We start from the raw sequence: 144179 nt of genomic DNA on the forward strand, positions 1-144179 counted from the left end.
GGCCCTTAAGGTGTGGAGGCATTGGCTTGAGGGGGCTCAACACCCTTTCCTCATTTTGACTGACCATCGGAACCTGGAGTACATCCGGGCAGCTAGGAGACTGAACCCTCGCCAGGCTCGGTGGAACATGTTTCTAGCCAGGTTCGTATTTAAGATCACGTACATCCCTGGGTCCCAGAACAGTAAGGCAGACGCTCTGTCCCGGCGGTATGACACAGAGGAGAGGTCCGTTGAGCCTACTCCCATACTACCGGCGTCTTGTCTAGTGGCACCGGTTGTGTGGGAGGTCGATGCTGAAATCGAGCGGGCGTTGCGTGCCGACCCTAGCCCTCCACAGTGTCCTGTGGGTCGGACGTACGTTCCGCTCGAGGTTCGGGATCGACTCATTTACTGGGCTCACACGTCACCCTCCTCTGGACATCCGGGTATTGGCCGGACAGTGCACTGTCTTAGCACTAAGTACTGGTGGCCAACGTTAGCCAGGGATGTGAGGGTTTATGTCTCCTCCTGCTCGGTGTGCGCCCAGTGTAAGGCGCCCAGACACTTGCCCAGGGGTAAGTTACAACCCCTGCCCGTTCCACAACGACCCTGGTCCCACCTCTCGGTGGATTTTGTGACAGACCTTCCCCCCTCTCAGGGGAATACCACCATCCTGGTCGTTGTGGACCGGTTCTCTAAGGCCTGTCGTCTCCTCCCTATGTCGGGTCTTCCTACTGCCCTACAGACCGCTGAGGCATTATTTACCCACGTCTTCCGGCATTACGGGGTACCCGAGGATATAGTGTCTGATCGAGGCCCCCAGTTCACCTCCCGAGTCTGGAGATCGTTCATGGAGCGTTTGGGGGTCTCGGTGAGCCTTACCTCGGGGTACCACCCGGAGAGCAATGGGCAGGTAGAACGAGTGAACCAGGATGTGGGTAGGTTTCTGAGGTCGTATTGCCAGGACCGGCCGGAGGAGTGGGCTAGGTACATTCCCTGGGCAGAGATGGCCCAAAACTCTCTCCGCCACTCCTCCACCAACCTCTTTCCAATGTGTGTTAGGGTACCAGCCGGTTCTGGCACCATGGCAGCAGAGCCAGATCGAGGCCCCTGCGGTGGATGAGTGGGTGAGGCGCTCGGAGGAGACGTGGAACGCTGCACACGTCCATCTGCAGCGGGCCATCCGTCAACACAAGGCGAGCGCCGATCTCCACCGCAGTGAGGGGCCGGTGTACGCTCTCGACCAGAAACCTGCCCCTCCGCCTGCCCTGCCGGAAGCTGGGTCGGCGGTTTGTGGGGCCTTTTAAAGTCCTGAGAAGATTGAACGAGGTGTGTTATAGGTTACAACTGCCTATTGAGTATAAGAATATTAACCCCTCGTTCCATGTGTCTCTTCTCAGGCCGGTGGTAGCTGGTCCACTCCAGGAAGGTGAGATAGGAGAGACTCCTCCGCCCCCACTGGACATCGAGGGGGCTCCGGCGTACACCGTTTGGTCCATCTTGGACTCGAGACGTCGGATGGGGGGTCTGCAGTATCTCGTGGAGTGGGAGGGGTACGGCCCGGAGGAACGGTGCTGGGTGCCGCGGAGGGACATCCTAGACCCGTCTCTCCTGTCGGAGTTCCACCAGGGGCACCCCGCGCGCCCGGCTCCGTGTCCTCCTGGTTGTCCCGAGGCCGGGGTCGGCGCACGGCTGGAGCCGCGCGTCAAGGGGGGGGGGGGGTACTGTCACGGTTTCGGCCGAGGCTGCTCCTCCTCCTTGCTCGGGCAGGCTTCGGCGGTCGTCGTCCCCGGAGTACTAGCTGCCACCGTTGTATGTTTCGATGTTCGTTTGGTTTTGTCTAGTTGTTGTACACCTGTTCCCTGTTAGTGTGATTATGTACCCTTTATATGTTCCATTAGTTTGTCATGTGTTGTGTGTAATTGTTTTCACTTGTCGTTTGGTGCAGTGCTGTTTGCCAGTCGCTCATTTTGTACCGTCGCACTGTTGTTTTGTGCGCAGTCGGTTTTGGAGTGTTTTACGCACTGTGGCGTATTGTTCGCCTCCGGGTTGGTTAGACCCGTTTTGTTATTTTGGTTTATGCAAGTAAAGTCTGGTTTGACTTAGCTCCTGTGTTCGACTATTTACTAAACAACTACTGATTTAGAACCACTGAGTTACCGCAAGTCAGCACAAAGACAACAGGAGCACTGCCTCCACTATTCCAGCACCGTTTCAACTTAAACATTGAAACGTCATCAAATCAACAAGACTATATGCTTAGTTTAATACATTGAAAACAAACTTAATGATACCTAAAACAACGTAGTCCAATCAATGTTGCTAAATATCATGTGGCTGTCCATGGTACTGATTTCTGTCTGTGTGCCTATGTGTGTGTGTGCGTGCGTGCGTGCGTGCTACTTGTAGACTAGTTGAATGCCAATGCCATCCTCCTCTCTTTCATGTTGGCAATACGGTCTATGGCGAGGGTCATACAGTACGCTTTTAGTTTTTGTTGTCATAGCCTACGTAGCAAAAATGCTTCCTAGCCTTAACTTCCTCGCATGGGCAACAATGAACCAGCTAAGTAAGCTAGCTAGTTAATGTGAGCCTACTAGGCTACATCTAGGCTACATATTGAACTTTAATCGTCTAAGGCCAGTGGCACAATTAATTTATGGTTAGATCAGAATCGCCTTCATAATCATTGGCCTGTGCAGAGAATTAAGTCAAAACCCCAAGTCCAAATGCCCATCTCCATCCATGGCTTAGGAAAGGGCCGATTTAGCAAGCTAGCTATTGCAGGACATCAACACAAGCAGACCAGAAACATACACGTTTTTCTGACAATTACAATTTGCTTAGGATGTGATTTGATTGGCGTGAAGCCAAATCCAAACTGGCCTCACTTGGGGGGCGTTTTGCTGTACCAGGACAACCCACAGTTGAGCTCAGCTCAACGCTGATTGGCTAATTATTATTACATTTTTTATCAAGGGAGGCCAAATGCTTGCTGGCATCAATCAATCAAATGCTACGCGGAAACATGCCATACTCGTTTGGTCCAGACAGACATCAGATACATCTATTTCCCTCGCTCTGATTATTTCTCCGGTGAGGTTCAGCCACTTGTGAATTTATGGAAAATTATGAAAACACAGAAAGAGACGAAAGATAAATTATTTAATAATTAAAAACATTTTATTGGTCAAATATTTGGGGAAGCCTGGCTTCCCTTGTCATCGATGAATACATGCCACTGCTTCTGCAGTAAAACCTTGTACACCCAAGTACTTCTCTGGAGCTGCCACCACAACAATTATTTTCTGTGATTTACGTTTCATTTCTGTGGTACAGCTGATAACCATGGCAATGAATGCTAAGAAGCCAAACTTACTGAAGCACAAATTCGTATCACTCTGTATTGGCCTAGGCCTACTACACACCCTTGACCCATCATCCTCTACTCTCTTCACTGCCTCAGCATACGACACGTTCTGTTCTACTCTGACCCTGGAAGTCTCAACCTGTCTCTCTCGCACCGGGCACTTCTGAACCCCAGCAACATGGGCACCCCCACAATTGACACATACAGCATTTTCCACCAATACTACACATTCCTTTGTCCCATGCCCTCCTGCATACTTCTCACATCTCAGAATTGCCATCTGAAACACCTTAGTGTGTTTGGCACAAAGGCTTTCACTGGATAACTGACATATCCTAACATGACTTTATCAGGTAAATACTCTGCTTCAAAACTCAAAAAGGCCAGACAATGTCGTCTCAGTTTCACACACTCGCCACCGGGTCTGCGTCGCACCAAACGGCGGCCGTCACAGACACAGGGAATTTTCAATTTCAGTTGCTCCACCTCAACACTTATCTCCACCCCAGTAATCACTCCTTTCAAAGGCACCCTGCTCCGGAGAGCAAAGCAAGTTACAGGTCTTGTCCCTAGTCGCGTGACACGAAGCGCTAGCTCCCTCTGGACTGAAGAAACACAGAAAATCATAAAAGTCCACTTTGAGCTAATTTCACCGATATAACAGTACCCAACTTCTTTTCTACACAGCCTGAGACTACATATGGATCAGCCAAACGGCAAGGATCCACTTTCTCCAAAAATGTAACTCCCACTGTGCCCAAATCATCCTTTGCATGACCATCAGGCGAGGCTGTCACGAGTTACAAAGCCAGAACCCAGAAGCAGACCAGGACAAGGTAAGTTGAAACGAAGGTGAGTGTTTATTTACAAATTCAAGAGTGATGCTGAATAGTCCAGGGAACAGAGCGGGCGGCGTTGATTAGTTGTTGGGGGTGCAGTGGTTGATCCCATCATGGCTCGGCAGCCGCCGACCACCAGGCAGAGGTTGGATGAAGGTCCCGGATGAGTGACTGCAGATGGAACAAAACGGAGGTAAGTAAACAACAAACCAACAAGGTGCAAAACAACAAAACTAACGCTAGACGCTCTAAGACTGATACTCTGGTAAACCTACTGTTCATGGCTAACGATCCGGCAGGGAATGGATGTTAGGCCAGAGCCTAAGAAGGGTGATGATCAGGACCAGGTGTGCAGATTGCTGATGGGATGCAGGTGCGGAAATCAAGAGAGCTCCCCGGAGCGTTCCAGAACCCTCGGGAAACTGGAGATCACGAGCAGAAAAACTAGTCCACAGACAGGACCCGACTCAGACTGCCGGGATCGTTACAGAGGCGGTCTTCACCAGACCTGCCACCACTGGTAATTCATCCTCACTCTCGTCAGGTTCAATTTCTGAGCCATCAGAGACCACAGAATACGGTTTGTGCCATTCTTCCTCAACACACATCTACCCACTGCACTCGGCTCTTCTCCTTCTCTGTCCATAACCACCTCTATCCGTTTACAAAGCTCTTGCCGCGCCTTCATCCGCTGTATTTGTGTGTATATATATACACACACAAATCAATATATATAGATTTTTTTATTTTTATAAAAAAATTAATATATATTTAACCTTTATTTAACTAGGCAAGTCAGTTAGGAACAAATTCTTATTTACAATGATGTCCAAACCCGGACGACGCTAGGCCAATTGTGCACCGCCCTATGGGACTCCCAATCACGGCCGGATTGTAATACAGCCTGGAATCGAATAGGCCCCATGTAGCTCAGTTGGTAGAGCATGGCGCTTGCAACGCCAGGGTTGTGGGTTCATTTCCAACGGGGGGTGGCAGTATGAAAAAATTTATGCACTCACTAACTGTAAGTCGCTCTGGATAAGAGCGTCTGCTAAATGACTAAAATGTAAAATGTAGTGCCTTAGACCGCTGTGCCACTCGGGAGCCCCCTCTTCCGAGTATTGCTTGCAGAGCACACACTGATGGTGTTTCTCCAAAACCCAACTTCTGTTCTCTGGCCTCTCCATGCTTCTCTTCTATCTTTACAACTTTTTCACTCTGGGCTGCATGTCTCAGAGGACACGTCTTAGCGAAGGGTCTTCTTCTTCTTCTTCAGTGGGGTTTATTGGCAGTTGGCATCCAACATTATGGTGCATTAACGGCACCTACCGTACTGGAATGTGGGCCAGAGACAGGGAGAAACTAAATCAAATCAAATCCAATTTTATTGGCCACATGCGCCGAATACAACAGGTGCAGACATTACAGTGAAATGCTTACATACAGCCCTTAACCAACAGTGCATTTATTTTTTATAAAAAAAGTAAAATAAAACAACAAAAAAGTGTTGAGAAAAAAAAGAGCAGAAGTAAAATAAAATAACAGTAGGGAGGCTATATATACAGGGTGCAGAGTCAATGTGCGGGGGCACCGGCTAGTTGAGGTAGTTGAAGTAATATGTACATGTGGGTAGAGTTAAAGTGACTATGCATAAATATTTAAAAGAGTAGCAGCAGCGTAAAAAGATGGGGTGGGGGTGGGGGGCAGTGCAAATAGTCCGGGTAGCCATGATTAGCTGTTCAAGAGTCTTATGGCTTGGGGGTAGAAGCTGTTGAGAAGTCTTTTGGACCTAGACTTGGCACTCCGGTACCGCTTGCCGTGCGGTAGCAGAGAGAACAGTCTATGACTAGGGTGGCTGGAGTCTGACACCGCCTGGTATAGAGGTCCTGGATGGCAGGAAGCTTGGCCCCAGTGATGTACTGGGCCGTACGCACTACCCTCTGTAGTGCCTTGCGGTCGGAGGCCAAGCAGTTGCCATACCAGGCGGTGATGCAACCAGTCAGGATGCTCTCGATGGTGCAGCTGTATAATTTTTTTAGGATCTGAGGACCCATGCCAAATCTTTTCAGTCTCCTGAGGGGGAATAGTCTTTGTCGTGCCCTCTTCACGACTGTCTTGGTGTGGCTGGACCATGATAGTTCGTTGGTGATGTGGACACCAAGGAACTTGAAGCTCTCAACCTGTTCCACTACAGCCCCGTCGATGAGAATGGGGGCGTGCTCAGTCCTCTTTTTTTCCCTGTAGTCCACAATCATCTCCTTTGTCTTGGTCACGTTGAGGGAGAGGTTGTTATCCTGGCACCACACGGCCAGGTCTCTGACCTCCTCCCTATAGACTGTCTCATCGTGTTCGGTGATCAGGCCTATCACTGTTGTGTCATCGGCAAACTTAATGATGGTGTTGGAGTCGTGCCTGGCCATGCACTCATGGGTGAACAGGGAGTACAGGAGGGGACTGAGCACGCACCCCTGAGGGGCCCCTGTGTTGAGGATCAGTGTGGCAGATGTGTTGTTACCTACCCTTACCACCTGGGGGCGGCCCGTCAGGAAGTCCAGGATCCAGTTGCAGAGGGAGGTGTTTAGTCCCAGGATCCTTAGCTTAGCGATGAGCTTTGAGGGTACTATGGTGTTGAATGCTGAGCTGTAGTCAATGAATAGCATTCTCACGTAGGTGTTCCTCTTGTCCAGGTGGGAAAGGGCAGTGTGGAGTGCAATAGAGATTGCATCATCTGTGGATCTGTTGGGGCGGTATGCAAATTGGAGTGGGTCTAGGGTTTCTGGGACAATGGTGTTGATGTGAGCCATGACCAGCCTTTCAAAGCACTTCATGGCTACAGATGTCAGTGCTACGGGTCGGTAGTCATTTAGACAGGTTATCTTAGTGTCCTTGGGCACAGGGATTATGGTGGTCTGCTTGAAACATGTTGGTATTACAGACTCAGTCAGGGACATGTTGAAAATGTCAGTGAAGACACTTGCCAGTCGGTCAGCACATGCTCGGAGTACACGTCCCGGTAATCCGTCTGGCCCTGCGGCCTTGTGAATGTTGACCTGTTAAAAGTCTTACTCACATCGGCTACGGAGAGCGTGATCACATAGTCATCCGGAACAGCTGGAGCTCTCATGCATGCTTCAGTGTTGCTTGCCTCGAAGCGAGCATAGAAGTGGTTTAGCTCATCTGGAAGTCTTGTGTCACTGGGCAGCTAACGGCTGTGCTTCCCTTTGTAGTCTGTAATAGTTTTCAAGCCCTGCCACATCCGACGAGCGTCAGAGCCGGTGTAGTACGATTCAATCTTAGTCCTGTATTGACTCTTTGCCTGTTTGATGGTTCGTCGGACGGCATAGCGGGATTTCTTATAAGCGTCCGGGTTAGAGTCCCGCTCCTTGAAAGCGGCAGCTCTACCCTTTAGCTCAGTGCAGATGTTTCCTGTAATCCATGACGTCTGCTTGGGGTATGCACGTACGGTCACTGTGGGGCCGACATCATCGATGCACTTATTGATGAAGCCAGTGACTGATGTGGTGTACTCCTCAATGCTATCTGAAGAATCCCGGAACATGTTCCAGTCTGTGCTAGCAAAACAGTCCTGTAGCTTAGTATCTGCGTCATCTGACCACTTTTTTATTAACCGAGTCACTGGTGCTTCCTGCTTTAGTTTTTGCTTATAAGCAGGAATCAGGAGGATAGAGTTATGGTCAGATTTGCCAAATGGAGGGCGAGGGAGAGCTTTGTATGCGTCTCTGTGTGTGGAGTAAAGGTGGTCTAGAGTTTTTTTTCCTCTGGTTGCACATTTAACATGCTGGTAGAAATGAGGTAGAACGGATTTAAGTTTCCCTGCATTAAAGTCCCCGGCCACTAGGAGCGCTGCCTCTGGATGAGCGTTTTCCTGTTCACTTATGGCCTTATACAGCTCATTCAGTGCAATATTAATGCCAGCATTGGTTTGTGGTGGTAAATAGACAGCTATGAAAAATATAGATGAAAACTCTCTTGGTAAATAGTGTGGTCTACAGGCGAGCAAAACCTAGAGACTTCCTTAGTATTTGATTTTGTGCACCAGCTGTTGTTTACAAATATACACAGACCACCACCCCTTGTCTTACCGGAGTCAGCCGTTCTATCCTGCCAATGTAGCGTATAGCCCGCTAGCTGTATGTTGTCCATGTCGTCGTTCAGCCACGACTCGGTGAAACATAAGATATTACAGTTTTTAATGTCCCGTTGGTAGGATAACCGTAATCTTAGGTCATCCAATTTATTCTCAAATGATTGAAGATTGGCTAATAGGATTGATGGGAGAGGCAGTTTACTTGCTCGCCGTCGGATCCTTACAAGGCACCCCGACCTACGTCCACGATATCTCAGTCTCTTTCTCATGCAAATGACGGGGATTTGGGCCTTGTCGGGTGTCTGTAGGATATCCTTCGCGGCTGCCTCGTTGAAGAAAAAATCTTCGTCCAATACGAGGTGAGTAATCGCTGTCCTGATATCCAGAAGCTCTTTTTGGTTATAAGAGACGATGGCATAAACATTATGTACAAAATAAATTACAAATAACGCGAAAAAACAAACATAATAGTACAATTGGTTAGAGGGCTGTAAAACGGCAGCCATCTTCTCCGGCGCCATTAATATGGAGAATCCTACCTGCCAACCCTGTTTCTCTTAAAAAAGATAACAAAATATTTGAGACTATATCTAATGACGTTCTGCTCAATATACTCTTTAAACTAATTTCCTGTATCCCCTTCTCCCTCATACTAAATCTCATCCTTTCTCTTTCCCTCTGATACTGCCCACACTGTAGCAATACATGCTCCACAGTCTCTATTTCCTGACAATAATCACACTTTCCTGATGGATGCTTTCCTATCACGTTTAATGTCTTATTCAACTGGCTGTGTCCCACCCTTAATCTTGTAAAATAGCCTCCTCTCTTCTGTCCCTTCCTGCCGTCCTCCCCGACTTTCCTCTGTACCTGAAATAAATGCCTTCCCTTATTATTTCTATTCCACTGCTCCTGCCATCTCTGCACCATCACTGCAGTGGGGAAAAAAAGTATTTAGTCAGCCACCAATTGTGCAAGTTCTCCCACTTAAAAATATGAGGGAGGCCTGTAATTTTCATCATAGGTACACGTCAACTGTGACAGACAAAATGAGAAAAGAAATTCCAGAAAATCACATTGTAGGATTTTTAATGAATTTATTTGCAAATTATGGTGGAAAATACGTATTTGGTCAATAACAAAAGTTTCTCAATACTTTGTTATATACCCTTTGTTGGCAATGACACAGGTCAAACGTTTTCTGTAAGTCTTCACAAGGTTTTCACACACTGTTGCTGGTATTTTGGCCCATTCCTCCATGCAGATCTCCTATAGAGCAGTGATGTTTTGGGGCTGTCACTGGGCAACACGGACTTTCAACTCCCTCCAAAGATTTTCTATGGGGTTGAGATCTTGAGACTGGCTAGGCCACTCCAGGACCTTGAAATGCTTCTTACGAAGCCACTCCTTCGTTGCCCGGGCGGTGTGTTTGGGATCATTGTCATGCTGAAAGACCCAGCCACGTTTCATCTTCAATGCCCTTGCTGATGGAAGGAGGTTTTCACTCAAAATCTCACGATACATGGCCCCATTCATTCTTTCCTTTACACGGATCAGTCGTCCTGGTCCCTTTGCAGAAAAACAGCTCCAAAGCATGATGTTTCCACCCCCATGCTTCACAGTAGGTATGGTGTTCTTTGGATGCAACTCAGCATTCTTTGTCCTCCAAACACGACGAGTTGAGTTTTTACCAAAAAGTTATATTTTGGTTTCATCTGACCATATGACATTCTCCCAATCCTCTTCTGGATCATCCAAATGCACTCTAGCAAACTTCAGACGGGCCTGGACATGTACTGGCTTAAGCAGGGGGACACGTCTGGCACTGCAGGATTTGAGTCCCTGGCGGCATAGTGTGTTACTGATGGTAGGCTTTGTTACTTTGGTCCCAGCTCTCTGCAGGTCATTCACTAGGTCCCCCCGTGTGGTTCTGGGATTTTTGCTCACCGTTCTTGTGATCATTTTGACCCCACGGGGTGAGATCTTGCGTGGAGCCCCAGATCGAGGGGAGATTATCAGTGGTCTTGTATGTCTTCCATTTCCTAATAATTGCTCCCACAGTTGATTTCTTCAAACCAAGCTGCTTACCTATTGCAGATTCAGTCTTCCCAGCCTGGTGCAGGTCTACAATTTTGTTTCTGGTGTCCTTTGACAGCTCTTTGGTCTTGGCCATAGTGGAGTTTGGAGTGTGACTGTTTGAGGTTGTGGACAGGTGTCTTTTATACTGATAACAAGTTCAAACAGGTGCCATTAATACAGGTAACGAGTGGAGGACAGAGGAGCCTCTTAAAGAAGAAGTTACAGGTCTGTGAGAGCCAGAAATCTTGCTTGTCTGTAGGTGACCAAATACTTATTTTCCACCATAATTTGCAAATAAATTCATTAAAAACCCTACAATGTGATTTTCTGGAGAAAAAAATTCTCAATTTGTCTGTCATAGTTGACGTGTACCTATGATGAAAATTACAGGCCTCTCTCATCTTTTTAAGTGGGAGAACTTGCACAATTGGTGGCTGACTAAATACTTTTTTCCCCCACTGTATCTGTCTTTTTGCCTCTGCCTTGCTCATTGACACTTCAACATCAACATCCCCACTACTAAGTGCTTGTTTAGCCTGTTCATCTACTTCCTTGTTCCCCTCCACCCCCACATGGGCTGGAACACAAGTAAATCTTATCTGAATACCCATCTGTTTAATCCTGCCATGGGTTTGTAGCACCTCATAAAGCAGGTATTGTCTGCTACGTGAGCTAAAGGACTGGAGACTCATTAACACTGCACTTGAGTCAGAGAAAATAACTATTCTGTCTGGCTTAACTTCCTCCACCCACTGCAAGGCCAACAGTATGGCCATCAGCGCCGCCGTATATACAGCCAGATGATCTGTAATACGTTTCCTGACTTCCACCCCACACTCCTGCACTACAAATGCTGACCCAGTACGTCCTATCCTTGGATCTTTTGAACCATCTGTGTAAATGGCCACAAAATCCTGATACACAGTTTCCAGACATCTCTTAAAGAAATCAGCTGGATCAACCCCCTCCCTATCTTTCTGTAGTCTTTCCAACACTTCTAGATCAACTACTGGAGACGGGGGTAGCCATGGTGGATTTACAGGAATAATTACCGTTGGACTAAACTCCCTTCCATACAGTCCCATCTCCTTCGCATGGGTATTACCCACCCACCCAAAGCTCGTGTTCGGTCTTTGCTCATGTTCCCAGCATGCCTGTAAAATCCCTTTCGCAGGATGAGACACCCATGTCCTTGTAGGTTGACCCAATAATTCATTGCCAGCTGCTGTCACCTAATCTGCAAAGGCATATCCCCCATCTCCACCTGTAATGCAGCCACTGGGGACGTCCGAAATGCCCCACTACATATTCTGAGTCCTTGCCCATGTATGACATCTAGCCTTTCCAGTGAGGTCCGGGCTGCTGAACCATATGCTATACCTCCATAGTCTATTACAGATCGGATCAATGTAACATACATGGTCTCCAATGAGGAACGCCCAGCCCCCCACTCCTTCCCCGTCAGACAGTGCATCACATTTAGCACCACTCTCTCAATGTGTTCTGCCCAGGTCAGTCTAGTATCAAAGTATACCCCAAGGAACCTGAAGGCCCCCACCCTCTCCAAGTTTCTCCCATATAACCTCAAGCATACCTCATCTCCCACCTTCCTCCTGGTAAAGAACACTGTTTGAGTTTTCTCTACAGAGAACCTGAATCCCCACATTAATGCCCACCGCTCTACCTCATCCATTGCATCCTGTACCTTCCTGACTATGTATGGCACATTTCTTCCCCTCTTCCATAAGGCACCATCATCTGCAAATAACGACCTCCCTATATCCGGCTGTACCTGAGAGTAAACATCATTGATCATGATTGAGAACAACAGAGGACTAATCACGCTCTCCTGCAGTGTACCATTATCCACCAAGTAGCTGCCTGATAAAGACTTCCCCACCCTCACCTGGATAGACCTTCCAAACAGGAAGTCCTTTATCCAGTTGTACATTCTTCCTCCTACCCCCATAATATCAAGCTTGATTAACAACCCCTCCTTCCACATCATATCATATGCCTTCTCCACATCAAAAAAGACATCTACAACAGTTTCCTTGTTCACCTGAGCCTTCCTGACCTCTGCTTCTAAGCAGAGCACTGGATCCATAGTTCCCCTATCCTTCCTGAACCCACTCTGATATGGCGTTACCAGCCCTCTGCTCTCCAGGAAGTAAGTTAGCCTCTCCGTAATCATACGTTCCATAATCTTACATACATGTGATGTTAAAGCTATTGGCCGATGGCTTGTTGGCTTCGTTGGATCCTTCCCGGGCTTCCAGATTGGTACCACTACTGCCTCCTTCCAACTGCCTGGTAGTTTCCCCTCCTCACACACTCTGTTGTACAACACCAATACCTTATCCAGTGCCTCATCACTAAGATGGGCCAACATAACATAGTACACCTCATCTTTCCCAGGTTAAGTTAACCCACCCTTACCTATTGCTCTTTTCACCTCTGCCCTGGTAAATGGTGCACTCAACACATCATTTATACCCTCCCTCCTTTCCAGCACTCCAGGATGCTCCTCTCTCGTGTTCTCTCTCCCCCTCTGCCCCTCCTCTGACAGATTTGTGGAGCTATGCACTTGGACAAATGCTTTGGCCATCATCTCTGCTTTCTCCTCATCCGTTACTGCCACATCCTCCCCACTCGTCAACACTGGATAATCCCACTCATCCTCTTAATCATCCCCCACACTTCTCCCACAGGTGTCGCCCTTCCAATAGTGTCACAGAACCGATGCCAACATGACCTCTTTGCCTGAGGGATAGTTCTCCTCACCGTGGCCTGGGCCTGCTTATACGGAATCAGATGTTGGAAGTTATGCGTCCTTTTCAGTACTCTAAATGCCCTGTTCCTAATCCTCACCATTGCCCCACATTCCTCCGTCCACCATGGGACTGCTTTCCTCCTTCTCCTTCCTGAACTCTTAGGTATAGCCTCAGTAGCTGCCCCCACTAACGCTGTTCTCACCCAGTTATTCATATATCTACATCCCCTCTCATATCCACCCGAGCCATCACCTGCTCACTCAGCTCCTGAAACTGATCCCAATTTGCCCTTCCAAACACCCACCTGCCTACTCCATCCACTAACACCTCCTCCTCCCTCCGGCCTACTGTGCATACAATGGGGTAATGATCACTCCCTACTGTCGACTCCTCCCATACCTCCCACTCACATATTCCTGCCATCGCACTAGATACCAGAGTGAGGTCCAAGGCAGACTCTTTCCCTGTGGCTACATCAAACCTGGTCCCTCGGCCATCATTCAGGCACACCAGATCTTTCTTTTCTATCAAATTTTCCATCACTTGGCCATTTCCATCCATCCGTTTCCCCCCAAAGTGTATTGTGGGCGTTAATATTCCCACACCACATTACCTTACTTCTTTCCTGGCCCTCCACCCTCTCCAGCACTTCCATTTCCAATATCTGACACGGATTATAGTAATTCACTACCACTAGCACCCCTCCTCTCATCCACACCTCCACCACCACATACTCCTGTTAAATACCTTTGCCTATCATCTTGTAGGGAATTCCTTGCTTTATGAAGGTGGCACATTCCCCCCCTCCCCCTATATCTCGGTCCCTACGAACCACTACATATCCCTGTATGATAAACTCCACATTTGGTTTGAGCCATGTTTCCTGCACACAAATCACATCAGGCTTAGCTATCATATCAACAATGAACTGCTTGAATTCATTTTACATTTACATTTTAGTCATTTAGCAGACGCTCTTATCCAGAGCGACTTACAGTTAGTTAGTGCATACATTATTTTATTTTTTTCATACCCCCTGTGGGAATCGAACCCACAACCCTGGCGTTGCAAAACGCCATGCTCTATCAACTGAGCTACATCCCTGCTGGCCATTCCCTCCCCTACCCTGGACGACGCTGGGCCAATTGCGCGCCGCCCCATGGGTCTCCCGGTCCTTAGCCAATTCCTGCCCATTAGCCAACAGGCTTCGAGCATTCCATTGTAGTACTACCACCATAACTAAGATCCAGTAATACATGACTCCACCATCGGTTGATTGAGGTCATCTCATCTCGAACCTCTTCCCATGTCAACCCTGTCATACTCAAATGTTTCCCAGCAGCTTTCACTATTAGTTTAATCCTCTCCGTTTTAGACTCTACTTTATCAGTGCTATTGATAGCTCCTGCTATGAACGTCATCAGCTTTCTCTTTTCTATGTATACCATATCGCTGCCCAGGTCTGGATGCTCCTACCCATCTCTCCCTTGAACCTGTATCTCCCTGGACCTGGACCACCCTTGCTGCCTCAGCATATGACACCCTTCTCTCCTGGACCACCCTCACTGCCTCAGCATATGACACCCTTCTCTCCGCTCTCACTTGTTGCACCTCCACTGCCTTCTTCATAGCCTCACACCCACTATATGCCACACTATGAGCACCCCCACAGTTGCAGCACTTTGGTTGTACACCATCTCCACACTTCCCATACTAATGCTCTCCTCCACACCTGGCACACCTCTTTTTCTCTTTACAGACTGTTGCCACATGCCCAAACCTCTGGCATTTATAACATCTTAAAGGCTTCGGTACATAAGCCCTCACATAATAACTCATATATCCTATTGTTACCTTATTTGGCAGTACCCGGTTCTTAAAATCTCCCGAGTGGCGCAGTGGTCTAAGGCACTGCATCGCAGTGCTAGCTGTGCCACTAGAGATCCTGGTTCGAATCCAGGCTCTGTCGTAGCCGGCCGCGACCGGGAGACGACCCATGGGGCGGCGCACAATTGGCCAAGCGTCGTCCAGGGGAGGGAATGGCCGGCAGGTTTGCAACGCCAGGGTTGTGGGTTCGATTCCCACAGGGGCCAGTATAAAAATAATAATCATGTATGCACTCACTAACTGTAAGTCGCTCTGGATAAGAGCGTCTGCTAAATGACTAAAATGTAAATGAGAATAGACGTGCTACCTACACTTTAGCATTAACAACTTCCCCAATCAACTATTTTATCACAGCCGTCAACCTTATCGGACTCATCGCCCCAACTCCTCCTTCCTCCCTAAACTTCATTATCACTTTATGCTCCTCCTCACCTCCACATTCCTCTCGTGAATTATCTTGCCCTTCCTCTGCACTTTCTACCTCCGATCTTCCGCTAGCATTGGAAGCTAGGTTGCTCTCCTCAAACTTCATTTTCTCCCTCCTCTCTACTTCGGTAGACATTTACATTACATTTTAGTCATTTAGCAGACGCTCTTATCCAGAGCGACTTACAGTTAGTGAATACATTTTTTATTTGTTTATACAATTGTGCGCCGCCCATGAGTCTCCCGGTCGCGGCCGGCTGCGACAGAGCCTGGATTCGAACCAGGATCTCTAGTGGCACAGTTAGCACTGCGATGCAGTGCCTTAGACCACTGCGCCACTCAGGAGGCTCCCTTACCTCTCGCTCCCCTTCATTCCCCTACTCCCTTTCACTCCCGCTTTCTTTTTCTCTTTCTTACGCCCTCCTTTATTTGTACCACTATGTTCCATACTTGCTTCACTTTCCTCTCCATCACTATCTCCTACCATCTCTGACCCATTCACAGCACGACCGTGCCGAACCTCCGCCACACCGAGTAAAGTGTGTTTGTTTTTCAACGATTTCAAAAATCCCTGTCTATTCAAGCAACCGTGTAGGAGCCTGCTTCTTCTTCTATCGCGCCTCTTAGTGAAGGGTCAGTTGGCCCAGTCATTTTATTACAAGCATTATTAGACGACCTGGAACGCCCAAACATGCCTGCGCAGGCGCAAATTATTGTCTGTACGCGTCCGTTTCCATGGTTGCCACTCTTCAGAACTGGATAATAAAATTGGTGAGTGTCTTTTGACATTGTATAAACCAGTCGGTAATACCAGCGTCTCTCAGCTTTTAACATTTTCACTCAAGCTGTTGAGCTAATAAACGGTCTAAATTGTTTTTAGATAGACAAGCAAACCATAGTTGTTGGTGGTTGTTGCCTAGGGGAGCAAGAACCATAGCAAAGCAAACCCAGTTCTTGCTAGGCTAGCTACGGTACAGTAGCCAACATAAGGTGACACGTTTAATTTGAGAATCAAATTATGGTATAGGCTAACGTTAGTCCATGAGCCAGACCACCCAAATTGGGCCGTCGTGCACACTTCGTGTGATGATGTCTCATAGTGATTTTTAAAATGTTCCTAGAGTTGTGTGATAGCATGGGAGCTTCCTGTTTGTTATCGCGCTTTCTTTCTTCCCTACCTATTAACATGGCTGGCAAAACTTCAAACGTTACAATTTGGCAACACGTGCGACACATTTTCTACAGAGGTAACGTAAGGTTAGATAGTAGACCTCTGTTATTTGCAAGGTTTTGAACAAAGTGTCTTGAGTTAGCTAACTAATTCTCAACAACAAGTAAAGTTGAAGGCCATGTCAGCTTCTGACAGCTAGCGTTAGCAGCTAAGCTTAAGAAATGTGTGAAAATATCGAGAATATTCTATTCTGAATATGTCATTTAGCTTTTTAATACAGAGGTTTTGCAAGAAGTGGACAAGCAGCCATCGGTAAAGTAAACATATGTGCACACCTACTGTAATGAAAGCAGCACACTGACAGTGACAGTTCAACTACAACCAAGCTCTCAACTTTTTCCTCAGCACAGCAGTACAAAATGGAAGGTAAGAAGGGACCTGAGCACGGAAAGACCTATGTCAGGTTAAAGGATGAACACAGGAAACCCTCTCCACTAAAGCCAGAGGTTGGTTTAAGCCTGTGGGACTCCGCTGAATCGGACACAGAGAGCTTGGTCCAGGAGAGGGCCTACCAGCTTGAGCTTCAGAGGCGAATTGGTGGCGAGTCTGGTGACAAAAACATGACACAACCCCAAGAGGAAGACACTGATGGCTCATGTCTGAAAGAGGAGGATGAGGGGGAACTTCATGTCTATGATAGTCTCGAGGTATCAGCACTCAGACAGGACAAAAAGAACGTCCAGCAGCAGAGCAGAGACAAAGAGGTGTCCAGGTAGGCCCTAAACCTTTGCTTTATCAGCACTGCTATATAGTGATGGTTATACTGTAACCGTAACCTAAGAAAACTGAAAACTAGAGTGCCCTGTACTGCTGCATGGAAGTAGGCCTACACATAACAACAACCAAAGTAGTCCTCCACAATACACTTGCAACTCATGTAATAGCTTTGTGAGGACCATTTTCATCCACCACATCGAACAATAGTGTAGAAATCAAGTCTTGAACCATGTTGTTCACATTCTGTGCATGACTCAGCCTATACTTAATACTGTTAGGATAACCATATGTGTAGGAGAATGAAAAGTAAATAGGTTTGAGATCCAGAGGGGGGAAAATAATAGATTTCTCATAAGACGTGCTGAATATCAATGTGACTCTTCAACAAATGTGTTAGTCTAATGTTCAAAATCTATTTGCAAAGCAGCACATAAACAATAAAATACTATATTTGTCTCATGTGATGCAGATACAATGAGGCAAACACACCGTTCAGAAATGGTCTGACAAAGAGATTCAGTCAATCTTCCAAGTATATCCAAATTCTATTATGCAAGGATTGGATCCTGACAGATTCTCAGCCGTTGGAAATAGGCTTACAGTTAATGTGACCTATCTCGATGCATAATGTCAAGCAGGCATTAATATCACTGGCAATATGCCTAAACATTGTTATCTTATACTGGGACATTTTCAGCTTCCAGGAATTGTGTACAAAACCTTGCGAGCATTATCATGCTGAAACATGAGGGGTTGGTGGAGGATGAATGGCACGACAGCTTCTCTTCACGGTATCTCTGTGCATTCAAATTGCCATCGATAAAATGCAATTGTGTTTGTTGTTCGTAGCTTATGCCTGCCTTACCATAACCCCACCGCCACCATTGGGTACTCTGTTCACAACGTTGACATCCGCAAACTGCTCGCCCACATGACGCCATACACACTCTCTGCCATCTGCCCGGTACAAGACCTTGGGGAGGACGACGAGCACGCAGATGAGCTTCCCTGAGACGGTTTGTGACAGTTTGTGCAGAAATTCTTTGGTTGTGCAAACCCACAGTTTCATCAGCTGTCGGGGTGGCTGGTTTCAGACGATCCCGCAGGTGAAGAAGCCGGATGTGGAGGTCCTGTGCTGGCGTGGTTACACGTGGTCTGCGGTTGTGAGGCCGGTTGGACGTACGGACAAATTCTCTAAAACAACGTTGGAGGCGGCTTATGGTGGAGAAATTAACATTAAATTCTCTGGCAACAGCTCTTTTGGACATTCCTGCAGTCAGCATGCCAATTGCACGCTCCCTCAAAACTTGAGACATCTGTGATATTGTGTTGTGTGACAAAACTGCACATTTTAGAGTGGCCTTTTATTGTCGCCAGTACAAGGTGCACCTGTGTAATGATCATGCTGTTTAATCAGCTTCTTGATATGCCTGTCAGGTGGATGGATTATCTTGGCAAAGGAGAAATGCTCACTAACAGGGATGTAAACAAATTTGTGCACAACATTTGAGAGAAATATGCTTTTTGTGCGTATGGACAATTTCGGGGATAATTTATTTCAGCTCATGAAACATTGGACCAACATGTTGCTTGCGTTGATATTTTTGTTCAGTATATTTTCCCAAAGTAGACTTTAGGACATTTTCAATTTGGTCAGTAGGTGGCAGTAGTAGATCATAAGTGGCACCTCAAACTTATTTGTCTTCTTCTCTATGGTTGTGCATCTCAAAGGGTAGTGTAGCCTATAACATTAGTGTAATACACATTTATGTTTGCCCGTTGTAATGTTTGAACAAGCTCATCAAATTTTACTTAAACTAGATATGCAAACTAATTATTAAAATCTTGACTGAAACATGTTAGACTAAATCATAATCAGAAGTGTCCAAAATACAAGTAGGCTACAAGGGAAGTAGGCCTACAGGGCATTATTTATTGATAATTATGTTACAACCAACTGTGATTGTTTTAAAATGAGCCAAGGCATTCCCCATTTTTTATTTAGCTTTTCTAAACATTACAACAATTCAAGTGAATTATGCCATTGTTGCGCTATTTACTTTAGGCAAATTAGTGCTTCACTTTTAATTAGGCCTAATCTGTTTATTGCATTTGAAAATACTGTTTTCACGTACACGTATTAATCAAAATGAAGCTAATAATACAGTGGTTATGTAAAATGTTATAACAGTAAAGCCTTTTCCTCACAAAACAGCACATGGAAGATAAAAGATGAATAGCGTTCATTCTTCACTCAACAATGGAACAAGGCCAATAATTGAACCTGATGCACGCATTGGCAAATTAATTGAGCTGTCAGTGGACGTGTCAGGCTAATTTAGGTACTTTCTGAGTAACTGCCTTCATTTAAGGCAAATTAGATTTTAATTTTGTTGGAGGTTATCACAATAAGCGGTCACTCTGCTGTCCATTAACTGGCCGGGGCTTCATTGTCAACATGCCAGAGACCTCTCTGATGCAGGAATCTGAAGAGAGGGCCCCACATCTATTTTTCACTCTCCCAATCTACTGAAACTGTTTCGTCACTGACCTCGCAATAATAATTTCACCCTAAACAGAGAGGGGCTATTCTCTCATTGTTGTTTCCGGGCAGATTGATGCCCGCCAAATTAAGATCCACTTCACCACGTAGGCCCACATTGTTTCAGTGAAAATGACCATGGCAGATACTCACAAAAGGGTCAATTTCAGATTGTCTGCCCTGAGAACAGTCCCTATTTCCCAGCGTCATAGTCTCTCATAGCCTCGCCATTGACCGGCTCTGTCCTCAAAGCCGGGCATCCACATTCACAACAGTGGGCATTTCACACCCATGTATAGCCTACTCGTCATTCAATCAATGAATGTCCCCATTCAAGCACCTCTATTCATCCAGTGCAATATTTTTCTCTGTTTACCTCACGATTTCTTTTGAATTCTGATAAAGAAACACGTTTGAACATTTTCCATAATCTCTTTTTACTTCCCACACAGTTCAGTTTTTATTCCTACACTGTTTCTTGAAATCAACCGAGTACCTTTTGTTGCGCGGTTGGTCTGTATCTCGGCTGCCATATAATAGCCCATGGGTGTTGTTTTGTGCACAGTAAAGAAGACGTTGCCCAGCTGTGTTGCGTCCATAATAAATTCTCCAGCTTGTTGCAGTTGAGTCATTACTGAGCCATCCCTTACCCTTTTGGCCTCATTGAGTGAAGTGCCCTACACCTAGGCAGCCCCGCGCAGGGGCATCATGAGATGAGGAGTACGCTTCCCCTCGTCTGCCAAGCAGCACAACAAAGAGGCACTCTGCTAATTATTTTAATGAGATCTTTTCATCCCCGTTAGAAGGGGCACATTAGGTAGCAATTTCAGTCCATTTTATAAGCTGAAAATTGCCATTTGTGAACCATTCGCCAGTAGTAGTCTTCAGACACTCCCTCATTAGTGGATAAGGAGATGAAAATATGAAGATTACGTATAAATACAGGCAGATAATGTGCTGATGTCAAATTCAATTTGAAACAGTGGCTTGTCTGTTCAAAGAAGGACTCACTCTCATTGTTTAAGGACACCATCAGTATTGTTGATGTGTACAGTAACACCTATTGTACTGCTGACCTCTCAAAGCTTGTTGTGTTCTTCATAACATTTCAGGGATGGAGGCCTACTTGGTCCTAATACTTTTGTATTCAATGACAATAATAGGATCTTCCATTTCTTGGAAGATATTTTATTTCATCATAGGCCAGCCTATTGTACCTTTTATGATGTTTCAGTCATTCACATTGAGCTTTCCCGTTATAGTGTTCTGATTTAGGTTGGTCACTAAAGAAAATTCAAATTCCACTAGTCATGTAAATCATCTACTAACGCCTCTATTCTCAAACTCTGCAGACAGATCCACTATGATGACACCTATGCAGAATTGCGCTACGATCCCAACTGGAGGACTAATCTTGAGGGAGCTCGACAGTTCGACGAGATGACTCCACAACTTCCCCTCGAGGAAGAATCCCACAACTTGGATGAACAATCTGAGGAGAGCCATAGCGAGAGAGGACAGGAGATTTCAGGAAGAGGAGGATACAGATACATCTTTGCCCGCAGTCCAGCTCTTGCAGAGAGTATGACTCCAGAAATCACAAGTAACGAACTTCAATCTAAACACCCCCTAACGTCTTACCACCTCCACCCACTGCAAAATCAAGCTACCAGAGAGGTTTCACCTGCATTTTCCTACCATCACCACCTTCATCAGAACCAGGTTATAGGGGATAGCTTGCCAGAGTCCACCCACCCAAGTCCTGGTGTGCCATCTGAAAAAGCCATGGAAAGAAACCCACACCATAGAGTTAAGGCCAGCAGAGGTGTGAGGAACCCAACCAACGCCACTGGTGGTGAAATCCAAGCTAGCTCTCCTGACCTGGAAGACCGTTACAGGGAGACACATGACAGATACGATAGAGAGTTTCAGATTTACTACAATCAAGAGCAGTATGGACAGGCTAGTGGGACAGCGGCCGAGAAACAGTTACAGAATTCGACGCCCTCTAAATCAAAGGGTTCGCGGCACTTGTCTAGCAGAAAGCCAGACAAGCCAAGGGAGGACATCATTGAACGCAACAGAGTGACACTGGGGATCAACGCAGCCAAACAGGGCTCATACCTGAGGGCACATGCACAACAGAAGGAGGTGAAATCAGACAGCCCAAATCAGGTAGGCTTATGTGATGATAAGCTGTGTTTTTTCATGAAAGGTTTCTGAATATGTGGTTGTGTATGCAGGCAACCACAGGTGGCCTCTCCTCCTGTTTATTCCAATTATTTGTTCACGTTTGTTGAATAGGCAGGTAGCCTAGCGGTTAGAGCTTAGGGACAGTAACTGAAAGGTTGCTTGTTCGAATCCCAGAGCCTGCAAGGTGGAAAAATCTGCTGTTCTGCTCCCTGAGCGCCGATGGATGTTGAATATTCTCTGATTCAGAGGAGTTGGGTTAAATGCGGAAGACATGTTTCCGTTGAATGCATTCAGTTATGCAACTGACTAGGTTTCCCCGTTCCCTAGGTTGCAGTTTAAAAACTAGCCACTAGGAGCTGCACAAACATAGTGATATCTTAATCTCCTTTAACCTCTTCATCACGAGGTTCCCCATATCCGGGGTACTCCTCCCGCAATCTCAAACAATGGCATAGTACGGTTTTTAAACATGTGTGAATACCTGAATGTTATACACTACTGGAACGAGAAGCGTATCAACTGTGAATCTAGCTAAACTGTTGTTGCCCAAATTAAATAATATTCCGACTCCAAGCAAATATATAAGCATATAGCAAAACCAGTACTGTATTTTGAAACCGTGCATGCCCGTATATTCGTAGACAGATAACGTATTTTTCTCAACCTATCTACACAAACGATACACCATTCAAAAGCTGCTACCTCACAGATTCCAACAGTGATAGCCGTGTTCCTCTATGACCAACACTCACTAAACTATTAATCAAAGAACAAACGTAAATTTTTTTTATCACAACAACCTTTGTTGTTTCTGTTACCAAAAGTAGTGTCTGATCGAATAAAACCACTTGAAAAGATACTCTAGGGTCTCTCTCTCATTCCGAGTCGATTTCAATGAGTTTCCATCGTTTTACATGGCCAACAATGTGTTTGAAGATGAAGTCAGTAGTTTGGTTCAATCACAACAGGCACTGTTTTGTCGCCATCTTCTGGATATATGATGCAATCCCGGTGGTTTGTCATTGTTCTCATTTAATTCTACAGATCCAGAGCTTTCGATAGAGGGGTCACATGTCAAAATCGACCAACCGGTTGTTGAAATATCCAGGTGCGCACCTCATTGTCTCATATTAGTTGACTTGCTGCATTACGCACGGTTACGCAGAGTGCACCACAACACTAGAATTTCGGAGGTAAAACGCAAAGTTTATTCAAATATGGCAGGCTCTAGTAACAAATATACAGTTACAGAGGCGTTATTAATTGTAACAGATGAAAGTTGGACTCCATGTATCCCCATTGACTCTGAATGAGACGATGAGGACCTGCTTATACCGGACGAACCAGACCCCAACGACGAGAACGAAGGTTATCGTGTCCAGGGCCCTACTCAAGCATCAGAAGAGTATGTAATCCCATTGTTATTTATTACTTCTAATACTACTATTACTAATTTATTGTATGAGTACAAAACATACATTCTAAAATATCTATTTTAGTAACTGAAGCTCAACGTAAGTTAGCGCTAGCTTAGTTAGCTTGGAGGCCCACGCGCAAATTGACTTACAATAGAACGCTATGTGTATTATTTATTGTCACTGAATTATCACTTTAGTCATCATTCTCATAGTTCTAACTATTTATTTTATATATCTGACTGTTTTGAGTCAGATTTGTCAATGAATGAATACAAGTGTGTTTTAGTCATGATTTTCTTTTCTCTTTTGTCTTGTTTGTACAGTGAAGATGATTATAGGGGTATGAGCCACAGCCAGAGCATCTGCCTCCTCAGCCACAGCTTCCCCTTCCTCAGGCAGAGCCTCCTCTTCCTCAGCCTGGCCGCTTGTCTAGACAACGCACTTCTGCTCCCCTCCCTCGGCCACGGTCTTCATCGGACACTGAGTCCCCTGTAAAGAGCCCTCAACCCAAAAGAAAATGAAAAGTTTTCTCAAAGTCAGCGCATCCAAGTCAGCGTGGTGGAGGTAGGCCTGCCACTCCAAGAGTCGGGGAGGAAGAAGAGGAAGAAGAAGATAGGTGGCATAATAGAGAAGAGAAAAAAGGGTCTACATTTTGTGTGACAACCCACCCAAGGACACCATATCATTGTTTATAGTTTTGGGATGTGTGTAATTTTTTATTTTAAATGTGTTGTTTATAGTTTCTAATAAATCTGCTCAGTTTGGAGTCAAACTTTCCCAGGTCTGGGAGAACATGGGAAACAACATCAAAACAGTTGTATTTTGATGGAATGTACACATATAGTGATATGTTAGTGAAATTAAATGCCTTTTGCTGTCTGGTACCTGATAAAAGTCAAATGGCACTGATGGTGACCAAATCTACTCAAATGTCTCCATTTGGTAATCCGCCTAAACATACTTCAACTAAAACCCCTACAACTTTGGTTTACTTTACTTTATTGGCATCAAACTTCACATAAGTACTCATCTACCACCCACATGTACATATTACCTCAACTACCTCAACTAGCCGGTGCCCCCGCACATTGACTATGCAACGGTATCCCCCTGTATATATAGCCTCCCTACTGTCACTTTATTCTATTGTATATATAGCCTCCCTACTGTCACTTTATTTTTACTTCTGCTCTTTTTTTCTCAACACTTTTTTGTTGTTGTTTTATTCTTACTTTTTTGTTTAAAATAAATGCACTGTTGGTTAAGGGCTGTAAGTAAGCATTTCACTGTAATGTCTGCACCTGTTGTATTCGGCGCATGTGACCAATAAAATTTGATTTGATTTGATTTGATCAGATATTGGGCTATGGTCCCATAGTGTTTAGGGGCTGCAGCTGCATAAGTCCAATAAATTATTCCCTATAAAACCTGAAGTTACTTTCAGGCGGAATCAAAACCTCCCAATTTAGGCTGTGTTCTAGCTTCATGTACTCTGACACAGTAATACCCACATTAATTATTTCACTTCAAGATACATCTCACATGTGTTACCTTTCTTTTGCTACCAAGATTATGTTGATAGCCCTTGTCGTTTTGGAGATATACTCTATTCAATTTGGGCATGCATTTTCGAGGCAGGCACTTTAGCCAGGTGCCTAGTGATGAAGAGGTTAAAGGAGAAGTTTACCCCAAATCCAGAAACTCCCAAGTGATTCCATACTCTCTCCCTGGAGTGCAGAACTGAACCCGCTGCAAAAACGGGTCATTTGACTTGTGACGTTGCTGGATGCAGGCCTCGCTCTGCTTCCTTGTCAGTGAATGCATGATTCACAAATCCGTGAACTGTGGAGAAATTCATAGTTTTTTTGAATTAGCTATTTTTGTCAAAAGTACTATCGGTTTTGAGTCTGGAAATGTGTACTTTTCCACCTAAAATGTGCGATTATTTTATATAATTATTTTATATAGTGAAAATGGGTAACAACTGCACTTGTGCGCGCCCTCATGGGTGAGACCCTGCTATGTAGAAACGTCACGATATGCCCTTAACTAGACCTTGATGTCACAGTTTTTATTTTGGTGGTAGGAGCTGGTGCGAAAGTTGATAAAGTTAGGCCTATCGCAGGTAGTTAGTTAGGCAAAGTGGAAAAAAGAGATGGCAGTAAGAGCAAGCTGGTGTTCGGTCCCTGGCTGCACTTAATACAGGAAATCAAGGGAAGAATGCACCACATTTCACCGTTTTCCGGTAAAAGATACGCAGAAGATGGTTAGTAGCAGTTAGAAATAGTAAATACAATGTAGGCTACATACTCCTGCAGCCAACCTTACATCGCTGTGTGTGTGTAGCAAGCACTTCAGCGACGATGCATATGAATGAGATATGCAATCTGAAATGATGGGGACAGAAAAGCGATATCATGCACCAAATCATGTAGACCAGTGGTGGTTGGTGCTGCTTAAGATGAGGGAGGATCATAATTTTTTTTATGAGCATGGCCTTATTTCTATTACATTATATTGGATGACTGTCATTCATATTCCATTCACCCAGCTCAATGTAACATTGATAGGTTTAGGCTACTACATGATACTCACATTTTCCCTGTACCCATCATGAGGTTACTACAACCTAGCCTATGAATAAAAGTTTACAACGTAGGTGCACAGGTCGAGATAATTTTTAGTAATCAAGGTGACAGTCAGTGACACATGCAATACCGCCATGCACACTCTTGCCTGCATCTAGCTGATCTAGGGTATAATCATTAGTCCAACAGTTGCAAATGTGAGTTTCTATTGGACAAATTCTGGTATTTTTATCCCTTTTTCGTTCCGTTTCCTTCCGTTTAAATAACATTTTTCAACAGAATCGGCGGAATGAATACTCCTCTGATCACACGCAAACACAGTTCACTTTCATAGCAGCCACATAAAAACAGCATGATCACTTTGCTCGTTGTATATACACTACTAAAAAAAATAAAGGGAACACTTAAACAACACAATGTAACTCCAAGTCAATCACACTTCTGTGAAATCAAACTGTCCACTTAGGAAGCAACACTGACTGACAATAAATTTCACATGCTGTTGTGCAAATGGAATAGACAACAGGTGGAAATTATAGGCAATTAGCAAGACACCCCCAATAAAGAAGTGGTTCTGCAGGTGGTGACCACAGACCACTTCTCAGTTCCTATGCTTCCTGGCTGATGTTTTGGTCACTTTTGAATGCTGGCGGTGCTTTCACTCTAGTGGTAGCATGAGACGGAGTCTACAACCCACACAAGTGGCTCAGGTAGTGCAGCTCATCCAGGATGGCACATCAATGCGAGCTGTGGCAAGAAGGTTTGCTGTGTCTGTCAGCGTAGTGTCCAGAGCATGGAGGTGCTACCAGGAGACAGGCCAGTACATCAGGAGACGTGGAGGAGGCCGTAGGAGAGCAACAACCCAGCAGCAGGACCGCTACCTCCGCCTTTGTGCAAGGAGGAGCACTGCCAGAGCCCTGCAAAATGACCTCCAGCAGGCCACAAATGTGCATGTGTCTGCTCAAACGGTCAGAAACAGACTCCATGAGGGTGGTATGAGGGCCCGACGTCCACAGGTGGGGGTTGTGCTTACAGCCCAACACCGTGCAGGACGTTGGCATTTGCCAGAGAACACCAAGATTGGCAAATTCGCCACTGGCGCCCTGTGCTCTTCACAGATGAAAGCAGGTTCACACTGAGCACATGTGACAGACGTGACAGAGTCTGGAGACGCCGTGGAGAACGTTCTGCTGCCTGCAACATCCTCCAGCATGACCGGTTTGGCGGTGGGTCAGTCATGGTGTGGGGTGTCATTTCTTTGGGGGGCCGCACAGCCCTCCATGTGCTCGCCAGAGGTAGCCTGACTGCCATTAGGTACCGAGATGAGATCCTCAGACCCCTTGTGAGACCATATGCTGGTGTGGTTGGCCCTGGGTTCCTCCTAATGCAAGACAATGCTAGACCTCATGTGGCTGGAGTGTGTCAGCAGTTCCTGCAAGAGGAAGGCATTGATGCTATGGACTGGCCCGCCCGTTCCCCAGACCTGAATCCAATTGAGCACATCTGGGACATCATGTCTCGCTCCATCCACCAACGCCACGTTGCACCACAGACTGTCCAGGAGTTGGCGGATGCTTTAGTCCAGGTCTGGGAGGAGATCCCTCAGGAGACCATCCGCCACCTCATCAGGAGCATGCCCAGGCATTGTAGGGAGGTCATACAGGCACGTGGAGGCCACACACACTACTGAGCCTCATTTTGACTTGTTTTAAGGACATTACATCAAAGTTGGATCAGCCTGTAGTGTGGTTTCCACTTTAATTTGGAGGGTGACTCCAAATCCAGACCTCCATGGGTTGATACATTTGATTTCCATTGATAATTTTTGTGTGATTTTGTTGTCAGCACATTCAACTATGTAAAGAAAAAAGTAAATAAGATTATTTCATTCATTCAGATCTAGGATGTGTTATTTTAGTGTTCCCTTTATTTTTTTGAGCAGTGTATAATTCCTTCTCGCAACTATCTACGCGCTCTACTCCTCTCATCTTTTCCCTTCGCTTGTGGACTTCAGTGCACAACACATCAGCTGTCTTTGACCAGGGGAAAAAACCTTTCCAAGCCAAACCTTCATATCATGACCACTAACGCTACACACAGCCTACATCGTTGTCAAGTCATAGTCAACATAGATACTAGAACTAACGCGTTAGTAAACCCGCTACAATCATGCAGTACAGTCAGAAAGCAGTTTAGCAGTTACACCGGCGGGCCCCGGTGGCAATAAATTAACAAAACCAAAAGCTTACCTTGACTTGGAAGAGTTCCAGTGTTGGATAGCCATAGACGGCTATGTAACATAGCGTCCCTCTCTGTTTGAGCCGGGTGTTTGAGTAGGCAAAACTAGCTAGCTGCATTGCTAGCTAAGTGAAAGTGAAAGTTTAAAAAAATACAACCAAATATAGCTATCACTCTCTCTCTCTTTTGCTTCTCCTTCATTTTGGAAGAAATTAATTTGTTCAAAACTGTTCAACTATTGTATTTCTCTTTCTTTGAGTGAACTACTCACCACATTTTATGCACTGCAGTGCTAGCTAGCTGTAGCTTATGCTTTCAATACTAGATTAATTCTCTGATCTTTTGATTGGGTGGACAACATGTCTGTCACGAATTCAGCCGAGGCTGCCCCTCCTCCTTGCTCGGGCAGGCATCGGCGTTCGTCGTCACCGGAGTACTAGCTGCTACCGATCCATGTTTCTATGTTCTACTTGTTTTGTCTGTATTGGTCTCACCTGTTCCCCATCATGTAATTATGTCTTCCCTATTTAACCCTCTGGCTCACACTGTGTGTTGTGCGTGTTTGTCCATGTTTTGGTTGTCGTATTTGAGCGGGTTTGTTCCTCCCTGCGTGAAGGCATGTTCATTAAGATACCTACAGTGGGGGAAAAAAGTATTTAATCAGCCACCAATTGTGCAAGTTCTCCCACTTAAAAAGATGAGAGAGGCCTGTAATTTTCATCATAGTTACACGTCAACTATGACAGACAAAATGAGAAAAAACATCCAGAAAATCACATTGTAGGATTTTTAATGAATTTATTAATTTATTTCTGGCTCTCACAGACCTGTAACTTCTTCTTTAAGAGGCTCCTCTGTCCTCCACTCGTTACCTGTATTAATGGCACCTGTTTGAACTTGTTATCAGTATAAAAGACACCTTTCCACAACCTCAAACAGTCACACTCCAAACTCCACTAAGGCCAAGACCAAAGAGCTGTCAAAGGACACCAGAAACAAAATTGTAGACCTGCACCAGGCTGGGAAGACTGAATCTGCAATAGGTAAGCAGCTTGGTTTGAAGAAATCAACTGTGGGAGCAATTATTAGGAAATGGAAGACATACAAGACCACTGATAATCTCCCTCGATCTGGGGCTCCACGCAAGATCTCACCCGTGGGGTCAAAATGATCACAAGAACAGTGAGCAAAACTCCCAGAACCATACGGGGGGGACCTAGTGAATGACCTGCAGAGAGCTGGGACCAAAGTAACAAAGCCTACCATCAGTAACACACTACGCCGCCAGGGACTCAAATCCTGCAGTGCCAGACGTGTCCCCCTGCTTAAGCCAGTACATGTCCAGGCCCGTCTGAAGTTTGCTAGAGTGCATTTGGATGATCCAGAAGAGGATTGGGAGAATGTCATATGGTCAGATGAAACCAAAATAGAACTTTTTGGTAAAAACTCAACTCGTCGTGTTTGGAGGACAAAGAATGCTGAATTGCATCCAAAGAACACCATACCTACTGTGAAGCATGGGGGTGGAAACATCATGCTTTGCAACGAAGGAGTGGCTTCGTAAGAAGCATTTCAAGGTCCTGGAGTGGCCTAGCCAGTCTCCAGATCTCAACCCCATAGAAAATCTTTGGAGGGAGTTGAAAGTCCGTGTTGCCCAGCGACAGCCCCAAAACATCACTGCTCTAGAGGAGATCTGCATGGAGGAATGGGCCAAAATACCAGCAACAGTGTGTGAAAACCTTGTGAAGACTTACAGAAAACGTTTGACCTGTGTCATTGCCAACAAAGGGTATATAACAAAGTATTGAGAAACTTTTGTTATTGACCAAATACTTATTTTCCACCATAATTTGCAAATAAATTCATTAAAAATCCTACAATGTGATTTTGTCTGTCATAGTTGACGTGTACCTATGATGAAAATTACAGGCCTCTCTCATCTTTTTAAGTGGGAGAACTTGCACAATTGGTGGCTGACTAAATACTTTTTTTCCCCACTGTATGAGTAAGTACGTTTTTCGATTAGCTCTGTGTCCTGCGCCTGACTTCGTCCTACCGCATTACACTGATGCCTTGACAGAAACACGCACCATTTATGGAGTCAGCAGGTACAGCCATGCCAGCCGGATCGATGGAGGAACGCGTCCAACATCAAGCGACCATGATCCAGGCTCTCGGCACCGCAATGGAACGCGTGGTGAATACTATGGAGCGATGGGAGAGAGGAGGTTTTCCTATACCTCCTCCAACTACACCACCACCTACACCGCTGTCCACCTTTTCACCAACTGGGTCCAGTGCGATTCGGCTCTCGCTCCCGAGGGCATACGACGGTACAGCTGCCGGGTGTCAGGGTTTTCTGCTCCAGGTAGAGCTATACCTGGCAACCATCCACCCGGCTACCTCGGGATACGAGAGTGTGTCCGCCCTCATCTCCTGTCTGTCCGGGAAAGCGCTCGAGTGGGCCAACGCCGAGTGGGGAGGAATAGACGCAGCTTCTGTACGTTATGAGGAGTTTACCCGCCGCTTTCGGGCGGTATTCGATCATCCCCCGGAGGGGAGAGAGGCGGGCGAACGTCTATTCCACCTCAGACAGGGGAAGAGGAGCGCACAGGATTTTGCACTGGACTTTAGGACTCTGGCTGCCAGCGCGGGATGGAATGAGAGGGCCCTTATCGACCACTACCGATGCAGCCTAAGGGAGGACGTTCGTCGGGAACTGGCCTGCAGGGACACCGACCTTAACCTGGACCAACTGGTGGATATGTCAATCAGGCTGGATAACCTGTTGGCCACCCGCGGACGTCCGGATCAGGGGCCGTCCATTCCATCCCCCAGCACCTCCGACCCTACCCCTATGGAGCTTGGAGGTGCTGCTCTTAGGGAGACCGGTAGAGGGGCCGTCCCCTGCACCAACTGTGGCCGCAGAGGACACACTGCTGGTTGGTGCTGGGGAGGGTCTTTAAGGAGTCGAGGCGGTTGGCAGAGCACTGGTGGATTGTTTCAGGTGAGTAGGCACCCGACTCACCCAGAGCTCCCTGTTGCGCATATGTGTATAGATGTTGTATTTCCAGAGTTTTCCCCTCATTCCCAGCATAAGGCGCTAGTAGATTCAGGCGCAGCTGGGAACTTTATTGATTGTCAGTTTTCCCGTAGTTTAGGGATTCCTATTGTGCCTGTTGCTGTGCCCTTCCCTGTACATGCCCTAGATAGTCACCCTTTAGGGTCAGGTCTGATTAGTGAGGTCACAGCTCCACTCTGGATGAAGACGCAGGAGGGTCATGAGGAAAAGATTAGTCTATCTGATTGAATCTCCTGCGTTTCCAGTGGTGTTGGGCCTTCCCTCGTTAACCTTTCATGACCCCACTATTTCATGGCAACAGAGGGCTCTCAAGGGATGGTCAAGTCAGTGCTCGGGGAGGTGTGTAGGTGTTTCCGTAGGGGCAACTACGGTGGAAAGTCCAAACCAGGTTTCCACCATGCACATTCCGCCTGAATATGCCGATTTGGCTCTTGCCTTCTGTAAAAAGAAGGCGACTCAATTACCACCCCATCGACAGGGGGATTGTGCGATAAACTTCCAGGTAGGCGCTGCACTTCCCCGGAGTCACGTGTATCTTCTGTCACAGGAGGAGACGGCGGCTATGGAAACATATGTCCCCGAATCTCCTTGAGTTTCTTTTTTGTGAAGAAGAAGGATGGTGGCTTACACCCGTGCATTGACTACCGTGGTCTTAATCAGATCACTGTGAAGTACAGCTATCCACTTCCTCTGATTGCTAGTATGACGGAGTCATTGCACGGGGCGCGCTTCTTCACTAAATTGGATCTCAGGAGCGCGTACAACCTGGTGCGTATCCAGGAGGGAGATAAGTGGAAGACAGCATTCAGTACCACCTCTGGGCACTATGAGTACCTCGTCATGCCATACGGGTTGATGAATGCTCCATCAGTCTTCCAATCCTTTGTTGATGAGATTTTCAGGGACCTGCACGGACAGGGTGTAGTGGTGTATATTGATGACATTCTCATATACTCCGCTACACGGGCCGAGCATGTGTCCCTGGTGCGTCAGGTGCTTGGTCGACTGTTGGAGCATGACCTGTATGTGAAGGCGGAGAAATGTCTGTTCTTCCAAGAGTCCATCTCCTTCCTAGGGCAGCGCCTGTCCGCGTCAGGTGTGGAGATGGAGATTGACCTCATTTCGGCCGCGCATAATTGGCCGACTCCAACCACGGTGAAGGAGGTGCAGCGATTCTTGGGTTTTTCCAACTACTACCGGAGGTTTAACCGGGGCTTTGGTCAGGTAGCGGCTCCCATTACCTCTTTGCTGAAGGGGGGACCGGTGCGACTGCAGGGCTTTTGGTCATCTGAAGGACCTGTTTACCTCGGCTCCAGTGCTGGCTCATCCGGATCCCTCCTTAGCATTCCAGGTTGAGGTGGACGTGTCCGAGGCTGTGATAGGAGCTGTACTGTCTCAGCGCTTGGGTACGCCACCAAAGCTCCGCCCCTGTGCTTTCTTTTCCAAGAAACTCAGTCCGGCGGATCGCAACTATGATGTGGGGGACCGGGAGCTGTTAGCTGTGGTTAAAGCTCTGAAAGTGTGGAGGCATTGGCTTGAGGGGGCTAAACACCCTTTTCTCATTTTGACTGACCATCGCAATCTGGAGTACATCCGGGCGGCGAGGAGATTGAACCCTCGCCAGGCAAGGTGGGCCATGTTCTTCACTCGTTTTGTGTTTACTCTTACTTACAGACCAGGTTCCCAGAACGCTAAGGCAGATGCCCTGTCCCGACTGTATGACACAGAGGAGAGGTCCTTTGAGCCCACTCCCATACTTCCGGCGTCGTGTCTGGTGGCACTGGTGGTGTGGGAGGTTGACGCGGACATCGAGCGGGCGTTACGTACCGAGCCCACTCCCCCCCAGTGTCCAGAGGGTCATCTATTTAGCTCACACGTCACCCTACTCTGGTCATCCTGGCATCGGTCGGACAGTGCACTATCTTAGTGGGAAGTACTGGTGGCCCACTTTAGCCAAGGACGTGAGGGTTTATGTTTCCTCCTGCTCGGTGTGCGCCCAGTGTAAGGCACCTAGACACCTGCCCAGAGGGAAATTACAACCCCTACCCGTTCCACAACGGCCGTGGTCCCACTTATTGGTGGATTTTGTTACGGACCTTCCCCCCCTCACAAGGGAACACCACGATCCTGGTCGTTGTGGATCGGTTTTCTAAGTCCTGCCGTCTCATTCCTATGCCAGGTCTTCCTACGGCCCTACAAACTGCTGAGACCCTATTTACCCACGTCTTCCGGCACTATGGTGTGTCTGAGGATATTGTATCGGATCGGGGTGCCCAGTTCACCTCAAGGGTCTGGAGGGCGTTCATGGAACGTCTGGGGGTCTCGATCAGCCTGACCTCAGGTTTTCACCCCGAGAGTAATGGGCAGGTGGAGAGAGTTAACCAGGATGTGGGTAGGTTTCTGCGGTCCTATTGCCAGGACCGGCCGGGGGAGTGGTCGGGTTTTTATCCCCTGGGCAGAGATGGCCCAAAACTCACTCCGCCACTCATCCCCTAACCTTTCTCCCTTTCAGTGTGTGTTAGGTTATCAGCCGGTCCTGGCACCTTGGCATCAGAGCCAGATCGAGGCTCCTGCGGTGGATGAGTGGTTTCGGCGCTCGGAAGAGACCTGGAACGCTGCCCATGTACGCCTGCAGCGTGCCATCAGGCAACAAAAGGCGAGCACCGACCGTCACCGCAGTGAGGCCCCGGTGTATGCACCGGGGGACCGGGTCTAGCTCTCGACCCGAAACCTGCCCCCTTTGCCTGCCCTGCCAGAAGCTGGGTCGGCGGTTTGTGGGGCCATTTAAAGTCCTGAGGAGATTGAACGAGGTTTGTTATAGGTTACAGCTTCCTCCTAATTACGGTATTAACCCCTCGTTCCATGTGTCTCTCCTCAGGCCGGTAGTAGCTGGTCCACTCCAGGAGTCTGAGGTACGGGAGGTTCCTCCGCCCCCACTGGACATCGAGGGGGCACCGGCGTACTCGGTCCGTTCCATCTTGGGTTCGAGGCGTCGGGTGGGGGGCCTGCAGTATCTCGTGGAGTGGGAGGGGTACGGTCCGGAGGAACGGTGCTGGGTCCCTAGGAGGAACATCCTCGATCCCTCCATGTTGAGGGATTTCCACCGTAGTCATCCGACTCGCCCTGCTCCGCGTCCTCCTGGCCGTCCCCGAGGCCGGGGTACTGTCACGAATTCAGCCGAGGCTGCCCCTCCTCCTTGCTCGGGAAAGCTTCGGCGTTTGTCGTCACCGGAGTACTAGCTGCTACCGATCCATGTTTCTATTTTCTACTTGTTTTGTCTGTATTTGTCTCACCTGTTTCCCATCATGTAATTATGTCTTCCCTATTTAACCCTCTGGCTCACACTGTGTGTTGTGCGTGTTTGTCCATGTTTTGGTTGTCGTATGTGAGCGGGTTTGTTCCTCCCTGCGAGGAGGCATGTTCATTAAGATACCTACGAGTAAGTAAGTTTTTCGATTAGCTCTGTGTCCTGCGCCTGACTTCGTCCTACCGCATTACACTGACGCCTTGACAATGTCAGTTCATGCTGCAAGAGCTCTGATAGGTTGGAGGACGTCCTCTGGAAGTTGTCATAATTGCTGTGTAAGTCTATGGAAGGGGGTGAGAACCATGAGCATCCTAGGTCTTGTATTGAAGTCAATGTACCCAGAGGAGGACAGAAGCTAGCGGTCCTCCGGCTACACCATGGTGCTACCCTACAGAGTGCTGCAGAGGCTACTGTAGACATTCATTGCAAAACAGTGTGTTTTAATAAATTATTTGGTGACATTAAGATATTTACTATAGTTTTATCTAAAAAATGATCACTTTTGTTATGTTTCACCCAAAAAAATTCACTGAGGAGGATGGTCCTGCCCTTCCTCCTCAGAGGAGCCTAGCCCTAGGTGCTCTACAGGTTAGCATGTATTTATGTATTTATGACAAGGGGGGTTGAGGGGACAATAGACATTGTGTCACCTTACATTGTAGAATAAAATATAAAATAAACATTGTGATAAATAAACATAGGGTATATAGTGTTTTGGACAAATGTGAAAACATAAACCCACTAACGGTCCCCCTCATAGAGGTTTATGTTAAGCGATCATTCAATAAAGTAAAGTTGAGCTACTTACTCGTTGGATAATTGTGCATTTGGCCCAGCTGGAACATGGTCTTCAATTCCTTTTTGGAATACAGATGTTTTTTTCCAAGACACCAGAGTTTTTGTGGGCAGCAAAAAAATCCCTGCGAAAGCAAACTAACTGCTCCTCATCAACAATAAGTTCCTCCATGTCTGTAAGAATTGTAGTCATGTATACTAATTCTCTGCAGCACGAACATTCCTCATTCATGGCATTGGAGCGCAATTGCCACAACTGCACCACCAGTCTGTGTTGATCCTGGAGATGGGTTGGGGCTCTGGCCCAGCTGCTGCTGCAGCCTCGGTTTCTAGAGCGGAGGCTGCCATCTGAAGTTCAATTTGCCTAAATTCTTAATCAGAATTGGCTACTCTGGTCAAATAAATAACACATTTCAAGCAAAGTTTGAAATGTGTTCTACCCTCTTGTGGCTTTGAGTCTCTAGTGACTCTTGTCAAGGAGTGAAATTAGGCTACTCTTCCTCCTCACTCGCGACTTTTTCTTCATCAGACATGTTCTTGGTTGTTTTTTTGAAAGAGAGCTATAACTACAGTTGAAGTCGGAAGTTTACATACACCTTAACCAAATACATTTAAACTCTGTTTTTCACAATTCCTGACATTTAATCCTGGTAAAAATTCCCTGTTTTAGGTCAGTTAGGATCACCACTTTATTTTAAGAATGTGAAAAGTTCCGAAAAATAGTAGAGAGTGATTTATTTCAGCTTTTATTTATTTCATCACATTCCCAGTGGGTCAGAAGTTTACATACACTCAATTAGTATTTGGTGGCATTGCCTTTAAAATTGTTTAACATGGGTCAAACGTTTCGGGTAGCCTTCCACAAGCTTCCCACAATAAGTTGGGTGAATTCTGGCCCATTCCTCCTGACAGAGCTGGTGTAACTGAGTCAGGTTTGTAGGCCTCCTTGCTCGCACACGCTTTTTCAGTTCTGCCCACAAATTTTCTATAGGATTGAGGTCCAATACCTTGACTTTGTTGTCCTAAAGCCATTTTGCCACAACTTTGGAAGTATACTTGTGGTCATTGTCCATTTGGAAGACCCATTTGCGACCAAGCTTTAACTTCCTGACTGATGTCTTGAGATTTTGCTTCAATATATCCACATACATTTCCTTCCTCATGGCCTTCAAAACTCTAGACCACTTTTACTCCACACACAGAGACGCATACAAAGCTCTCCCTCGCCCTCCATTTGGAAAATCTGACCATAACTATCCTCCTGATTCCTGCTTATAAGCAAAAACTAAAGCAGGAAGCACCAGTGACTCGGTTAATAAAAAAGTGGTCAGATGACGCAGATGCTAAGCTACAGGACTGTTTTGCTAGCACAGACTGGAACATGTTCCGGGATTCTTCAGATAGCATTGAGGAGTACACCACATCAGTCACTGGCTTCATCAATAAGTGCATCGATGATGTCGTCCCCACAGTGACCGTACGTACAGTGAGAGAAAAAAGTATTTGATCCCCTGCTGATTTTGTACGTTTGCCCACTGACAAAGACATGATCAGTCTATAATTTTAATGGTAGGTTTATTTAAACAGTGAGAGACAGAATAACAACAAAAAAATCCAGAAAAACGCATGTCAAAATTTTTATAAATTGATTTGCATTTTAATGAGGGAAATAAGTATTTGACCCCTCTGGCAAAACCCTTGTTGGCAATCACAGTGGTCAGACGTTTCTTGTAGTTGGCCACCAGGTTTGCACACATCTCATCTTTGCAGATCTTCTCCAAGTCATTAAGGTTTCGAGACTGACGTTTGGCAACTCGAACCTTCAGCTCCCTCCACAGATTTTCTATGGGAATAAGGTCTGGAGACTGGCTAGGCCACTCCAGGACCTTAATGTGCTTCTTCTTGAGCCACTCCTTTGTTGCCTTGGCCGTGTGTTTTGGGTCAATGTCATGCTGGAATACCCATCCACGACCCATTTTTAATGCCCTGGATGAGGGAAGGAGGTTCTCACCCAAGTTTTGACGGTACGGCCCCGTCCATCGTCCCTTTGATGCAGTGAAGTTGTCCTGCCCCCTTAGCAGAAAAACATCCCCAGAGCATAATGTTTCCACCTCCATGTTTGACGGTGGGGATGGTGTTCTTGGGGTCATAGGCAGCATTCCTCCTCCTCCAAACACGGCAAGTTGAGTTGACGCCAAAGAGCTCGATTTTGGTCTCATCTGACCACAACACTGTCACCCAGTTCTCCTCTGATACATTCAGATGTTCATTGGCAAACTTCAGACGGGCCTGTATATGTACTTTCTTGAGCAGGGGGACCTTGCGGGCGCTGCAGGATTTCAGTCCTTCACGGCGTAGTGTGTTACCAATTGTTTTCTTGGTGACTATGGTCCCAGCTGCCTTGAGATCATTGACAAGATCCTCCCGTGTAGTTCTGGGTTGATTCCTCACCGTTCTCATGATCATTGCAACTCCACGAGGTGAGATCTTGCATGAAGCCCCAGACCGAGGGAGATTGACAGTTATTTTGTGTTACTTCCATTTGCGAATAATCGCACCAACTGTTGTCACCTTCTCACCAAGCTGCTTGGCGATGGTCTTGTAGCCCATTCCAGCCTTGTGTAGGTCTATAATCTTGTCCCTGACATCCTTGGAGAGCTCTTTGGTCTTGGCCATGGTGGAGAGTTGGGAATCTGATTGATTGATTGTTTCTGTGGACAGGTGTCTTTTATACAGGTAACAAGCTGAGATTAGGAGCACTCCCTTTAAGAGTGTGCTCCTAATCTCAGCTCGTTACCTGTATAAAAGAGACCTGGGAGCCAGAAATCTTTCTGATTGAGAGGGGGTCAAATACTTATTTCCCTCATTAGAATGCAAATCAATTTATAACATTTTTGACATGCGTTTTTTCTGGATTTTGTTGTTGTTATTATGTCTCTCACTGTTCAAATAAACCTACCATTACAATTATAGATTGATCATGTCTTTGTCAGTGGGCAAACGTACAAAATCAGCAGGGGATCAAATACTTTTTTCCCTCACTGTACATACCCCAACCAGAAGCCATGGATTACAGGAAATATCCGCACTGAGCTAAAGGGTAGAGCTGCCGCTTTCAAGGAGCGGGACTCTAACCCGGACGCTTATAAGAAATTCCGCTATGCCCTCCGACGAACCATCAAACAGGCAAAGAGTAAATACAGGACTAAGATTGAATCGTACTACACCGGCTCTGACGCTCGTCGGATGTGGCAGGGCTTGAAAACTATTACAGACTACAAAGGGAAGCACAGCCGCGAGCTGCCCAGTGACACAAGATTTCCAGACGAGCTAAACCACTTCTATGCTCGCTTCGAGGCAAGCAACACTGAAGCATGCATGAGAGCACCAGCTGTTCCGGATGACTATGTGATCACGCTCTCCGTAGCCGATGTGAGTAAGACTTTTAAGCAGGTCAACATTCACAAGGCCGCAGGGTCAGACGGATTACCAGGACGTGTACTCCGAGCATGTGCTGACCAACTGGCAAGTGTCTTCACTGACATTTTCAACATGTCCCTGACTGAGTCTGTAATACCAAGATGTTTCAAGCAGACCACCATAGTCCCTGTGCCCAAGGACACTAAGATAACCTGCCTAAATGACTACCGACCCGTAGCACTGATGTCTGTAGCCATGAAGTGCTTTGAAAGGCTGGTCATGGCTCACATCAACACCATTATCCCAGAAACCCTAGACCCACTCCAATTTGCATACTGCCCCAACAGATCCACAGATGATGCAATCTCTATTGCACTCCACAAGGCACTTTCCCACCTGGACAAGAGGAACACCTACGTGAGAATGCTATTCATTGACTACAGCTCAGCATTCAACACCATAGTGCCCTCAAAGCTCATCACTAAGCTAAGGATCCTGGGACTAAACACCTCCCTCTGCAACTGGATCCTGGACTTCCTGACGGGCCGCCCCCAGGTGGTAAGGGTAGGTAACAACACATCTGCCACACTGATCCTCAACACGGGGGCCCCTCAGGGGTGCGTGCTCAGTCCCCTCCTGTACTCCCTGTTCACCCATGACTGCATGGCCAGGCACGACTCCAACACCATCATTAAGTTTGCCGACGACACAACAGTGGTAGGCTTGATCACCGACAACGATGAGACAGCCTATAGGGAGGAGGTCAGAGACCTGGCCGTGTGGTGCCAGGATAACAACCTCTCCCTCAACGTGACCAAGACAAAGGAGATGATTGTGGACTACAGGGGGAAAAAAGAGGACTGAGCACGCCCCCATTCTCATCGACGGGGCTGTAGTGGAACAGGTTGAGAGCTTCAAGTTCCTTGGTGTCCACATCACCAACGAACTATCATGGTCAAAACACACCAAGACAGTCGTGAAGAGGGCACGACAAAGCCTATTCCCCCTCAGGAGACTGAAAAGATTTGTCATGGGTCCTCAGATCCTCAAAAAATTCTACAGCTGCACCATCGAGAGCATCCTGACTGGTTGCATCACCGCCTGGTATGGCAACTGCTTGGCCTCCGACCGCAAGGCACTACAGAGGGTAGTGCGTACAGCCCAGTACATCACTGGGGCCAAGCTTCCTGCCATCCAGGACCTCTATACCAGGCGGTGTCAGAGCTAATGAAACAGCTAATCATGGCTGTCAGAGCTCTGAACAGCTAATCATGGCTACCCAGAATATTTGCACTGCCCCCCCACCTCCACCCCCTACCCCATCTTTTTACGCTGCTACTACTCTGTTAATTATTTATGCATAGTCACTTTAACTCTACCCACATGTACATATTACTTCAACTACCTCAACTAGCCGGTGCCCCCACACATTGACTCTGCACCGGTACCCCCCTGTATATATAGCCTCCCTACTGTTATTTTATTTTACTTCTGCTCTTTTTTTCTCAACACTTTTTTGTTGTTGTTTTATTTTACTTTTTTATTAAAAATAAATGCACTGTTGGTTAAGGGCTGTAAGTAAGCATTTCACTGTAATGTCTGCACCTGTTGTATTCGGCGCATGTGGCCAATACGATTTGATTTGATTTGATTTGATATAAGGCATTTTTACTGTGGAATTGTACATATGGGCTGGACACTTTTTAGTTTTTTTTTTATTCTTGGGGTTAGGCGTATATGGTATGGGAGAGGGCTGTCTTGGTCTTTTAAATTGTATTCATTGAGTTAAACTTTAGTATGCTGGTATTTGATACCTATGATGCTGCCTGTGATGTGGTTTGTAATACCATAATACTGACTTTAAATTCTGCCCAGCGTCTCTGGAGAGAGGTGATTTACATGTGCTGGGTCAATATTCAGTCTTGTTAATGTCCATACACTTTTGTTTTATTACACTGAGATTGGCATTTACGATGCAGACGAAGGCTTTACATTGACCACTGATATTCCGTTAGAAGTATTACAGAGTAGTTCTATAGCACCTCACTTAAATAAATAAGGGTATGTGAAATATTTTTTTTAGCTGCTTTTCAAATGCATAAAACATTTACAGTGCCTTGCAAAATTATTCATACCCCTTGGATTTCTTCAAATTTTATTGGTTTACAAAGTGGGATTAAAACTGATTTAATTGTAATTTTTTTGGTCAAAAATCGACTCAAAATACTGTAATGTCAAAGGGGAAGAAAAATACTAAAAACAATATTTTATTATTATTTTTTATTTCACCTTTATTTAACCAGGTAAACCAGTTGAGAACAAGTTCTCATTTACAACTGCGACCTGGCCAAGATAAAGCAAAGCAGTGCGATAAAAACAACAACACAGAGTTACATATGGGGTAAAACAAAACAAAGTCAAAAATACAACAGAAATACATATATATACAGTGTGTGCAAATGTAGCAAGTTATGGAGGTAAGGCAATAAATAGGCTATAGTGCAAAATAATTACAATTAGTATTAACACTGGAATGATAGATGTGCAATAGATGATGTGCAAATAGAGATACTGGGGTACAAATTAGCAAAATAAATAACAATATAGGGATGAGGTAGTTGGGCGGGCTAATTTCAGATGGGCTGTGTACAGGTGCAGTGATCGGTAAGGTGCTCTGACAACTGATGCTTAAAGTTAGTGAGGGAGATAAGTGTCTCCAGCTTCAGAGATTTTTGCAATTTGTTCCAGTCATTGGCAGCAGAGAACTGGAAGGAATTGTGGCCAAAGGAGGTGTTGGCTTTGGGGATGACCAGTGAGATATACCTGCTGGAGCGCAGACTACGGGTGGGTGTTGCTATGGTGACCAATGAGCTAAGATAAGGCGGGGATTTGCCTAGCAGTGATTTATAGATGGCCTGGAGCCAGTGGGTTTGGCGACGAATATGTAGTGAGGACCAGCCAACAAGAGCGTACAGGTCACAGTGGTGGGTATTATATGGGGCTTTGGAGACAAAACGGATGGCACTGTGATAGACTACATCCAATTTGCTGAGTAGAGTGTTGGAGGCTATTTTGTAAATGACATCGCCGAAGTCAAGGATCGGTAGGATAGTCAGTTTTACGAGGGCATGTTTGGCAGCATGAGTGAAGGAGGCTTTGTTGCGAAATAGGAAACCGATTCTAGATTTAACTTTGGATTGGAGATTCTTAATGTGAGTCTGGAAGGAGAGTTTACAGTCTAACCAGACACCTAGATATTTGTAGTTGTCCACATACTCTAGGTCAGACCCGTCGAGAGTAGTGATTCTAGTCGGGTGGGCGGGTGCAAGCAGCGTTCGGTTGAAGAGCATGCATTTAGTTTTACTAGTGTTTAAGAGCAGTTGGAGGCTACTGAAGGAGTGTTGTATGGCATTGAAGCTCGTTTGGAGGTTTGTTAACACAGTGTCCAATGAAGGGCCAGATGTATACAAAATGGTGTCGTCTGATTAGAGGTGGATCTGAGAGTCACCAGCAGCAAGAGCGACGTCATTGATATACACAGAGAAAAGAGTCGGCCCAAGAATTGAACCCTGTGGCACCCCCATAGAGACTGCCATAGGTCCAGACAACAGGCCCTCCGATTTGACACATTGAACTCTACCTGAGAAGTAGTTGGTGAACCAGGCGAGGCAGTCATTTGAGAAACCAAGGCTATTTAGTCTGCCAATAAGAATGCGGTGGTTGACAGAGTCGAATGCCTTGGCCAGGTCAATGAAAACGGCTGCACAGTACTGTCTATTATCGATCGCGGTTATAATATCGTTTAGGACCTTGAGCGTGGCTGAAGTGCACCCATGACCAGCTCGGAAACCGGATTGCATAGCGGAGAAGGTACGGTGGGATTCGAAATGGTCGGTGATCTGTTTGTTGACTTGGCTTTCAAAAACTTTTTGAAAGGCAGGGCAGGATGGATATGGGTCTGTAACAGTTTGGATCTAGAGTGTCACCCCCTTTGAAGAGGGGGATGACCGCGGCAGCTTTCCAATCTCTGGGGATCTCAGACGTTACGAAAGAGAGGTTGAACAGGCTATTAATAGGGGTTGCGACAATTTCGGCGGCTAGTTTTAGAAAGAAAGGGTCCAGATTGTCTAGCCCAGATGATTTGTAGGGGTCCAGATTTTGCAGCTCTTTCAGAACATCAGCTGTCTGGATTTGTGTGAAGGAGAAGCGGGGGGTGCATGGGCAAGTTGCAGCGGAGGGTGCAGAGCTGGTGGCCGGGGTAGTGGTAGCCAGGTGGAAAGCATGGCCAGCCGTAGCAAAATGCTTGTTGAAATTCTCGATTATTGTAAATTTATCGGTGGTGATAGTGTTTCCTAGCCTCAGTGCAGTGGGCAGCTGGGAGGAAGTGCTCTTATTTTCCATGGACTTTACAGTGTCCCAAAACTTTTTGGAGTTAGTGCTACAGGATGCAAATTTCTGTTTGAAAAAGTTAGCCTTTGCTTTCCTAACTGCTTGTGTATATTGGTTCCTAACTTCCCTGAAAAGTTGCATATCGCGGGGGGCTATTTGATGCTAATGCAGTACGCCACAGGATGTTTTTGTGCTGGTCAAGGGCAGTCAAGTCTGAGGAGAACCAGGGGCTATATCTGTTCTTAGTTCTGTATTTTTTGAATGGGGCATGTTTATTTAAGATTGAGAGGAAATTACTTTTAAAGAACAACCAGGCATCCTCTACTGACGGAATGAGATCTATATCCATCCAGGATACCTGGGCCAGGTCAATTAGGAAGGCCTGCTCGCTGAAGTGTTTTTGGGAGCGTTTGACAGTGATGAGGGGTGGTCGTTTGACCGCGGACCCGTTACGGACGCAGGCAATAAGGCAGTGATCGCTGAGATCCTGGTTGAAGACAGCGGAGGTGTATTTAGAGGGTAAGTTAGTCAGGATGATATCTATGAGGGTACCCATGTTTACGGATTTAGGGTTGTACCTGGTAGGTTCGTTGATAATTTGTGTGAGATTGAGGGCATCTAGTTTAGATTGTAGGATGGCCGGGGTGTTAAGCATATCCCAATTTAGGTCACCAAGCAGTACGAACTCTGAGGATAGATGGGGGGCAATCAATTCACATGTGGTGTCCAGGGCACAGCTGGGGGCTGAGGGGGGTCTGTAGCAAGCGGCAACAGTGAGAGATTTATTTCTGGAAAGGTGGATTTTTAGAAGTAGAAGCTCAAACTGTTTGGGCACAGACCTGGATAGTATGATAGAGCTCTGCAGGCTATCTCTACAGTAGATTGCAACTCCACCCCCTTTGGCAGTTCTATCTAGACGGAAAATGTTATAGTTGGGGATGGAAATTTCAGAATTTTGGTGGCCTTCCTAAGCCAGGATTCAGACACTGCTAGAACATCAGGGTTGGCGGAGTGTGCTAACGCAGTGAATAACTCAAACTTAGGAAGGAGGCTTCTGATATTTACGTGCAGAAAACCAAGACTTTTACGGTTACAGAAGTCAACAAATGATAGCTCCTGGGGAGTAGGAGTGATACTGGGGGCTGCAGGGCCTGGGTTAGCCTCTACATCACCAGAGGAACAGAGGAGGACTAGAATAAGGATACGACTAAAGGCTTTAAGAACTGGTCTTCTAGTGCGTTGGGTACATAGAATAAAGGGGGCAGTTCTCCGGGCGTTGTAGAAAAGATTCAGAGCATTATGTACAGAAAAGGATATGGAAGGATATGAGTACAGTTCAGGTAACCCTAAGCGTTGGGTAACAATGAAAGAGATAGCGTCACTGGAGGCACCGAATCTAGATGAATTCATATTAGATAAGTAAAAAAAAAAGTATTCCGCCCCTTTGTTCAGGCAAACCTAAATTAGTTCAGGAGTAAAATGTGGCTTAACAAATCACATAATAAGTTACATAGACTCACTCTGTGTGAAATAATAGCCGTTGACATGATTCCTCTGTCCCCCAAACATACAATATCTATAACTTCCCTCAGTCAAGTATTGAATTTCAATTACAGATAAAGAAGGGCAGTGATTGGTAGATGGGTAACAATAACAAATCAGACATTAAATATCTCTTTAAGCATGGTCAAGTTAATAATTATGATGTGGATTATGCATTAAACCACTCAGACACATCAAAGATACAGTCGTCCTTCTAAACTGAGCTGCAGGACAGGAATGAAACTGCTCAGGGATGTTAACATGAGGCCATTGGTGATTTTAAAACAGTTACAGAGTTCAGTGGCTGTGATGGGAGAGAACTGAGGATAGATCAACAACAATTTTTTTAATGACAGAGTGAATTAAAAATATACAGAATAAAAATATTTCAAAACAACATGCATATTGTATGCAACAAGGCATTAAAGTAATACTGAAGAAAAGAAAACACGGCAAAGGAATATACTTTTTGGTCTAAATACAAAGCCTTATGTTTGGGGCAAATCCAACACAACACATCACTGAGTAACTGCCTCCTTATTTTTAAGCATGGTGGTGGCTGCATCATGGCATGGGTATGCTTGACGTCGGCAAATACTAGGGAGTTTTTTAGGATAAAAATAAATGGGATGGAGCTAAGCACAGGCAAAATCCTAGAGAAAAACCTGCTTTACACCAGACACTGGGAGAGGAATTCACCTTTCAGCAGGACAATAACCTACAACACAAGGCCAAATCTACACTGGAGTTGCTTACCAAGAAGACAGTGAATGTTCCTGACTGGCCAAGTTACAATTTTGACTTAAATCTGCTTCAAAATCTATGGCAAGACTTGAAAATTGCTGTCTAGCCATGATCCCCAACATCTTGACAGAGCTTGAAGAATTATGAAAAGAATAATGGGCTAATATTGCACAATCCAGGTAAAGCTCTTAGAGACTTACCCAAGAAGACTCACAGCTGTAATCGCTGCCAAAGGTGTTTCTAACATTTATTGACTCAGGGAACTGAATACTTATGCAACGACTATATTTTAGTTATTTAATTTCTATTCATCTTAAACATTTTTAATTAAATCTTCCACTTTGACATTACAGAGTATTTTGTGTAGATTGTTGACAACAATACAATTAAATCCATTTAATTCCACTTTGTAACACAATATAATGTGAAGAAATCCAAGGGGTATGAATACTTTTGCAAGGCACTGTATATGAGAAAGCAGACTTTCGTTTAGGCAACAACAACAATTGGCTGTTGAAATAAAGGCTAGACAGTGTCTTAACATTACATGATCCAACACAGACACCTTAGTATTCACACTCTTCTGATGTGAGGATTGTCTGATTTCTAGGCAAAAGCCTTCTCTAAACGTATCAATTGTGTTCCTATATATTAAACATGTTGCTAGTCTAAATGTTCAGCTTCAAATTTATGTTATCATTTGAATCCTCTTAATGGCAAATATGAGCCAAATTATAGGCTACCTTTCCATAATCATAATATTTTTACATAATGTCTTCCAAGTTCCTCCTTTTATCTTTTTAAATAAAAGAAAGTAATAGGCTACATTTTTCTATCTAACCAGACTGATGCCCATCCATTTTTATCATCCAAGATATGAATATCTAATTTCATTGTCGACTCACATGGAAAGAATATGCAGCAGCAGTCTCTAACCCAGTCTGGAAAATGAATTTGGCAGGAGCAATGCCGTTTTCAATTGCTATCCACTCCGAAAAAGGGAAAGGGAGCCATGTCAGCCTATCTAGTACTTATTATGAGTTGATCTGTACAACAGTAGCTATTAAGAACATCAGAGAGGCATGGTTACCAATAGCCTCTTAGATATCCCCCTGCACCTGGCACAGGCGCATAATTGGCTGAGGACGGTAGCCTGCTCCCTCTGTGCTCTGGGGTACACTGTATGCTTCTCTGGTAGCTATATCACTAAACCCTTTCCCCCCATCTACCATCTACTCATCTGAGCCCCTAGGCCTGTCACAATGTCTTGTATCATCCAGATTAGCATAGTCAAGAGCCGTTAGCGTTGTGGCACGTAAACAGAGCCAGGCCTTCTCCCTCCCCTAAACCGTCTGTTTTTCCAGTCTGACTTAGCGTGTTATTTTCCCATTGCTACTACTACTAACAACACAACATATTTTACTCGAGGGGTGACATTGTGGATAAAGATTCCGGTCACCAATTTGCATGCAGTGTAGGCAAAAATGTATTTTAGTGCATTTGTTTGAGAATGATCAGGCTTGTTTGTGTTACTGCCTCCTCAATGCAACCCAGCACTATGAAATGAAGCAGTCCAACATTCTTAGAACATTTGTATAAGGTTTAGTTGTTGTATAATTTGTATAAGGATAACCTATCGGCGCAGAAGGAGGCGCAATCTTCAAACAGCAGAACAAGCAAAAGTCATTATATAATGATTACCAGGCCTACTCATTATTTTCTAATATGATTTTCGGTTTGGATACTTCTGCTCCACATTGTGCGTTTCCTTCTCTTTCTCCACAATGTCCTTCAAAAGAGGCCAATTCCCTAGACAAATCGCATCAGTTTCACCTCCATCATTATGGCCAGCTAACCAAGCCCAGCTAACCATGCCCAGCTAACCAAGCTCCTTATGCTCTCGTTAAAAGGCCCCATTTGGTTTTTGGCAGACAAGACTGTCTGAAACCAACTTCCGATAATTAGCAGCGTTATTAAATGTACACAATCTTGTAATGCGGCAACTTTGTAGCTGGCGAGTGTCAGGAGCAACGATGGGCTCCAGCAGTGGTCCCCTTTGATAAAGACAGAAGTAGCAGCAGCAATCTTCAGCTATTGCACTCAGCCCGCTGAGTCCCTCGCCTGTCTCTCAGGCCCTCACTTCAAAGCCATGGGACATAATGTACAATCTCTTAATAGTTTTAGACCAAAGCTTCCCGGGGGCTCTCGGCCACAGTGTAGCCTACCTCAGTGTAAACACCTAATCAAGATTGCCTGGGCCTGGCCACAATAGCAGCCAAATAGCAATCCAAGATCTGCGGCCCTTTGAAGTCTTCATTGCAAAAACTGATGTTTCCTGGGCGGCTCAAGGTAAAATGGCATGCCCAATTGCCTGGACTTTGTTGTGGCTCGTCTCGCCAAGAGGAGGGCAATTACGGGCCCCAATTTAGCAGAATAGATATTACACAGCTTACAATGCTCAAAATGCAATTTGGCTTAGATCATTTGGCTCCAATTGATTGGGATTTTTATAATGGGTGACAAAAGGCAGTGTCAGGGGGCACAGGCAGAGGTTGTGGCCCTGTCTTGCCATGGGAGAGCTGGGGATTGAGAGGTGGGTGGGTGGGTGGATGCTGTCATTGGTGGAGTCATTGACACCTGTTACTGATCTACACACAAAACAGCTGCTGCTCCACCAGTGTCAGGCTTGGGGACACACAGGACAACACCTGGACCATCAGACAGCCTATTCAATTACTAGAGGGACTATGTCATCATTCCTTAAAGTTCCAGAATGGTGTGAAAATGGCTGCCATATTGGTCAGGGAGAAATCCAAACCAGTCTAATTGGAATGAATGGCAGTAGAGGCATCATCTTGATTTTAATTTATGCAGTAAAATAAAAGTAAGGTGTGATATATCAGAAAGTGTGTAATAGAATTATTGTCAACCTAAAGTATTGTCATATAATTATAAATAGTTTATACGAATTTTACACCAATTGTCTGTATAAATAGCCTCTAAAATATATGTAAAGAGGCCATAAATATCTCAATTTCTGTTTTATTTTAAATATGTAAGTGCTATTATATGATACAATATCAGTACTTGTTGCATTTACAACTTGTCGTCCTATCATCAACTGATGTCAGCCAGTGTATGGCTGTGGAGTAACTGCATTATTTGAATGGAATGTTGGCATATTGGCAGTTAATTAGGAAAATGTATGGAATCATTCCTCTAAAACTGGCTGGCTAGGTAGCTAACAAACATGCAGTGCAGATAAATTCTTGAAATTCATTATTTTACACATTCACCTATCACAGCACTGGCAAACCATGGTTGACCAACTACCTGACCAGAATGGCTGACCTTTATCCCATCATAAGAAGGTTCATGTCCATTCTAGTATTCTAATTCCTAAAGATATGATCTGGACACTGTCAGGATCACCTTGAGTTATATGTGCCAAATAATCAACACCTAACTTAGTTACAAAACCACCCCTCAAACTTCAGTATTTAAACATAACTGTTTTTCTGACATTGAAATGGAAATGATACAATATAGGCGTAGTTTTCCCTAGTTTCACATTGAGAAGTTAGGCTACTACTCATAAAACGTATTTCTAATATAGAATAGGCCATAACATCACATGTATTCTGCACCAAATCCCACAATGATAGTAATTCTAAAATGTCAGTCTTCAGACCAAAATAGCATATCATTCAGTTACTTCTTTCATTTGCTTTTTATTGCAACACCAGCTCTGCTTTTGCCGCCGCTTAGCTATCATCTGTGTGCCTTCTTGCCCAGATAGAGAGGACACTGCATCGGGTTATCAGCCCAGCTCCCCGCATACCTGGCCTTTCAGCGGATAGACAGAACATTTTGACACCGCACTTATTGATGGATATATTACAACTCCATCCACTCACTCTCTCTGACCTTCGCCAATATTCACTCTCCCAGAATTAGTGGCATTTAATGAGGAACTCCTCAGCCTGTCAATACCATCGATCCTCTCAGATTGTCCTCGGGACGCATAGTGAGGGCCCCAAGTTAACTAAATGATTTTCATTATGACATTAGCTGAATACATTTCTCTCTTAAAAACGGTGCATTACAGGACAAAATGAAAGAGAATGGATGTGAGGGTTTGTGGAAGCTTAGGCCAAAACGTGAGGGAATTGATTGTTGTGCAGGCTACTTGAAAAAATATAGGTTACGCCTATGCTACAGATTTGACAGACAGAGTGGGTTTGGTGGTTAGGGGAAACATCAGTACTATCTTTTTGTCCAGTATTCTTGTAACACATTTTAAGCTTGCAGTTTAGTGTACTCAAAATGCCTCCTCTCAAAATAGTTTTTTTATTTTGACTGAAAATAAGGTATATATTGGGCAGTTTTTAGTATTGTGCACCTGACTGGACTGTCATTGTTTAACTCGCAGTTAATCGTGCCATGAAATATTTACCTCCAATTTGCTTTGCTCTCATGCAAACCATGTAGGCTATTCATACAAGGGTTAGACAGCAGACTCAGCTTTTAGCAACATTTACCTTATGTCTTTCAATCTGTTCCATGAGCGGCTATTTCATTTTGAATGACACTTTTTGCTCCACTCTCCTTTATTTGTATGTTTTCTCTTTTTCTATCCAAAGGTTTCCGATACTACAGAGGAGATTACCATTGGTGGGAACCAGGAGGAGGAAAGCCAAGGGGACATATCAGACCCGGAGCTGAGGTGGCTCCAAAAAACCCAGCAACTCAAGGTGGGACTCTCTCCACTCCTTTTCATGTTATGATCTCATTCACTTTCTCCTGTGTGTGTTTTTGGTAAGGGTTGCTTACCACAACACCCGATTGCCTTATAACGCATAACTGCCAGCGAGGGGCTTTCTGCTCAATATGAAAATACCCGCACAGTGGGTTCACTACTGTCACCTGGGATTTTCATTTTACCCCCGCAACAGACCCAATCTACGTCTGAAAGGGTTGTCGAGGCACAATAGGGCCTTAGCCCAAAAACTGTCCTGAAACGGAGCCTCTACAGGCGGGAAAAAGCGAGGGGAATGGAGAAACATCATTATTTTGAGCACTTGAGCGGTCACCCTAATGCCTTGGCAGAGGAGAGGAGTGTAAATATTTTCCCATTAGAATGAGGGAAAATTGGTGTTTGCTAAATCAGAGGCATTAGATGCTGAGGCACACAGCCTCGGAGCCCGGCAGAATAATTTGGGAAAGCCATGCTACCAGGATCTCCAACATTACATGAAAGGCCCTCTATGGCCATGACAAAAGCCACAAAGCATCAGTTACATAGGGAAAGAGGGGTATTTCTTCCGTATTTTGGGTAAAATCTTCCAGCCATTGTCCCACTGATACGTTGAGTTAAGGAACAGATGATACCACTCTTATGTTGTTCACAAATTGAGAGTTTTATGTTTTATAAAAAACATTTTAAGTGTATTTTTTGGTGTTCATGGTGTCTCAATCATGGGAAGTACATTCTGATGTATTTTTCCAAAGCTTATTTCATATGATATCTTGTTAATGAAAGAACATTTCCAGTACGTTGGCGTCCTCCTGGTTCTTAAAATATTTGATTATTTCCCTATTTTCCTTGGTCAAATAGGGTCCTTGTTAGATGTATTACATGGGACTCATCAATCAAGCGTTAGCATATTTTAACCAATGCAGGAAGTCCTGATTTTCACAACTTGTTTGACCTCCATTTCCTACATCATTGATATTGAACTTGTATCTTTTGTTCCTTATTGTCGTTGTTGAGCTGATCATATTGCTGTTAGCCTATTGGTTGCTGTGATGTTATTCCAAATGTGAGTTCCGTTATTTCCAACGTCTTCTCACAGGTAACTCAGATCTCCAAAGAAAAGCAAGCTCAGCAGAGAGCGAACCCCAAACCCCCCAGTGAGAAGAGACTCCCGGCTCAGGGGGTCAAAGCCAGGCCAAGAGACTGCTACCTGAGCCCCCCCACCGACACCCCCAGAACTGCAGCCATGACCCAGGCTCACTCCCACCCCCACCCCCACCACCACCACCAACCCCAGCACTCACCCCACCTCCAGGCACTCAGTGACACAGATTCCCAGTCTAGCACACTGGATACCTGGCCACACCAGCCCCAACGCATCCCCTTAACACAGTCCCCCACCGTCCACCCCAACATCAACCTCAACACCTCGTCCGAGCTCCTCCCTTTCATGCACCGCAATCACCAGGACGCCGTTCTCACCATAACCTTGCCCTGTAGTGGCCCCAGCCCCCAAAGGAAGCCACAGTCTATAGACGGGTATAGGCCTAACGTCAACATACCGCTTAGGAACGCCATCCTCGTCAACCCTTACTCCCACCCAAGCCCTCACCCCTCTCCCCAAGACGGTTTATTACAGCTGGCTTTGGTTCCACAGGCTGCTGTGTCTCCACCGAGCCCAGGTTGGGGCTCTCGCTGCAGGCAGGGCTTCCCAGGGATGCCCCCTCTCTGCCAGGGCAGCAGAGAACCACTGCACCTCTGGCACCAGGAGAACGCCCCATGGCAGCGTGAAAACCACAGTGTCCTGCAGTATGATGATGAGGATAGTCACAGGTCTACTTACACCGCCCAGACACAACACTCCTCCGGCTCCTACACAGTGCTGCCCCCTATAGGTAAAACAACAATGGGAGACCCTGAGCTAGGCCGTGACAGAGCTGCACAGAGATTCACCTCCATGCAGAGAAGCAGCTCTGAGGGCTACCTGGCACAGATGAGGAGAGAGAAACAACTGAAGGAGAGGATAACTTACAAGGTGTGTGTGTGCGTGCATATGTGTGTGTGCGTGTGTGTGTTAACTTTAGCACACTATGTGTGTGTTAATCGTTAATTGCCACACTAACAAGCCAGGGCATGGTTACCTTTCTCAATACAGTTAACGGGCTAATAACGGGCTAATTACATGACAGCCATTTGCCTAATCTCAAAGGGCATAATCAGAGTCGCGCAAGTTGCACAAACAACCATTTTGAGACGTGTAAGAGAATAAGGTGAATAAAAGAGAGAGAGGGAGGCAAGGGGCGGCTAAAGACGGCCATTTACATGTAATGACGGCCTCTGTCGTTGGCCTGCTTGAGCCCTGCAGGTGTGTCCCACTGAGGAACAGAGAAAGTCAGCCCTGCTCCCATAAGGTAGTGTAGCACAGACTAGAGACATCCACATACAGTAGTAGACATTCGCTTTCTAAGACAAAACACTCAGTTAATGTTATAACGTAGCCTACTATTTTTATTTATTAGATAACTTAAATATATATTCTACTGATAATTGTTAAGGTACCAATTAATCCGAGAAAATTACTTTAATCATGTTATTACTGTTACAGGCTTTGGTTTTTTCATTTATGTTTTGAGGTTGGACTTTAGTGGAAAGGTGGGAAGGTGTTTCACCTGTGCTGGCCCAGGTGCTATTTAAGAGTGGCTGGCCCAGTGCTCCAGTTATCTTAATAGATGCGGATTAACGTCTTTAGTTGGCACGCCCTATTTTGATTTCGAGACAAACAATCCTTTATCTGATTTCCCTGATTTCATTTGCACCACCTTTTTGGTTTGCTTCCTGTCTTTATGTTTGGTGTGGGTTTTTCTTTTGTTTACCTCTTTTTGGGAAAATTTAGTGGGCGCTCATGGTGGGTGTCTTTTAGGTTCCAGTTGTTGTTGCTAGTCAACTTTCAGTGGACACCCCCATGAGTGTTTTTCAGAACCCCTCCTAAACCCCACCTGTTTCGTTTTAGTTGTTGGTCAGTGACTCTTTGTTAGTTCCCCCTTCTGTTTGAGCGACATTTTTGGTTTTCTAGCTGTGGAACGTAATGGGGGCTCGTCCGGGATTTTATTTCCCATGAGTATGGTAGTCGCTCTAGTCACCTACTCTGAAGCTCTGCTGTGCCCAAATATTTGAGTGTTCAAAATACACTTTTGTGGTAGCATTTCTGTCACTGACATGCACCTTGAGGGGTTACAAGATTGGTGGAATCATTTTGAAAGTTGCATAAACACACAGGCTAATAAAAATAAAGCCATGGACTTTAAGTTGGAAGCATTTGTGGAAAACCCTACATGGGAGATGCTAGATAAATGTACTAAGGCGAATCTCCTCATCATTGCAAAGCATTATGACATCAAGGTGGCATCTGGCGATCTGAAAGCAGTGGTCAAAGAGTTGATCGATACTGTTTTGGTGGAGGAGGTATTCCTCTCGGAGAGAGAGGCTGATGAAAAAGGTACTACGGGTAGTGGGGTGAGTCCCATAGACGTGCAACTGTGGGAGTTAGAACTAAAGGCAAAGTTGGGGCAACAGAAATTAGAGCTTGAACAACAGAACTTAGAGCTCGAGCAGAAGGAAAGAGAATGTGAATAGAGGTTGGAACAACAGAAATTTGAGTTTGAGCACAGGGAAAGACAAGCTGAGTGTGTAGCCAAACAACAATAGCGTGCAGCCAGACAAGAATAAGAAGAACGTGTGCATGTCATTCGATTAAAAGAGATGGAGCTGGAAGCGCGACAAAGGGAGATAGATGGCCGCAATATATTTGGTCACTGTTCCTCCAAAGTGTTCTTGTGGGATAAGCTCAGAAAGTGTATGCCGCCTTATCTCTTGACCAGAGTTCAGACTATGACACTGTTAAAGCTGCTATCCTTCAGGCTTACGAGCTGGTCCCAGAGGCATACAGACAACAGTTCCGTAAATTACGAAAGACAGAATCACAAAACCATGTTGAGTTTGCAAGGGAACAAGCATGTATTTTTGATTGGTGGTGTGGTTCTCAAGAGGTCAAGGACCTTGAGGATTTAAAGATTCTCATACTTCTCGAGCAGTTCAAGAATTGCCTTAACGAAAGGGTTGCTATTTAATATTTATGAGCACAAGGATCTCACTCTTGAGAAAGCTGCAGTTCTTGTAGATGAGTTTGTGTTGACACATAAAACTACCTTCACAAATAAAGCACCAAGTAGTTATCCTTACGCAAAAAGCAATCCAGAGAAGTCACATCCTACTGCGAGGTTTCAGTCCATTTCTACAGTGCCCAAAGATAAAGATCGGCAGAAAACTGTTTTTTTTTGTATCCGCCAGTTTGTCATTACTGCCGTGAGAAAGGACACGTTGTCTCTCAGTGTCCTAAGTTGAAACAGAAAAATGAGAGAGAGAAAAAAATGTTATTCTTGTGGGAGCACTCCAGCCCATTAAGTCTCTGGTTGGGACTGGTGTATCTGTCACACCCTGGTTCTGGGGACTCTATATGTTGAGCCAGGGTGTGTAAATTATATGTGTTTATGTTCTGTGTGGGAGTTCTAGTTTGTGTATTTCTGTGTTGGCCAGAGTGGCTCCCAATCAGAGGCAACGAGTGTCAGCTGTTGCTGGTTGTCTCTGATTGGGAGCCATATTTAAACAGTCTGTTTCCCTTAGTGTTTGTGTGATCTTGTTCCGTTTGGTTTGTTTCCGTGTCGGTTGTGTTAGACCGAGGACGTCACGTTTTCGTTTTGTTGTTTTGTTCGTGCATTCATTATATAAATAAAATATGTTTGCAACTAACGCTGCGCATTGGTCTACTCCGTATAACGATCGTGACAGTATCTCCTAAACAAGATTTTGGATCAGATGTGTATAAACCCTTTGTTTCAGACGGGTTCGTGTCTGCAGAGTGGCGATGCTGTTAAGCAGCCGTTTAAGATACTGTGAGACACTGAGGCAGCCCTTCATTTTGGAGGGTGTTTTGCCTTTGTCTGACATTTCAGCAACTGGTTACAGTGTGTTAGTACAAGGTGTGGAGATGGGTTGCATGGAAGTTCCTTTGTATAATGTGGAACTCGAGTCTGATCTTATTTCTAGTTCCGTTGTCGTTGGAGTGAGGCCTAGCCTACCAGTGAAGGAGGTCTCATTCATTTTGGGATTCGATTTGGCTGGAGGGAAGGTCCTGCCAAATCCTGTTGTTTGTAAGGAAAACAGAGTAGAGGAACCTGATGGGTTATCAGAAAAGTACCCTAGAGTGTTCCCAGCGTGTGCCGTTACACATGCTATATCTAAGAAAGTCAACGGGAGCAAGTCTAGTGTGGAGGAGGATGTTCCCGATCCCACCATGGCCGATTTGTCTGAGACGTTTATGGGTGATCCTGATTTTGCTAAACCTCCTGAGTTGACCTCTTCTTTGAAAACCCTAAAGGTAAGTGAGTTTGTAGGACCGCTGAAGGAAGAGAGGGTCCCTACAGTTGACACTTCGATGTCTAGGAAGCAGCTGATTGCAGAACAGAGTGAAGATGTTTCCCTCTCCCCTCTTTTTGCTGAGATACAGTACCAGTCAAAAGTTTGGACACACCTACTTTTTTTGTACTTTTTTTTTTTCATTTAAGAATAATAGTGATGACATCAAAACGATGAAATAACACATACAGTTGAAGTCGGAAGTTTACATACACTTAGGTTGGAGTCATTAAAACTCGTTTTTCAACCACTCCACAAAGTTCTTGTTAACAAACTATAGTTTTTGCAAGTCGGTTAGGACATCTACTTTGTGCATGACACAAGTAATTTTTCCAACAATTGTTTACAGACAGATTATTTCACTTATAATTCACTGTATCACAATTCCAGTGGGACAGAAGTTTACATACACTAAGTTGACTGTGCCTTTAAACAGCTTGGAAAATTCCAGGAAATTATGTCATGGCTTTAGAAGCTTCTGATAGGCTAATTATCACCATTTGAGTCAATTGGAGGTGTACCTGTGGATGTATTTCAAGGCCTACCTTCAAACTCAGTGCCTCTTTGCTTGACATCATGGGAAAATCAAAAGAAATCAGCCAAGACCTCAAAAAAAAATTGTAGACCTCCACAAGTCTGGTTCATCCTTGGGAGCAATTTCCAAACGCCTGAAGGTACCACGTTCATCTGTACAAACAATAGTACGCAAGTATAAACACCATGGGACCACGCAGCCGTCATACCGCTCAGGAAGGAGACCCGTTCTGTCTCCTAGAGATGAACGTACTTTGGTGCGAAAAGTGCAAATCAATCCCAGAACAACAGCAAAGGACCTTGTGAAGATGCTGGAGGAAACAGGTACAAAGTATCTATATCCACAGTAGAACGAGTCCTATATCGACATAACCTGAAAGGCCGCTCAGCAAGGAAGAAGCCACTGCTCCAAAACCGCCATAAAAAAAGCCATATTACGGTTTGCAACTGCACATGGGGACAAAGATCGTACTTTTTGGAGAAACAAAAATAGAACTGTTTGGCCATAATGACCATCGTTATGTTTGGAGGAAAAGGGGGAGGTAGCTTGCAAGCCAAAGAACTCCATCACAACCGTGAAACACGGGGGTGGCAGCATCATGATGTGGGGGTGCTTTGCTGCAGGAGGGACTGGTGCACTTCACAAAATAGATGGCATCATGAGGAAGGAGAATTATGTGGATATATTGAAGCAACATCTCAAGACATCAGTCAGTAAGTTAAAGCTTGGTCGCAAATGGGTCTTCCACATGGACAATGACCCCAAGCATACTTCCAAAGTTGTGGCAAAATGGCTTAAGGACAACAAAGTCAAGGAATTGGAGTGGCCATCAAAATGCCCTGACCTCAATCCTATAGAACATTTGTGGGCAGAACTGAAAAAGCGTGTGCGAGCAAGGAGGCCTACAAACCTGACTCAGTTAAACCAGCTCTGTCAGGAGGAATGGGCCAAAATTCACCCAACTTATTGTGGGAAGGCTACCCAAAACATTTGACCCGTTAAACAATTTAAAGGCAATGCTACCAAATACTAATTGAGTGTATGTAAACTTCTGACCCACTGGGAATGTGATGAAAGAAATAAAAGCTGAAATACATCATTCTCTCTACTATTATTCTGACATTTCACATTCTGAAAATAAAGTGGTGATCCTAACTGACCTCAGACAGGGAATTTTTACTAGGATTAAATGTCAGGAATTGTGAAAAACTGAGTTTAAATGTATTTGGCTAAGGTGTATGTAAACTTCCGATTTCAACTGTATGGAATCATGTAGTAACCAAAAAAGTGTTAAACAAATCAAAATATATTTGAGATTTGAGATTCTTCAAATAGCCACCATTTGCCTTGATGACAGCTTTGCACACTCTTGGCATTTATATAAAGTTGTTCTTACCTAGCTAATTGCTGTAGACTTAAGTTATTGACAGTTCTTGCGCCACTTCGGGCAAGACGATTGGCCCAGTGTATCTCAAATTGTCGTTCCAGTTACGCTTCGACAAGAGATACTGAGGCTACCTCACGATGGTAGTTTGGCAGGCATTCTGACCTGGTCTGAAACAGAATGTTGTGGCTTACTGTAAATCATGTCACGTTTGCCAGCGGACGGGTAAACCGAACCTTTGTTGTACTGGTTGCACCTTGGCAGCCTATTCCTGCTTTTGACTAACCTTTCAGCAGGGTTCTGGTGGACTGTGTTGGTCCTTTGCCCAAAGCCAATAGTGGTAACCAGTTTCTCTTAACCATCATGTGTGCTGCCACTCGTTTCCCTGAGTCCATTCTACTGAGGAAAATCACAGCTCCTGGTATTGTTAAGGCCCTGGTGAAATGTTTTCAACGTTTGGCTTCCGCAGGCAGTGCAGTCAGACCAAGGGTCGAATTTCATGTCAAAGGTATTCCAGCAAATGCTACAACATTTGGGTGTAACCCATTGCCCCTCTAGTGCCTACCACCCAGTCTCAAGGTGCTCTTGAGAGAATTTATCAGACTTTGAAGTCTATGTTGAGAGCTTACTGCTTTGAGTTTGAGAAAGACTGGGATGAAGGGGTCCCTCTTGTGCTGTTTGGACATCATGTCAGAGGTCGTTTGAGTTTGCTGAGAAAGTGGTTGTTGCAGTGCGACACCTTAAAAACAAATCTGTTGGAGCACGTTAGCGCTTTTTAATACAGTTTGCCAATGAAAATCTGTAGAGGGCGCAAACGAAAATGAACGTTTGGTACGATTGGAATGCCTGAAACCGCACTTTCGATGTGGGTGACCAAGTCCTGGTTTTGTTGCCCGTTCTAGGGTCACCGTTGCAGGCTCACTTTTCAGGCCCTTACCCCATAGTGAAAAAAATTTGTAATATGGGTTACATCATCGCCACACCGGTGCGCAGAAGAAAAACCAGGCTGTGACATGTTAACATGTTGAAACCATACTTCACCCGCTACGATTGGGTGACGAAGTCGGTGGAAACCGGTAGTGATGTTCTGCCTGTGGCCACTGTTGTCACCGTTGACTATTAGCTTCCTCAAGAGTCCGAGGAAAGCCCAATACCAAATTTAAAGACAGGAAGCAAACCAAAAAGGTGCAGCAAAACGAAATCAGAGAAATCATATAAAGGATTGTTTGTCTAGAAAACTAAATAGGGAGAGCCAACTAAAGGTGTTAACCCTCCGCATCTATAAGTGCTAAAGTCCAACCTCAAAACATGGAAATACCCAAGCCTGTAACACCGGCTTTGGTTTTTCCATGTTTTGAGGTTGGACTTTAGCACGTATAGCTCATTAGCACGTAGGGCGCACCAATTGGTGTCACCTCGTTAGTTAGTATGTGTTACACCTGTGCTGGTTGCCATCTCGTTAGTGGGAAGGTGTTTCACCTGTGCTGGCCCAGGTGGTATTTAAGAGTGGCTGGTCCAGTGCTCCAGTTGTCTTGATAGATGCGGAGGGTTAACACCTTTAGTTGGCGCTCCCTATTTAGATTTCTAGACAAACAATCCTTTATCTGATTTCTCTGATTTTGTTTTGCTCCACCTTTTTGGTTTGTTTCCTGTCTTTAAGTTTGGTGTGGGTTTTTATTTTGTTTGCATAACAAAAGCTCTTTCTCCCGCATTTGATAGCGGTAGCTGTCCACGGTTCTGAAACATCAGTGCGCTGTTGAATTGGCGCCTTTTCCTAGACCATGTTGCTATGTGCATAATAGCAAAGTTAACCAGCATATTGGTGTTGAGAACAATGCGGCGGAGGCAGCAGCAGCATTAGGAGACGAGAAAACAGCCCTTGCCTTAAATGTCTAAGAAAAGTGGGGAAAGAGGAAACCCCAACTTAATTAGGTCTATAATCAATAGCTTAACTGTTAAATGTGCCTGGCTTTATAAATCAACCATATATATCTACAGAAATAAGACAGATCCTGCTTGTGTTGCCTGTTTGAGTGTTTGTTGAATAGCCTACTGATTCTGTGAGGACCAAGCCTCATGCAACACAACATGTCGGATAAACAATTTCGCAAATTTGGCTGTTTTAATCTTTGCTATGCTGTAATAAAAGCTTTCCACTTTTGTTTTGTTAGAACAGCCTCTCTGGTATTACTTATGATTTATTTCGTGTTGTTTTCACTGTTCCAAATTGTCAGAAAAAATAATATTAATAATAATAATAACCATCCTTTTTCTACTATTATTATTATGATCACCATTATAATAATAAGTAATGTCATTATTATTAGTAGGCTTAGGCCTATAACTACCATCGAGCTGTAGACCTAAGAGCGCACCCTGTTTAGTCTTAATACCGTAACTTATTTAGGCCTATATTTCAATACTTATATAGGCTACTGTACCAATCAATCATTAATTCGTTCATGTCATCACACAGCATACGAGTCATTCATGATTTGAAATGCAATCAAGCATTTTAGTTTTAAAATAAATAACAAAGCGACCCTTGAATAATTAGCGTAAACAATAAATAAACCGTTCCATTTTGTAAATTGCATTCACGAATGCATGCGACTGTTTTTAGTCATTGCTGTAATAAAGGCTTTATAATAAAAATAAAAATAAAAACGTTACAACAGACTCTTTGGTACGCTTTTAATTTATTTTTGTTTACATTGTTCCAAACGGTCAGAATAATTATATTGTAATCTACAGTCGTGGTCAAACGTTTTGAGAATGACACAAGTATTGGTCTTCACCAAGTTTGCTGCTTCAGTGTTTTTAGATATTTTTGTCAGATGTTACTATGGTATACTGAAGTATAATTACAAGCATTCCATAAGTGTCAAAGGCTTTTATTGACAATTACATAATATGCTTCCAGTCTGTTATTCTAACTCAATCAGCATGACAGAGTGATCTCCAGCCTTGTCCTCGTCAACACTCTCACCTGTGTTAACGAGAGAATCACTGACATGATGTCAGCTGGTCCTTTTGTGGCGGGGCTGAAATGCAGTGGAAATGTTTTTTTGGGATTAAGTTCATTTTCATGGCAAAGAGGGACTTTGCAATTAATTGCAATTAATCTGATCACTCTTCATAACAATCTGGAGTATATGCAAATTGCCATCATAAAAACTGAGGCAGCAGACTTTGTAAAAATTAATATTTGTGTAATTCTCAAAACTTTTGACCACGACTGTATACAGCACCTGTTTGGCACACATAATATGCACACAGTGCTTTCTCCTTACCTTATTTTTCTTGATCTCCAGTATTTTCCACAACTAGTCACATTTATTCCACACATCTGACTTCCCCTTTACCTCCTGAGCAACCGGGAGGTAAAGGTGTTTGGAGTTTGTTATAACCAATTTATTAATGTGATTATGAAATTCTATAGGTCATGCCCTATTGGTCTTGTGCATGCGATGCATACATGTCTCACGTAAAGAGAGCAAGGGTTGAGGGAATAGGGAATGTTTTTCCTCAACAAATGCAGGATTTCGGTAAGAAAACTTTTCAGTCAGAAATGGCTGTAATTATGTTGCAGCTTCAGCAACACCGACAGCGCGATAAACACTGTTGATGTTCTGTGGTGGTCACTGCAGCAGGGAGGAGAGAGAGACAACGGGTGCTAGTCACACAGGCACTCGCTGTCATTTTTGTTTTTACACTGCGCAGCAAGTCTGAGCCCGGCACAATCAAATAAATTGCAGTCGGACTCCCTCTAGTAATTTGTGTGTCTTCATTAATTCATCAAACAGAGCGCTTAAAGCATCAGACAAGCTCAGTGCATATAGTTGATTTGTTTAAAACACATAAAGTGGGGAGAACAAGTATTTGATACACTGCCGATTTTGCAGGTTTTCCTATTTACAAAGCATGTAGAGGTCTGTAATTTTTATCATAGGTACACTTCAACTGTGAGAGACGGAATCTAAAACAAAAATCCAGAAAATCATATTGTATGATTTTTAAGTAATTAATTTGCATTTTATTGCATGACATAAGTATTTGATACATCAGAAAAGCAGAACTTAATATTTGGTACAGAAACCTTTGTTTGCAATTACAGAGATCATACGTTTCCTGTAGGTCTTGACCAGGTTTGCACACACTGCAGCAGGGATTTTGGCCCACTCCTCCATACAGACCTTCTCCAGATCCTTCAGGTTTCGGGGCTGTCGCTGGGCAATACGGACTTTCAGCTCCCTCCAAAGATTTTCTATTGGGTTCAGGTCTGGAGACTGGCTAGGCCACTCCAGGACCTTGAGATGCTTCTTACGGAGCCAGTCCTTAGTTGCACTGGCTGTGTGTTTCGGGTCGTTGTCATGCTGGAAGACCCAGCCACGACCCATCTTCAATTCTCTTACTGAGGGAAGGAGGTTGTTGGCCAAGATCTCGCAATACATGGCCCCATCCATCCTCCCCTCAATACGGTGCAGTCGTCCTGTCCCCTTTGCAGAAAAGCATCCCCAAAGAATGATGTTTACACCTCCATGCTTCACGGTTGGGATGGTGTTCTTGGGGTTGTACTCATCCTTCTGCTTCCTCCAAACACGGCGAGTGGAGTTTAGACCAAAAAGCTCAATTTTTGTCTCATCAGACCACATGACCTTCTCCCATTCCTCCTCTGGATCATCCAGATGGTCATTGGCAAACTTCAGACGGGCCTGGACATGCGCTGGCTTGAGCAGGGGGACCTTGCGTGCGCTGCAGGATTTTAATCCATGACGGCGTAGTGTGTTACTAATGGTTTTCTTTGAGACTGTGGTCCCAGCTCTCTTCAGGTCATTGACCAGGTCCTGCCGTGTAGTTCTGGGCTGATCCCTCACCTTCCTCATGATCATTGATGCCCCACGAGGTGAGATCTTGCATGGAGCCCCAGACCGAGGGTGATTGACCGTCATCTTGAACTTCTTCCATTTTCTAATAATTGCGCCAACAGTTGTTGCCTTCTCACCAAGCTGCTTGCCTATTGTCCTGTAGCCCATCCCAGCCTTGTGCAGGTCTACAATTTTATCTCTGATGTCCTTACACAGCTCTCTGGTCTTGGCCATTGTGGAGAGGTTGGAGTCTGTTTGATTGAGTGTGTGGACAGGTGTCTTTTATACAGGTAACCTGTTCAAACAGGTGCAGTTAATACAGGTAATGAGTGGAGAACAGGAGGGCTTCTTAAAGAAAAACTAACAGGTCTGTGAGAGCCGGAATTCTTACTGGTTGGTAGGTGATCAAATACTTATATCATGCAATAAAATGCAAATTAATTACTTAAAAATCATACAATGTGATTTTCTGGATTTTTGTTTTAGATTCCGTCTCTCACAGTTGAAGTGTACCTATGATAAAAATTACAGACCTCTACATGCTTTGTAAGTAGGAAAACCTGCAAAATCGGCAGTGTATCAAATACTTGTTCTCCCCACTGTATATGGAAAAATACACGTTTAAAAATTTGACCAAACGATTGGTCGAAAGAACAGATCGTCCAATATTTTTTTTAGTTCCTCTCCCTGTATCCCCACTAGCCTCTCCCCCTGCCCCTTTCCTCTCCCTGTATCCCCACTAGCCTCTCCCCCTACCCCTTTCCTCACCCTGTATCCCCACTAGCCTCTCCTCCTGCCCCTTTCCTCTCCCTGTATCCCCACTAGCCTCTCCCCCTGCCCCTTTCCTCTCCCTGTATCCCCACTAGCCTCTCCCCCTGCCCTTTCCTCTCCCTGTATCCCCACTAGCCTCTCCCCCTGCCCCTTTCCTCTCCCTGTATCCCCACTAGCCTCTCCCTCTGCCCCTTTCCTCTACCTGTATCCCCACTAGCCTTTCCCCCTGCCCCTTTCCTCTCCCTGTATTCCAACTAGCCTCTCTCCCTTCCCATTTCCTCTCCCTGTATCCCCACTAGCCTCTGCCATGCCCCTTTCCTCTCCCTGTATCCCCACTAGCCTCTCCCCCTGCTCCTTTCCTCTTCCTGTATCCTCACTTTGCCATGTTCGCCATCATGTCTGACAAGATTACATGGTAGATTTGTAAAACACCCCAATGTGGAGTGTATCAGAAAAAGTGAAAGCAGATGGGAGGGGGTTGAAAAGGAAGAAAAAACTAAACAAGAAGCCATCTCACAGTGTCCATGACCAATGGCTAATTCCAAAGTGGCCTAAGCCCCTAAAAGGAGCCAGTCCGATCTGGAATGATTAGTCCACTATTGTCCGGGGCAGCTTGTGGATTGCTGCTCGAGTGCACCTCAGAAATACATTGCGGATTAAGGCGCTTAGAAGAGAGAGCATCTCTCTGTCAACCTGTCCCTGGGACTCCACTCCCTAGGGTGCAATACAAACACTCCTTAATACCAAAAGACCCAAACATACAGGCACTTAGCAACAACCTGTGTAAAGGCAAAATATAGATATTTCTGTACTTAGGTAGGCATAATTTCCGTATCAAGTTTAATGTGTGTGTATGTCATTACATGCCTTTATAATAAGTATTCTCTAGTAATATTTAGCGTGTGTGTGTGTATTGTCCTAGGCCTACACGCTGAAGGACTACAAGCAGCTGAAGCAGGATGTGAATCTTGGAGGCCTTGGGCCTGATTACACCACCACAAAAATTACAGTAAGTGCCTCTGCCTACCTAAAACCAGTCGTCATACCAAATGAATAATATACTCCTATGGCTTCCAGCAATTCTGTACCCTATGCTTTACTTTATTCAGCAATCTTAAATCTGAACTTTTTTTTAAGTGTTTGTTTTAAAAAAATAAAAGGAATGTAGGTCTAAAACAGACAACGGTAATGATTAGATGCTTCATAAATCCATTTACCCGGTTCATTTTATTCGGCTGATGATCTTCAATAGCCTCTTTGTGCTTCCATTATATCCCGCCCCTCTGTCACTGTTTCTCATTAAAGACTTGTCTCGTTCTGAACAGATTCAATTGGATTCACAAAGCAAATGAGAGTAGCCCTGGAAGGTTGAATGGTATTTGGGGTCTGATGTATCTTTTGTTAATCCCTGAGAGTAAAAAGTGAGCATGTATGGCCAATTTGCACTAGATTGAGGCCGTCTCTGTCTCTAGGGTTGGCCCTATTAGTGAATGATATGTGTAAATGTTGATAGGCCTGCTGAATGGTTTGTTGTATTTGGTTTTGTTGGGCGGTGTGGAGAGGCTCCGCCGAGGTATACACAAAGCGAATAGGGCCTTAAGGGAGAAATGGCCCAGTTAATTAAACCCACTCTTTTGTAATCTCCCCATCTACTCCCTCTCTTTCTTTCTCTGTTCATTCACAACGTGGCCCAGGCCGAGAAAATGAGACGACAGAAGCTGTATTCAAATGTGATCCGCGAGCAGAACAAGAAGATAAGTAGGATTCCCTTTCTGCCAGCCGCCAGGAACCCAGTGGGCAGCAACAACAAGGACAACATGGTTCCCAGGAGGAAGGTAACAGAGAGAGAGACTGAGAGAGAATCAGAAACAGAAAGAGAAAGAGAATCAGAGAGAAAATCAGAGAGAGGGAGAGGGAGAGAGTCAGATAGAGGTGGAAAAATGGCGATAAAGAAGAGAGAGAAAAAAGATTGAGAGAGAGAGTACATCGCTTCAAGTGCATCCATCTCCTTCCGGTTTCTTCAGTCAATTTGTCCATCATTATCTGTCAGCTCCATCACACAATGTGGTGTCTTTGTCTCTCAGATAATAGGAGACAATTACTGCATCCTCTGGAAAACAATAGGCTCATTGTCTGTATTGCACTTCCAGTCGCCATTTTTGTTATTTACAGATAACAAATGAATCCCCATGCACTGAAATGTCACTTGATGGCGAGTTTGAGATCAATTAAAGACACATCAACATTTTGTTACAAAGTTGGATCCTCAAGTTCAATCGGCCATTTGAAAGCATAGTTTTTTTCCCCAGTTCTTGCAGTTATACCTTCCCCTCCATCTCCAAACTTTATTTATGTAAAACTTTATTTAAATCCTACAGGTATAATGCTTTATTACTTGTTTATTACTTGTAAGCGTGAGTCTTTATGTTATCTTATGTCTTTATAGCAAATGTTCTATTGACTCAAGGTGGCTGTGATTTAGTCAGGAGGGATGATATGGGAAATTATAAGAGCATGTTCATAGAAAGTCTTACAATGCATTATAACAGTATTATAAGGCATCATCATTATACCTGGCAGTGTTACATAAAATGTTACCTTTATTTCCATTGGATTTCAGGCCCTGGAGTACGCCAGGAGCATCCTGAGGCCCAAGGTGGCGACCCAGGCCCAGCAGCCCAAGACCAGAGAGCCAGAGATGGCCCAGGGGGCCCTTAGGGGCAACACTTGCCTCCTGGAGGGCCTCGACCTATCCCAGCTGGCCACACTGGAGGCCCTGAGGAAACGGCACGAGCAGGAGAAACAGACTGTGGCCCGCTTCAAGGTGGTGCATGCCATCTGACACTGCACCGGCTCAGTCACTTTACAGCACACTGGAGTCACCCAACAAGAGGTTTCCCCTTACAGCTGATATGGCCGTTCGACTTTTGAAGAAACGCAGCATATGGACTATATAGACAATATGGAGGAATAAGCAGGGAATTAGTGCAGCAATCGTTCATTAATGCTTGTGTCTATAACTGCAGTTTGGCGTGTTACAGAGTAGCCTGTCTGTATGTGGTTGATGACATAAGCATTTACTGTATGAACGTTTTTTTACGACTAATGATGCTGTTAAACATAGCTTGCGTGTTTTTTCATATGATTTGATGCACTTAAACCATAGGTAAACATGGTACTTATACAGTACCATACCGTAACTTATACTATAGGAAAACATGGTACTGTAATGTAATATATTGATGTTTGAATAATATGCAAATGGTTTGTACACATTTCAGATAAATCATGCTCTGGCTATTGATAATGATTCCTCAATTCCTTGAATATGTCTCTGGTAAAATTATTTGCCTTACAATTGCTCATGAGTCATGACCTGAGTGCACATGACCTGAAAATGTCTAATACAGTACAGCTGCTCAAGTCAATTCAGGCATAACACATATGGTTTGTTGTTGTAGTACAATACCACACATAATAGTACAATACTACAATCTGAGAGAACATGTACACCTTCTAAAGCTGTGTGTAGGTTGTTTGATGACAAGGAGTAGGCAACTGAGTAAAAATACTGTGGGTAGACCATTGGTAGAGACCTAATGGTCAAATTGTTGTCCTAATGACAAATAACACTTTTTGGAAACACTACAGTGTACTATGCCTGTTCTCTGTTGTTTTGATAGCTCTTGACATTGAAACATCCTCTGTAAATTCAACAATACATTATTAAATCAAAAAGCTTTCGGTACTCTGCTGTATTGTCTCATTTTTGGGGGTTACGAGTTGGTAATTCACACTTTGGCATTTTATCCACATTTCCAATTTGTCCCCTTTCACCCTCTCATGCACCTGGTTGCTGCTGTTAATCTGAAATAATCTGCTCTTTTTGTTCCATGCCTGATTAGTTTCCCCCTGTATCCCCCAGTCTCTACTTCACAGATACAAATGGGTCAAACAAAGATTACCCTTTGAAGGCCACCTGATTAGAGCCTGTAAACTAGTTCTCTGTAGTTTAAAGTGAAAATCACCCCCCAATAAAACAAAGTCTCAAGCATCCCCATTTCTTTAATAGAACCGTCAGATCATTATCAAAGAGCTATTTACTCCTATGTAATATTTTAATTAATTATTATTTCTATTTAACCCATCATGGCGTCTTTGATGCACTGTGTTTTTAGTGTTAAAGCCTCAGATGCGTGGGGGTAATAATAAATACGGGACCTTTTGAATTAATGAGAAAAACTGCCTATCCAGACCAACTCTCTTTGCATCTTTCCCCCCACCCCTCTTTTGCCATAGAAATCTAGTTAATTGAAGGAGTCTCTCACCACCACACATGAAGGGGGCTAAATTAGCATCCCTTTCTGACGATTGGAATAGCCGGGGCAGACGTGCACACTTTGATGTGAGTAGGCGGCATGCCCCTGAAAATTAGCTGATGGCACCACTATTAGGTCCAAATGCAGATGCATCCATGTGTTGCAAAACGCTTAATCTTTTAATTGATCACCTTCTGCACGGCCTATTCTCTTCAACGCTTTTTATTTTCTCAGTCAATCCGCATTATGTTTTGAAAACGACATGAATTGCTTTTCAAAGGGTGGGAGAGTGCTGCATATCCTGTTTGGATGTGCCTGTTAATTTAAACCTTCCAAATTAATGGAGAGCTGCCTCCTGGTGCACATTTAAATGACTCAGTAAGTTCAACAATAGCTGGTATTGATGATTTTGGCCTGTGTGTGTGAGTACACCATCGTGCATGCTTTTAAAGGGCATTCCAGATGAAGTGGCCCACATGGAAAGTGCCAGGTCGCCTAGAGGTTAGAGAGGTGGGCCAGGAACCGAAGGGTTGCAGGGTCGAATCCCAAGTCTGATAGGAAATCTGAACCCATAATCTGCTCCAGGGGCGCACCAAGGCAGACCCTGGCTTCCAACTCCTTGGTTGGTGTGTGTGTGTGTGTGTGTGTGTGCGTGCGTGTTTCTCCAACCCTTTGGTGTTTGGGTGTTTATGTTTCTCGGGGGTTAAAAGCAAAAGGTGAATACCCATTATCTAAAAGGAAAATGAATAAGAAAGTATTTTTCTACTAGAGATGATACTTAAACAAAATCTGCCCTTGTTTTACCACTCATTGCCATTGCAGAAGAAATTGGCATACTTACTCACCTGTAGGCCTAAAGGGTAGTGCTACTACCAACTCTCACAGTCTCATATCAGAATTAGATGTTCATCCATGTTTCTCAAATGTCAAATGTGTGTGTTTGCATGCCACTAGTGAATATTATCTAATGTGAGTATCTTTTAAGAATGTGTACTAACTGATTTTGATCCTATTCAGAGAAAATTACAAATGTGTGTGTTAAGAAGGAGTTACTTTCACCAAGACATGGACACTGTTTTCAATGTTGTAATTTAAACTCCCAACATTTACTGTTGTGTTTAAATTAATTATTATTATTACTAACATCTCCATGTATCATTCATTATACACTGAAGGGCTATCAATTCCCTTTGCTGCCATTTGTCCAAATCCTTTTCTGTTAATGTCTCTGTTGATTGGCCAAGCAATTAAGTGTTGGCTGATTGGCACAGGTGGAGAATATTTAAATAATCAATGCATATTGTTTTCAGGTGTGGCAGTTGTGGCAGTTGTGTTGCAAGAGCTGACTGAATTTCTAGGCTATACTGAATTACTTTATTTTGTCCTGCATTCTTTCCATACTTCCAGAAATGTTTTCTGTTTTACAACATTCGTTAAATATGTATTAAATTCTCTGAACAAATCAGTTGACATGGGTGTCAAATTTAGTTTGGTTGGGGCTGGTAGCCTATTTTACTATGCCAGCGATTAATTCCTTTAGGCTAGAACTTTCGATTCAAATTCTACCACGGAGAGGCAAAGACCAACGATTGGTTTACTTTTAATGTCAACAACATTATGCACACATTTTAGACTTAAATATCTGTCCAAATGTCCCCATTTAGCTTAGCATTGAACGCAATTTGTGAGGGGCCTATGTTGTTTTGAGTCGGCTGCTTGAGTCAGTGGTGCACTCTCTTCTTTCTGCTCTTTCTAAGACATTTGGTGACCCAGTGGCAGAATAACTCAAGTTGAATAAAAGTCATGAGAATGTTTATGAATACCTACCTCCAAGTTGCATGTAACAACTATTTGTTTTAGTATGGTGAAGTCTTTCTTGTATTCCTCACTCAGCGGGGTTCCACCTACCAAGGCGTCGACGGTTTACAACAGCATGAGCAATTTAAACAGACAGCCTCCGATTCACATTAACTCCACAGCTAAGTGGCTATGGGTTTTTCAACAGGTGGGTTGTGTTAATAAAAAGCTATTACAACTGACCTCTACTCTAGATACGGACGGGGCATTTTCTGTAAGCCTAAGGTATGAATGTGGATAGGCCTATGCAAAATAATAGGCTACTTAAAAATATTATTATAACCATAATTAATTATAATGAAGATGCTATTATTATTGAAGTACATTTGCTAAAATTGCTTTTCAAAAGTAGGCTTAGGCCTACTTTCGAAAAATAATTATGAGTTACCTATGAGTATTCCTATAAAACTGTTTGAATAAAACAAAAATATATGTTTTACTTACATCTCCAGTGTCCTATAAAGATATAAATATTGATTAATAACGAACTAATACTAAAGTATTAACTGGCATTAAATTGAAACATTGGTCAATTCATCCAAGTTTAGAGGAAAATGAAACTGCAATCCCTTAGCCTAATAATAAAACCAACAAATATACACGATAAATGGTACAGGCTAAACAATTAGTTATGGTTATCATGCACGTTTTAATAGCAAAGCAATAACACTTCAAAGGGCATATTCTGCAACATATTTCGATTAAGCTACCTGAACGAAAGTGCAAAAATAAATGTTAATAATGTGACATGCTGAAATTGAGATTTTGTTTATCAAAGTAGGAATATACAAATGTTTCTCAAAGATTTTCTCGCAAAATATTCAACTTGTGGCTTTAAACATTCACACAAAAAAAACATCTTAAAATGAAGATGTCTGGTTTTTGTTTGACTTTTGATTCGAAGATAATAATAGTCATAATAATAATAATATTAATAATAACATCCTAATAATGAACATTGCTTCAGATTATATTTTGTATGTACAGTTGTTTGATATGATGCATTTTACAGTCACGGAAAACATAAATATAGACAGAGCCTAAAATGAATGTGTAGTGACATATTACGCATACACTTTGAATAAATACTACTTTGCATTATTGTCATTGATTTGTTTTAAAAAACAATATATAATTTAATATGGAAAAGACACAATTCAATATTTACATTTACAGCGGGTCATGGTTATTTGTTTTTAAAACAACTTGCCACTTCCACTATAGTGAAGGTTTTGGCGAGCATATGTCATCCTCGATATCAACATCATCCTCATTTTCCTCTAAAATGTATGAGTCCGGGTCGATTCCACTGTTAACGTCACCTGTATTCTTTTCGTTGAGTTCACTCTCACTTGCGTTATCCATGGATCTATCTAAATCATTCGGATGTTTCTGGTCGTCTTGTGTTTTCCTCAGTTGCTTTTTATGCTTCATCCTTCTGTTTTGAAACCATGTTTTCACCTGTGTGACAAAGGTGGAATATTTCATAAACTTGCTTTGCAGCACAATGCGAGCATCCCTAAGGCTATGTTGATTGTGTGATGTTAGTTTTCTTACCTGGGTTTCCGAGAGACTTAACGCTGTTGCCAACTCCACTCGTTCTGGCGTGGATAGGTACCGTTGTATCTCAAATCTCTTTTCCAGCCCAGATAGTTGAGAATCCGAGAAAACCGTTCTCGCCTTCCTGCGTCTGCAATGCTTGCCCGGTATCTCTGGATGATGCTGAAATAAAGCCGGCATTTGCATCCCTGTGAAATAAATATTGCACTCAAAATTGAATTCAACACAACATTTAAAATGATATTAACAGATACATTTTCTAAGTTAAATTAAATGTCAAACTCTAGACCTGTGTGCAAATCAATACGCCTATTTAAATCAACCTTTAAAGCGTTTTACTTCATGCAATTTCTTCACACAGTTAGAATATTACTTTAGTCCTCGTTATAATTAGCCCACCATTATATAATGGAGTATAAATTGTTTTTGTTTTGATTGAGTTGGATTTATTCGAAAACGTTTTTTCCACCAACGTTTACTCGCGAAAAGGCCCATGCACCTGTTGTAAAACGCCCGAGACAATTCCATCGTTTTGTCATGCTATTAGGTTTAATAGGCTACTAAAATTGAAATTATACATGCAACAACATTATTAAATCATTATAGGCCTAATGGAATGTCAACGTTAATGTCTTAACTGTCATTGCACTCTCTGACTGCCTTAGCATCATGAATGCATTTACCAGTCCAGTGCCTTCCTTGACTTACCAGACGTAAAGAAATACTGGTGATGGTCCAGCTTTTGTAGAGGATGGTGCGGGTGATGCGCTAGTATCGGAGTGGGCATCAGTGGGTATCCATATTCTAGGAGAGGCATTCGGGACGCCAGAGAGCTTGAGAACGGCGAGTGGAAGACCTCTCTCAGGGGCTTGGGTTTGTGTAGTAAAATATCTTCGATGAAGAACGACGTTGACCTCTGGGCTGGCATCTGAGGCACTGGGGATGTGTAGTTCAGATTCATCTTATATCTCTGAAAACACTTTCAAAATTGAGTCCGTATGGTTTTGATGCTATGTGCACCCTAACAAACCAGGGAAGGGTAGCACTAAACTTCTTCCCCGTCTCCTCAGTCTCCTCAGTCTCAAACGCTAGAATTTTCGTCTGTGTGGCAGCCAGTGAGTGGTGCCAGGTAGATTAGCCTACTATTTATTCAGTGCCAGTGGGAGGTAGATTAGCCTACTATTTATCCAAGGGGAGCGACTGTGGTAAATTGTGAAATTGATTTGTAATCAGCCAATAGCACGCCAGTGGGGCGGAGCATGGAATTAGTTTTGTATGGATTAATCATGGTGACGACGGAGAGGGAGGGTCGCTCGCCATGGTGCTGAAACAGCCTTCCCACCAGAGGCCTGCAGTTGTTCCCGCGCCTCAGTCAAACTTGCTTTCATTCATCCCTTTTCCAGTAAAATTAGATTAGAAACATATATCCTACTTTTTTAAGCCATTAAACTATTATTTATGTCACATAACTTGTTATGCAATTTATAGCCTATTTATTAACATAAACCGTTTATAACAAGGCATACACCATTACTAGGCAACACAACGTTTCACTTTCTACATGTAGCCTATCTTAAACTTTTTTAATGACTCCTAACATCTGTGGGATTGCTGCTGGCATTCCCAAATAGACGACAGAAAACGAACATTTACTGATCTAAATGGCATTACTTATTTTTTTGTGCAACAGTAACCTGTTGTAGTGATCCCTAGGCTAGTCAGTTTCCTATACTATATTTTCTTAGTTAGTCATTTTGAGCGGATCGCTGAGGCGGGGGATATAATTCGGCCCTAAATTGGCTGTAATTGTTGGTATTAAAATCTGTGAAAGTACAAGTGGTGCTCCTGCGACATTTAGGCAACGGAAGCCTTAATTTGTTGATATCGTGTTGTCATCACATTTCCAATCACGCTGGCTAATGTGAAAGTGTCTTAACGCAGGCAGAATTTTCGCTGCAATACTATTAGGCAATTAGGGGAGATGTTAGAGCGGAAGTAGTAATTCTTGGGCGCGAGGACAGGATTTCCATTTGATCAGGTAGGCAGAACAAATTAATTACTGGATTCAATTACTCACGAAATTGCATTACTGCGCCAAAATTTAAACATGTCCTCCATATGCATGAGCGTGTATAAGGAAAATGGATGTGCACCTTGCAAATGACTCCAAATGTCATTTAGCGCAAGTTTAATGAACTTGGAAATGTGACAGCTTGAGGTACTGTTTTCGTTTGTTTGTTTCTCTCTCAAAGCACAGAGTCCAAACATCATATACTTTTATGGCAACTACACAATTCGACAGTTGAATGAATGAACTTATATGACATGACTTGAAGGGCTTCGGTAATCCTCTTGAGGCCTATTTTTGACATATCTGAAGAAGGCTACCTATAGAACAAATGATCTTGCTGAACATTTTTTAATAATAATAATTGCAAAGCATAGTAGTATTCGACGTTTTTCCTGCTAAATCATGGACTCAATTGAGAAGACATCTGAGATGCAAGTGCGCCTCCTCAATTCTTCTTAAAGGAACATCAGGGTAACTAGTTGGTTTTAGAGGAAAATTAGAAAGTAGGGTAAATGAACAAATGGTGATGAAATCGTCTTTGCACGGACAGTCAATAAGATCCGTTCTATTCTCAAGGTGGGGTTAATCGGCTTTTAACAGCCATTTCATCAAGTAAATTGTGGTGCCTGGGAGACATTGCATCACTCCTAAGAGCCAATTTATGCTTGATCTGAAAATGTGGTCGGAGGCGCTGTATGGATGGTGTGACGGATTTTCGGAGCCTCCGGTGGCACGCAGAGGCCAAATTGAGCTTCCTATGGCAATGCTGTGCGCCTCCCAAATTGCGGAGGGCTCCGTATAGTTCCGCATTGACATGATTGGTTGACGGTAGGTGGGGCCACGGGAGGTCCTGTATAAACACAAACTCACTTCCTTGACAAGTTCCTTCCCCACAGCTCTGCGCTGCTTCACAAAGCCCAAGAAGTATGAATGCCCTGATTTCTGCAGAGGCCTTATCACCGTAAACGCTGCACGGCCAATGTAGATAGTGGATTGACCATAAAGCGCCTTTAAGTGGCATATTTCGTTCGATAAGAGGCTTGCAGCATTCTATTTGGTAATACATCGATTAGCTTCAGAGACGTCGTCTGGATTATTATTATTTTTTTTGCAGTGTTACAATATTTATTGATCTGGTAACAAGATAAATCAAATTAAGTGCAAATAAGCTTTATATTGTTTTGAGATTCGTCTTTGTTTTGCGTCGGGGCTTACCATCATGTACCAGTGGCGCGGGCGCGTGGAGGACAGGCTTTATTACATAATTAGGTTTCACTGACTTTTTGGCATCAATTGATATGTAACATGATGAATGATTGTGAAACACAGCAGGACAATGTCATATTAATTTAAACATGCATACTTTTTTCCAACACCTTTATCGCAAAACATTGTCCTATAGGCCTAAACCAGAGTTTCCCACACTCTGTCATGGGGACCCCAAGGGGTGCACATTTCAGTTTTTGCCCTAGCACTGCACAGCAGATTCAAATATTCAACACATCTAGCTTTTACTTTTTGAAACAGCTATGTAGTGATAGGGGGGCAAAAAACAAAATGTGCGCCCCTTGGGGGCCCCAGAGTTCGGGAAATGGTGGCCTAAACATTTCTGACTACCATCAATTAACTTCAGTCGATGTTTAATCAATCGAAGTGAAATCGTGACACAAATTCCACACACAATATGTTTGGCAAATATGTTTACCCTGCACCAGATTATCATCTTGCATGCAATAGGTTTATCGGGGTCTTCCACTTAACCAATCCAGTTAGTCTGGACAGCATATCATCCATCATGTTGTACAAGAATGCTTGCCACAGGACCAAAACATTGTTGTATGATCCAAACATATTATTTTTATTATTTTTTATGACAGCCTATGTAATAATAGCCTATGTGTTCAACATAGCAGCTTACTGTGCATCCCCTTACATGCTATAAAACTATTACTAAAATAATCCAGAAGATACTCACTTGAAAACGACTTTGCTTTTCTGCTGTAGCCTGACCCTGGACAGATGTGTTCTATAATTTCTTAAAGCCTGCCCAACTCTGCTAAAGTGTAACTAGCTTGTATACAGGAGACAGTATATTTCTGCATCTATTACATTTTATTTTAAGTACTTGGATCATTTTACTTGACCAGATCTGTGTTAGTTTGTCTGCATTGCAGATAATGTATATACCATATCAGACCTGTAGAGTCAAAATTGTCAATATTTCTGACGTGTAAAAATGGGCACGTACAAATATAAAAGAACAATCATTTAATAATTAAAAAGGAGACATGTTTATCCCCAACGTCCTTTATTCAGATCATTTAAAATCCTATAATCCATGTTCCAAAAGTAAATAGTGGGTCGATCCATCTTGACTCTCAAATTCAGTGAACAGCCACAAGTGGCTCTCAATATAAGACATATAATTTCGGAAGTCTTCTAGTGAGAGTTTGAGTTTCTGGGGCATTCGTGCATCCGATAGGCACACATATAGAATATACCTTTAAAAAAAAGACAAAGACATCATGTTCTCGTACACACACACACACACACACGCATGCAGGCACACACACACACACACACACACACACACACACACACACACACACACACACACACACTGAAGTGCATGTAGACCAAATTGATATAAAACACAATTCAGCGACCATCCAAAATTCTATATTCCAAGAAAGGAGATTGTTGCTTGTTCAAGTAGTTAAGAGCTGTACAGTTATGGTCAAAATGTTTGAGAATGACACAAATATTAATTTTCACAAAGTCTGCTGCCTCAGTTTTTATGATGGCAATTTGCATATACTCCAGAATGTTGTGAAGAGTGATCAGATTAATTGCAATTAATTGCAAAGTCCCTCTTTGCCATGAAAATGAACTTAATCCCCCAAAAAACATTTCCACTGCATTTCAGGCCTGCCACAAAAGGACCAGCTGACATCATGTCAGTGATTCTCTCGTTAACACAGGTGAGAGTGTTGACGAGGACAAGGCTGGAGATCACTCTGTCATGCTGATTGAGTTAGAATAACAGACTGGAAGCTTTAAAAGGAGGGTGGTGCTTGAAATCATTTTTCTTCCTCTGTTAACCATGGTTACCTGCAAGGAAACACGTGCCGTCATCATTGCTTTGCACAAAAAGGGCTTCACAGGCAAGGATATTGCTGCTAGTAAAATTGCAACTAAATCAACCATTTATCGGATCATCAAGAACTTCAAGGAGAGAGGTTCAATTGTTGAGAAGAATGCTTCAGGGCACCCAGGAAAGTCCAGCAAGCGCCAGGACCGTCTCCTAAAGTTGATTCAGCTGCGGGATCGGGGCACCACCAGTGCAGAGCTTGCTCAGGAATGGCAGTAGGCAGGTGTGAGTGCATCTGCACACACAGTGAGGCAAATACTTTTGGAGGATGGCCTGGTGTCAAGAAGGGCAGCGAGGAAGCCACTTCTCTCCAGGAAAAACATCAGGGACAGACTGATATTGTGCAAAGGGTACAGGGATTGGACTGCTGAGGACTGGGGTAAAGTCATTTTCTCTGATGAATCCCCTTTCCGATTGTTTGGGGCATCCAGAAAAAAGCTTGTCCGGAGAAGATAAGGTGAGCGCTACCATCAGTCCTGTGTCATGCCAACAGTAAAGCATCCTGAGACCATTCATGTGTGGGGCTGCTTCTCAGCCAAGGGAGTGGGCTCACTCGCCAGGAAACTCCTCAGACCTTAATCCCATTGAGAACTTGTGGTCAATCCTCAAGAGGCGGGTGGACAAACAAAAACCCACAAATTCTAACAAACTCCAAGCATTGATTATGCAAGAATTGGCTGCCATCAGTCAGGATGTGGCCCAGAAGTTAATTGACAGCATGCCAGGGCAGATTGCAGAGGTCTTGAAAAAGAAGGGTCAACACTGCAAATATTGACTCTTTGTATAAACTTAATGTAATTGTCAATAAAAGCCTTTGACACTTATGGAATGCTTGTAATTATACTTCAGTATACCATAGTAACATCTGACAAAAATATCTCATAACACTGAAGCAGCAAACTTTGTGAAGAACTTTTGACCATGACTGTACATATTCATAATTGAATTGGTACACATTTGTTCTCATGACTTACCTGGCTGAATAACCGTTAAATAAATATAATGCATATATAATGTTCCTTTATAATACTCCTTATTCCATATTCACAAAGCCATTCAGGATAGGAGTGCTGATTTTAGGATCTGGTCCCCCTCCTCTTATTCATTATGATTAAAAGACAAAACTGATCCTAGATCATCAGTCCTCTGCTCTAAGACATTTTGTGAATACCGGCCTTGGATTAACCATGGAGTATTAATAATATATTTGCTTAAATAAAACATTTGTTCACAATTAAATGTTATGTGGGGAGTGTTGTCTTGGTTTTACCTGAAAATAAGTTTAGCACCACTGACACCCAGCCGATGATGTAGGACCAGGAAAACCTCCAGTTGCCATAGCGTTTACCATAGTAATGAATCGTCAGGCCAGTGTACACTGCCATTGCTAGCAACACGAAAAAGCCTGGAGAGAAAGAGGAGAGCAAACTACTTACTGCAACATCACATCATTTAACGATGGCATCCATGTTTTGGCATTTCTTTGATTCTTAAAAGTCTTAAGAGTTTTATGCTTTAGGTTTTAACATGTAAATCTGTCAAATTGTGATGTCAGTGGATACTGATCAATTTCAACACTGATACACAATTATGCACACTCATTTAGTGAACCGTTTGCTGTTGGGGAGTGTCTGATTTCCTTTTGTATGTCTAATTAGTAAACCATAGGCTAGATTTAGTCAATAATAAGATGGAACTAAGATCTTATTTTCTAGTATTGTTTCAGGTTCATGTTGAAAGTGCCAAACACAAGGGCAGACACATGCAAAAATGTAAACAATATTACAATATTTAAAGTCCCTGGAAATACATTGAAACACAGAAAAATGTGTTTATTAATTTTTTATACATAATTCATGAGATTCTGCATAGTGGACCAAACTACCCAGATAACAACCAAAATAGCACTTTTTATAGTCAGTAACCAGGTTTCCATCCAAGCTTTTATGCGAGTAAAGTAGGCTACATGTCGGATAACAAATGTAATGACAGGCCTGATGGAAAAAGCACATTTGTTGGTAAACTTTCCAAATGTTGACAAACAAAATATGCTACACAGGGTGGGATCTTTTTGTTGATAAAATAAATTAATGCGAAAAATGGTGGTGGAAATTGATTTATGCACAAATATTGATATAGGCCTAATAACCATCATATCAAAGTAAACTTGGAGTCATGCAATGATATGTTGTGTGGTCCTCCCATTATGACTCGGGAAAGCATGCAGTTTATTAGGCTACATATGAAATAAGTTATGATGAACTTCACAGGGTGGTGAAAGTGCATGGTGATGAGTTTGATGCTCCTTTACAATAAATATTGAGGGTCTTATTCTGGTGACATGATGATAATGCTTGGCTGCCATTTGACAAATAAAAATGATCTTGCTCTTTTGTCCATAATAATCTCATCATGTATAGGCTGTACCCGCACTGTATCTGTGAGCTGTTGCCAAAACCATCAGTAGAAAATGTGATGGAAACCCATTTAACTTGTATTTTTTATTTGGCACATGGGAATTTAACCGCAAAAGTAATTTTTATGTTCACCATGTCATCACGCATAGCCTTTTATCTGCAACAAGTCAATTTGATGGAAACACATATCTGGTGGGAAAATGAGCAAATTGTTTTTATACGGATTTTAGAAAAGTCGCATGAAAATCTGTCAACATTTGGATGGAAATCTAGCCAGTTATAGTTATAATTTGAGAATCTGACCTTGCTTCAACCAGAACCAGATTTCAATTAGACAATTATACAGTGGGGAACTGTGAGGGCCTTCAGAGAAGGCCTAAGGATTTATAAAAACATATATATTTTTTAAATTAAATGTAGTTTTAATTTCTTTTTCATCTTTACAATAATTGTAGCATCTTCTGCGTTCATCTCTTGAGTTTGTGTTGGATAGAGAAGGGTTAATACTGAAGAGAAAAAAATATCCAATCAGGATTTTTCTTTGGTGGTCTCTGGGTAGAAAAATCTAGCTAGCTCAGTCAGCCATTGGGTAGGCCTTCAGAATCTGGACAGAAGGCCTCTGCCATTCAACTATATTAGAGCAGGATTTTGGAGTGACGGTGGGACCGTTTAAAGAAAGGTGAGGTGTCTAGGCTTTCTCCACACATCACTACTGAGGGCACAAGAGCAAATAATCAGTGGCCAAGCAGTAAGTTTCCCATGCTAACACTAGTAATGTTAGCTACAGTAGGGAAAAAAAGTATTTAGTCAGCCACCAATTGTGCAAGTTCTCCCACTTAAAAAGATGAGAGAGGCCTGTAATTTTCATCATAGGTACACGTCAACTATGACAGAGAAAATTAGATTGTTTTTCTCCAGAAAATCACATTGTAGGATTTTTAATGAATTTATTTGCAAATTATGGTGGAAAATAAGTATTTGGTCAATAACAAAAGTTTCTCAATACTTTGTTATATACCCTTTGTTGGCAACGACACAGGTCAAACGTTTTCTGTAAGTCTTCACAAGGTTTTCACACACTGTTGCTGGTATTTTGGCCCATTCCTCCATGCAGATCTCCTCTAGAGCAGTGATGTTTTGGGGCTGTCGCTGGGCAACACGGACTTTCAACTCCCTCCAAAGATTTTCTATGGGGTTGAGATCTGGAGACTGGCTAGGCCACTCCAGGACCTTGAAATGCTTCTTACGAAGCCACTCCTTCGTTGCCCGGGCGGTGTGTTTGGGATCATTGTCATGCTGAAAGACCCAGCCACGTTTCATCTTCAATGCCCTTGCTGATGGAAGGAGGTTTTCACTCAAAATCTCACAATACATGGCCCCATTCATTCTTTCCTTTACACGGATCAGTCGTCCTGGTCCCTTTGCAGAAAAACAGCCCCAAAGCATGATGTTTCCACCCCCATGCTTTACAGTAGGTATGGTGTTCTTTGGATGCAACTCAGCATTCTTTGTCCTCCAAACACGACGAGTTGAGTTTTTACCAAAAAGTTATATTTTGGTTTCATCTGACCATATGACATTCTCCCAATCCTCTTCTGGATCATCCAAATGCACTCTAGCAAACTTCAGATGGGCCTGGACATGTACTGGCTTAAGCAGGGGGACACGTCTGGCACTGCAGGATTTGAGTCCCTGGCGGCGTAGTGTGTTACTGATGGTAGGCGTTGTTACTTTGGTCCCAGCTCTCTGCAGGTCATTCACTAGGTCCCCCCGTGTGGTTCTGGGATTTTTGCTCACCGTTCTTGTGATCATTTTGACCCCACGGGGTGAGATATTGCGTGGAGCCCCAGATCGAGGGAGATTATCAGTGGTCTTGTATGTCTTCCATTTCCTAATAATTGCTCCCACAGTTGATTTCTTCAAACCAAGCTGCTTATCTATTGCAGATTCAGTCTTCCCAGCCTGGGGCAGGTCTACAATTTTGTTTCTGGTGTCCTTTGACAGCTCTTTGGTCTTGGCCATAATGGAGTTTGGAGTGTGACTGTTTGAGGTTGTGGACAGGTGTCTTTTATACTGATAACAAGTTCAAACAGGTGCCATTAATACAGGTAACGAGTGGAGAACAGAGGAGCCTCTTAAAGAATAAGTTACAGGTCTGTGAGAGCCAGAAATCTTGCTTGTTTGTAGGTGACCAAATACTTATTTTCCACCATAATTTGCAAATAAATTCATTAAAAATCCTACAATGTGATTTTCTGGAAAAAAATGCTCAATTTGTCTGTCATAATTGACGTGTACCCATGATGAAAATTACAGGCCTCTCTCATCTTTTTAAGTGGGAGAACTTGCACAATTGGTGGCTGACTAAATACTTTTTTCCCCCACTGTATCTTGTGTGACAATGGCAACTGAGGCTGTAGCAGCTGTTATCAACTTCAATTTGGATGTTGTTGCTAATTTGTTAGTATCACCCTTTTCAGGATTAACTTTCAAACTTCGTTTACAAATGATATTCTGGTGAATGGCACTGTTCTTTTTGTTGCAGCTTGCTTGCTGTTAGCTATCTCATTGAAAATAATGACTGTGAAACATTGTTGCATATAAATGTTAGATCACGGTTAGTGTGATGAACGTGATAAAATATATTTGCAATGGGAAGTAATAACTGCTTTGTTAATTTCATTTTGGAAATGAAATGGTTGTGCTTTTGTATTGTTCTGATTTCATGGGGACTACTGGAGTGAATGGGCTGCTTATTCTGTAACATTATTTGATGCTGTGTGACTGCTGCTGCCTGTCTATCAACCGCGTCTATGTGTTTGACCTAAACTTTCTCCTTCAGCGCCATGGAGTGCACAAGTATTACGGTCACTGTTTTTTCAGTGCCATGAGCCTGTCACCTTTGACGTGACACTGTTGTTGTTGCTATTGGTGATATTGGTGTTAGGCTACCATAGGTTGTCTAAACAGTGTGTTTTTTGTTTTGCTGGTAGCATTATTTTATGCTATGCCACATGTTGTGTCCATGCTGATTCTGTCTCTCTGTGTGCGGCAGCCCGAAGCGCGGCCAGGCCTGTTTGATTCATTCATAAATGAAGCATTGCTCCTCCGTCACTTGAACTAGAATGGTCCGATTACAGAGTATATAATGTTGGGTGCATTAAGTGATGCTATGTTTTCTGTTATTTTCTTGATTTTTGAGTTTAATCAATGTATTGGAAGATTTTTGTTCCTTCTGAAGGTGTAGGTCTTATAGTCCCGATTTGCCATAGCTTTGGGACACAACATTGGGAGTCTGTGTATTGGTTGGACTCCCTGAGTTGTGCATCGTTCTGGTGGTTGGCGACGGAGAATAACCATACCATAACAAAAGCATATGTAGAATCTCTAGGAACTCTACTTACCATACTTAAAGTGAAATGTGTCCCTTGCTATCAAATAAATGTCAGAATCCAACTTTTGTCCAAACCGCACCATATTCCTGCTGTGTAAACAGTGGTAGATTTCGTGGTAGGAAGTCTCGCGTGAAGTGCGTGGTCTAATGGCAGCCCGCTGTCTAACTCGGCGGGAATATGGTGTAGTTCGGACAAAAGTTGGATTCTGTCGTTTATTTGATAGTGAGGGACACATTTCACTTTACGTCTGGTAAGTAGAGTTCCTAGAGATTATACATATGTTCTGTCACCAACCACCAGAACGATGAACAACTCAGAGAGTCCAACAAATACACAGACTCCTGATGTTGTGCCCCAAAGCTAGGTTCGCCACTGCAATTATTTCATTATGATATCCTATGCCAAATTTTGCCTGGTGTGTTTAAGTTATATTCTTCAAAAACCATGTGGTTCATAAAAACAATTACACACCATTCGACCGACAAAATCTTTGAGTTTGAACTAAAAGCATCAAACAAATAAGGATAACAACCTTATATCACTTCTCATACAGTTACAACATTTGACATGGAAAGAAAACCAAACAGTATGGGCACTTTCACATATCCCCTTATGATCCCGCAGCGTTTGGTACCCTGATCCGTGCTATAAAGCATGTGTGAAACTCAAACAAACCCTGGCTGACACGAATCCTGGACCTACGTGAGTAGTGGGTCCAAGATCCAGGACCAGAGCACCAGGTATTGTGACGCGGTAGCGCGGATCGCATGGAACTTTTTTGCCCATTGTAAACAAGCTAGCTCGCTAACTTCATGTAGAATGTGCGTCTTGCTAATCGCACCCTGAAACGGTTATTTCAGGTCTTGTGAAAGCAAAATGTATTCTGTAGTATTCCCACAAAAACGCTCCAGGAAACCAAACCATAGTACATCATTTCATATGTGAAAACGCCCTATGTAAAATGTGTAAAATAAGTGTAAAATAGTAAATGAACCCAACTTACATGAGATGAAGAACAATATGCTTGCAGCAAAGGTTTTGTCAAACCTGTCAAAGAACGAGGAGTGGATGAAGGCCATGATGCCGATGATGATTCCAATGAAACAGGCCAGGAGGGAGAGGATCATGAGTGCTCGGGTGGCGTCCAAGTGGGCTGTAGGGGGTCAAAGGTTAACAGGAGTTGTCAGGGTACAAGAGAGACTGACCCTGGCCTGTTCTGACCTGAAACTACCCATATTGATGACACGTTTGGACTGTGCTTGGCAAATATGAATCTTGTTATGGAAAGCCTTGATGCTCATGCTGTGACAAGGATAATGACGCTTTCCTGCCAAAATCAACAAGCTGTGGTGTGATTGGTATAGCTCCCATCACATCATATCGTGATTCATAAGCCATACCACTGACATGGCACATAACATGGAAATAGCACTGCTCATATAACATTTATGGCTTGCTATGACATGTGTTGGGTGTTATGACAGTGTTATGACAGCATTTTGTGCACTGGCTGTATTCCTCACCAATGCTGTCGTTGTGTGTGAAGCATTTCCCCGGCATGCAGTACCGCCACAGGCCCTGATGCATGTAGTTGTTGGAGTGCCGGTACTGCATCCAATAATCGGTTGCCGTGGAAACAATCAGGAGGATGTTCCCCACGCCTGCACAGAACAGCCCTCCGCCCATGAAGCTGTACATCCTGCACCTGCGAACTGACACACAAATAAGGCACACACAATGATGAGTGTGAGGTCACTTAGCATACAGGGGTCAGCCGCGGCCCCCTCTCAACACACACGCACACTTCAGGGAGAGAGGCCCTAAGTGTTGGTAATTGCATTGTAATTAACACATAATTTCCACTGGATTGAGCCGAGGGGTCGCATGCATGTGTCTATTCTGAGGTCCACTTTGTTCTCTGAGAGATCAGTGGGAAAGGATGGGCCATTTTATATTATAGAGCTTCACTCAGGGCATCTGCCCAGGATAACTTTGATATTTGATACATGTATTTGTCACTTGTTCCAAACCCTGGTCATTCTCATTTCAATTCCACATTTATTTGAACTTCAAAAGATTGACATGGCAGGTTATGTCTGGTAAAATCCAGAACATAATTTTAATAACCATTGCAAATATAGTAGATCCACATTTTATGTGGGTTTCTTTGTGGCTCTATGTATTGCTGTTCTTATAGCGGCTTCTCAATCTCAACCCTGAGTATGTTTCAAAGGATAATTTGTGATCACATTTGTTGCTATTCCAGAAATAACTACTGTAAAACGGACCCAAATACTGAAAAATGTACTAATGCTAATATTTCATTGCCAGCACTGAGTGCCAATATATCAGAAAAAAATAACATTTGCATTTGTAAAATAAATTCACATTAAATCTGTCCCTTTCAAATACAGCTCTACTTTTCTTACCGTGAGAGCAGAAACGAATTAGCCATAGACACTCCCATCAATCATCAATCAGTTTTACACTGGCCAGAAGAGGGCAACCTAGTTGTTTTTGGTGTCACCGATATGTCGCCATACCCTACATTTCCATCCATACCCTATTTACGTCAACAAAATTGTTGGTTATAATTTGGTGGGGATTTTACAATAGTTTATTGAAAACTGATTCTATAGGCTACAAATTTGGTCAATATTTCTCAGTGGTTCAATAACCAGATTATTCCCAAACACAAATTATTTTATAGTTTTCTTAATACAGCAGATAGCATGTGCCTATTTTATCATTTAAAAATGAAATGTTTTGGAGCACTATACCAATATTTAACATCAGCAATGACTGACCCTCATTTTTTACCCTGAATGACTGACTCTTTTTTTTCATATACTGGAAAGAATCAGAGATTGACGGGCACACACGAACACACTAAATCATAATTCATTATTTTCAAGATGGATGATATTATTGCATAAATTCAACCACACGCTGACAAGCTTACCTTAATCGACTCCTTTTATGAAGACTAAGTGACTCTGTATTAAAGTTGGGTTGCCTGACAAAATACAACAAGGCCCCTATAATGCCAAGACAGGCAGATTTCCAGCAGGCTAATAGCACTAGCGTTTGAGTCGGTGAATAGGGAAATGGGGGATAGAACAAACGGAGAAGGCAGACAAAGGGACAGGCGGAGAGCTAGCCAATCAGCGCAACTAGTTTTGTCGTTTGGGAATCTGCTGAAAAAACAGAAATGTCTAAAGCTGGCAGGTTGAAGTAATACTGATGACTGGATGGTTTTGTTTGAAAGTGGAGGGCTGAAGCAGCTATAGTGGAGAGCAGGCCAGGCGTTAAATTAGAGGCTCTGCCTCAACCAGCACTAATTATTTTAATTCCCAAAACATAAGGAAATGTAGCAAATATTCTCCTAATTATTATTCTTTCCTTGACACACTTTTGATTCAACAGTATTTGTTTATTCTGTAAATGAAAGCTGTAAGATTACTGATATCATTTTTATCACCTTTCAGGAGAAGACCCAGATGCAGACAGTGTCGAAGTAACAAAAGTTTATTACAAAAACAGGGGGCAGGCAAACGACAGGTCAAGGGCAGGCAGAGGTCAGTAATCCAGATCAGAGTCCAAAAGGTACAGAATGGCAGGCAGTCTCAAGGTCAGGGCAGGCAGAGGTCAATAATCCAGGGTGGTGTGACAAGGTACAGAACGGCAGGCAGGCAGGCTCAGGGTCAGGGCAGGCAGAATGGTCAAAACTGGGAAAACTAGAAAACAGGAAATTGAGAAAGACAGGAGCAAGGGGGAAAACGCTGGTAGGCTTGACGAAACAAAACGAACTGGCAACAGACAAACAGAGAACACAGGTATAAATACACTGGGGATAATGGGGAAGATGGTAGAGCACGGCGCTTGTAACGCCAAGGTAGTGGGTTCGATCCCCGGGACCACCCATACACAAAAATGTATGCACGCATGACTGTAAGTCGCTTTGGATAAAAGCGTCTGCTAAATGGCATATTATTATTATTATTATTACACCTGGAGGGGGTTGGAGACAATCACAAAGACAGGTGAAACAGATCAGGGTGTGACAGTCCCTAGTGGGGACCCAGCACATCTCCTCCGGGCCATAACCCTCCCAGTCAACCAGGTAATGGAATCCCCTGCCCGAGGTCGAACCTTCAGGAGATGCCTCACTGTGTACGCCAGTTGGCCATCGATGAGGCAGGAGAGAGGGGTGAGCCTGGAAACAGGAGACAAAGGGCTGTGAGACATGGGTTTGATCCTTGACACATGAAAAGTGGGATGTATACAGAGGGTACGGGGCAACATAAGACGAACAGTAGAGGGACTAATGATCTTGGAGATGGGGAAAGGGCCGATAAACCGGGGGGAAAGTTTGCGGGACTCCACCCGGAAGGGCAGCTCCGACTGGCCATTGGACTGAAGGTGGAAACCGGAGGACAGTCTGGTCGACGACCCAATGAGTGTGCAGAACGCCTTCCAGAACCGGAATGAGAACTGAGGACCCCGGTCGGAGACCATGTCCACTGGGAGTCCATCGATCCGGCAGACATGCTGCACCATGAACTGGGCCGTCTCTTTGGCGGAGGGTACTTGGGTAGAGGAATGAAGTGGGCGGCTTTGGAAAACCGGTCCACAACAGTCAGGATGGCGGTATTCCCATCAGACGGGGGAAGAACCGTGACAAAGTCCAGAGATATGTGAGATCAGAGATGGTGAGGAACAGGCAGAGGTTGGACGGTGTGTTTTCAGCCGCCCGGGGTTCGGCTGAAAATGCTGTGCCTCCCAGACCTGCTTCCCTATTCCCCAACTGAATGCCGTCGCTAAGCACGAGGTGGGAAGGATGGTCTCGGATTCCGGGGGTGTAGCTGCGGGGCAATAGTGGCATGACAGCGCATCTGGCTTGACATGGTTGGATCCCGGTCGGTATGAGAGGGAGAAGTTGAACTGGGTGAAAAGCAGGGCCCACCTAGCTTGCCTGGAATTGAGACGCTTGGCGGTGTGGAGATATTCCAAGTTCTTGTGGTCTGTCCACACAATGAACGGATGTTCCCCCCCCTCCAGCCAGTGCCTCCACTCATCCAATGCCATCTTCACCGCGAAGCTCACGATTCCCCACATCGTAATTCCTCTCCGTGGTGTTGAGGCGATGGGAGAAGAAGGCGCAGGGATGTAACTAGAGGTCCAGGGCCGAACGCTGGGACAAGACTGCCCCCACTCCGACATCCGAAGCATTGGCTTCCACCACGAACTGGCGGGACGGGTCAGGATGAACCAAGATGGGAGCAGTGGTGAAACGGTGTTGGAGGTCCCGGAATGCCTGGTCAGCAGCTGAGGACCATGTGAACGGAACCTTGGGAGAGGTGAGTGCAGACAGGGGGGAAGCCAGGTTGCTGTAACCCTAGATAAAGCGGCGATAAAGTTGGCGAATCCCAGGAAACGTTCCAGCTGCACTCTGGATGTAGGCTGGGGCCAATCCACCACCGCGCTCACCTTCCCGGGATCCATCTGTACACTCCCTGCAGCGATTATGTAGCCCAGGAAGGGGATGGTGGAGCGATGGAATTCGCATTTCTCCGCTTTAACAAAAAGCTGGTTCTCCAGGAGGCGTTGGAGTATCTGTTGGACGTGGAGCACGTGTTCTTGGGCGGAGCGGGAGAAGACGAGGATGTCGTCGAGGTAGACGAAGATTAACTGGTTCAACATGTCGCGGAGAACATCGTTAACCAGGGACTGGAACACAGCTGGAGCATTGGTAAGGCCAAATGGCATGACCAGATACTCGTAGTGGCTGCTGGCTGTGTTGAAGGCAGTCTTCCACTCGTCCCCCTCCCGTATCCGCACCAGGTGGTAGGCATTCCGTAGGTCCAGCTTGGAGAACACGTTGGCCCCCTGGAGCGGCTCGAAGGCCGAGGAGATAAGTGGTAGTGGGTAGCGGTTTTTCACCGTGATGTCGTTGAGGCCCCGGTAGTCGATGCACGGACGCAGGGTTTTGTCCTTCTTCTCCACAAAGAAGAACCCTGCGCTGGCGATGGAGGCAGGATGGATGAACCCGGCAGCTAGGGAGTCCTCAATGTAGGTTTCCATAGCCTTGGTCTCCGGACCCGACAGCGAGTACAGTCGTCCCCGGGGCAGAGTGGTGCCTGGGAGAAGGTCTATTTCGCAGTCGTAGGGTAGGTGCGGCTGAAGCGAAGTGGCCAGGCCTTACTGAACACCTCCCGGAGGTCCTGGTACAGCCGCGGGAATGGCGGAGAGGTCTGAGGCAACTTCCGAGCCCCAAGGAAGATGTCCCTGGGAAGGCTCCGCTGACTTCAGGCAATGAGCATGGCAGAACGGGCTCCAGCCCATGTTGGCACCAGTAGATCAGTCAATAAAGGGGTTGTGTCACTGGAGCCAAGAGAAACCCAATACCATGGGAACATGAGGACTTAATTAGCAGGAATTGGATCGTCTCACTGTGGTTCCCTGATACTCATAAGTTGATGGGGGTGGTATTGTGGGTGACCCGGCCTATAGAGTGCCCGTCCAACGCTCTAACGTCCATGGGAATGGAGAGGGGCTGAGTGGGGATGCCCAGCTCGGATGCCAGGGTTGTGTCCATAAAGCTCTCATTGGCCCCAGAGTCGATGAGTACCCGGAGAGATTTTTCGACTGGTTCCCCCACAGCACGATGACATGAAAGGGGGTGCGAGTAAGGGAAGAGGAAAAAAGTTATCCGTATGGCCCACCAGAGTACTCGCTCCTACCGGTGAGCCTAGTCTTTTAGTGGACAGGTGGACACAAAATGACCAGTAGTCCCGCAATACAGGCAACTCTTCATGTGAAGCCTGTATTGCCGTTCGGCTGGAGACAGCCTAGCTCTGCCTAGTTGCATCAGCTCGGGAAGAGGTGAATCGGCAGACTTCGGAGACTCTCAGGGGAACTCGGGTAGCCTCGGGTTCTCTCTGCAACGGAGCCGTCGGGTACTTCCGGGATGCCTCGGAGGCGAGGTGGAATCGGACTTCCTCTCCTTCCTTCGTTCTCGTAGTAGCCCATCGATCCGAATGGTCAAGGCAATGAGTGAGTCAAGATCCGTCTGTAGTTCCTGGGCTGCAAGCTCGTCCTTACTTCCTCAGATACTGCGTGCAGGAACATGTCGAACAGCGCTTCCGGGTTCCAGGCACACTCAGTTGCCAACGTGCGGAAATCCACTGCATAGTCTGCCACACAGCGGGATTCTTGCCGAAGCTGGAGTAACTTCCGGGCAGCCTCTCTCCCGGACAATGGAGCATCGAAAACCTTCTTTACCTCCTGCATGAACTCCTCCAGACTGAAGCATACGGCCGACTGTTGTTCCCACACTGCTGTAACCCAGGCGAGAGCCCTCCCAGACATCAGCGTGATGAGGTACGCTATCTTAGAGCAGTCCGAGGGGAGGGAGGAGGGCTGCAGCTTGATGATGAGCAAAAAATGCCCGACAGGTTCCCGACTCTCCAGTGAAGCGTTCCGGGAGAGGTAAGCGGGGTTCTCGGGAAACCGGGGTGGCCGGGGAGGCCGCGCTGCTAACAACCGGGTTACTGAGGGGCTGGGAAGTTACCATCATGGTAGGCTGCCTAACAGACAAGTCGCGGAATTGCTCCAGCAATGTGTTAAATGCTCGGTCATGGCGTTCGGCCAAGGTCTGGAACCATTCCTTGAGACCACGAAGCAACTCCTCGTGCCTTCCAATGGTGGCTCCTTGGGAGGAGATGGCGTTGCGGAGCTGGTCCAAGTCTGCTGGGTCAGTCATGGCCAGTTCGTACTATCACGTTTCAGGAGAAGACCCAGATGCAGACATTGTCGAAGTAACAAAAGTTTATTACAAAAACAGGGGGCAGGCAAACGACAGGTCAAGGGCAGGCAGAGGTCAGTAATCCAGATCAGAGTCCAAGGTACAGAACGGCAGGCAGTCTCAGGGTCAGGGCAGGCAGAGGTCAATAATCCAGGGTGGTGTGACAAAGTACAGAACGGCAGGCAGGCTCAGGGTCAGGGCAGGCAGAATGGTCAAAACTGGGAAAACTAGAAAACAGGAAATTGAGAAAGACAGGAGCAAGGGGAAAACCGCTGGTAGGCTTGACGAAACAAAAGGAACTGGCAACAGACAAACAGAGAACACAGGGATAGATGGGGGAGATGGGCGACACCTGGAGGGGGGTGGAGACAATCACAAAGATTGGTGAAACAGACATACTCTATATGAGAGTTTCCCATGATGGTCCTATATAGTCCACAAAATTGCACCCCCAATACCTTGACTGGACTGAAATGTTTGCACATCCATTAAATACGATATGTTACGTTATGTTACAAATGCAATAATGGCATTGTTACTTAAGACTGAATAAAAAGCAAGGTTGGTCGGGGAGGATGGATGGTTACGCATACCGTGACCTTCTAGCAATCCAAAGGCTGTGTGTTCGAGTCACATCGGGGACAACTGTAATATTTTAGCTAATCCTTCTCCTAACGCTTTTGCTAACCTTAACCTAATTCCCCTAACCTGCTACAGTGAGGGAAAAAAGTATTTGATCCCCTGCTGATTTTGTACGTTTGCCCACTGACAAAGACATGATCAGTTTATAATTTTAATGGTAGGTTTATTTGAGAGACAGAATAACAACAAAAACATCCAGAAAAACGCATGTAAAAATGTTATAAATTGATTTGCTTTTGAATGAGGGTAATAAGTATTTGACCCCTCTGCAAAACATGACTTAGTACTTGGTGGCAAAACCCTTGTTGGCAATCACAGAGGTCAGACGTTTCTTGTAGTTGGCCACCAGGTTTGCACACATCTCAGGAGGGATTTTGTCCCACTCCTCTTTGCAGATCTTCTCCAAGTCATTAAGGTTTTGAGGCTGACGTTTGGCAACTCGAACCTTCAGCTCCCTCCACAGATTTTCTATGGGATTAAGGTCTGGAGACTGGCTAGGCCACTCCAGGACCTTAATGTGCTTCTTCTTGAGCCACTCCTTTGTTGCCTTGGCCGTGTGTTTTGGGTCATTGTCATGCTGGAATACCCATCCACAACCCATTTTCAATGCCCTGGCTGAGGGAAGGAGGTTCTCACCCAAGATTCGACGGTACATGGCCCCGTCCATCGTCCCTTTGATGCGGTGAAGATGTCCTGTCCCCTTAGCAGAAAAACACCCCCAAAGCATAATGTTTCCGCATCCATGTTTGACAGTGGGGATGGTGTTCTTGGGGTCATAGGCAGCATTCCTCCTCCTTCAAACACGGCGTGTTGAGTTGACGCCAAAGAGCTTGATTTTGGTCTCATCTGACCACAACACTTTCACCCAGTTCTCCTCTGAATCATTCAGGTGTTCATTGGCAAACTTCAGACGGGCCTGTATATGTGCTTTCTTGAGCAGGGGGACCTTGCGGGCGCTGCAGGATTTCAGTCCTTCGCGGTGTAGTGTGTTACCAATAGTTTTCTTGGTGACTATGGTCCCAGCTGCCTTGAGATCATTGACAAGATCCTCCCGTGTAGTTCTGGGCTGATTCCTCACCGTTCTCATGATCATTGCAACTCCACAAGGTGAGATCTTTTATGGAGCCCCAGGCCGAGGGAGATTGACAGTCCTTTTGTGTTTCTTCCATTTGCGAATAATCGCACCAACTGTTGTCACCTTCTCACCAAGCTGCTTGGCGATGGTCTTGTAGCCCATTCCAGCCTTGTGTAGGTCTACAATCTTGTCCCTGACATCCTTGGAGAGCTCTTTGGTCTTGGCCATGGTGGAGAGTTTGGAATCTGATTGATTGATTGCTTCTGTGGACAGGTGTCTTTTATACAGGTAACAAACTGAGATTAGGAGCACTCCCTTTAAGAGTGTGCTCCTAATCTCAGCTCGTTACCTGTATAAAAGACACCTGGGAGCCAGAAATCTTTCTGATTGAGATGGGGTCAAATACTTATTTCCCTCATTAAAATGCAAATCAATTTATAACATTTATGACATGCGTATTTCTGGATTTTTTTTTTGTTATTCTGTCTCTCACTGTTCAAATAAACCTACCATTAAAATTATAGACTGATCATTTCTTTGTCAGTGGGCAAACATACAAAATCCGCAGGGGATCAAATTCTTTTTTCCCTCACTCTCCTAACCTTTGTTGTTAGTTCTTCTACCCTTTTACCTAAATTGTCCTAGAATTTGGCGTTAATAAAAAATATATATATATATTCTTCTCATATACACCAGATAGGTACAGTGAAATGTGTTGTTTTACAGGGTCAGCCCTAGTAGTACGGCACCCCTGCAGCAAATTAGGGTTAAGTGCCTTTCTCAAGGGGCACAGACAGATTTTTCACCTTGTCAACTTGGGTATTCGAGCCAGCAACCTTTCAGTTACTGGTCCATCGCTCTAACCGCTAGTCTACCTGCTGCCCTAGTAAGTTAGTTCTCTTAACCAGCAATGTAAATTCTTCTTCTAATTCTCCTTTGTTGTTACAACGCAACAAGCAGCCTGGTCTCAGAGAAAGATGTATAATATATGTCCTTATGAAAAAGTTACAACTCGTATGACATTGTAAGACTGGGTAAGATGTATGATACTATACGTTCTCTAATTCGTATATTGTCCGACCGCTATCCATTCATAATGTAACCTAACGTATATCATACTAAATGAAGGGGAACAAATGTAAGTACCGAATCCTACGAATTGCCCTGAGCCAGGTTGATACTTTGTGATACTTTTGACAACAAGATATAGCATTAAAATGTAAAGATATGCTGAACTGAAATGGTGCAGAATATGTCCAAAGTGGACCAATATGTCAGAGAACTATGTCCCCTAGCCCCCTTTTCTGGAAATTCACCAATAATTTGGGACCCAACATCGTTTTATCTTCTATAGAATGTCCACAGCACCTTCAACATAAAAGGGTATTTCCAAGAAATAATGTTACCCGTAGAAACAAAAATGCATATTTGAAGGAATTTGAGCACTCAAATGTTATGAATATCTGTGGCTGTATAATACAAAACATGATTAAAAACTTTTGGCAGGTTTTAATTTAACTTACTTTAATGCAGTTCTCTTTTAAATTGTACTCTTAAAAAGAAGAGAAAAAGCATCTGAATGCTATATTGCTCTCCTCAACCACTAAAGCTCTCCCCAAGTGAGAATCAGTAAATCTTCCTGTAACTCTCTGCATGGAAAGATACAAACTGCCCCCAGCATCAAAGCACATTTCCTCTGTATCATTCACCATCATGACAGATTACACACACACAAACTAGCTAGGTTATTAGCTTATTAGAATAAGGGTTTGTTTTCCCCCCATATATTCATGCATGTCCATTACGACTGGTCTGCCTCTCCTGTTGGGCCTTCCCTCGCCTCGCCACACACTCGTCCTGAAGATGAAAGGAGAAGAGTAGCTCCATTACCTGCATTACAGCAAGTTGCTCAGACCAATTGATGTCTACAACATGTCCCTGGAAAATATTTTTTCCCCCCATAGATGTGAGTGGCGTACTTACTTCCAACTTCATTTTTATAGACCCCTGCCTATTTTCTTCCATTTCAACTCAGCAGCCAGGAGGGTATTTGATATCATCCTGCACCATCAAAGTGGACAATATGCCTCTTTGCTGGAAGAAAAAATCCATCTTCATCAAATCCATCTTGCTTTTGTCTGATTAATTTGGTTATGGAAAGCACACATGTATGTATGGGTTTAGGTAAGGAGCTCAGGTGCAGTACAAGTTGGCAAGCTGGGAAAATAGCAAATAAAATGTTCATAACATTAATGGTTTCATGAGCAATTAAAAAAATATTATTTTGGCAAATTTTGACTGAGATTCACATTCACATGTCCATTACGATGCCATTGGCTTGTATCTCCTCTTGCTGTGTAGTCTGTTGGCTTGCCTCGCTCTGCCTAACACCACCGTACCATATACAGTGCCTTCAGAAAGTATTCATACCCCTTGACATTCCATATTTTGTTGTTACAGCCTGAAATTTTTCTCACCCATCTACACACAATACCCCATAATGACAGTGAAAACATGTTTTTAGAAATAGTTGCTATTGTTTTGAAAATGAAATACAGAAATATCTAATTTACATAAGTATTCACACCCCTGAGTCAATACTTTGTAGAAGCACCTTTAGCAGCGGTTACAACTGTGACTCTTTCTGGGTATGTCTCGAAGAGCTTTCCACAGCTGGATTGTGCAACATTTGCCCATTATTATTTTCTAAACTCTTCAAGCTCTGTCAAATTGGTTGTTGATCATTGCTAAACAACCATTTTCAGGTCTTGCCATTCATTTTCAAGTAGATTTAAGTGAAAACTGTAACTTGGCCACTCAGGAACATTCACTGTCTTCTTGGTTGTCACGAATTCGGCCGAGACTGCTCCTCCTCCTTGCTCGGGCAGGCTTCGGCGTTCGTCGTCCCCGGAGTACTAGCTAACACCGTTGGATGTTTCGATGTTTGTTTGGTTTGGTCTGTCTGTTGCACCTGTGTCCGTTTGTGTCTAATTATGTGACCTATAAGTTTCCTGCTTTGTGTATGTGAGATTGTGTGTTATTGTCCGCCTGTCCGTTGGTGCGGTGTATTTTGCTCTTATCTATTTTGTTTATTTACGCACAGTTTGCGTAATCGCTCGCCTCCGTTTTGTTGAGGCCCGTTTTTGTATTGTCGTGTTTCTGTCCAGTAAAGTCTGTTGGACTAAGCTTCTGTGTCCTGCGCCTGACTCCACACCACATCCACATCAGCCATTGACATTGGTAAGCAACTCCAGTGTAGATTTGCCTTGTGTTTTAGGTTATTGTCCTGCAGAAAGTTGAATTCATCTCCCAGTCTCTGGTGAAAAGCAGACTGAACCAGGTTTAATTTTTATCCTGAAGAACTGCAGCCACCACTACGCTTGAAAATATGGAGAGTGGTATTCAGTAATGTGTTGTATTGGATTTTCCCCAAACATAACACTTTGTATTCAGGACCAAAAGTTAATTGCTTTGACACATTTTTTTTGCAGTATTACTTTAGTGCCTTGTTGCAAACAGGATGCATGTTTTGACAGAGGGAAAAGGAAGCCTTTACAGAATCAAAATATTATTCTATACAGGCTTCCTTCTTTTCACTCTGTCAATTAGGTTAGTATTGTGGAGTAACTACAATGTTGTTGGTCCATCGTCAGTTTTCTCCTATCACAGCCATTAAACGATGTAACTGTATTAACATCACCATCGGCCTCATGGTAATGTCCCTGAGTGGTTTCCTTCCTCTCTGGCAACTGAGTAAGGAAGGACGCCTGTATTTTTATAGAGACTGGGTGTGTTGATACACCATCCAAAGTATAATTAATAACTTCACCATGCTCAAAGGGATTTTCAGTGTCTGCTTTTTTTTTTAACCATCTACCAATAGGTGCCCTTCTTGGCGAGGCATTGGAAAACCTTCCTGGTCTTTGTGGTTGAATCTGTGTTTGAAATTTTCTGCTCGACTAAGGGACCTTACAGGTCATTGTATGTGTGGGTTACAGAGATGAGGTTGTCACGATCGTTTACGGACGAGAAGGACCAAGGCGCAGCGTGATATGCATTCATGTTTATTAACGACTAAACACACGACAAAACAACAAACGAAACGTGAAGTCCAAGGTAGCATACAAACAACATACCTTACACGGAACAAGATCCCACAACTAACTAGTGCCAAAAAGCTGCATAAGTATGGTCCCCAATCAGAGACAACGAGCGACAGCTGCCCCTGATTGGGAACCACACCGGCCAACATAGATCTACACATACTAGAACATATCACCATCGAAATAAACACAACACGAAATATACACACCCTGACTCAACAAATAAACGTCCCCTGAGTCAGGGCGTGACAGAGGTAGTCATTAAAAAATCTATTATTGCATTCTGAGTCCATGCAACTTATTATGTGATTTGTTAAGCACATTTGTACTCCTGAACTTATCTAGGCTTGCCATAACAAAGGGGTTGAATACTTATTGACTTTTAATTTTTAATACATTTTTTAAAAATTCAAAAAACATAATTCCATTTTGTCATTACGGGGTATTGTGTGTAGGCCAGTGACACAAAATCTAAATGTAATCTATTTTAAATTCAGGCTGTAAACACAACAAAATGTGGAAAAAGTCAAGGGGTGTGAATACTTTCTTAAGGTACTGTACTTCCCCAGTCTGACCATTCTGTCTGTATGACCAGTGGCCATTCTACTGGCACTTGACATAGAGCCTCATGGCCACTGTGTCCATACAGGACTGGTAAACATCACTCCCATCCTTCGATACCCTTTTTTGTTTAATGAGTGAATATAGATTTAGTGTAAGTTGGGATAACTTAATATTTTAAGTTCACAAAACTTCTTTTTTTTAAAGCTGATGCAGCACAAAACTTGAGTTAGTTAGTTGAGACTACAAATAATTGTGCATATATCAGATTTTATTTTTTATCTTCCAGACAACAAATAAACGTCCCCTGAGTCAGGGCGTGACAGTACCCCCCCCCAAAGGTGCGGACTCCGACCGCGCCACATAAACATAACAGGGTAGGGGCCGGATGGGCATTCCGCCTCGGAGGCGGATCCGGCTCCGGGCGTGACCACCACCTATTCTCCGCCTCCCTGTTGCGCCCCTGGTCAGGTCTGGACCTCGGCAGGAACAGGCCGGACCGGGCTGGCGACGCGCACCACTGGCTTGGTGCGAGGGGCAGGAACAGGCCGGACCGGGCTGGCGACGCGCACCACTGGCTTGGTGCGAGGGACAGGAGCATGCCGGACCGGGCTGGCGACGCGCACCACTGGCTTGGTGCGAGGGGCAGGAACAGGCCGGGCTGGCGACGCGCACCACTGGCTTGGTGCGAGGGACAGGGACAGGCCGGACCGGGCTGGCGACGCGCACCACTGGCTTGGTGCGAGGGACAGGATCAGGCCGGACCGGGCTGGCGACGCGCACCACTGGCTTGGTGCGAGGGGCAGGAACAGGGCCGGACCGGGCTGGCGACGCGCCCCACTGGCTTGGTGCGAGGGACAGGAACAGGCCGGACCGGGCTGGCGACGCGCACCACTGGCTTGGTGCGAGGGACAGGAACAGGCCGGACCGGGCTGGCGACGCGCACCACTGCCTTGGTGCGAGGGACAGGAACAGGCCGGACCGGGCTGGCGACGCGCACCACTGGCTTGGTGCGAGGGGCAGGAACAGGCCGGGCCGGGCTGGGAACACACACCACTGGCTTTGTGCGGAGAGCAGGAATGGGTCGGGCCGTACTGGGAACACGCACCACTGGCTTAGTGCGGGGATCAGGAACGGGCCGGACCGGACTGGCGACACGCACCACTTGCTTGGTGCGAGGAGCAGGACTGGGTTCCTTTATAAACCCCCGCTCCTTCTGCTATCTAACCAGCTCCTCTCGCCGTGCCTCTACACTCTCCTTCTCCCTTATAGCCTCCTGTAGCTCCTCCCTCTGACCAAATAACTCCTGCTCCCTCTGAACCAATAGCCCCCTTAACCTGGTGGCCTCCTCTCCTAACCTGCAGATCTGCCCTGTCGCTGCCTCCTGCTGCCTCGTCGTCCACACCGTGTGCCCCCCCAAACATTTTTCTTGGGGTTGCCTCTCAGGTCTCCGTCGTCGGCACTGTTGGCGCCGTTTCACCTCTCCTACCTGGGCATCCTCATTCATCGCCCTCCGGTAACGGACGGCCTCCTCCTCCGTGATTCTCCCCCAACCGAGGAGGACATCTACTAACGTAACCTCCTGTTTAATTCCTGGCGTCTGCTCCTGAACACGCTGCTTGGTCCTATTTTGGTGGGATCTTCTGTCACGATCGTTTACGGATGAGAAGGACCAAGGCGCAGCGTGATATGCATTCATGTTTATTAACGACTAAACACACGACAAAACAACAAATGAAACGTGAAGTCCAAGGTAGCATACAAACAACATACCTTACACGGAACAAGATCCCACAACTAACTAGTGCCAAAAAGCTGCATAAGTATGGTCCCCAATCAGAGACAACGAGCGACAGCTGCCCCTGATTGGGAACCACACCGGCCAACATAGATCTACACATACTAGAACATATCACCATCGAAATAAACACAACACGAAATATACACACCCTGACTCAACAAATAAACGTCCCCTGAGTCAGGGCGTGACAGAGGTAGTCATTAAAAAATCTATTATTGCATTCTGAGTCCATGCAACTTATTATGTGATTTGTTAAGCACATTTGTACTCCTGAACTTATCTAGGCTTGCCATAACAAAGGGGTTGAATACTTATTGACTTTTAATTGTTTATACATTTTTTAAAAATTCAAAAACATAATTCCATTTTGTCATTATGGGGTATTGTGTGTAGGCCAGTGACACAAAATCTAAATGTAATCTATTTTAAATTCAGGCTGTAAACACAACAAAATGTGGAAAAAGTCAAGGGGTGTGAATACTTTCTTAAGGTACTGTACTTCCCCAGTCTGACCATTCTGTCTGTATGACCAGTGGCCATTCTACTGGCACTTGACATAGAGCCTCATGGCCACTGTGTCCATACAGGACTGGTAAACATCACTCCCATCCTTCGATACCCTTTTTTGTTTAATGAGTGAATATAGATTTAGTGTAAGTTGGGATAACTTAATATTTTAAGTTCACAAAACTTCTTTTTTTTAAAGCTGATGCAGCACAAAACTTGAGTTAGTTAGTTGAGACTACAAATAATTGTGCATATATCAGATGTTATTTTTTATCTTCCAGACAACTACCTGTAAACATGTTGCAGCATTTTTCACAACAATGCTCATTGATGAGAAAATGTAGGAAGTGATACACAGGCACTGTTGATTACAAAATTGTTACATTGTTGTAAACTGAAAATGTATTCAGTGATGGCCTATACAATTACCAGTTAAGGAATAAAACCTAAAATTATATTGTTATCAAATAGAGGCTATGATGTTATTATTTTGACCTTATTATACAGAGGTGGGGATAAATATTAAATGACTTAACCTCACTGTATTCACTGTCCTCACTATGCATTGCACTCGCATGATGACAAACCGTAAAACCCTTATGCTAGCCATGACCTCTAAAAGCTGTTGAATGCAGCTGGCAAAATGTTTCTGAATCCTTTAAGTTGCCAGCCGCATTCTGCCTAAATGCTTAAATCAACTCTTTAGAATTGGATTTTGAAGCCTTCGGATGGCTAATTTGGACGGCAAGTGCTTTCAGCGTCTTTCTCAGCATTTAAGCGGTGGCTTTAATCAAAAGAGCATGCAGACGACGCTCCCCCCCACGCCTGCTAGACAGCATCACGGATGGGGAGAGAAACCCTTCCACTTAACCACTTAAATGAATATATCAAGAAACTAATTTGGCATTTTAATTGCGTGATTTAAGGAGACGCTGCTTCACTCTCCCTCTTCCATTTTGGTTTATTTCCAATGTGAGCGCACATTAGATTGATCTATGAAAGACTGCAGAAATCACAACACTTAAGTATTTTCATTTCCCCCCTAATGAAATAATTGTAATTCCTGTCACTGTCTGCACTTTAGCGGCACACAAACATTACACACACCGGAGGCGAATGGATCGTGAGAGGTTTCTGTTTTTCCTTTTCCCCCCCTGTTGCTTGTTTCCTTTTCTCCTTGTAAGAGCCAAAGATTCATTCTGTCTGTCAAACCCAGAAATAGCTCAGTGCTTGTCCATTTTGTCAACATTTGCTGGTCCCATTAAGTGATTGTTGCAGAAATACGTTCCCTGAAACACCGCTGGCAGACATTAAGAAGACATTATTGGGTCCCATTTTCTCCCGACTACAAGGATATCCATTAGGGTGTCACACAGCCCTATATTTTTCAATTTTCTCCCTCACCAAACTTGACTTCGCACATTATTATGGCCTCTGATTTGCAATTTGCGGCCGCAAATTATATGAGAGAAAAGCTATTTCGCTCCATGTTGCTCCCAGGGCTATTTGCCCACACTGATTCTGGAGTGTCAAAATGGGGACATCATTAGGCCTAATAATGATTGATGGGTGGGTGCTTTAAAAGTCCATCGAAGTTGGCCAACAGTGGAAAGTTTCTTTGTCTGTGAGTGCTCTCTTTTTCCCTTTTAGTCTGGCTGACAAAAGACTGTTGCAAAGACTGACATTGTATATTATGTCACCATGTTGCATTATACTGGTTAATTGCTAAGCAGTCTCCAGTGATTGCGCCAATGTCAACATTTCACCTTTTTAATGTGGTCCTCTGTAGCTGAGCTTGTAGAGCACGGCGCTTGTAACGCCAAGGTAGTGGGTTCGATCCCCGGGACCACCCATACACAAAAAATGTATGCACGCATGACTGTAAGTCGCTTTGGATAAAAGCGTCTGCTAAATGGCATATTATTATTATTATTATTTAACCCAATGAGGATGGTGAAAGGGATAGTTCAGCTAAATGTTAATGTATACTGAACAAAAATATAAACGCAACATGTAAAGTGTTGGTGCCATGTTTCATGAGCTGAAATAAAAGATAACAGAAATGTTCCATATGCACAAAAAGCTGATTTCTCTCAAATGTTGTGCACAATTTTTTTTACATTCCTGTTAGTTAGCATTTCTCCTTTGCCAAGAGAATCCATCCACCTGACTGGTGTGGTATATCAAGAAGCTCATTAAACAGCATGATCATTACACAAGTGCACCTTGTGCAGGCTCTGTCGTAGCCGGCCGTGACTGGGAGACCCATGGGGCGGCGCACAATTGGCCCAGCGTCGTCCAGGGTAGGGGAGGGAATGGCCGGCAGGGATGTAGCTCAGTTGGTAGAGCATTGAGGGTTGTGGGTTCGATTCCCACGGGGGGCCAGTATGAAAAATAAAAAAAATATGTATGCACTCACTAACTGTAAGTCGCTCTGGATAAGAGCGTCTGCTAAATGACTAAAATGTAAATGTAAATTGTGCTGGGGACAATAAAAGGCCACTCTATAATGTGCAGTTTTGTCACACAACACAATGCCACAAATGTCTCAAGTTTTGAGGGAGCGTGCAATTGGCATGCTGACTGCAGGAATGTCCACCAGAGCTGTTGGCAGATAATTTAATGTTCATTCTCTACCATAAGCTGCCTCCAACGTCGTGGCAGTATGTCCAACCGGCCTCAAAACCGCAGACCACGTGTAACCATGCCAGCCCAGGACCTCCACATCCGGCTTCTTCACCTGCGGGATCATCTGAGACCAGCCACCTGAACAGCTGATAAAACTGAGGAGTATTTCTGTCTGTAATAAAGTCATTTTGTGGGGGGAAAAATAATTCTGATTGGCTGGGCCTGGCTCCCCAGTGGGTGGGCCTGCCTCCCAAGTGGGTGGGCCTATGCTATCCCAGGCCCCTGCCCAGTCATGTGAAATCCATAGATTAGGGCCTAATGAATTTATATAAATTGATTGATTTCCTTATATGAACTGTAACTCAGTAAAACTGTTGAAATTGTTGCATGCTGCGTTTATATTTTTGTTCAGTACATTTGTTTCCTTACCGTGAAAGAAGTAAAACCAAAGTGTGGATTGCTGTATCTCCTTGTCCATAAACTGCTTTCAAGGTAAGGAAACAAAGGACATTTTGTAATTTGGCTGAACTATCCCTTTAAATGTGTGTAAATATATGGGCTGTGAATAAGAAGCCTTGAATATGGGAGTAAGGAGAACATAAAAATTAGTTCAAGCGATGGCTTGGTTTTATTATTGTAGAATAAAGTAATTTTCGCTTACCTTTTGCATCTCCCACAAGTGATCTTTACTCATAGCTTTTAGTGTGACAAAAACATATTTGACTGACATAGTCTTTGCATTTTTATCTCACTAAAAGCTCTATTATAAGATCCCTTCTTTTGAGAGCAGCAAACAGTGAGCGGACATTACTTTATTCTACAGTTATTTTATGTTCAGCTCCTGTCCTAAGATGGCTGTGTGTAAAACACTCTCCTTTCATTGATAGTTTTACTACCTCCGAGTCATTTCAGAACAATATTACCAGAAGAGTGTACTCTATTTGGAACAAATGTTTTTATAATCTTCACACATTACGTTTTATTTCTGAAATGGGTGGCTCACACGTCATGTTTTTACTCCCTTCGACCTTTTCAATATATAATGCCCTTACGAAAAAATATTGCAGTCAGAGTGCAGTATAACTGCAGTACACTGTAGTATAACTACATTCGGAAAGTATTCAGACCCTTTAATTTTTTTCACATTTTGTTACGTTACAGCCTTATTCTAAAATTGATTAAATTAAATGTTTAACTCAGCAATCTACACACAATACCCCAATATGACAAAGCAAAAACAGGTTTTAAGACATTTAGGCAAATTTATTAAAATTAACAACAGAAATACCTTATTTACATAAGTATTCAGACCCTTTGCTATGAGACTTGAAATTGAGCTCTGGTGCATCCTGTTTTCATTGATCATCCTTCAGATGTTTCTACAACTTGATTGGAGTCCACCTGTGGTAAATTCTATTGATTGGACATGCATTTGGACATGCATTTCTAAAAACCTGTTTTTGCTTTGTCATTATGAGGTATTTTGTGTAGATTGATGAGGAAAAAAACAATTTAATCCATTTTAGAATAAGGCTGTAAAGTAACAAAATGTGGAAAAGGTAAAGGGGTCTGAATGCACTGTAACTGCAGTTATTCTGCAATTACTCTGTCCAAAATACCACAGTCGACTGCAGTTACTGCACTTTTACTGCAGTTTCAAAACTGGTATCTTTTTTCGTAGGGGTGTGTCCATAGGGAGTCTATTCATGGTTTGCACGTTGCGTCACAATATTGTTATGGCGATTCTATTTAGGCACTGCGCCCGACTGAACGTTCTACTTAATGCATTCTCAATTGGCGTTGATGAAGAATTCATCTAAAGTGCATTATAGTGGCTTGGAAACAAGATTACATTTTAAAAGGAGGTAAATAATTAGTAAGAAAGCCTTTTGTCATTATTGTAAGGTCTCAAGATTGACTTTAGAAGCAGTATAACTTTAGCTAGCCAACTACGATTGAGGGGACGGCACTGAAATTTTGCTAGCTAACGTAAGCATTGCTAACTATTTTTGACAAACTTTGCTAGCTAATGGCAACATTGCCATATCTCTAAAGTAAATTTGACAACATAATGATACCAAAGTTGTTTCCTACTAACCACTTGCCTACTTTAGCAAAGTCATCGTATTTCCAGGCCATGTAATTTAGATGAAGCATTCATTAGCCCTCGTTTAGAATGACACGACTGGACTTTCGGGCGCAACTAAGACATCTATAGAGCGTTCATAACAATGTCATGACGCGACCGCACAGCAACCCATGAATATGTGCATTCGGAAAGTATTCAGACCCCTTCCCTTTATCCACATTTTGTTACGTTACAGCCTTATTCTAAAATTGATTAAATAAATAAAAATCCTCACCAATCTACACACAATACCCCATAATGACAAAGTGAAAAAATGATTTTAGAAATGTTTGCAAAGCGTCACGTCTGGATGAAACCTGGCACCATCCCTATGGTGAAGCATGGTGGTGGCAGCATCATGCTGTGGGGATGTTTTTCAGTGGCAGGGACTGGGAGACTAGTCAGGATCAAGGGAAAGATGAACGGAGCAAAGTACAGAGTGATCCTTGATGAAAACCTGCTCCAGAGCGCTCAGGACCTCAGACTGGGGCGAAGGTTCACCTTCCAACAGGATGACAACCGTAAGCACACAGCCAAGACAACGCATGAGTGGCTTCGGGACAAGTCTCTGAATGTCCTTGAGTGACCCAACCAGAGCCCAGACTTGAACCCAATCGAATATCTCTGGAGAGACCTGAAAAGAGCTGTGCAGCGATGCTCCCCATCCAACCTGACAGAGCTTGAGAGGATCTGCAGAGAAGAATTGGAGAAACTCCCCAAATACAGGTGTGCCAAGCTTGTAGCGTCATACCCAAAAAAGACTTGAGGCTGTAATCGCTGCCAAACGTGCTTCAACAAAGTACTGAGTAAAGGGTCTGAATACTTATGTAAATGTGATATTTCAGTTGTTGTTTTCTTATACATTTGCTAAAATTTCTAAAAACCTGTTTTTGATTTGTCATTATGGGGTATTGTGTGTAGATTGATGAGGGAAAAAAAACAATTGAATCCATTTTAGAATAAGGCTGTAAGGTAACAAAATGTGGAAAAAGTAAAGTGGTCTGAATACTTTCCGAATGCCCTGTACATAGTCACCTCCAAAATGTAAAAAGATTAGCAAAAAAGACTGTATAAAATAAATAATACAAATACTGAGCTATATTGTATGATATTTTTTGTGTGAAAATTATATTTTTTATCTTACTACTCCTGAGTGGCGCAGTGGTCTAAGGCACTGCATCGCAGTGCTAACTGTGCCACTAGAGATCCTGGTTCGAATCCAGGCTCTGTCGTAGCCGGCCGCGACCGGGAGACTCATGGGCGGCGCACAATTGGCCCAGTGTCGTCCAGGGTAGGGGAGGGAATGGCCGGCAGGGATGTAGCTCAGTTGATAGAGCATGGCGTTTGCAACGCCAGGGTTGTGGGTTCGATTCCCACGGGGGGCCAGTATAAAAAAAATAAAAGATATGTATTCACTAACTGTAAGTCGCTCTGGATAAGAGCGTCTGCTAAATGACTAAAATGTAAATGTAATTGCTTGAATTACATTTTGTTTAACAAGTAATAAAACAAATCTCAAAGATAGGTGTCAAAATTATTGGCACCCCTAAAGCTTCTTAAAGGGACATTTCACCTTGGCTCTGCCATGGCACATAGTCATTACTATGTTAACAACACTACGTTTTGTCATTGACATCAAAATTATCCAAACCACAAGCTAGAACGAGCGCATTTTAATTTCACTGTTAGAATCGGGAAGTTTCGATTTCCTGTGTATTCGGCCGGTCACAGTGAACCACAACGTCCAGCATTCATAGCGAATGTAGATCCCGCCTGCTAGGTAGATGGGGCGTGCCCACAAACTTGGATAATTGTTTACTTCGAACGACCAACACACAGTCATGTCAGAATTTCTCTAGGCAAGATTATTTTTTAAAAGTTTGTTTTTCATTAACGTTAGTCATCATGCCTGTGTGGTGTTCGGTGTCTGGCTGTGCTAATTACAAACAAGCGCGAAAATGAGTTATATTTCACCGTTCTACATACCAGAGATTTACCTCGATTCTGTCAGTGGCTTGCAGATATCAAGAATGAGGTTTATGGTGACCAAAGATTATCCGAGGGATTTTCAGGCTGAACTGATGGGGAATCCATTTCGACGACAGCTGAGAAGTGATGCCATACCACCATTTCTTTCCTTCACAACAAAACGGAAGATTCTCGATTAGAGGTAACATAAATTTAGCTAGCGTACTAGATTAGCTGGACTAGGTAAATTAGCTGGCTAACGTTACAGTAATGTATTGAACTCAGAAAGCCATCAGCTAAATTATATAGTGAGCTAGCTATCTTTTGGATACACACTGTCAATCAATTTAGCCTATGCCATGGTAATCACTCCTAGACTGGTAGCTTCAGCAGAGTAAACGTGTTTGTTTGTTCGTTCTATCTTTGACTAACTAACGTAAACTAGCTAACATTAGCAAATAAGAGTAGCTCAATCTGGTAGCCATCTATTCCACCCTTGTCTGGAAAACACTGTTACTAAAAATAGAATTGTCGATATAGCTAACTCACTCCCTGTTTGTGTTGGTAGCAATGATGAATGTGTATAAATCGTCTATGCTTGGTTAGTTGGTTTTCAGCTGTTTTAGCAATCTTGTGTGACGCTAGCTAACAGCAAGCTGACAATATTGAAATGTCCATGTTTGGTGTACTAAACTATCCAGTCTAATAGAGATCAATACAATTAGTGGGGTGGTTAAATTGTGTATTTTTGTGTGTTTTGTTGTAGGTGTTACAGAATCTGATTTCACCAGCATGTGCTTCCAACCCTTAGCTCTGCACAAGGTGGAGGTAAATTGGCAAAAAATATTTACAAGCTGACGGCTAAGATAGCTCAATTTACATACACATGAATTCGGTAGCGTTTGTATTATGGAGTTACAGGTGGTTAGATGTAGCTGAGGACCACAGAGTAACTTCCAGACCATGTAATACATTTAGTCTACCCCTTTTATATTTTTACCTTGTAAAACTCAGGTTATCTGGAGTCCTTCCACAGTGCCCTGCTAAAAAATACCCCAAAGCAGCGGAATTTTGGGTACACGAACATGAGGGAGGGGACACATCTTGCGGTTATGAAGCACCACAAGATTGTGGGAGACAAAAAACGAGCAAGGGACACTGAAAGATATAAAATCAAGACTACAACAGTAATGACACAACACCTCATTATTTTCTCTCTGCAGATTCTGAAAACACAATACAAAGACACGTCTACAAAAATCCCCCGCCAAGGGCTACTATTGACATGAATGATCTGTCAATGGGCTGGGGGAGGTTTACAGATAGGTCTTTGAAATTAGGAAAAGGGTTTTGATTGTGCAGGGTTGTGCTTAGAGACAGTACATGTATTGTTGTCTATGAGAACGATTGAAAGGTGCCATTTTCCCTCAATCTCCCATACACAACAATACATGCTGTTTAAGAACTGCCCTCCTAACACTTTTCACACCTTCTGCAGCCCCCCAGCCAATTCACTTTGTTGACTGACTTTCCTCTGAAAAGCAGCTCCCAATGTCCCTAAACAATACACTAGTCTGTCTCTAAACAATTAGGTCCCAATCAGTTGACAGCTTTAGCAACCTTATTACTGATGAATGTGTTTGTTTTTCTTTCAGCTTGCATTTTGCATTTATATTTTGATGTGTGTATTTTCTGTAATTTATGTAAATCAGGGCTCATCTGTAAAAGAGAGCTTGGTCTCAGTATGAGTCCCTGATTAAATAAATAAACAAAAGTTGTGTTGCCCTACGTCCCTTCCACAGGAGACATGCAGTACCAGCAAATATTCTGCAAACAGTTGGTGATTAAGGTCGACGAGCCCTACACCACTTCCGGCAGAGTCTTATCCAGCTGGTCGTACACCGCAGACAGGACAGGACCATTCGCCACAAGCACAAAGAGTCTCAGCTTCCACATCCCACCATGCCAAACACCATTGCCAGTGTACCAAAGCCAGATAACGGACTATGGCTGAGTTTACACAGGCAGCCCAATTCTGATCTTTTTTTCACTAATTGGTATTGTGACCAATCAGATCAGTTCTGAAAAACACCAATTAGTGAAAAAATATCAGAATTGGGCTGCCTGTGTAAACGCAGCCAGTGTGGCTCAGCATAATAACATGTAGAACCACCATAAAATAAATATGGATATTTTCTATCAATCTTCGAAAGTTGTCTGCCTTTATGGATTCTCAGAAGATATTTATATAAGCTGTACAGGGCTCTGTAGCATCAAACAGATGTTAGACATTCAGATATATCCAAATAATGTTTATTTGTCCAAATCTAAAATACAGGGGAGATAACACTAATGCTAACTCAAAAAAAGAATGGGGTATTCAACAAGAATGTTTTATGGTAAAAGTAACATACATCAAATGTCCGTGTCCAGTTGCTTGGGGTCTGTTTGAATTTTGAAAATGCTATGTTATAAAAAAAAAACTAAAAAAACTAGCTTGGTTATTTTGCAAAGAGACCAAAGATTACATTTACATTTACGTCATTTAGCAGACGCTCTTATCCAGAGCGACTTAAAGATAACCCTGAAGGGTCTGCAAAGCTCCACAGCGCAGATTGGAGTATCTGTCCATAGGACCACTTTAAGCCGTACACTCCACAGAGCTGGGCTTTACGGAAGAGTGGCCAGAAAAAAGCCATTGCTTAAAGAAAAAAATAAGCAAACATGTTTGGTTTTCGCCTAAAGGCATGTGGGAGACTCCCCAAACATATGGAAGAAAGTACTCTGGTCAGATGAGACTAAAATTGAGCTTTTTGGCCATCAAGGAAAACGTTATGTCTGGCGCAAACCCAACACCTCTCATCACCCCGAGAACACCATCCCCACAGTGAAGCATGGTGGTGGCAGCATCATGCTGTGGGGATAATTTCCATCAGCAGGGACTGGGAAACTGGTCAGAATTGAAGGAATGATGGATGGCGCTAAATACAGGGAAATTCTTGAGGGAAACCTGTTTCAGTCTTCCAGAGATTTGAGACTGGGACAGAGGTTCACCTTCCAGCAGGACAATGAACCTAAGCATACTGCTAAAGCAACACTCGAGTGGTTTAAGGGGAAACATTTAAATGTCTTGGAATGGCCTAGTCAAAGCCCAGACCTCAATCCAATTGAGAATCTGTGGTATGACTTAAAGATTGCTGTACACCAGCGGAACCAATCCAACTTGAAGGAGCTGGAGCAGTTTTGCCTTGAAGAATGGGAAAAATCCCAGTGGCTAGATGTGCAAAGCTTATAGAGACATACCCCAAGAGACTTGCAGCTGTAATTGCTGCAAAAGGTAGCTCTACAAAGTATTGACTTTGGGGGGGTGAATAGTTACGCACGCTCAAGTTGTGTTTTTTTGTCTTATTTCTTGTTTTTTTTTCACAAGAAAAAATATTTTGCATCTTCAGAGTGGTAGGCATGTTGTGTAAATCAAATGATACAAATCCCCCAAAAAATCCATTTCATTTCCAGGTTGTAAGGCAACACAATAGGAAAAATGCCAAGGGGGGTGAATGCTTTCGCAAGCCGCTGTATATATACAGTTGAAGTCGGAAGTTTACATACACCTTAGCCAAATACATTTAAACTCAGATTCCCTGTCTTAGGTCAGTTAGGATCACCACTTTATTTTAAGAATGTGAAATGTCAGCATAATAGTAGAGAGAATGATTTATTTCAGCTTTTATTTCTTTCATCACATTCCCAGTGGGTCAGAAGTTTATATACACTCAATTAGTGTTTGGTAGCATTGCCTTTAAATTGTTTAACATGGGTCAAACGTTTCGGGTAGCCTTCCACAAGCTTTTTAATAAGTTGGGTGAATTTTGGCCCATTCCTCCTGACAGAGCTGTTGTAACTGAGTCAGGTTTGTAGGCCTCCTTGCTCGCACACTCTTTTTCAGTTCTGCCCACAAATGTTCTATATGATTGAGGTCAGGGCTTTGTGATGGCCACTCCAATACCTTGACTTTGTTGTCATTAAGCCATTTTGCCACAACTTTGGAAGTATCCTTGGGGTCATTGTCCATTTGGAAGACCCACTTGCGACCAAGCTTTAACTTCCTGACTGATGTCTTGAGATGTTGCTTCAATATATCCACATCATTTTCCTTCCTCATGATGCCATCTATTTTGTGAAGTGCACCAGTCTCTCCTGCAGCAAAGCACCCCCACAGCATGATGCTGCCAACCCCGTGCTTCACGGTTGGGATGGTGTTCTTCGGCTTGCAAGACCCACCTTTTTCCTCCAAACATAACAATGGTCATTATGGCCAAACAGTTCTATTTTTGTTTCATCAGACCAGAGGACATTTCTCCAAAAAGTACGATCTTTGTCCCCATGTGCAGTTGCAAACCGTAGTCTGGCTTTTTTATGGCGGTTTTGGAGCAGTGGCTTCTTCCTTGCTGAGCGGCCTTTCAGGTTATGTCGATATAGGACTCGTTTTACTGTGGATATAGATACTTTTGTACCTGTTTCCTCCAGCATATTCACAAGGTCCTTTGCTGTTGTTCTGGGATTGATTTGCACTTTTCGCACCAAAGTACGTTAATCTCTAGGAGACAGAATGCGTCTCCTTCCTGAGCGATATGACGGCTGCGTGGTCCCATGGTGTTTATACTTGCGTTCTATTGTTTGTACAGATGAACAAGGTACCTTCAGGCGTTTGGAAATTGCTCCCAAGGATGAACCAGACTTGTGGAGGTCTACCATTTTTTTTCTGAGGTCTTGGCTGATTTCTTTTGATTTTCCCATGATGTCAAATAAAGAGGCACTGAGTTTGAAAGTAGGCCTTGAAATACATCCACAGGTACACCTCCAATTGACTCAAATTATGTCAATTAGCCTATCAGAAGCTTCTAAAGCCATGACATCATTTTCTGGAATTTTCCAAGCTGTTTAAAGGCACAGTCAACTTAGTGTATATAAACTTCTGACCCACTGGAATTGTGATACAGTGAATTATAAGTGAAATAATCTGTCTGTAAACAATTGTTGGAAAAATTACTTGTGTCATGCACAAAGTAGATGACCTAACCGACTTGCCAAAGCTATAGTTTGTTAACAAGACATTTGTGGAGTGGTTGAAAAACGAGTTTTAATGACTCCAACCTAAGTGTATGTAAACTTCCGACTTCAACTGTATGTTATATTTGAGATTCTTCAAATAGCCACCCTGCCTTGATGGCAGCTTTGCACACTCTTGGCATTCTCTCAACCAGCGTGATGAGGTAGTCACCTGGAAAGCATTTCAATTAACAGGTGTGTTAATTTGTGGATTTTCTTTCCTTAATGCGTTTGAGCCAAACAGTTGTGTTGTGACAAGGTAGGGGTGGTATACAGAAGATAGCCCTATATGGTAAACGACCAAGTCCATATTATGGCAAGAACAGCTCAAATAAGCAAAGATAAATGACAGTCCATTCTTACTTTAAGACATGAAGGTCAGTCAATACGGACAGCTCTCATGAGGACCGCCACAGGAATGGAAGACCCAGAGTTACCTCTGCTGCAGAGGATAAGTTCATTAGAGCTACCAGCATCAGAAATTGCAGCCCAAATAAATGCTTCACAGAGTTCAAGTAACCGACACATCTTAACATCAACTGTTCAGAAAGGACTGTGTGAATCAGGCCTTCATGGTCGAATTGCTGCAAAGAAACCACTACTAAAGGACACCAATAAGAAGAAGAGACCTGCTTGGGCCAAGAAACACGAGCAATGGACATTCAACCGGTGGAAATATGTCCTTTGGTCTGGTTACAACCGCCGTATCTTTGTGAGAAGCAGAGTAGGTGAACGGATGATCTCCGCATGTGTGGTTCCCACCGTGAAGCATGGAGGAGGAGGTGTGATGGTGTGGGGGTGCTTTTCTGGTGACACCTCCAGGCTGTGTAAGGGCTATTTGACCAAGAAGGAGAGTAATGGAGTGCTGCATCAGATGACCTGGCCTCCACAATCACCCGACCTCAAACCAATTGAGATGGCTTGGGATGAGTTGGACCGCAGAGTGAAGGAAAAGCAGCCAACAAGTGCTCAGCATATGTGGGAACTCTTTCAAGACTGTTGGAAAAGCATTTCAGGTGAAGCTGATTGAGAGAATGCCAAGAGTGTGCAAAGCTGCCATCAAGGCACAGGGTGGCTACTTTGAAGAATCTCAAATATACAATATATTTAGATTTGTTTAACACTTTTTTGGTTACTACATGATTCCATATGTGTTATTTCATAGTTTTGATGTCTTCACTGTTATTCAACAATGTAGAAAATAGTTTAAAAAAAAAAGAAAAACCCTTGAATGAGTAGTTGTGTCCAAACTTTTGACTGGTACTGTGTATATACAGTATATATAGCTTAGTATTTGTATTTAATATTTTTTGCACATCTTTATCAAGGTTGTCAATAATTTGAGGTGACTGTACATGGTACCCTTTTTTTATTGCACAGTGAGCAAACTAAAAATTACAGTGGTAAACATCTTGATACACTATACAGTGAGGGAAAAAAGTATTTGATCCCCTGCTGATTTTGTATGTTTGCCCACTGACAAAGAAATGATCAGTCTATAATTTTAATGGTAGGTTTATTTGAACAGTGAGAGACAGAATAACAACAAAAAAATCTAGAAAAACGCATGTCAAAAATGTTATAAATTGATTTGCATTTTAATTAGGGAAATAAGTATTTTACCACATCTCAATCAGAAAGATTTCTGGCTCCCAGGTGTCTTTTATACATGTAACGAGCTGAGATTAGGAGCACATTCTTAAAGGGAGTGCTCCTAATCTCAGTTTGTTACCTGTATAAAAGACACCTGTCCACAGAAGCAATCAATCAATCAGATTCCAAACTCTCCACCATGGCCAAGACCAAAGAGCTCTCCAAGGATGTCAGGGACACGATTGTAGACCTACACAAGGCTGGAATGGGCTACAAGACCATCGCCAAGCAGCTTGGTGAGAAGGTGACAACAGTTGGTGCGATTATTCGCAACTGGAAGAAACACAATAGAACTGCAATCTCCCTCGGCCTGGGGCTCCATGCAAGATCTTACCTCGTGGAGTTGCAATGATCATGAGAACGGTGAGGAATCAGCCCAGAACTACACGGGAGGATCTTGTCAATGATCTCAAGGCAGCTGGGACCATAGTCACCAAGAAAACAATTGGTAACACACTACACCGTGAAGGACTGAAATCCTGCAGCGCCCGCAAGGTCCCCCTGCTCAAGATAGCACATATACAAGCCCGTCTGAAGTTTGCCAATGAACATCTGAATGATTCAGAAGAGAGCTGGGTGAAAGTGTTGTGGTCAGAAGAGACCAAAATTGAGCTCTTTGGCATCAACTCAACTCGCCGTGTTTGGAGGAGGAGGAATGCTGCCTATGACCCCAAGAACACCATCCCCACCGTCAAACATGGAGGTGGAAACATTATACTTTGGGGGTGTTTTTCTGCTAAGGGGACAGGACAACTTCACCGCATCAAAGGGACGATGGACGGGGCCATGTACCGTCAAATCTTGGGTGAGAACCTCCTTCCCTCAGCCAGGGCATTGAAAATGGGTCGTGGATGGGTATTCCAGCATGACAATGATCCAAAACACACGGCCAAGGCAACAAAGGAGTGGCTCAAGAAGAAACACATTAAGGTCCTGGAGTGGCCTAGCCATTCTCCAGACCTTAATCCCATAGAAAATCTGTGGAGGAAGCTGAAGGTTCGAGTTGCCAAACGTCAGCTTCAAAACCTTAATGACTTGGAGAAGATCTGCAAAGAGGAGTGGAACAAAATCCCTCCTGAGATGTGTGCAAACCTGGTGGCCAACTACAAGAAACGTCTGACCTCTGTGATTGCCAACAAGGGTTTTGCCACCAAGTACTAAGTCATGTTTTGCAGAGGGGTCAAATACTTATTTGCCTCATTAAAATGCAAATCAATTTATAACATTTTTGACATGCGTTTTTCTGGATTTTTTTTGTTGTTTTTCTGTCTCACTGTTCAAATAAACCTACCATTAAAATTATAGACTGATCATGTCTTTGTCAGTGGGCAAACGTACAAAATTAGCAGCGGATCAAATACTTTTTTCCCTCACTGTAGGTGTGTTCTTTGGACATACTGAATAAAGATAAATAAAACATAAATATTGTATTATGGAGTCTAGAATTAAACCAGCAAGGAACAAGGGATTCTCATACATATTCTCATAAACCTGGAGTAGTTTTTTTCTTATTTCTTTTTAGGACACTTTCAAAGACTGGGAGTGTGTTCACACAACCACTTCCAGTAGTCTGGTTTAGATCCGTTTAGACCAGGAGGCTGTGTAATTTACCTATGTACAATTTGGAAGATCATTTGGTCAGATAAACATTCTAATAGATGTTAATAGTTTTGTTTTTTAAATGATCAGTAAATACAATACATGGTTTCAGTATGGTGTTCATATTATAGCATGGCAAATCAATGAGATCACTAATATGTAACTACATTTGATAAAATACTATGTAACAATATTTGTATAATTCAAAAGATGACCTAGAAATGCCTGGGTAAGCGACTAAATGACCCAAACAGAGCAATCGTAAACACAATAGAGCGACTTACACATTCAAAACAAACAAGTCAACACAAACAAACAGGTCAAGCCTCATTAAAGTGCTCAGGAAGAGAGCCATCGTATCGGCGGTGGATGCAGGCTCAAAGGCCACATACGCCCCCTGTGGCGCTGACATTCTCATCGCGCCTTGCCCATTAATTCCGCCATTATTGATTCAGAATTCTCCTGGGGTCCTATTAAGGATTCAATAACCACTGCTTAACCAAAGTCCACTGGCAATTCCCCTCGCTCTCTGTGTTTGTCACTGGCAAGCGACTGGGCCAGCTGAGGACATATGGGAGTACAGTGCAACTGCCCGGGCTGCAAGCCTTTTACTGGCACTATTCAAAAGGCATTATTAGCCTGTAATTGTGGGAGTCAAACTCAATTAAGCAAATCTGTGTTGGGGCAGATTCCACTCTCTATCTCCCTGTTGCTCTGCATGACCAGGCTGATCTCCGAGGCCTCCTGGAACAAGCCTCTGCATCGAACCCTGGTCGGGGGGGAGACATGTTGCTAATTGAGTTCTCGCTGGTCATTTGCTCCCCCTATGTGAGCAAGAAGAAAAAGGAGGCTATCACCTAATCTGGGTTAGTAAGGAGTTTCCCAGCTCCTGCAAGGGAGCGAGCGCCACTTAATCCACAGGGACGGGGAATGAGGAGAGAGAGGAGAGAGGGCTAAGGGCAGCTCACCGGTAGCCCCGTTTCACCCGAGGCGCCAGACAACCACGGATCAACTCTTTCTGCTCACACGACGGTATCCTATGGCCCACTGCTCCCTGAGCACTTGTAAACAATTCTGTAGATTTGTTGTATACGTGAAACAAAAACACTTGTGGTTTGAGAAGTCTTGATTGTTAATGCTATAATGCACAACTCGATACCGTCGTTCATTAGGCTTGTGTCTTATTTACCCAATCAAATTAACAATCCAAATTGGATATGGTATTGGTAGCCTAAGTATTATGATTGCCTCCAATGAAACAACCTCAGAAATTGATGACATATCAGCTCTCCTAAATAGTGTTACAAATAGCAACAATTATCCTACTCACTTGTTATATAGTCGTCACTATATCCTCCCCATCACTTTATAATAGTGGCAGGCACCCAACCAGCATATTGTCAGTATTCACCCCAGTGGGGTTTGAGTGAATGAGAGCACCAACCCAGTTGATTTAAATGTGTGTGATCTCATGCCTCTTTCACTCCCACCTTTGTTTTTGTCAGAATGGCGAGGTCGTCACGGGTCAGCAGAGAGATATCCATTGACAGCGGGGCTGTTTTGTGTGTGACTCCGCCCCTACTGAGAGGATGGAGGTGGGTTGATCTTCCCCAGGATGTACAAGTGTATAAGCAACCATGCAAACATGCACCCCCTTCCAACCCCTTCCGTATTCACAACCAGAACAACCAGGATGACCAGGACCCAGGGAGGTACAAGTGTTTACGTTGGGAGGATTACTCCCGCATTGGTGAGAGTGCCTGGGGGGGGGGAAGCCTGACTACACCACTCCTTCCTGCCTCCCGCCAGCACCTTTAGCTTAGCCTAAAGCCCCCCCACTCTAGCCAGTCTGGATGTTAAGCAGATGAGCAAACAGGCTGGACAAATGGGGAGGGGGGGTAAAGTTAAACAAGTGTTTTGTCACCAAATGTGTGCTGTGGATGCTCCATTTGGGGCCCAGTGCATGGCACCTCTATATTGCCATTGAAATGTAGCATATAGCTCAGTGAAAAAAAGACAGACATTTTGAAAAGTTACCTTATGTCTGAAAGTATTATACACAATAATCGCTAATAATTACTAATTTAGTGTAATAAAACAATACAGTAAGTTACCATCTAGTTACCATAAGTTACCATATGGTTAACACATATGATACAGATGCATAATAAATAAATGTTTATTCCTTGCAAAATACATAGCATTTAATTGCAAAGCTATTATCAATGCTTTATGAAGCAGCTACAGTAGTTGCTTTTAAAGGCTCACTATTTGGCAGGAACCAAAATGCTGACTATTGTTTTGGCAGTCCTCGATATGAGAGGTTCTTTAGTGCCACTGCACTCTGACTTTCCCTTGTAAAATGGCTTAATCATCACCCACATTAATTACCAACTTGTTTCGCGTTAGTAAATGGAACCCGCAGTTAGTGCATAATTGAGTGTGCATTTACGGGTTCTTTTCTTACCCGGCCCCCTCTTCTAGTTCCTCCGTCAATCACGAAATGATGGTGGCTAAAGAACAAATGTCCCACTTTGGGGAGAATCGGGGCCAACAGTCAGCACAGTAATTAGCCAGTTCATAAGGCAATCTTTTAAATAATTCCCTTCAGTGGCGATGGCATACTCTGGACTTCCTGATTACATGCCTATTGACTGAATCCTATGGCGAAATGTTCCGCACGTCTATCAACTTCCTAATGGAGTCTAAAAGAGGAATAATTTACAAATGTCGGGCAGATATGTTAAAGCAGAGTGCCCGCATAGGACCTTTAAAATGTTACCGCCAATGCAATTTAGCCAGTCATTTTAAATAGGCTTTAGGGGTTACTTAAGCATCAACCAAGCATCAATGCAATTAGCGAGCCTACCTTTTCGCCCAAGCACAGTTGATGGTTGATTTTAAACATGTTACACACTTACCTTTCAATCATTAGGGAATTTCTAGCTATGAAAGACAAATGTCAATCAGGCTGGTATTGTGTTTTGTATACTGCGTGGGGCTTTTTCTCTGAGTGGTTTTGTTTGCCATGAATATCATGGCAGGGGAATAGTAAGCACTGTGGCTATAGTTTAGATGTATTGACAGGCTTTGTTAGACAGCATGCCAATAATTCAAACTCACCTATTTTATTTTACTGTGGGGTTTCTCTGTAGCCCAGCCTTCCCAGATTCACAAAATGTGTGTGGCTTGTTATGAGCACCAAAAAAAGCTAATTGCTTTTGTTGCTTTTCCTTATGAAATAGGGGAATGAGTTGGCATAATTATCATAAACACAGAACCTGGTCCCATTTCTACATTAATTTGGACACCATATATTACAAGTATTAATTATTTTGACAAAATATTATTGGTTGAAACCACAACCACAATATCCACATTATGCTCAGTTTCCCCTCGTCAATATTTCCACATTCAAGGCATAGTAATTTATAAAGAGTAATAGGCATATATAGTATTCCTGTAAATGTGAAAAAATCAAAGCAAACACTCAGTAAACACTGAAAGTCATTGAAAGCTTCCATTGGTTTTAAATATAGTTATTAAACAATAAGTGCCCTCGGGCGCTGTAACAACCTGAATGTAACTCCGTTCTCTAAAAACACACTATCACGTCAAAAGCAATTAAAAACAACTTACTAGTCCACTGTGAAGCAACTAGACGAAATGCTAAATGCAGGCAGGGCTGAAGTTTCTCGAAACCACATCGAGACACTCTGCGTGACTCTAAATGCAGATAATGAAGAAATGGAAAATGGAGCCCAAATTGACCCTTTCACAGCGTGTTAAGTCAGTTTGTATGGGTACCTGTGGAGGCCAGCCATTTCCCATCAATAAAATAATTTAAGAACACAGTTCTTTAAAAGGACCCATTTGTCTGACCAGGTGACTTCTAAATGACCTGTTGGATTAGAGACACCCTGCTTCAAGTACTTTTAAATCAGCACACAATCAATATGACTTAGGCAACCATTGTGTTTGAGTGAATATTAAAGAAAACAAATGCTGGTTGAAATGTTTTTATTTTGAATAAGAACTTGGTCAATAAATAAATGGATGGACAGGGGCTTGTTAATACGGTGTGTGTGTGTGTGTGTGTATGTAACAAACATTCTTCATGGATAGGGCAGAGTCAATAGAGATGTTAACTGGGTACATGGTAAGGAAACGGATCACGCTACAACAGAATTACAAAAATATAGTTTATTACAAGATTATAAATATGTTATTAGAGCTGTAAATGAAAGGGGTAAGCACGAAAGGCTGAGGTGATCATTTTTTAAAATGAGCATGGCCTTATTTCTATTACAGCATATTGGATGACTGTCATTCATATTCCATTCACCCAGCTCAATGTAACATCGATAGGTTTAGGTTACTACATGATTCTCAAATTTTCCCTATACCCATCATAACATTGCTACAACCTATCCTATGAATTAAAGTTTATAACGTATGTGCACAGGTCGAGAGAAACATTTGAGTAATCAAGGTGACAGACAGTGACACATTCAATACCGCCTTGCACACTCTTGCCTGCATCTAGCTGATTTAGGCTGTAATCATTAGTCCAGAGAGTTTCTATTGGACAAATGTAGGTATGTTTATCCCCGTTCCGCTTGCTTCCGTTTAAGAAAACATCTTTCAACAGAATCGGTGTAATGAATACACCCCTGATCACACGCAAACATAGTTCACTTTCATAGCAGCCACATACAAAGCATGATCACTTTGCTCGTAAATTCCTTCTCGCATCAACATGCTCATCTCCTCTCACCTTTTCCCTTCGCTTGTGGACGTCAGAGCACAAAACATCAGCTGTCTGTGACCAGGCAAAAAAACTTTACAAGCCAAACCTTCATATCATAATTGCTAACTGCTACACACAGCCTACATTGTTGTCATCATATTAGCTAATGTCATAGTCAACATAGCTCCTAGAACTAACGCTTTAGTAAACCCGCTACAATCACGCAGTACAGTCAGCAAGCAGTTTAGCAGTTACACCGGCAGGCCCCGGTGGCAATAAATTAATAAAATCTTAAACTTACCTTGAATTGGAGTTCCAGTGTTGGATAGCCATAGCCAGCTAGCTAACATGGCATCCATCTCTGTTTGATCCGGGTGTTTGAGTAGGCTAAAGTGAAAGTGAAAAGCTAGCTCTCCTTTCTCTTTCTCTCTCTTTGAGTCAACTAGTCACCAGATTTTATGCACTGCAGTGCTAGCTAGCTGTTCCTCATGCTTTCAGTACTAGATTCATTCTCTGATCCTTTGATTGGGAGGACAACATGTCAGTTCATGCTGCAAGAGCTCTGATTGGAGGATGTCCTCCGGGAGTTGTGATAATTACTGTTTAAGTCTATGGACGGGGGTGAGAACCATGAGCCTCCTAGGTTTTGTATTGAAGTCAATGTACCCAGAGGAGGACGGAAACTAGCTGTCCTCCGGCTACACCATGGTGCTAGCCTACAGAGTGCTGTTGAGGCTACTGTAAACCACTGCAAAACAGTGTGTTTTAATAAATTATTTGGTGACGTTAATATATTTAGGAAAACTTTTTTTTATGTTTGACTATTTTAATTTTTTATTACATTCACTGAGAAGGATAGTCCTCCCCTTCCTCCTCTGAGCATCCTCCACTGGTCCTTAAGACCTGCCTAAACGAAATAATGGAGTCATTTGTGATGGTGCATATTAGACGTTCCAAAGGCCTCCAATGTGCCAAGACCTGGTGATGCTACTGTTAGAGATGGTGTACCAGAATGACAAAATGTACATATTTGTTTCTCTTTGGAGAAAGACAGACAGCAATTCAACTTTGTTTTTGTTTACCTGGCTACTGTCACACTTTAAATTATTAATTGAGCTAAACAATACATTTTCAGACATTTTGGGATATGTGTAGGGCTCAATTATGGTTTATGGGGGATATTGACTTGCACTTGAGTGCCCTTTTTTCTTACATATACACATTTTGGAAAGGCAAAGTATTTTTGTGTGTATATTAGGCTTGAACATGTTATTTTCACATATCACATGTTAGCTCTATTTGACTATTTCCAAACAAATACATATCCATGTCTCCACCTGTCTGGCGTCAAGTAGAACTCTGTTCCCTCGCCTGTTTTCCCTGAGTGGAGCTCTTGGTGGCCAAACGAAGCAGTGATTTGGCATGTTAGTGGGTTTGTTGAGGCTAATAAGACAGAGGGGCCACCGTAATGGACAGAATCTGGGCAGAATCACAGCCAGCCCCACCGCAGCATGGAACCAGTAATACAACTAATTTCTCCTCTGTCTTGGTAACCGCACAGATGGAAATGGGGTCAACAAAGGTGCAGGCAGCTGTTGTCTTCACACGACAGAGGAGCAGAAGAAGTGACACATACCAAAGCATAGAGACAAGACAATACCCCTCCCTCCCTTTCCTTCCCACCTTTTCTATAAATGGAAAAAGATGTATGTTCAAATTAAGGGCAGGACCTGTGCATACTTCCTTCATTCTTCGGTTAATCATTTTACAAAACCTTCCCCATCACCCACACTGTGTTTTTGAAACACTCAATATGGGGATGTGCAATGAAATGTAGGCAGGGGTCGTGGTAGATTGCTTGGCCAGGGTTTGAATTGTTTGTTGGGATGTAGAAGCAATTGGTTATTACAAAGATGGCTTTCGTAGGGAAATAAGGGACAAGAGTCTACACTGGAAACCCTTAAGGTTGCTACATGGAGTAGCATATAAGCCATGGTGGTAAGAAGCCGTACATACACTAATGAAACAATATACAGGTACATTTGTAGGGTCCTGAGTGAATACAGTGTATCTTGCTGTTTGATTGGATTTTATTACACACAACATGAATATATGTATTTCTATTTTACATGGTTATTGCTATACTCTTAGAAAAAAAGCTGCTATCTAGAACCTAAAAGGGTTATTCGGCTGTCCCCATAGGAGAACTCTTTGAAGAACCCATTTTGGTTCAAGGTAGAACCCTTTTGGTTTCCATGTAGAACCCTTTCCACCCTTTCCCTTTTTTCTAAGAGTGTAAATGTCATTGAAATACTGGCAGCTGTGTACTTAAATGTATATAAATTATAGTGCTGTAGTCAGTGATGTGTAGGCAGTGCTTACCCTGTGATAATCTATTTTAAAAATCTGTTGTGAACCCCCCCCCCCCAAATAAATGTTTTTTTCTCAATGATTCTGGTGGTTTTTATGCTCAATATCAACATTTACTAAAACTGCATCAAAACCTCAGGAAAGGCGCCAGGGGATTCATGCCTTTCTTTCCAGCCATTCAAATCGTTGTCAGCATAGGCATCGCTGCTTTGCCTAGCTTGAAGTAGCTTCATTCGTTAAATTTTATATTTTGTGCATGCATATTGCCTAAACATGTTATGTGGGTATTGCCTGGGGTAAACTCTATACATTTGGGCGTGTCTACATAATTTGGCACTCGCATCCCTTGAACTGAACGAACTCAAAGCTACTGTAGCTAGCTAGCAAAAACAATTGGACAAATGGACACTATACTGCACCTCAAACAATTTTCCAAGTTGGAATAATGTAAAGCGCCTTTGGAGGGTTTGAAGAGTGGAACGTCAACAATAATGAAAGTTAAGACCAGACAGAGGGAGCATACAGGAGCTCTACAAGATTCGTAGGGCAGGCGAACAATGACTACTGAACTGTCCACTTGTCTGAAACGTCATTACTAGGGTTACAGTATCGTGATACTCATTAGTATCGGCGATGTCATTTACAAAATAGCCTCCAACACTCTACTCAGCAAATTGGATGTAGTCTATCACAGTGCCATCCGTTTTGTCACCAACGCCCCATATACTACCCACCACTGTGACCTGTACGCTCTTGTTGGCTGGTCCTCACTACATATTCGTCGCCAAACCCACTGGCTCCAGGCCATCTATAAATCACTGCTAGGCAAATCCTCGCCTTATCTTAGCTCATTGGTCACCATAGCAACACCCACCCGTAGTATGCACTCCAGCAGGTATATCTCCCTGGTCATCCCCAAAGCCAACACCTCCTTTGGCCGACATTCCTTCCAGTTCTCTGCTGCCAATGACTGGAACGAACTGCAAAAATCTCTGAAGCTAGAGACTCTTATCTCCCTCACTAACTTTAAGCATCAGTGGTCAGAGCACCTTACCGATCACTGCACCTGTACACAGCCCATCTGAAATTAGCCCACCCAACTACCTCATCCCCATATTGTTATTTATTTTGCTCATTTACACCCCAGTATCTCTATTTGCACATCATCTCTTGCACATCTATCATTCCAGTGTTAATACTAATTGTAATTATTTTGCACTATAGCCTATTTATTGCCTTACTTGCTACATTTGCACACACTGTATATATGTTTATTTCTGTTGTATTTTTGACTTTATGTTTATGTTTTACCCCATATGTAACTCTGTGTTGTTGTTTTTATCGCACTGCTTTGCTTTATCTTGGCCAGGTCGCAGTTGTAAATGAGAACTTGCTCTCAACTGGTTTACCTGGTTAAATAAAGGTGAAATCAAATAAAGTATTGTGGCAAGGAAACAAAACACAAAGTGGATTTGACTTTAAAGGACCAGAGTTTCATCTGCTTCGTGTTTTCATTTTTGCCATGGAAATAATATTGCGATACTGGTATCATCACAGCCCTAGTCATTATCAATTAATACTTTTTACCCAGACTTTTACACATCTTGGACATTTACTTTTGCTTTGTGGAGGTAATTGGAATGACTTTGGGGATGCGTCTCCCACAGCTGTGGGCCTGCTGTGTGCCTGCAGTGTCTCTTCTACAACGCTGTCACTTAGAGGTTCACCAGACGAATGGACTTAATCCTCCTTCGCAATTTTCAGGTTAGGCTACAGGGGTGGAGGGGGAGTGACACAACAGGAATCTGGAGAATAGACAACATCCCTTGGAACTAGAATTTCGTTTTGATTAGACACTTTTTGACTTTTTGAACTGCATTTTTCTGTTTTTTCGATTGTTGATATGGAAATCCATTAGAACCTTATTTATCGTGTGTGTGTGTGTGTGTAATAATATTTCACATAATAATATAATGTGAAAGGCTATGGAGTTTGCGTTGCTAGTTAATCGGATGAAATGTGCACATATAGTGTCCATATATTGGTGTTTTAGTGCCACCTATCAGTTGTAACTGGATGCTCATGTCATTTTGTTGGATGATATGAAATATGCCACCATCGAAGGCTATCGCTTTTGTATCTTGGCTACATTGGTATTTACATTTGGTGAAAATTGTTTGTCAATTTCGGTTAATAGCCTATGTCACCCTGGTTGTTGGAGCCATCTGTTTTATGGTGAACTCTGCCTTCATCAAGGTTTATTTGTTAGTAAATCTGGCCTTGATAATAGCCAGTGCCTACCCAGCCACCAACCTCACCGCACGTCACTGACTGTAATAATAGAGTACTGGCGCTTTTAAACATTTTCAACACTGTAACTACAGTAGAAGAAAATATCTTATGAGTATTGATCAGAATCACACTGCCAAGCTTGGAGATATCATTCAATATCAGCATCATAACATGACATAATAAATGTCATAAGATGGCATGACATCTTGTGCCTACCTGGGTGACATTAACTGTTATGTCAACGTGTCGCCTGTTAACTGTTTCCGATGCATTTCACATGACACGGTCTTGTCAATTTAGACATTCAGTGAAATAAGATGTACTGTCTTGTTCCTTTAACATTTGGTTGACATTTGGCTTTTGACATTGTTTGTCATGTTTATGATAATGACGCTGTTATAACAAACAGTTCAAATAAAGTGTTACCCCCCCAAAAAAATTATCTGCTAATTACTATACAAGTCATTTCGATAGTAGCCTATACAATATTCCTATTTGTGTCATCAACCCAGCCTGTCCCACGATAGATTTCCTGTAGCTTAACACAAATGTATCCACTTAGGACTGGAGACCAGATGAACACAACAGGAATCAATTAAAGCTTGTTCGTTCAGTCAGGATAGTACTTAATGCCGATGTAACACTCTCATAGCAACCAACCACCAACCAGCAGTTCAGCCTGAGAGCGAGAGAGAGGGAGAAAGGGGGATGGAGGTAGAGGCACTGAAATGCAAATGCAATCTACGCTGGCGATGCATTAGGCCCTCCCTGTCAGGAGCCTTAAATGGATTAAAGGCCGCAGTCGCTCCATAGTTTGCCAGTCAATGTTCTTTATTTTCTGCATGGTCCCCTTCCCTGTTCGTTCCATTGCCGTTGGAAAGAGTCGATTTGCAGTCAATTGCCATCTCAGCCAACTGCATTAATGCGCACCCACAAAAGGATGACACCGCATTATCACCTCACTTGCTTTCCGGCGCAGCTTGTGACTGGTTAACACTATCAGTTATTTGTTGGGGATTGGCCCTAATACGGCGCCGTCTAAAGATTTCATCAGGCATTTGATGATGGAAATAATCCACTGCCCACAGGGAAATTGCTCTGATTAATGGAATTAGGCGTTGGAGGGGAATCAATAAGGACAGGGCCTGCTCACGTGGGGGACAAGCCTAGCTGCCAATCACGGCAGAGGGAGACGAGCGTGGCTGCTGCAATCCAAGGAGCTCCGCCCAAGGCCCATGACGGCCCACCAGCTCACGGCCCACTCTGCTCTAATAGGGTTCAGGCTCCACCGTGTGCGCCTCGAAAAGCTAGGGATTAGCGTGGGGCCCCAAGCTGCGGCGGCCACTAGCAGCCGGTTCCCTTTAAATGGCAAACCATATGGGTCCTTGTAGACGTGGATCATTTCAATACAATGCAATCCATCTCCCGATCAAAAAAAGTACTGTAAAGCTTTTAAAGTAGGAGACAAACAAGCATAAAAAACGTGTGCCTATTACTCAGGCTTTGTACATGCGGGGCCCCAGGGCCCACCTCCACCCCTCTCTCTTCCCAGCATTCTTAGCCAGTTAAGTGCTCTCATGTTGGAGCCCTCCCTCTAATGCACCTCTGCCCCGACCTCCAACACCCCACCAACCCCCTCACCCCGACCAGCTTTGTGTCCAATTCCAGTCCTTTGCATGAACTGCTGCTGGCGGGTGACTAGGCAGACAGGGGTGGAGGGGGAGTGACACTCTTTCTTCCTTCCCCCTGTCTGTCCATATGATTCTCCCATTACTGAGTGAAAATCAGAAGACGGAGGCATCGTGCCAATTGAAGGCCATACACTTGTAGCGCCACATTAGAATATGTGAATAGTTTGTTATGTTCCGTGAATAGCCAGTCACAGAGGGTTGTTTTTATAAGTACTATTGCCGCAGTAAATTTACCACCAGTCTTTTGAAAACCGTTCTGGAAATTCACACAGATTGGGTTGATGCATGGACCGTTCTCAGACCATAGATTAGTAAATAGTTGCTATCTAAATAAATAGGCTACACATACATTTCCACTTATATTTTCCATTTGCTCTTTTGTTTCATCAACCATGTTTTTCTTCCCACCACACAACCCATCAACATGCAAATTAACTCAATTAGACTTGTGTGAATTTGTTTAGTAAATCACAAATCATGACGGATCATTGATACCATTCAATTGGTTTGCTTCTTTCGCTTTCAAAATGATTGAGTCACACCCCTCCCACCCCTTACCCCCCAAACACGGACAAGTTTTGGTTCGAGGTCACTTTCCTATTCCAGGTAGCTAACCATGGTTGACAGGTGTTCTAAGACCTGTGTGACTGTCTGTAGACATCTTTGACCATGAGGTTACCTAAAAGTTATAGAAGTAACAAAAAACGTTGGATGACTGACAAGACCATGTTGTTCACTATCTACAGGGTTCACACAATACTAGTTTGGTTACAAGACCACAACTACAGACAGTGACTCTCGGCTGTACCTGACTGGCACCATGTAAGCTTTCTCAAGAGACTTTTCCATGATAGTGAATTCAGTTGTACCCTTGCCATTGTCTGCCAGGCAAATACAATTCCTGCTCTTGTACACTTATAAAGGCCATTTGAGTCATATGGTATATTGTACTTGTTGAATGTGGTGTATTGGTGTTAATGATGTTTGATGAACTGATAACTACTATGACACCTCAGTTCAGGAGACCCACAGGGTATGCAGCCTTTTCTTCCATCCTAGTATTTACACACTAACACAACTTGTCGACCAATCATCTTGATCAAGCCCTTGGTTTGTTAAGTCTGGTGTGTTAGTACTGGACTGGAACAAAAGCCTACACCCCACTCCAGGCTCAGGTTGAAAAACACTAGTCTAAATCGTTCGTTTGATCATTCTCAAATCTGCAGCAGTAGCGCCCCCTGCTGTCTACTGTTTGTACTCACACAGTTTTAGCAATGCCTGTTATTACATTGGCTCAAAAATGTTTGACATAGGCCTATATACAAACTAGCAGGTCTGTGTTGACATTAACAGTTACGTAAGCTAGAAACAGAATGGATCCCAGAGGCGGAATAATTCAGAATCATGTATGATGTTTGATGTTGCTGAATGTCGGTGACCTTGTGGAATACTGTGAGTACCAAGAACACCCCTCATTATACTACAAAACGAATTAGTGGAAAACCCTAGGAAATCTTGATTATTAAATTATTCTGTTAAAACATTTCTTTAAAAGAACTGTAGCTATAGCCTACTTACCTTACTGTACATTATCCAATGAACAAAATGTGTCTTAGTAAGATAATACTTGGGAAACAATGAAAAGCTTTGGCCGCCCAGAAATGTACAAGAAGGATTTATTCACTGAGTTATAATGATTTACGTCTTTGAATTGGAAAATTACCAGGTCTTTACAAATACAGTAACTAGCCTAATAGATGCAAACCATCTTAGGACCCTAGAGATCTACAGGTGAGCACACTACATGGAAAAAATGCTTTGCTTGTTAAAATGGTTTAACAAACAACACAACCATTTGTAGCAGAAGGATAAGTCATCCATCTCTAAATCCCTTTAGTCAAGGTTACTCTGGAGTGATCTGCTTTGCTGCAGTATCCGGCTGAGGTCCAGTCTGCAGTCAACAGGACCTTTCACCCATTAACCCCAACCACCCTGCATTCTTTCAACTGGGGTGTATTCACTAGGAACCAAACTGAAGCAAACAGGCAGACACAGGGAGGGACTAACCTGAACTTGGTGTGCACTAATCAGGGCCGACATAGCGACATTTCCGACCCAAAAAACACACACACAAACACACACACACACACATATATTTATTTATTTAAACTCAGTCGGGGTCGGAACTTACTGTTGAGCGTTAAAATGGTAGAATACACAAGATGCAATTTCGACATTTGGTTGTGCATCAGAAGTTTCCTCTTGTTATGTCAGTCACTGACAGTCACTCAAAATGTGTAGAATTGCATGAAATTAGCTGTAAAACTGCAAATTTCTTCTCTCCGCCCAATGGAAAAACAAGTAACGTTAGAATTGCATGAAATTAGCTGTAAAACTGCACATTTCTTCTCTCTGCCCAATGGAAAAACAAGTAACGTTAGAATTGCATGAAATTAGCTGTAAAACTGCACATTTCTTCTCTCCGCCCAATGGAAAAGCAAGTAACGTTAGAATTGCATGTAATTAGTTATTAAATTGCTAAATGTTCTCTATGCACCATGGGAAAATGTGTTAAATTGCAGGAAATTAACTCTAAAACGTAACATTTCTCTCTGTCGTTTAGAGGGGGGCCACCAAAATGTTTTGTTGGCGAGGTGACCAAAAAATCTTGCCTAGAGCACCCAAAAGGCTAGGGCCGGCCCTGGCACTAATGAATACACACCAGCATTTCATTCTGTACCCACATTTTCCAAAAGCCTCAGGGAGAATGGATAGGACTGAGGGAATCCACCAAGGTTTGCTAATCTGGAATTAATGGTGAAAATCTGCAGGGAACAGTGGATTGCATTGTGGGAGTTGCTGGCAGGTGCTTTGAAATGGCTGGAGGGGAAGAAAAGGACTACGAGGTAATCACCGCAGATTTGTTCCTCCTGGATTCATCCCTCCCTATGAAGATTAGACCCGTACACTCAAATGAGTCCTACCGGCAACATGACACACAGACATATTGGACTTGACAAGAGGAATAAAAGAGAGACTTAGCTTTTGGCCTGTAGTGGTTAAAGTGAGACAATGTGAGAAATAATATCACTGACTGGGATAGCCCCAAGGCATTGTGTCTAAGCCCCTCATGGTGTATTCATCAAATGTATTAAAGTAATCCAATTGCCAATAGTGTCTCCATAATGAGTTTACACAGAGGCTCTTTGGAGATTGAAACGAGCAAAACAACACATTTTGTCATGCTCAAAATATAAATTATGTCAAAGAGAAGTAGAAGACCTGGGTTTTGATCATGTTTCAACATGAAAAAACTAAAGCATGTCACAAACACAGGACCAAAATGAAAACACAATTTACTTGAAACTGTAAATATAACTCAATGCTCTTGGACTAATGAATGTTGTTGAATATGATATGTCGACAACCTGTCCACTCTATTGTAACAAACACCACTCAGACCAGATACGTTTTTGTATTAAGTATAGAGCTATACAGATGTATACCGATGTAGAAATAACTGGCCAATATATCTGGAAATGTAACTGAGAGATGATGGCTCTCCAAGATCTTACTCTCCAGGGAAATTAGTGTTACAGTTGAAGTCGGAAGTTTACATACACCTTAGCCAAATACATTTAAACTCAGTTTTTCACAATTCCTGACATTTAATCCTAGTAAAAAGTCCCTGTCTTAGGTCAGTTAGGATCACCACTTTATTTTAAGAATGTGAAATGTCAGAATAATAGTAGAGAGAATGATTTATTTCAGCTTTTATTTCTTTCATCACATTCCCAGTGGGTCAGAAGTTTACATACACTCAATTAGTATTTGGTAGCATTGCCTTTAAATTGTTTAACTTGGGTCAAACGTTTCGGGTAGCCTTCCACAAGCTTCCCACAATAAGTTGGGTGAATTTTGGCCCATTCCTCCCAACAGAGCTGGTGTAACTGAGTCAGGTTTGTAGGCCTCCTTGCTCGCACATGCTTTTTCAGTTCTGCCCACACATTTTCTATAGGATTGAGGTCAGGGCTTTGTGATGGCCACTCCAATACCTTGACTTTGTTGTCCTTAAGCCATTTTGCCACAACTTTGGAAGTATGCTTGGGGTCATTGTCCATTTGGAAGATCCATTTGCGACCAAGCTTTAACTTCCTGACTGATATCTTGAGATGTTGCTTCAATATATCCACATAATTTTCCTTCCTCATGATGCCATCTATTTTGTGAAGTGCACCAGTCCTTCTTGCAGCAAAGCACCCCCACAGCATGATGCTGCCACCCCCGTGCTTCACGGTTGGGATGGTGTTCTTCGGCTTGCAAGCCTTCCTCTTTTTCCTCCAAACATAACGATGGTAATAATGGCCAAACATTTCTATTTTTGTTTCATCAGACTAGAGGACATTTCTCCAAAAAGTACGATCTTTGTCCCCATGTGCAGTTGCAAACTGTAGTCTGGCTTTTTTTGGCGGTTTTGGAGCAGTGGCTTCTTCCTTGCTGAGCGGCCTTTCAGGTTATGTCGATATAGGACTCGTTTTACTGTGGATATAGATACTTTTGTACCTGTTTCCTCCAGCATCTTCACAAGGTCCTTTGCTGTTTTTCTGGGATTGATTTGCACTTTTCGCACTAAAGTACGTTCATCTCTAGGAGACAGAACGCGTCTCCTTCCTGAGCGGTATGACAGCTGCGTGGTCCCATGGTGTTTACACTTGTGTACTATTGTTTGTACAGATGAACGTGGTACCTTCAGGCGTTTGGAAATTGCTCCCAAGGATGAACTAGACTTGTGGAGGTCTACCATTTTTTTTCTGAGGTCTTGGCTGATTTCTTTTGATTTTCCCATGATGTCAAATAAAGAGGCACTGAGTTTGAAAGTAGGCCTTGAAATACATCCACAGGTACACCTCCAATTGACTCAAATGATGTCAATTAGCTTATCAGAAGCTTCTAAAGCCATGATATCATTTTCTGGAATTTTCCAAGCTGTTTAAAGGCACAGTCAACTTAGTGTATGTAAACTTCTGACCCACTGGAATTGTGATACAGTGAATTATACGTGAAATAATCGGTGTGTAAACAATTGTTGGAAAAATTACTTGTGTCATGCACAAAGTAGATGTCCTAACCGACTTGCCAAAACTACAGTTTGTTAACAAGAAATGTGTGTAGTGGTTGAAAAACACGTTTTAATGACTCCAACCTAAGTGTATGTAAACTTCCGACTTCAACTGTATATCTGAGGATAGCAATAGTCTTCTGTCACAAAATAGCTTTCTCTGTTTGCCTTCACAAGGCCTTCCCATGATCACAGACAGTGTATGAGACAGCCTGATAGGCCTGATCACTGACGGTGTTGAGACAGCCTACAGGGAGGAGATCAGAGACTTAGCAGTGTGGTGCCAGGACAACAACCTCTCCCTCAACGTCAGTAAGACCAAGGAGCTGACCGTGGACTATAGGCGAAAGAGGGGAGAGCATGCCCCCATCCACAGATGGATCTGTATTGGAATGGGTCGAGACCTTCAAGTTCCTTGGCGTCAACATCACTTAACATGGTCCACACACACCCACATTGACTAGCTGCATCACCGCTTGATATGACAAATGCACCACCCTCAACTGCAAAACGTTACAGAAGGTGGTGCGGACAGCCCAGTACATCCCTTCCTGCCATCCAGGACCTCTATATCAGTCGGTGTCAGAGGAAGGCCCAAAAAATTGCCAATGACTCCAGGCAACCAAGCCATAGGCTGTCCACTCTGCTATCGTCTGGCAAAAGGTGCCGGAGCATCGGCCCGAAATAGCTTCTACCCCCATGGCATAAGACTGCTAAATAGCCATAAGACTGCTAAATAGCCATAAGACTGCTAAATAGCCATAAGACTGCTAAATAGCCATAATACTGCTAAATAGCCATAATACTGCTAAATAGTAAATAGTAAAAAGTTAATGGTTAACCAAACTATCTGCACTAACTCTATCTATTTTTTTGCACTGACCCTATGCATACTCACTAGACTATGTATACTGAGTGTACAAAACATTAGGAACACCTTCCTACTATTGAGTTGCACACCTAATGCCCTCAGAAAAGCCTCAATTCGGCGATGGACTCTACAAGGTGTCGAAAGCGTTCGACAGGGATGCTGGCCCATGTTGTCTCCAATACTTCCCACAGTTGTGTCAAGTTGGCTGGATGTCCTTTGCGTGGTGGACCATTCTTGATACACACAGGAAACTATTGAGGGTGAAAAACCCAGCAGTGTTGCAGTTCTTGACACAATCAAACCAGTGCGCCTGGCACCATACTACCATACCCCGTTCAAAGGCACTTCAATATTTTGTCTTGCCCATTCACCATCTGAATGGCACATACACAATCTATGTCGCAATTGTCTCAAGGCTTAAAAATCCTTCTCTAACCTGTCTCCTCCCCTTCATCTACACTGATTGAAGTGGATTTAACAGGTCACATCAGTAAGGGATCATAGCTTTCACCTCGTCAGTCTGTCATGGAAAGAGCAGGTGTTGCTAATATTTTGTACACTCAGTGTATACACACCATATACACAGTCACTCACACACACTACATTGACACTCCCACACAAAACCAGACACAACACAAACACACACACACACATACATACACATACACACACACTTTTACACTCATAATTTGCTGCTGATACTTTATTTGACTTCTTTATTTTACTCCTGATGCCTAGTCACTTTACCCTGCCTTCATGTACATATCTACCTCAAATACCTCGTACCTCTGCACATTGATCTGGTACTCCCTGTATATAGCTCCATTCTTGTGTATTTTATTTTATTCCTAGTGTTACTATTTTATTTGCATTATGATTTTTTAACTCTGCATTGTTGGAAAGGCCTCGTAAGAAAGTGTTTCACTGTGAAGTCTACACCAGTTGTATTCAGCGCATGTGACAAATACAATTTGATTGAATTGATTTGACTACCCTCAGGAACAGAGAAGACACCCCACTGTTTAAGAGAGATGAAGCCAGCAGGACGTCACACAAACACATTGAGACCTCCTCAAAAGCCCTTGTTTGATTCACTTCTCCCAATTCTCCAAAATGGCTTGACAGGAATGCTAAATTGCTAACCACTGCTGAGGAACTTGCGCATCAACCCACTCCACTATTTCTCTTCCATAACTTGAAGTTTAAAGGGGACAATATGGGATTGGTACACCCATTCCTGAAGAATCCTGGATTGGAACAGGCAGACTAAGAGTTGGTGAGGGAGATATATTTTAATTATTTTTTTGTGAAATAATATATTACCTGCTAATTGAACCTTAGAATTGAGAGGGCCATCAGTAAAACATCTGTTATAACTTGTTGAAATGATATATAACGTTGGCATGGTTGGAGCTATCCCCTGACGTCGCTACATTGTTGTCAGATGTGGGACGGCCCACCCCCGTTTGCGGACATCAAGTGCGTGTTCCAAGGGTTTAGGGCGAGGAACATACAGGGCTGAAGCACGAGGATGTGCTCTCCGAAGGAAGGAGATAGTGTACTAGTGACGTTTACCCAACACGTAGCAACCTCAAGAGGTTCAGATCTTTTGGTGTAATGGCTAAGGTGGTTGACATCCGCAAGGTCCTGGGTTCAAGCCCCGCTTGGGACTACCCCCTGACAATATTGACAAATACAGTAGTTTAAGCACACCACAGGTAATACATTAACTCCATTTCCCATGCATTATCTCCTTCTTTAGTAAATTTTTATAGCATCCCATCTGGTCCTCTGTAGCTCTGTAGAGCACATGGTGCTTGCAAAGCCAGGATTGTGGGTTCGATTCTGGGGACCCCCCATGCGTAAAAGTGTTTGCACAAATGACTAAGTCGCTTTGGATGAAAGTGTCTGAGAAATGGCATATACTATATTAACCTCTACGGGATCGGTGTCCCGTATACGGGGCGGTTGAGCTAACGTGCGCTAATGTGATTAGCATGACTGTTGTAAGTAACAGCAAACTTTCCAGGACATTGGCATGTCTTATAAGTGCAGAAAGCTTAAATTCATGTTAATCTAACTGCACTGTCCAATTTACAGTAGCTATTACAGTGAAAAAATATCATGCTATTGTTTGAGGAGAGTGCACAACAACAAAAATCATATCACGGCAACTGGTTTGATACATTCACATCTGAAGGTAAATAATGTACTTACATTCAATAATCTTGCTCTGATTTGTCATCCTAAGGGTCCCAGAGATAAAATGTAGCACAGTTTTGTTTGATAAAATTCATTTTTATATTCAAATGTAGGAACTGGGTTCTACAGTTTGAACCCCTGCTGCCTCTGGCTCCACACCCACCCATCCACCCCGCCCGGCCATCTAGATGTGTGAAAGTTAGTGTATAAGCTAATGATCAATCATGTATGACATTCCTGGGAGTGTGTAAACTTACATTTTGTATTACCATATCATTTTTGTATGTTCTCTATAGTTATGTACTTGAAAATGTATCAATTGACCAATTCGGCACATTTGGGCAGACTTGATACAAAATAGTCCAGTATTGCAAAGCTTCACTGGATCAATCTGAAACTTTGCACACACACACTGCTGCCATCTAGTGGCCAAAATCGAAATTGCGCCTAAACTGCAATATTATATTGTGGCCTTTCTCTTGCATTTCAAAGATGATTAAAAAAAAGCATGTTTTTTTGTTTACATTATCTTTTACCAGATCTAATGTGTTATATTCTCCTACATTAATTTCACATTTCCACAAACTTCAAAGTGTTTCCTTTCAAATGGTATCAAGAATATCCTTGCTTCAGGTCCTGAGCTACAGGCAGTTAGATTTGGGTATGTCATTTTAGGCGAAAATTGAAAAAAAGGATCTGATCCTTAAGAGGTTAAGAACATTGCTGCCACCTACTGTACAAATGTGAAATTATCCATGTTGTAAAACACTACATACTGGTAAGTCCAGCACCTGTTTGTGTGCATACCAGTGGCGTGTAGCTCAGTTGGTAGAGCATGGCGTTTGCAACGCCAGGGTTGTGGGTTCGATTCCCACGGGGGGCCAGTATGAAAACAAATAAATGTATGCACTCACTAACTGTAAGTCGCTCTGGATAAGAGCGTCTGCTAAATGACTAAAATGTAAAATGTATTCATGGGTGCCAAGGGAAGACAGGCTTCCCCAAAAAATAGACAAATAAAAAAACGTAAAATAATGTCTCTCTGTGTTTCATCATTTTCCTTCAATTCGCAAAAGGCTGAATGTATCTCACGGGAGAAAGAATCCGAGCGAGCTAAACAGCGCCTCTCTGTCTCTCTACGTGCAGGCCATCTATCTGATCCTGTCTGGTCCAAACGAGTATGACATTGTTGCCGCCCGTAGCATTGAAGGCAAGGGAAGCCAGAGAGCATTTCGCCTCCCTTGATAAAAAAAGTATAAACAATTAGCCAATCAGCGTTGAGCTAAACTGAGTGAGCTCTACTGTGAATGGTCCTGGCACAACAACAAAAAAGTGTCAATGGAAGCCAGCTTGGATTTTGGCGTCACTCCTGTCAAATCCCATTGAAAGCATACATCATTGACAGAAAAACTTGAATTGTTGCATCTGGTTGTGTTGTTGTCTTCCGGTGGCTAGCTAGCTAGCTTAAATTGTCCCTTTCCTATATTAGCCATGGATGGAGATAGGGATTTGGACTGGATTTTACTTAATTCGCTGTACTGGCCAAGGATTATAACGGAGATTCTGATCCAACCATTAATTTATACATTGTTATGCCCCTGGCCTGAGAGGATGGAAGTTCAATATGTCACTAGATGTAGAAGGCTAACGTTAACTAGCTAATGTTGCCCATGAATGGAAGTTAGGCTAACGAGCAAGCATTTTAGCCAGGTAGCCTAGGATGACAAAAAATAAAAGTGTGTACTGTATTACAGAGTGATAGACCATTTAGTTAACATGAAAGAGAGGAGGATGGCATTGGCGTTTCTCTACAAGTAGGGTGAGTCAACATGTTTTTCTACTTGCACGAACGTGCGCACACACACGCACATGCACACAGAAATCAGAACCATGGACAGCCACATCATATTTAGCTTACGTTGATTGGACTAAACTGTTTTTGGTATCTTTTAGTTGTCACTGTATTAGACTAAGCAGAGGTGATTTGATTATGTTGAAATGTTGAAGTTGAAATGATGCTGGAATAGTGGAGGCAGCTCCTGTTTTCTTTGCGACTTGCATAACTCTCTGTGGTTCTAAATCAATAGTTGTTTAGTAGTCCGAAAATGTCAGAAACATTAAACTTGCTTGACCATGCTGTAGGTCATGTAACTGTCTGTTACTGTACATGCAATATGCTTTGTGGACTTCACTGGACAGAGGTTGCTATCCGGTTTTGTGATAAAACAACATTTTGTGTGTGTGGGGACTCCATGTCCCTTCCTGAAACAACCCCCTAGCCTATCCACTTGACTTGTGTAGATCTGAAAGGATTGGATAGGTATGGCCATATGGCTCTGGGTATGGCAAACCTTTAACCAGGCCTATCAGAGGAGAAAGATGGAGCTATTACCTATCCAAATCCAATTATTTCAGATCTACAAGAAGGGGCTAGCTAAAGGTAGTTTCTTGACATGGCCCTAATGAATAGAGTCCCTAGATCTCACATCATAAACCAACTTGATTCAAATAGAAAATCAAGTGTTACCACCAGAACAAAATGATTGAGAACATTAGGCTACATGGATATACAGTCCATTGGGAAAGAATTCAGACCCCTTGACTTTTTCCACATTTTGTAACGTTACAGCCTTATTCTAAAATGGATTAAATTGTCCCTGCCCCCCGCCCCCCCATCAATCTACACACAATACCCCATAATGACAAAGCAAAAACAGGTTTTCAGAAATGTGTGCACATTTACACAGCCTCGAGTCTTCTTGGGTATGACGCTACAAGCTTGGCACACCTGTTTTTTGGGAGTTTCTCCCATTGTTCTCTTCAGATCCTCTCAAACTCTGTCAGGTTGTATGGGGAGCATCGCTGCACAGCTATTTTCAGGTCTCTCCAGAGATGTTAGATCGGATTCAAGTCCGGGCTCTGGCTGGGCCACTCAAGGACATTCAGAGACTTGTCCCGAAGCCACTCCTGCATTGTCTTGGCTGTGTGCTTAGGGTCATTGTCCTGTTGGAAGGTGAACCTTTGCCCCAGTCTAAGGTCCTGAGCGCTCTGGAGCAGGTTTTCATCAAGGATATCTCTGTACTTTGCTCTGTTAATTTTTCACTCTATCCTTACTAGTCTCCCAGTCCCTGCCACTGAAAAACATCCCCACAGCATGATGCTGCCACCACCATGCTTCACCGTAGGGATGGTGCCAGCTTTCCTCCAGACGTGACACTTGGCATTCAGGCACATGACAAGTGGGCTGTCATGTGCCTTTTACTGAGGAGTGGCTTCCGTCTGGTCACTCTACCATATAGGCCTGATTGGTGGAGTGCTGCAGAGACGGTTGTCCTTCTGGAAGGTTCTCCCATCTCCACAGAGGAACTCTGGAGCTCTGTCAGAGTGACCATCCCTGACCAAGGCCCTTCTCCCCCCATTGCTCAGTTTGGCCGGGCGGCCAGCTCTAGGAAGAGTCTTAGTGGTTCCAAACTTCTTCCATTTAACAATGATGAGGCCACTGTGTTCTTGGGGACATTCAATGCTGCAGACATTTTTTGGTACCCTTACCCAGATCTGTGCCTCGACACAATCCTGTCTTGGAGCTCTACGGACAATTCCTTTGACCTCATGGCTTAGTTTTTGCTCTGACATGCACTGTCCATTGTCGGACCTTATAGACAGGTGTGTGCCTTTCCAAATCATGTCCAATCAGTTGAATTTACCACAGGTGGACTCCAATCAAGTTGTAGAAACATCTCAAGGATGATCAATGGAAACAGGATGCACCTGAGCTCAATTTCGAGTCTCATAGCAAAGGGTCTGAATACTTATGTAAATAAGGTATTTCTGTTTTTTACTTTTAATACATTTGCAAAAATGTCTAAAAACCTGTTTTCGCTTTGTCATTATGGGGTGTTGTGTGTAGATTGATGGACATTTTTTCTTCTTCTCCATTTTAGAATAAGGCTGTAACGTAACAAAATGTGGAAAAATTGAAGTGGTCTGAATACTTTCCGAATGCACTGTAGGCTATTGAGACACAAAATAAGTATAGGCTACTCGACAATATAATAAAATACCATACTGCCTACTAGGCTACTCATACTCAGGCTGGCAATTTGTGGCAAAGGCTAGAAAGATATAGCGGGCACGTCATGTGCGCGCTGCAATCAGGTGAGCAGCTGCAAACAGTGTATTTTTAAGAGGGAAATGCTTCACAAGAGTTGGCTAATGCTAAAATATTTTTTGGGTAAAACAGTTGTTGCTCTAGCACAAAGCATTGTTTTATTGCTTTCGGAGATTAGTAGGCTAGCCTTAGTAATTAAGAAATTGATGTTTGGCCCATAAACTCACCTCCATCCCGTGGTAAGTAGGCATGTTCACATAGCATCATGTGACACAAAACACATTGTGACCCAACACACTCTTCACATCTAATCAGAGGAGTCATGGGCCTTTTCTCACTTCCTTTTGCAGTGGTGCGTATTTATGGATGCCAAGGGAAGCCAGGCTTCCCCCCCAAAAATGACCAAGAAAAAAACATTCAAAAGTATTTATCTATCCTTTCTCTGTGTGTCATACAGTGGGGAAAAAAAGTATTTAGTCAGCCACCAATTGTGTAAGTTCTCCCACTTAAAAAGATGAGAGAGGCCTGTAATTTTCATCATAGGTACACGTCAACTATGACAGAAAATTGAGATTTTTTTTCTCCAGAAAATCACATTGTAGGATTTTTAATGAATTTATTTGCAAATTATGGGGGAAAATAAGTATTTGGTCACCTACAAACAAGCAAGATTTCTGTCTCTCACAGACCTGTAACTTCTTCTTTAAGAGGCTCCTCTGTCCTCCACTCGTTACCTGTATTAATGGCACCTGTTTGAACTTGTTATCAGTATAAAAGACACCTGTCCACAACCTAAAACAGTCACACTCCAAACTCCACTATGGCCAAGACCAAAGAGCTGTCAAAGGACACTAGAAACAAAATTGTAGACCTGCACCAGGCTGGGAAGACTGAATCTGCAATAGGTAAGCAGCTTGGTTTGAAGAAATCAACTGTGGGTGCAATTATTAGGAAATGGAAGACATACAAGACCACTGATAATCTCCCTCGATCTGGGGCTCCACGCAAGATCTCACCCCGTGGGGTCAAAATGATCACAAGAACGGTGAGCAAAAAATCCCAGAACCACACGGGGACCTAGTGAATGACCTGCAGAGAGCTGGGACCAAAGTAACAAAGCCTACCATCAGTAACACACTACGCCGCCAGGGACTCAAATCCTGCAGTGCAAGACGTGTCCCCCTGCTTAAGCCAGTACATGTCCAGGCCCGTCTGAAGTTTGCTATATAGTGCATTTGGATGATCCACAAGAGGATTGGGAGAATGTCATATGGTCAAATGAAACCAAAATATAACTTTTTGGTAAAAACTCAACTCGTCGTGTTTGGAGGACAAAGAATGCTGAGTTGCATCCAAAGAACACCATACCTACTGTGAAGCATGGGGGTGGAAACATCATGCTTTGGGGCTGTTTTTCTGCAAAGGGACCAGGACGACTGATCCGTGTAAAGGAAAGAATGAATGGGGCCATGTATCGTGAGATTTTGAGTGAAAACCTCCTTCCAACAGCAAGGGCATTGAAGATGAAACGTGGCTGGGTCTTTCAGCATGACAATGATCCCAAACACACGGCCAGGGCAACGAAGGAGTGGCTTCGTAAGAAGCATTTCAAGGTCCTGGAGTGGCCTAGCCAGTCTCCAGATCTCAACCCCATAGAAAATCTTTGGAGGGAGTTGAAAGTCCGTGTTGCCCAGCGACAGCCCCAAAACATCACTGCTCTAGAGGAGATCTGCATGGAGGAATGGGCCAAAATAACAGCAACAGTGTATGAAAACCTTGTGAAGACTTACAGAAAACGTTTGACCTGTGTCATTGCCAACAAAGGGTATATAACAAAGTATTGAGAAACTTTTGTTATTGACCAAATACTTATTTTCCACCATAATTTGCAAATAAATTCATTATAAATCCTACAATGTGATTTTCTGGAGATTTTTTAAAATCATTTTGTCTGTCATAGTTGACGTTTACCTATGATGAAAATTACAGGCCTCTCTCATCTTTTTAAGTGGGAGAACTTGCACAATTGGTGGCTGACTAAATACTTTTTTCCCCACTGTATATTTCCTTCAATTCGCAAGAGGCTGAATGTGTCTCACCGGAGAAAGCATCCAAGCGAACGATATAGCGCCCCTCTGTCTCTGTATGTTTAACCCATCTATGCTGTCTAGTCAGAAATAGTATTAAATTGTTGCCACCCATAGCATTGAATGCAAGGGAAGCCAGCAAGCATTTGGCCTCCCTTGATAATAAAAATAAATAAATAAATAGCCAATCAGCGTTGAGCTAAACTGAGTGAGCTCAACTGTGAATGGGTCCTGGCGCACCAAAAATAAGTGTCAAGGGAAGCCAGTTTGGATTTGGCTTCACACAGATCACAGCACATTAGAAACCAAACGTCATTGACAGAAAACTTGAATTGTTGCATCTCATTGCGTTGTCCTCCGGTGGCTAGCTAGCTAGCTAAAGTTCCTAAATTTGCCATGGATGGAGATAGGGATTTGGACTAGTGGTTTTACTTAACTCTCCATACTGGCCAATGTACTGGCAAACAGAGACAAAGTGGAGTCGCAATTCAACAGCTCAGACACGAGACGTATGTGGCAGGGTCTACAGACAATCACGGATTACAAAGGGAAAACCAGCCATGTCGCAGACACCGACATCTTGCTCCCGGACAAGCTAAACACCTTCTTCTCCCACTTTGAGGATAACACAGTGCCACCAACGCGGCCCGCTCCCAAGGACTGTGGACTCTCGTTCTCCATGGCCGACGTGAGTAAGACATTTAAACGTGTTAACCCTCGCAAGGCTGACAGCCCAGATGGCATCCCTAGCCGCGTCCTCAGAGCATGCGCAGACCAGTTGGCTGGAGTGTTTACGGACATATTCAATCTCTCCCTATCCCAGTCTGCTGTCCCCACTTGCTTCAAGATGTCCACCATTGTTCCTGTACCCAAGAAAGCAAAGGTAACTGAACTAAATGACTATCGCCCCGTAGCACTCACTTCTGTCATCATGAAGTGCTTCAAGAGGCTAGTTAAGGATCATATCACCTCTACCTTACCTGACACCCTAGACCCACTTCAATTTGCATACCGCCCCAATAGATCCACAGACGATGCAATCGCCATCGCACTGCATACTGCCCTATCCCATCTGGACAAGAGGAATACCCATGTAAGAATGCTGTTAATTGACTATAGCTCAGCTTTCAACACCATAGTACCCTCCAAGCTCATCATTAAGCTCAGGGACCTGGGTCTGAACCCCGCCCTGTGCAACTGGGTCCTGAACTTCCTGACGGGCCGCCCCCAGGTGGTGAAGGTGGGAAACAACACCTCCACTTCGCTGATCCTCAACACAGGGGCCCCACAAGGGTGCGTGCTCAGCCCCCTCCTGTACTCCCTGTTCACCTATGACTGCGTGGCCACGCACACCTCCAACTCAATCATCGGGTTTGCAGACAACACAACAGTAGTAGGCCTGATTACCAACAATGACGAGACAGCCTACAGGGAGGAGGTGAGCGCCCTGGCGGAGTGGTGCCAGGAAAATAACCTTTCCCTCAACGTCAACAAAACGAAGGAGCTGATCGTGGACTTCAGGAAACAGCAGAGGGAGCATGCCCCTATCTACATCAACGGGACCACAGTGGAGAAGGTGAAAAGCTTCAAGTTCCTCGGCGTACACATCACTGACAATCTGAAATGGTCCACCCACACAGACAGTGTGGTGAAGAAGGCACAACAGTGCCTCTTCTACCTCAGGAGACTGAAGAAATTCGGCTTGGCCCCTAAGATCCTCACAAACTTTTACAGATGCACAATTGAGAGCATCCTGTCGGGCTGTATCACCGACTGGTTCGGCAACTGCACCGCCCGCAACCGCAGGGCTCTCCAGAGGGTGGTGTGGTCTGCCCAACGCATCACCGGGGGCACACTGCCTAGCCCTCCAGGACACCTACAGCATCCGATATCACAGGAAGGCCAAAAAGATCATCAAGGACATCAACCACCCGAGCCACGGCCTGTTCACCCCGCTACATTTACATTTACATTTACGTCATTTAGCAGACACTCTTATCCAGAGCGACTTACAAATTGGTGCATTCACCTTATAGCCAGTGGGATAACCACTTTACAATTTGTATTTTTTTTTTTTTTTTTTTTGGGGGGTAGAAGGATTACTTTATCCTATCCCAGGTATTCCTTAAAGAGGTGGGGTTTCAAATGTCTCCGGAAGGTGGTGAGTGACTCCGCTGTCCTGGCGTCGTGAGGGAGCTTGTTCCACCATTGGGGTGCCAGAGCAGCGAACAGTTTTGACTGGGCTGAGCGGGAACTATGCTTCCGCAGAGGAAGGGGAGCCAGCAGGCCAGAGGTGGATGAACGCAATGCCCTCGTTTGGGTGTAGGGACTGATCAGAGCCTGAAGGTACGGAGGTGCCGTTCCCCTCACAGCTCCATAGGCAAGCACCATGGTCTTGTAACAGATGCGAGCTTCAACTGGAAGCCAGTGGAGTGTGCGGAGGAGCGGGGTGACGTGAGAGAACTTGGGAAGGTTGAACACCAGACGGGCTGCGGCATTCTGGATGAGTTGAAGGGGTTTAATGGCACAGGCAGGGAGCCCAGCCAACAGCGAGTTGCAGTAATCCAGACGGGAGATGACAAGTGCCTGGATTAGGACCTGTGCCGCTTCCTGTGTAAGGCAGGGTCGTACTCTCCGAATGTTGTAGAGCATGAACCTACAGGATCGGGTCACCGCCTTGATGTTAGCGGAGAACGACAGGGTGTTGTCCAGGGTCACGCCAAGGCTCTTCGCACTCTGGGAGGAGGACACAACGGAGTTGTCAACCATGATGGCGAGATCATAGAACGGGCAGTCCTTCCCCGGGAGGAAGAGCAGCTCCGTCTTGCCAAGGTTCAGCTTGAGGTGGTGATCCGTCATCCATACTGATATGTCTGCCAGACATGCAGAGATGCGATTCGCCACCTGGTTATCAGAAGGGGGAAAGGAGAAGATTAGTTGTGTATCGTCAGCGTAGCAATGATAGGAGAGGCCATGTGAGGATATGACAGAGCCAAGTGACTTGGTGTATAGCGAGAATAGGAGAGGGCCTAGAACTGAGCCCTGGGGGACACCAGTGGTGAGAGCACGTGGTGCGGAGACAGCTTCTCGCCACGCCACTTGGTAGGAGCGACCGGTCAGGTAGGACGCAATCCAAGAGTGAGCCGCGCCGGAGATGCCCAGCTCGGAGAGGGTGGAGAGGAGGATCTGATTGTTCACAGTATCAAAGGCAGCAGACAGGTCTAGAAGGACAAGAGCAGAGGAGAGAGAGTTAGCTTTAGCAGTGCGGAGAGCCTCCGTGACACAGAGAAGAGCAGTCTCAGTTGAATGACCAGTCTTGAAACCTGACTGGTTTGGATCAAGAAGGTCATTCTGTGTTGGCTAAAGACGGCACGCTCAATAGTTTTGGAAAGAAAATAAAGAAGGGATACTGGTCTGTAGTTGTTGACATCAGAGGGATCGAGTGTTGGTTTTTTGAGAAGGGGTGCAACTCTCGCTCTCTTGAAGACGGAAGGGACATAGCCAGCGGTCAAGGATGAGTTGATCAGCGAGGTGAGGTAGGGGAGAGGTCACCGGAGATGGTCTGGAGAAGAGAGGAGGGGATAGGGTCAAGCGGGCAGGTTGTTGGGCGGCCTGCAGTCACAAGTCACAAGATTTTATCTGGAGAGAGAGGGGAGAAAGAAGTCAAAGCATAGGGTAGGGCAGTGTGAGCAGGACCAGCAGTGTCATTTGACTTAACAAACGAGGATCGGATGTCGTCAACCTTCTTTTCAAAGTGGTTGACGAAGTCATCCACAGAGAGGGAGGAGGGGGGAGGATTCAGCAGGGAGGAGAATGTGGCAAAGAGCTTCCCTAGGGTTAGAGGCAGATGCTTGGAATTTAGAGTGGTAGAAAGTGGCCTTAGCAGCAGAAACAGATGAAGAAAATGTAGAGAGGAGGGAGTGAAAAGATGCCAGGTCCGCAGGGAGTCTAGTTTTCTTCCATTTCCGCTCAGCTGCCCGGAGCTCTGTTCTATGAGCTCGCAATGAGTCATCAAGCCACGGAGCTGGAGGGGGAGGACCGAGCCGGCCGGGAGGATAGGGGACATAGAGAGTCAAAGGATGCAGAAAGGGGAGGAGAGGAGGGTTGAGGAGGCAGAATCAGGAGATTGGAGGGAGAAGGATTGAGCAGAGGGAAGAGATGATAGGATGGAAGAGGAGAGAGTAGCGGGAGAGAGAGAGCGAAGGTTGCGGCGGCGCATTACCATCTGTGTAGGGGCAGAGTGAGTAGTGTTGGAGGAGAGCGGAGAGAGAAAAGGATACAAAGTAGTGGTCGGAGACATGGAGGGGAGTTGCAGTGAGATTAGTAGAAGAACAGCATCTAGTAAAGATGAGGTCAAGCGTATTGCCTGCCTTGTGAGTAGGGGGGACGGTGAGAGGGTGAGGTCAAAAGAGGAGAGGAGTGGAAAGAAGGAGGCAGAGAGAAATGAGTCAAATGTAGACGTAGGGAGGTTGAAATCCCCCAGAACTGTGAGGGGTGAGCCATCCTCAGGAAAGGAACTTATCAAGGCGTCAAGCTCATTGATGAACTCTCCAAGGGAACCTGGAGGGCGATAGATGACAAGGATATTAAGCTTAAATGGGCTAGTGACTGTGACAGCATGGAATTCAAATGAGGAGATAGACAGATGGGTTAGGGGAAAAATTGAGAATGTCCACTTGGGAGAGATGAGGATTCCTGTGCCACCACCCCGCTGACCAGATGCTCTCGGGCATGCGAGAACACATGGTCAGACGAGGAGAGAGCAGTAGGAGTAGCAGTGTTTTCAGTGGTAATCCATGTTTCCGTCAGCGCCAAGAAGTCGAGGGACTGGAGGGTAGCATAGGCTGGGATGAACTCTGCCTTGTTGGCAGCAGAACGGCAGTT

General features: G+C 43.9%; 3 protein-coding genes and 2 long non-coding RNA genes across 7 annotated transcripts; 3 read left to right on the forward strand and 2 right to left on the reverse strand.

Moving 5' to 3' along the window:
- Positions 1-16185: 16185 nt before the first annotated feature.
- On the forward strand, positions 16186-67202 carry jhy (junctional cadherin complex regulator). 3 transcript variants are annotated; one of them, XM_045224343.1, is made up of 8 exons: positions 16186-16233; positions 17044-17405; positions 21305-22127; positions 50312-50422; positions 51524-52459; positions 64377-64463; positions 65149-65289; positions 66075-67202. In XM_045224343.1, exons 1-8 carry the CDS (start codon positions 16198-16200, stop codon positions 66294-66296), a joined length of 2718 nt encoding a protein of 905 aa, XP_045080278.1. In that variant the 5' UTR covers positions 16186-16197; the 3' UTR covers positions 66297-67202. The 3 variants fall into 3 exon arrangements, with proteins under 3 accessions (XP_045080278.1, XP_041749716.1, XP_045080279.1); XM_041893782.1 differs by having other exon boundaries at positions 52082-52459; XM_045224344.1 differs by having other exon boundaries at positions 16210-16233; positions 17039-17405.
- LOC121579305 lies at positions 22553-24339 on the forward strand. Its single transcript, XR_006002890.2, has 2 exons — positions 22553-23550; positions 23887-24339. It is a non-coding gene; the product is annotated as an uncharacterized LOC121579305 (long non-coding RNA).
- Positions 67203-70278: 3076 nt separating the features above from the next.
- LOC121579306 (brain-specific homeobox protein homolog) lies at positions 70279-72324 on the reverse strand. Its single transcript, XM_041893785.2, has 3 exons — positions 71899-72324; positions 71188-71378; positions 70279-71091 (listed from the first exon to the last, which is right to left on the reverse strand). The coding sequence occupies exons 1-3, from the start codon at positions 72149-72151 to the stop codon at positions 70849-70851; spliced, it is 687 nt and encodes a 228-aa protein (XP_041749719.1). The 5' UTR covers positions 72152-72324; the 3' UTR covers positions 70279-70848.
- A 3239-nt stretch (positions 72325-75563) lies between these two features.
- LOC121579307 (lens fiber membrane intrinsic protein-like) lies at positions 75564-85326 on the reverse strand. Its single transcript, XM_041893786.1, has 5 exons — positions 85187-85326; positions 83748-83936; positions 83228-83377; positions 77683-77817; positions 75564-75762 (listed from the first exon to the last, which is right to left on the reverse strand). Exons 2-5 carry the CDS (start codon positions 83920-83922, stop codon positions 75701-75703), a joined length of 522 nt encoding a protein of 173 aa, XP_041749720.1. The 5' UTR covers positions 83923-83936; positions 85187-85326; the 3' UTR covers positions 75564-75700.
- A 19927-nt stretch (positions 85327-105253) lies between these two features.
- Positions 105254-107532, forward strand: LOC121579308. Its single transcript, XR_006002891.2, has 3 exons — positions 105254-105646; positions 106211-106272; positions 107247-107532. It is a non-coding gene; the product is annotated as an uncharacterized LOC121579308 (long non-coding RNA).
- Positions 107533-144179: the final 36647 nt, after the last annotated feature.

This window comes from Coregonus clupeaformis, chromosome 13 (genome assembly GCF_020615455.1).
Source record: "Coregonus clupeaformis isolate EN_2021a chromosome 13, ASM2061545v1, whole genome shotgun sequence".
NCBI classification, from domain to species: domain Eukaryota; kingdom Metazoa; phylum Chordata; class Actinopteri; order Salmoniformes; family Salmonidae; genus Coregonus; species Coregonus clupeaformis.

Excerpts from the sequence above, each read along its gene's own strand:
- jhy (XM_045224343.1), top strand. The coding sequence starts at position 16,198 with ATGGTTGCCACTCTTCAGAACTGGATAATAAAATTG. Across the intron at positions 17,406-21,304 it reads AGAGACAAAGAGGTGTCCAG|ACAGATCCACTATGATGACA; the intron begins GTAGGCCCTAAA and ends CAAACTCTGCAG. Across the intron at positions 64,464-65,148 it reads ACACCACCACAAAAATTACA|GCCGAGAAAATGAGACGACA; the intron begins GTAAGTGCCTCT and ends AACGTGGCCCAG.
- LOC121579307 (XM_041893786.1), bottom strand. The coding sequence starts at position 83,922 with ATGTACAGCTTCATGGGCGGAGGGCTGTTCTGTGCAGGCGTGGGGAAC. Across the intron at positions 83,378-83,747 it reads CACACACAACGACAGCATTG|CCCACTTGGACGCCACCCGA; the intron begins GTGAGGAATACA and ends GACCCCCTACAG. Across the intron at positions 77,818-83,227 it reads CATATTGTTCTTCATCTCAT|GCTTTTTCGTGTTGCTAGCA; the intron begins GTAAGTTGGGTT and ends CTTTCTCTCCAG.
- LOC121579306 (XM_041893785.2), bottom strand. The coding sequence starts at position 72,151 with ATGAATCTGAACTACACATCCCCAGTGCCTCAGATGCCAGCCCAGAGG. Across the intron at positions 71,379-71,898 it reads CCAGTATTTCTTTACGTCTG|GGATGCAAATGCCGGCTTTA; the intron begins GTAAGTCAAGGA and ends TTTATTTCACAG. Across the intron at positions 71,092-71,187 it reads TAAGTCTCTCGGAAACCCAG|GTGAAAACATGGTTTCAAAA; the intron begins GTAAGAAAACTA and ends TTTGTCACACAG.